The following is a 142,936-nucleotide window of genomic DNA, read 5'->3' as shown; positions in this document are numbered from 1 at the left end:
GGCACCATGTAACGAATTGAAACCAATAGTCATTTTTTTGCGTGTCAGTACCATCTCATAGCCTAATTGTTGCAATACGATCTGACAGCCGTCTAACACGTATTGACGATGTATCTGACGTAGCGGGCCCGCATGTCATTCTCCATGGTGGCGTACACGTACCGGCTCGGTCACTGACTCGAACCTGGTCGAACCCGACCATCTCGCTCGAACCTGGTCGAACCGGACCAAGCTCTTCTCTCGCTCGAACCCTAGCCTTGCTCTCCCCTCTCCCTCTCTGTGCGTCTCTCCGACGATGGCGACGGAGACTCCCGGCGGCGGTGACGTTGCTGGCGGCTACGGAGATCTCCCCGGCCTCGGGGTAGATGACCACGTAGGTCTGGCTGTCGACGATGGCGGCTACAGTTCGAACCACTCCTCCGACGCTGGTTCGGAGGATGAGGATTTGGAGGAGGAGGCGGCGTTGTCCATGGAGGACAGGGTGAAGATGGCGGAGATCTGGGTCGCCAACCCTAGTAGTAGCCATCACTGGACCAGTGGTGCTGGTGGCGGCATGATGTAAGTCACTGTGTTAACCAGTGCTCTTTGACTCGATATGTCTGTCTGTTGCTTTATATGCTTATAGTTTGACTGATAGAAAGACAACAATTTAGGGTGACACTTATAGAAAGACAACAAGTGCTTTATATGCTTATAGTTTGACTGATAGAAAGACAACAAGTGAGGGTGACACTGATAGAAAGACAGCAAATGCTTTATATACAACAAGTGCTTTATATGCTTATAGTTTGACTGAATTTTGCTGTCTATTTGCTTATCTGAATTTATATGGTTGCTGCTTATGTGCTTATCTGAACTTTGCTGTCTATATGCTTATGTGCTTATTTGAATTTTGATGCTTATGTGCTTATCTGAATTTTTATGTCTGAACTTTAGTTTGAATGATGATGTTTGGGAACTGAGGATTCACTTTGATTCTCAACCAAATATTAATATGAAGCTATGTAGCTCAGATGTTACATTTCTGAAAATGTATGCAGTGTTGCAAACACAAGGTTTTTATTTGTCAGATGAGTTATATCACATGAGGAATTTAGGAACAGGAGAGGAGAGAGAGCAGAGTTTAGATTTGATTGACACAAACATCAAACTGCAGGAACTAAAAAAGGAATTGAACCACAGTTTAGTTCTCAACTTGCTAGTGAGGGCAACAACAACTTATTTAGCAGCAAGTGCAGGAACTGAAGAGGATAAATTAGCAGCAATAGTTTATGAACCACCTGTTCTTTATGATCTTAGTGAGCCTGCAGTTCTTGCTGTTGATCCAGAAGGTGTAGTTTTCCATAGCAGCCCTAGTCAGCCTACTGCTTTTTGCACCCAAGAGAGCATAAACTTTAGAAAGGACAATCTGAATGCTATAATGGAGGAGGAGCCAGTGTTTGAACAGTCACATAATAATAGTGATGATGCATATGACAGTGATAACAATTCAGATAACAACTCACAATTAGGAGAGAAGGAAGAAGATGTAGATAAATCTGAAGATTCAGATGAAAATTCAGATGAGGAAATATTACATTATGAGGGTGACACTTATGTTGAGGATTTGTTTGAGCAGGAAGATGAGGATGTTTTTGCAAGAGAAGATCCTCAAATGCAAAAATCTCCAAAAAGGAGGAAGAAACTTGAAGTTAGGAGGAAAGGCCCCACTAGTAGGTCACATTGTAGTGTGTTAGAGGATGTGATACCTGATTTCATTCCTTCAGAAGATGAAGAAGATGATTGCTTGTTGTTTGAGGATGGTGATGATGGACAGGAGCCACCCTCATTTGTGCTACCTAAAGGGAGGAAGAGTAGGGCCAAGAAAAGGAAACCAAGGATCTGGTACAATGACAAACTTGAGCATCCACATCAGCAGTTATGTCTGTACATGTGCTTTAAGGATCAACATTAATTCAGAGAAGCTTTGTTGAGCTTGCACATCACACAGGCCAGAGACTTTAGGTATCACAGAAACTTAGACCAAAGGATCATTGCTTGTTGTAAGCAAGATCATTGCCAGTTTTGGATTGTTGCTGCAGTTATCAAAGGGGAGAAGACCTTTGCTATTAAGAAAATGAGGTTGGAGCACACTTGCCCTACCAACACAGAGAAATCAAGGATTAGTGCAAAGTGGCTAGCTAAGACCTATGAGTCATTGTTCAGGTCTGATCCCAGCACTAGCATAAACACTTTGATGGATAACTGTAGGGAGAATTATGGTGTTGATGTGGGAAGGCACATGGCCTATAAGGCAAAAAACTTTGTTGTAGAAGTTGTGCTAGGAGAGCACAAGAAGCAGTATCCTAGACTTAGGGATTATGCTCAGACCATCATGGATACAAACCTTGGTAGTAGAGTTGTAGTCACAACAGTTACTTCTAAACCTACTACAAAAATACCACATCCAGCACCTAGGTTTCATGCTATGTTCTTCTGCATCAATGGAGCAAGGGAGGGATTTCTGAATGGATGCAGACCATTCATTGGTTAGTCATTCTTTTATTGTGCATCATTAATTTTAATTGTTTAGCAATGCTTTATAGACTTAAATTGTTTTGTGCTTTCCATGAACAGGTGTTGATGGATGCTTCATTAAGCTGACAATTGGTGCTCAAATCCTTGCTGCCACTGGAAGAGATGGCAATAACAATATTTTCCCACTTGCATTTGCTATAGTTGGATAGGAGGACACAGCTAACTGGTGTTGGTTTCTGCACCAATTGAAGATATGTCTAGGAGGTGAAATAGACAAATTTGGTCCTTATACTATGATATCTGATAGACAGAAGGTACGTGCTTTGCTGCATTTGTATTAAGTTCTGCATTTCTATTATGTTCTGCATTTCTATTAAATTCTTGTCGGTGAATACTCACAACATATGCCATGGGTAGGCTAAAGTCGGTGAGAACCGAAGGGACAAAGGTGGGCGCTGGGACGAGGTTGGTACACGCATGGGACGCACGATGTACCCAGGTTCAGGGCTCTCCGTAGAGATAATACCCATAATCCTGCCGGAGTGTTTGATGTATAGGAACAGAGTACAATGTCGCTCCTGGAGCTGTGTTGGGAGGAGGAAGAGGGGAGCAGACGACTCGTCTCTCCCTCTCTCTATGTGGTTGGTGAATGTGTTGTGTTGAATGACTGGTGAAGGATCGGCCCTCTTGCATGGGGGCGACCGGGGAGTTTTATAGACGAACCCGCCGGCCTACAATATAGATAAAAGGTACAAGCGTGGGACCCGGCTGGCTGCTTCGCCGGCTGGCCAGGGGCCCACAAGGGTCTTGTCTTGTCGATGAGGGGCCCGCCGGCTGCATGGTCTCGATTGCCCGTGGGACCCGCCGGCTGGCCAATGAGGCTCTCGCATAAGGTTGACGCTGAGCACGCGATGTACGTCAAGCGTCGCCCCGCGAGATTCTTCATGGGCAGGTAGTACGACCACCTCCACTGTTCCCCACGCCGAGTGCAGTAATGGAGTGGGAGTGTGACGGTCTGACACTATGCTAGGTGATGGATCAGAGCCGGGGTAGGTCAGCGGCGTGGCCGCCGACGCTCGTACCTGCCGGGCGTCCTGATCTTGTACCTTTGCTGACGCATAGCTACCTTTAATCGTGAGGTCTCTTCCTGACCTACGATCTGATGTGACTTGTGATCCTCGGTCGGCTAGCCGGCTTGAGTGTGGCCGCCTCCTCCCCAGTCCGGCTGGCGGGACCAGGCCAGCTCTGAAGGGGAGGCCGCCTGGATTCTAGCCGGCAGGGGTTGCCTGGCCGGCCAGAAAGGTGGCCGCCTCGTCCTCCAGCCGGCAGGTGATGACTAGCCGGCCAGAAGACTTGGGCCTTGGGAATCTTCATACGTTCATGTCCATTGGGACGGAAATGAAGGAATAGGCTTGATGAGCCTACCCAGGGGTTATCCCCCCGAAAGTAGTCCCCGAAGTTGGCGAGGTCTGCCTCCTGCGGGCGGGCGGCCTCACCGGCTTGTTGATTTGTCTTGATATTTTGGCGGTTTATTCACGGTGAAGGACGCCGGCTTCGAAACCGGGTGGCTTCGAAGCGACGCCTCGGTCTAGTCGTAACTGGCCCGGAGAACGCCACGTGCCAGGCCCCGCCTGGCGTAATGATGGCGATTACTGCTGACGGGACTGGGCCTGGGTCCCGCCACGACGCCCCCTCGGCCTCCGTGCGGGAGATCTTCTGCGGATTTACTCCGCGGCATTTGGGCTGAGGGGAGCGTTACCGCCCGTAATACACGGGATTAATGGGGCCCGGTGCGCACCGGATCTCCTCCCCACGACGCTTCGTGGGGTTTAAATGGGACGCGAGGGTTTCGAGGAGGCCATTCGCCCCCTCTTCTCGCCCTGCATCCGCGCTCTCTTCCTCCTTGCATCCTGAGAAGAAGAGCTCGCGCCCTTCGTCTTCTTCATCTTCGCCGTCGTGACCTCGCCGACCGCTTCGAGCTCTCACCACCCGCAGCCATGGCCGGTGGTTCCTCCTCGAAGAAGTCGTCGGTGCAGAAGGCGTCCTCGCAGGGGGCCTGGCTGGGCAGCGACATCGACGAGGGGCACATCGAAGCGCTTTGTCACCATCGCCTGCTGCCGCCGGCCTCCCAAGTTTTGGTGTGCCTCCCCAGCTCCGAGACCGCTCCCGCACCCGCCGCGGGAGAGGTTGTGGTCTTCGTCGAGCACTTCTACCGGGCCTTCGGGCTCCCGGGTAGCTCCTTCTTCGCCGAATGGCTCCAGTTCTTCGGCCTGCAGCCGCATCATCTGGCGCCGAACGCCATACTGCAGCTGGCCGCCTTCGTGGTCCTGTGCGAGGGCTTCGTGGGGATCGAGCCTCGCGTCGATCTGTGGCGCAGCCTATTCCTCTTCAAGCAGCAGTCCATCACCATGGAGAAATCCGAGGTGGAGAAGCTCCGGGGCCGCACCCCATGACGCCGTGCGGGGCCGCGTTGGTACACCATCGCGTGAAGTCTGGCTTCCCCCAGATGCCTCTGCAAGATTCCATCAAGCATTGGCAGAATGGTTTCTTCTACGTGAAGAGCGCCGACCCGGCCCAGGACGCCCTCAACATGCCCCCGTTCGCCATCGCTCCCCCGACGCGCCGGAACTGGGATGCGAAGACTCCCAGGCCGCATCCTGAGGTGGCGCTTATCTGTGCCCACCTCGACATCTTGGAGAAGAGCGGCCCCCTCGGCCGCGACCTTCTCGCCACCATGGTGGTCCGCCCGATTCTGCCTCTGCAGAGGCGGCCGCATCTGGTCTGCCAGATGAGCGTCGGGCTTGATCCGTGCCGACTGTCCACCAAGAGGTTTACCCCGGGCGCTGTAGCGCGAAGGGTAAACCTGATCTCCACCGCCCGCATGGATGAGGGCGGGGAATGGACATGGGGGATGTCCCCGTTCAACAGGGCTCACCCGCCTCCGATGGTAGCTTTACTCCATTCTTCTCTGTTGTTTTGTCTTGAAGCCGGTGGCGTTGCTAAGCCTTTGGTTAAATTCTTTTTTTGTAGCTGTTGGAGACCCTGCAGGGGTCCCTCCGTCAGCCTGCTCCCGATGTGGAGGTGTCCGACGCCTTCGAGATGGAGGATGAGGGCGCGATGGAGCCCCGCTCAGACTCCTCCGCCGGCTCGGAAGATCCCCTGGAGTCGGAAGGGACCGAGCCGTCTGGTGAGTACACGCGGCACGCCGTAGCAGACTGGACGAACGACGATGAGGTAGCCTCATTCTGTTCTGATGCAGCCTTCGATGAAGACTCTGATGAGGTGGAGGAGGTCACCAGCCCACTACTGACGCGTGGCCGGCGTCAAGGTGGCGGAGCGGCCGCTGCTGACGAGGCAGCCGGGAAGAAGGGCAAGGGTGCCACAGCTTCCCGGCCAGCCTCTAAGCGGCCGGCGTCGGGTCCTCTAGCCGGGTAGCGAGCAGGCGGTGCCAAGAGGTGCCATGGCGGTGGCCAGAGGCAGGTCCCTGTAGTTGCGGGGTATGGTTTCCTCCTCTTTTCCTTTGCCCATCTTGGGATGAGCTTTGTTCCTTAGGAGCCTTGCCTGACAGGGAGGCGGAGGATGCAGTGAAGACACCGCCTCCACAGCCGAACGGGCCGGCTGGGCAGCGGCTGATGCTGCCGAGAGGGAGCTGGAGATAGAGTACAAGCGCCGGTGGGACACGGCTGCGGGGAAGGCCGCCATGGGTCAGCCTCGCCCCAGCCGGGTCGAGAGGCCGACGGAGAAGCGTGCGAAGGCTAGACATGACCCCTCCGCACATGCTCGTGCGAAGGAGCCAGCTAGCGAAGCCGCCTCCAGGCCGGCCCCAAGGACCGAGGGGGCCCAGCCATCTGAACCGTCAGCCTCGGCGCAGGTGGACCTGGAGACGATCCCTGATTCTCCCAGGGCTGAGGCGGCTCCCGACGCGCCCAAGTTAGACCTGGCAGCGCCGGACGCGGCCCCTGACGCCCCAGGGGCGACCATGGAAGCGCCGGACGTGGCCCATCCGCCTCATGTGGTGGAGGTAGCGCCGGTCGGGGCGGCGCCTGAGCCGGTTGTCGAGCCGGCACCAGGAGCCGGCGCCATTGTCGTTCCCGAGCACGGCCCTGTTGCGCCAAGAGCCGGGGGCCGGGCTGGGAGTCAGCCTATGAAGACATGGCGGGCGGCGAACTTAGCCCGCCTGCGACTGTCTGCTGGCACCGTTCTTTCCGGCGTACCGGAGCTGGTGACGATGTTCTCCAGCAGCCGGTCGAAGGTGGAGCAGTCGGCTCGCGTGGTATTCGGCGACATGGAGCGCCTGGAAGCCCGCACCCAGGTAGGCATTGCCTCTTTTGGTTTTTTGTACTTCCTTTTCTCTTCTTCTTGGCGTTAGTGGGGGCGCGACAGCGCGCCCACTGGGTGTAGCCCCCGAGAATCGGGCGGGTTGATTGCCAACCGGTCCGAATCTCTTGGAGGCCTTTTTCCCTGCGTAGTTTTCTTCAGTGGGGGCGTGCTAGCGCACCCACTGGGTGTAGCCCCCGAGAATTGGGCTGGTTAAGTTTTTAACCAGGTCGAATCTTAATTCTGCTCCCTTTTTCTCCCTTTTGGCACGTGCTTTACGATGCTCAGGTACAGGCGTACAACGAGCTACGTGACCAGCACCTGGGGGCCGATAGCCGGATTGCCGAGCTTGAAGCCCGGCTGGGCGAGATCGCCGCGGAGCGCGATGCCCTGCACGACGTCGGCGGTCGGCTCCAAGAGCAGCTGGACCTTCTTCAGGCGGAGAAGAAGGAGCTTGAGGCGGCTGGCCGGGTCGAGTTGGAGTAGCTGCGGGCCATGCTGCAGGAGAAGGAGGCCTCCTACTCTGCTGACGTGGACCGCCTCGCGTCGCTTCACCTCAAGGACGTGGACCTCAAGGACGCCGCATTGAGGGAGAAGGAGGAGGCCCTTGTCCAGAAGCAGACGCAGCTGGCCAAGGCTCTGGAGTCTGCGGCGACCCTCCAGGAGGAAGTCGCCCGCCGTACTCATGCGAGTAAAGTGCGGGAGCGCGAGGTCCTCGAGGTTTCTCATGATACCGACGACGCCTTCCATCGTGGGTCTCTCTTCCTTGTCTTATGTTTGGTCTTTTTGTCGTCTCCTCCTTTTGTTGTGTTCTTACGTCCTGGTGGCCGTCACTCCAGGTCTCTTCCCCGAGACCCAGATCGCAGCCGACACCGCCGTCGAGGTGTGCCGTGAGGAGCGTCGCGCGGCCGGGCAGGAGGTAGACACTACCTCCGGTTGGAGTGTGGAGGAGATCGGGGTGGGCCTTCGGGCCCGCCTGCATGCCCTGGGCGAGTCTGTGGCTCAGCTCCAGGTTGTGGGTTTGTCGATGGTGGCAGCCTTGTGGCCGGAGGGCGTGGAGCCGGTGTCCATGAGCCGGCTCGCTCGCTGGCTTGCGGGGGGTGGAGAGCGCCTGGATGCCTGGTGTGCCTCCGCGGCGCGGTCTGGGGCTTATATGGCCCTGCGCTTGGCCAAGTCATGGTATCGGAACCTGAACTTGGGCAAGCTGGCTGCCCAGCGCGACGGCTCGGAGGCGGAGCTCCGTGTGAGAGCTAGCGCCGTCGCCGAGTATGCAGCCTGGGATGACTTCGTCTTGGAGCGGGGTGAAGATGGCGGTGTGATCGCTGAAGATCTGCACGGCCTTCAGCCCTATGACGCCGACGGCAGCTCCGACGAAGCGGTCCGGGCTGCGGAATCTGCTGCCGCCTCCAGCGGTGCGGCGTATGCCGACTCCGGGATTGGCAGAGCCGGGGGCCTCAGCGGGGGGAGACGGCGCAACCACCTCGGGAGCAGCCGGAGGCGGTGATGCTACCACATCAGGAGCAGCGGCCGAGACAACCAATGAGGCCGTTGTCCCGTAACCGGTGTCCTTTTGTGTTTTTGGTTCTACCCCCGGAGGGATGTAATGAACGTGGGTCGTGGGCCAATGCTTTTGTGAATGTATATATTCAGCATTATATTCGTTACCAAGCGTGTTGTCTTATGATCCTGTCTTTTGATTCCTGGTTGACTTCTCTTATCCAAAGCCATCAAGACATAAAGAACAAGACATAAGCCAATCAGAGGCCGGCTTGAATGAGATCGTATATGATCGAGCCAACCCGAGCCGGCGTCCCAAGTGTAGCCGGACTTTGCATGTATTCAACCTGACCTGGAGTCACTTCGCAAACCAGGCGACCGGAGCCAGCCCGCAGGTTCGTACGAAGGACCAGGGATCAGCCGGTACACTATGTGTCCATTTACAAGGGCAGGCCGTCCGAGCCGCTAGCGAGCCCCCGAGCTTGTTTAAAGCCAGCAAGGGGCCGCACTGCGTAGCCTCCGAGCTTGATTAAGCCAGCAAGAGGTGGTACGCGGTGTAGCCCGTACACTGAGTGAAAACTCTTAATAAAAAGAAACATGGAGCATGCTCTTTTTATCGCATTTGTTGTTCCCGGCAATCAGAGGCCGTCTTGAGTCTTGAATGAGATCGTATATATGATCGAGCCAGCCTGAGCCGGCGACCCAAGTGTAGCCGGACTTTGCATGTATTCGACCTGACCTGGCGTCACCTCGCGAGCCAGGCGACCGAAGCCAGCCCGCAGGCTCGAGCGAGGGACCAGGGATCAGCCGGTACACTATGTGTCCATTTACAAGGGTGGGCCGTCCACGCGGCTAGCGAGCCCCCAAGCCTGTTAAAGCCAGCAAGGGGCCGCGCTGCGTAGCCTCCGAGCTTGATTAAGCTAGCAAGAGGTCGTACGCGGTGTAGCCCGTACACTGAGTGAAAACTCTCAATAAAAAGAAACATGGAGCATGTTCTTTTTATTGCCTTCGTTGTTCCCTGAAGAGGGAGGAAGATACACGTGCATGCTCTTTCCTTTGCTTGACTTCTGCCTTTTAGCAATAGAACAGGCGAAGCAACGCCGCGTTCCATGGGCGTTCTGTTTCTTGGCCGGAGTCGTCCCTCTTGCGCTTCCTTGGCTTCTGGGCGTCAATCAGGTAGTAAGCGTTGTTATGCAGCGCCCTACTGATGATGAAGGGTCCCTCCCAGGGGGATGAGAGCTTGTGCTAGCCGGCAGTGCGCTGGATTCTTCGGAGGACCAAGTCTCCCTCCCTGAAAGAGAGAGGCCTGATCTTTTTGTTGTGGTAGTATCTCAGCTTCTATTGGTAGATAGCCGTCCAGCTTAAAGCCAAGTCCCTTGCTTCTTCGAGGAGATCCACACCGTCTTCTCTGGCCTCCTTCGCCTCCGTTTCTGTGTATAGGGTGACACGAGGCGAGTCGAACTCGCCATCCGTGGGAATAATAGCCTCAGACCCATATACCCGAAAGAATGGAGTGAAGTCGGTCTACCGGTTGGGCGTGGTGGGGAGGCTCCATAGCACAGACGGCAGTTCTTCAATCCAGCAGCCGGCTGACCTAACCAGTGGTGCCACCAGCCTTGGCTTGATGCCGGCTAGGATCAGGCCGTTGGCCCTCTCTTCTTGGCCGTTTGACTGAGGGTGTGCCACTGAGGCCAAGTCGAGCCGGATGCCTACCTTGGAACAGTAGAGCGCCAGGGCACCCTTGGCTAAGTTGGTGCCATTGTCGGTGATGATGCTGTGGGGAACACCATATCGGACAGAGATGTGTGTGATGAACCTGACAGCAGTGGGGCCGTCAAGCTTCTTGATAGGTCTGACTTCGATCCACTTGGTGAACTTGTCAACGGCTACCAAAAGATGTGTCATCCCTCCGCGAGCCGTCTTGAAGGGCCCAACCATGTCCAGTCCCCAGACGGCGAATGTCCATGATAAGGGAATGGTTTTGAGTGCCGAAGGCGGCATGTGGCTTTGTGCACTAAAGCGTTGGCAGCCTTCACATTTGTTCACCAGATCCACGGCCTCCTCGAGGGTCGTGGGCTAGTAGAATCCATGGCAGAACGCTTTGGCCACCAGGGTTCTGGAGGCGGCGTGATGCCCACACTCCCCCTGGTGGATGTCTCTGAGGATCTCCTGCCCTTTTTCTGATTCAACGCAGCGTTGGAACACGTCGGTCGTGCTGCGTCGCACCAGTTCGCGATTGATGATGGTGTAGGCGACGGACCTGTGCTGGATCTGTCTCGCCTCCGCCTCGTTCTGAGGAAGTTCGCCGCGAAGAAGGAAGGCCAGAATGGCTTGAGCCCATGATGGAGCCGACACAACGGTCGTCTCCACTTCGTCTTGACTGTTGGGGGCTTCTGCAGCCCCCGAGCTTGACGGTGTCTCTGGTGCTACTACTGCAGCCGACTCACTGTCTACCTCCATGACGTCCACCCACTAGGAGGATTCGAGCCCGGATAGGGCCAGGGTTGTTGTTGTAGCTGGCGCCGCCATTGGAGTTGGTTGGACCAATGGAGCCGGTATAGGATCCTCAATCGGCGTAGTTGGTGGAGCCGGCGGCGCTTGCACCATGGATTCAATCGGTGCCGCGTTTGGAGCCGGTGTCGCCAGCGCAGCCGGCATCGGGACCGCAGCCGGCATAACTGGCGGATCCGACGGCGCTTGTGAGTCGGCCGGTACGAAGATTGATGCCGACTCGGGCGATGGCTTGATAGACGTCTTATGGAGTTGCTCGAAGGAGACGCCGGCTGGAATGGCCTGTCTCGTGGAGCCAATTTTCGCCAGTGTATCGGCCGCCTCATTTTCCGCCCTGGGGACATGGTGGAACTCACAACCCTCGAAGGGGCTGCTGAGCTGCTGGATGAGGAACCGGTAGCTCGCCATGTTGGCGTCCCTGGCGTCCCATTTGCGAGAGACCTGCTGCACCATCAAGTCTGAATCGCCGAAGCATATGAGCCGCCGGATGCCGATCTCCTTGGCAAGCCGGAGGCCATGAGCCATTGCTTCGTACTCGGCGACGTTGTTGGAGGCTGCGAAATGGATCTGAAGAGCGTACTTGAGCTGGTCCCCTTTCGGAGACGTCAAGATGATGCCGGCTCCCAGCCCTGTCCGCATCTTCGAGTCGTCGAAGTGCATCCGCCAATGAGTGGAGTCTGGAGGCGGTGGCTCGAACTGGGTCTCGACCCAGTCGACTAAAAAGTCGGCCACCACCTATGATTTGATGGCGGTGCGAGGCTCGTACCAAATATCATGGTCCGCCATGGCAATGGACCATTTTGGAATTCTGCCCGTGGCATCACGGTTACCCATGATCTCTGAAAGCGGAGCAGTGCTCACCACAGTGATGGCATGCTCTTGGAAGTATTGCTTCAATTTCTTTGCAGCAAGGTAAACACCATAACACATTTTCTGATAGTGAGGGTAGTTCTGCTTAGAGGCGGACAAGACCTCGCTAAGGTAGTAGACATGGCGCTGTACTGGCAGGGCCTTGCCTTCCTCTTTACGCTGAACTACCAACACTACGCTGACCACGCGAGTGGTCGCCGCGATGTATATGAGTATGGGTTCCCTTTCAGATGGGGCTGTCAAGATTGGCAGGCTCGAGATTACTCGCTTGAGGTCGCGGAAGGCTTCGTCCGCCTGGTCGTTCCACTCGAACTTTGTTGTCTTCCTCATGAGCTGGTAGAGTGGAAGGGCCTTCTCGCCAAGCCGGCTGATGAACCGGCTGAGGGATGCCAAGCAGCCGGCGAACTTTTGGACGTCGAGGATCCGAGCCGGCCGCACCATCCGCTCGATGGTGCTGATCTTCTCAGGGTTCGCTTTGATGCCGCGGGCGGATACGAAGAACCCCAAGAGTTTGCCGCCTGGGACCCCGAAGACGCACTTCTCAGGGTTGAGCCGGATCTTGTATTCGCGCAGATTGGCGAACGTCTCCCGCAGGTCGTCGAGGAGGCTGAAGTGCTGCTTCGTCTTGACGACGATGTCATCCACATAGACGTGGATGTTTCTGCCAATCTGTGGCAGTAGGCACTGCTGCATGCAGCGTTGGAAGGTCGCACCTGCGTTCTTCAGACCGAACGTCATGGTGGTGTAGCAGTAGGCCCCGAAGGGCGTGATGAAGGAGGTCTTCAGGCGATCAGCTGGATCCAGCTTGATTTGATGGTAGCCTGAATAAGCATCCAGAAACGACAGCAGTTCGCAGCCTGTAGTGGAGTCGATCACTTGATCTATCCAAGGCAACGCGAAAGGGTCTTTCGGACAGGCCTTATTCAGGCTAGTGTAGTCGATACACATTCGCCATGTGTTGTTCTTCTTCAGCACCAAGACCGGGTTCGCCAGCCAGTTCGGGTGGAAAACCTCCATGATGAAGCCGGCTGCAAGGAGCCGGGTGATCTCTTCTCCGATTGTGCGTCGCTTCCCCTCGGCGAAGCGGCGCAAAGGTTGTTTCACCGGCTTTGCATCCGGTCGCACGTGAAGTTTGTGCTCGGCGTACTTCCTCGGAACACCCGGCATGTCCTTGGGGGACCATGCAAAGATGTCCCGATTCTCACCGAGGAAGTCGACGAGATCGCCTTCCTATTTGGGGCTGAGGCCAGCCCCGATGGTGACGCACTGCTTCGGGTTGGCAGGGTCGAGTGGGACCTGCTTGGTCTCTTTAGCCGGCTTGAAAGAGCCCTCGCCGGCCGATTGGGACGGAGGAGAAGGAATCGCCGGCTGCTCGGTAGCCTGGGCCACGAGCCGGTCGATCTGCCGCTTCTCCTCAGCAATCACCAAGGCGTCGGCGAGGCGGCTGCTATCTTGGGCACACTCGAGCGACTTCTTGTAGTCACCAACAACAGTGATGATGCCCTTGGGACCCGGCATCTTCATTATCAGGTAGGCGTAATGCGGAATATCCATGAACTTGGCCAGAGCCGGTCTTCCCAGCAGCGCGTGATACGGGCTACCGAGGTCCACTACCTCGAACCATATGGACTCTCGGCGGAAGTGGGCCTTGTCGCCGAAGAGGATGTCCAGCTGGATCTTGCCGATGGGCGAGCAGGACTGCCCAGGCACGATGCCATGGAAGACAGTGCTGGATGGCAGGACGTCCGTCTCCTTGAGCCCGAGCTTGAGGAGTTTGTCGAGGTAGAGGATGTTGATGCTGCTGCTGCCATCGACCAGCACCCGGGAGAATCGGCAGGTGAGCCTCTTGGAGGCGAAAGTGGGGTCGAGGACGAGTGCGTATGATCCCGGGTTGGGCATCACCGCGGGATGGTCCACCCGGCTCCATGTGATTGGTTTGTCAGACCAATGCATGTATTGGGGAACCGGGGGGGACAGTGGCATTTACCTCGCGCCGTCTTTGGCGCAGGCTGTGCTTGTCGTTGCCTTTGCTGGTGAAGACGACGAACGCTCCGTCTTGATGAGGATAGTCATCGGGGTGATGACTGTCATCACGAGGCGGCGGTGGCGGAGGCGGAGCGTGGTTGGGACCCGGTGCACGGGGCGCCGCCTGCGCACCCGGAGGAGCCGGCAGATCATCCCCTTGAGACAGCCGGCGTGCGATGCTGCACTGTCGAAGGGTATGGGTAGACGACATCGCCCCAGAATGTATCTTGCAGGGGGCGTCGAGCAGCTGCTCGAGGGACTGCCTGGGCAGCGAGTTGGGGTTGCTCCGGTTGGGACGCTTTCATGGAGGGCCGGCTTGAGAAGCCGATGCCTCGCCCTCCACATTGGCCACCAGCTTGCTGTTGGAGCGGGGATCCATCTGATCCGCCTTGCGCTTGTAGTTGTTCTGGCCGCCTCGGTTGTCCCCAGCCTGCGGAGGCACAACCTTGTCCGAGGCGGTCACCTTGATGCGCATCGCGGAGTCGGTCGTGGCGTACTTGTCTGCCTTGGCCATGAGCACCGCCAAAGAGGTGGGCTCGGCGCACATGAGCTTGTGCTTGAGGAGGGTGCCGTCTCGACATCCGTCGATGAAGTACTGGATGGCTTGTACCTCATGCGCCCCCTCGCAGGAGTTGCGGAGCTCAGTCCATCGGGTGACGTAGTTGCGAAGGGGTTCGTCGGCCTTCTGGACGCACATGGCCAGCTTGCGGGGCTGGCTAGGGCGCTTGTAGGTGCCAGTGAAGTTGTGGACGAACGCCTCCTCGAAGTCCACCCAAGAGTTGACAATGCCGGCCGGGAGGCTGTTAAGCCAGGTCTGGGCTGAGCCGGCCAACATGAGTGGCACGTAGCGAACTGCTACACGCTTGTTGCCCCGGGCGATGCCTACGGCCGTGGTGTAATCAATCAGCCAGTCTTCTGGCTTGGCCGTGCCGTTGTACTTCGGCGTATCCCGAGGCAGAGTGAAACCTCGGGGAAACGGCTCCCCTCGGATCCGGGGGCCGAAGCATGCCGGACCGACGTGTCCGTCTTCCTCTAGGAGGGCTGACTGGGCCAGGACGATGAGACGCCGGCGGGCGTCCCGCTCATCCTGGGTGGTGTGGGCGCCGGCCCCGGTGGCGAGAGGGGAGGCGCCTCGTGAGCCAGAGACGCGAGTTCTTCGCGGGGGAAGATCCCCGCACTCTGAGTCGCCTTCGTCGCCTCCGCGACGCAAGCCTGAAGTGTGCTCGCTCTGGCGCTGAGAGCGCTGGTCTTGGCTTCCCTCGCCCCTCCGACCGGAAGGGCGATGCGAGGAAGATCCTTCTGCGTGGTGCTGACCGCTAGGGTTGCGGCGTGCCCCCGAGTTCGGTCCCGGGGACTCCGATTGAGCCTGACCGGGGTCAAGCCGAGCGTGTTGCTGGTTGGCAGCGTCAAGGAGATCCTTGACACGCTTCTCCTCGAAGGCGCGCTCCTCGCCTTCCAGGCTTGCCATCTCCTCCATGGCTGCCTGCGCCGCCCGCATGTTGGCCGCAGGAGTCTCGTAGGTGGGCAGATCACCGCCTAGAACCTCGGCGATGAACCGGCCGCGGCTGCGGACCGATCCAAGCCTGCTAGGGGCCTCGGAAATCGGAGTGAGACCGTATGCGGAGTTATACTCGCGTTGCGTAGCCTCCAACCGACGTTTCGCCGACGCTACGGCGATGCCCTCCTCCAAGATACGCTTGCGAGCCTCCTCCAGCGAGGCCCGAGCGTCTGCAGGGTCGGCGGCAGCGGTGACAGGTGTCTTCAGGCCGGCGATGGTGTCTCGAAGAGTGTCAGCGGTGGCTGCAGCGGGCTCGCCGGCGCCTGCGGAGGCCTTGCCGGGAGCCGTGCTGGTGCCAGCGCCGATAACCATCACCTCCACGGTGTTGGAGACGACAGCAACGTGGTATGGGGTGAAGAACCCCACCGACGGCGGGGGGCCGTCGAAGATGAGGACGTTACTGGGGTAAACGTCATGGGGAGGCGTCTCAGCGATAGAGAGCCTGCTGAAGCTGGCGCAGAGCGCCTCAACGTCGAAGTCCTCGCCGAAGTAGCGCGGGCCGTCGTTGAGACGAAGGTCGCTGAAGAGAACGCTGAGGTTCTCCATAGCAGCGACGACGACGCTAGGGAGCGCCTCGTCATCAGAATCTTCATCCGAATCCGCATGGCGGACGGGGACGTCGATCATCATGGGTGTTGCCTCATCGAAAGCGGGCTCCACGGGCATGCAAACTGATCCGGACGCGATGCATCCGGTGGTGTAGGCGCGGGGCCCCGCCCAGCGCGTAAAGCCAGCCGATGCCGCGATCGGCCCCACGGTGGGCGCCAAATTTCGGTGAATACTCACAACATATGCCATGGGTAGGCTAAAGTCAGTGAGAACCGAAGGGACAAAGGTGGGCGCTGGGAACGAGGTTGGTACACGCATGGGACGCACGATGTACCCAGGTTCAGGGCTCTCCGTAGAGATAATACCCCTAATCCTGCCGGAGTGTTTGATGTATAGGAATAGAGTACAATGTCGCTCCTGGAGCTGTGTTGGAGGAGGAAGAGGGGAGCAGCCGGCTCGTCTCTCCCTCTCTCTATGTGGTTGGTGAATGTGTTGTGTTGAATGACTGGTGAAGGATCGGCCCTCTTGCATGGGGGGCGACCGGGGGGTTTTATAGACGAACCCGTCGGCCTACAATATGGAAAGGGTACAAGCGTGGGACCCGGCTGGCTGCTTCGCCGGCTGGCCAGGGGCCCACAATTGTCTTGTCTTGTCGATGAGGGGCCCGCCGGCTGCATGGTCTCGATTGCCAGTGGGACCCGCCGGCTGGCCAATGAGGCTCTCGCGTAAGGTTGACGCTGAGCACGCGCTGTACATCAAGCGTCGCCCCGCGAGATTCTTCATGGGCAGGTAGTACGATTGCCTCCACTATTCCCCACGCCGAGCGCAGTAATGGAGTGGGAGTGTGACGGTCCGACACTATGCTAGGTGATGGATCAAAGCCGGGGTAGGTCAGCGGCGTGGCGCCGACGCTCGTACCTGTCGGGCGCCCTGATCCTGTACCTTTGCTGACGCGCAGCTACCTTTAATCGTGAGGTCTCTTCCTGACCTACGATCTGATGTGACTTGTGATCCTCGGTCGGCTAGCCTGCTTGGCCAGCCGGCTTGAGTGTGGCCGCCTCCTCCCCAGTCCGGCTGGCGGGACCAGGCCGTCTCTGAAGGGGAGGCCGCCTGGATTCTAGCCGGCAGGGGTTGCGTGGCCGGCCAGAAAGGTGGTGGCCTCGTCCTCCAGCCGGCAGGTGATGCCTAGCCGGCCAGAAGACTTGGGCCTTGGGAATCTTCATACATTCATGTCCATTGGGCCGAAATGAAGGAATAGGCTTGATGATCCTACCCCGGGGTTATCCCCCCGACAGTTCTGCATTTGTAGTTGTATAGTAGCTAAATTTAGGATCCTATGTGATCAGGGGCTGCTAAATGCAGTAAATCAAGTATTCCCAAACTGCCATCAAAGATTTTGCCTTAGACATCTCTATGCAAATTTCCAGAATGCTGGTTTTAGGGGGAATATCTAAAGAAATGCATGGATAATGCCAGCTATGCTTACAACCAACACAAGTTTAACATAGCCATGAATGATCTCAAAAATGAGAGTGAGGAAGCTTGGAAGTGGCTGATTGGAATACCTAGCACACATGGGCTAGGCATGCTTTTGACACTAACTGCAAGACAGACTTGGTTGTTAACAACCTGTCTGAGGTGTTCAACAATTATATCCTAGATTTTAGGGAAAAACCTATTAGGACTATGATTGATGGTATTAAGGACAAGCATATGGTGAGGTGGCATAGAAATAGAGAGAAAGGAAAGGCAGCTCTGTGGGAGATTACACCACATTATGCTGAGAAGCTAGAGGTGGAAAAGGAAAAGGCTAGATACTGCAAACCTATCCAAGCTGGTGTTAATTTATGGTAGGTGAGTAGTGGGCAGCAAACACATGTTGTAAACTTGGAACTGCATACATGTGGCTGCAGAAAGTGGGACCTGTCTGGCATACCTTGCAACCATGCAATATCAACAATTAACAAGGCAAAAAGATTTCCAGAGGAATATGTGTCCAAATTCTTTTAAAAAACCTTTCTACCTTGCTTCTTATGAGCCAATGATATATCATGTTCCTGGTGAACATGATTGGACAAGGACAAGTGGACCAAACATAGAGCCACCCACATTTCATGTGAAGAGGGGAAGAAAGAAAGAGAAGAGAATAAAGGGAAAATTTGAGGTTCCAAAACCAAAGGACGGTTCAAGAATGACCACTATAACATGCATCAACTGTGGGCTCCAAGGCCACAGGTACACCAACCGTAGACAAGAGTTGAGAGCAGAGTTGGCTCTGAGGAAAAACAAGCATGTGGTAAGCACGTTTCTCATAATGTGCTTTCCAAGTATTTTCTTTTGTGTTTATTTGCTTTGCAACTATTATGTTCATGTGTTCAATCAATTATTACAGGCTAGAAGTGGACAACCTGCACCTGCAACTGCAAGATCAGAACCTGCACCTGCAAGACCAAGGAGGGAAGCAAGATCACATCCTCCCCCTACAAGATCAACCAGAAGATCAACAACTAGTGGCAGTGTTAATAGGCCTTTCACTACCCCAAGATTTGCTGCTGGAGGTTCATCATCATCTGCTCCTGCCACAAGATTTGCTGCTGGAGCTTCATCATCATCTTGTGGAGGTTCATCAGCTGCTCCTACACCAAGAAACCATTCTGGCTGGATGGCATTTTTTACTGCCAGTGGTAACCATGACTAATGATGTGTATTCAGAGTATCTTCTGGTTATATGATCAGTACTAAGTGATGTGTGATAACTGATCAGTACTAAGTTCTATGATATGTATTGGCTGGCTGTACTACCAGTAGTAACTGATGTGTCATAAGTATTAAGTGAATTTGCTGGTTGCTGGTTGTATGATAAGTACTAATTTCTTGCTGAGCTAATGATCTGATCTATTTATGTGTGATTGATGGTCATGATCTGTTTATAGCAACAGGTTAGGACACTTCATTGTCATGGACACTTAAACACATAATACAACAAATTAAGAGCTCTCTTTAGCTACCAGATTTCACATAATACAATAAATAAGATATACCAATCTATCAATGCAACATGCGCTTCATTTTCATGGACACTTAAACACATTTGCAACAAATAAGAAGTCACTTAAACAAATAAGATATACCAATCTATCAACAAATAAGATACAAAAAATAAGATAAACCAATCTATCAACATACTTGGGTTGAACAAAGATAAAGTCACTTAATCATACATAATTCAGAGATTCTTCGCATCTTGCATTACAACATTGGTACAAAAGAGCAACACACCAACAATAGCATAGTACAGTTACAAACATAGCATAGTGGAGTCACTTAATCATACATAATCTAGAGATTCTGATCATCTTGCATTACAACATTGGTACAAAAGAGCAACACAGCAACACATCAACCATAGCATAGTGGACTTCATCTTCATCTCATCAGCTCATCCATCCAAAATGTCCCTGATCATCTTCAACTTCTCTTGGTTCTTATCCAATGCCTTCAACTGATCAGCAATCTGGAGCTTCAGCTCATCCCTGCGTTTAATCAGATTCTCAATTCCTTTCTTCAGACCATCAATGTGAAGGTTGAGCACCACAATTTCATCATTAAGTTTGTCCTCAGATTTTGACAGTTTATCAACCTGAACCTTTAAATTGTAGTTCTCTTCACTAAGCTTCTCCTTCTCCTTCAAATGATTTGCCTTCTGGGTCCTAATGACCCTGCCTTGAGCTTCTGCAAGGTTCATAAGCACTGAATACTTCCCTTTAACTTCCATTATCTCTGCCTCTTTCTTCTCAATCTCAGACTTCATGACAGACACAGCAGAACTAGAGCTCTCTACACCATGGCCATTCACCTTCATGTAGCTCAAATCCAAGACCCTCTCCTCCTGGGCATTGAGTAGTTGATTCACATCTTCTACTAGTTTGCCATAGTTTGCATCAAGATTTCTTTTCTCCTCTGTGAGGTGGTGAATTTTCAGTCAATTCTCCAAATTATCATCCCTCCTAGCACTCTTGTTGTCTTCCAACATTTCCCACAGTTTTAACAATGCATTTTGCATTGTGGGAGGCCACTCTTGGTCTACCCACCCAACAAAACCACAGTATTGAGGTGGCTGCAATACAAAACACACATGAACCGGTAAGAAAATAACAGCAATTGCAGAACTACTGACCACTACTTCAGTACTTGTAAAAATTACCAGCAATTGTACAAATAATGACCACTACTTCCACTACTTTAACAAAAGTTCAGCACTTCCAACTAAGACAGAATCTTTGAGCTAAACAAGCAATGACAGTGATGTAATAAACAATGACAGTGTTGTAATAAACAATGACAGTCTGAATCTTTGAGCTAAACAAACAATGACAGTGTTGTAATAAACAATGACAGTCTGAATCTTTGAGCTAAACAAACAATGACAGTGCTATAATAAACAATGACAGTGTTGTAATAAACAATGATAGTCTGAATCTTTGAGCTAATCTAACTAAGTTGCATCTAGAACATTGCAGGGAACAACCAGATAGAAAAAACAGAAGCAACTTCATGCATGTCTCACACTAAAGAAGATAGAACTAACCGGCTGAGCACACACTAAAAATCTTCTGCCTGTCTCAAATCCTTCGAATGCTACGCGACGCTCAGGCGGCAGCCCATGCTCCAAGCAAACATCCAGGGCAGAATTCTCGATGCCCATGTAGTCTTCGTCGTCGATGCTAGCAGGGATCTAAAGAAGAACCAAAAAACAGAGATAAATCCCCAATGTGAAGAAACCGAAAACCTAAACCTAACCCCAGCTCTACAAATTACCCGGTACATCATGCCGTCCGAGGAAGAGCTGATGTCCAGGCTCGATAGGTCGTTGCTACTCTCATCCTCGTAAACCATGGCGCGGCGGAGGTGGTGGCGGCCGACGAGCTTCGGCGACGAGAGGGTCAGAGTGCGAGCAGAGAAGAAGAGCTGATGCGGGAAGGAGGCGACTGGCTCGGTCGACCAGGTTCGAGCGAGACACAAAGACCGACCGAACCGGTTCGTGCCGACACTTACATGCGGACCCGCTACGTCAGATACATCGTCAATACGTGTTAGACGGCTGTCGGATGGTATTGCAACAATTAGGCTATGAGATGGTACTGACACGTAAAAAATGACTATTGATACCAATTCGTTACATGATGCCCAAGTGTGGTAGCGCCCTGCAATTATCTCTGTTTATTCTATCCAAACCAGAGATCACTCCATTTTCGCACAAAATGTTGCATATTCATCGTTCCCTCTTATATCTGCATCTGACATTTTCTTTTCACAAATTGTTTGACTATCTCTGTCCTTATAAACTTATCAGTGTCAACGGTGATACATAACCAGTGTGTGCAGGGTTAGGCAAGAACCTTCTTTTCACTGTTGTTAAGAGTTCTTTTTCAGTAAAGGGCAAGTCTGGTGTTTGTTTTCATGCCTTATCCACTTGGACAAGCCTTGACTGCTCGTGCTCGGAAGTCGATGATTTCCAAACTCCAGGAATATAATTGATGGTATGGCAGCACATGCAAGTTCGTTACTTGTAAATGCTAAGAAATTATCGCATGAATGTTATTTGTCATGTGTAAGCAGCTCATTACAGCTTACAGTATTCTTTTTCAGAAATTGACATATGTGATGCATCGACTCTTATTACAAGAAGCTAGAAATTTTATCATGAACAAAATTCCATATATTTATGTTGTTTACTTTTTCGGTACCTGCCAATGGGCAACACGAAGCATGCATATGACTATGGTTAAAGTAGACCCTATAATAAGTTCAAGTGGAAAAGTGCAGTATGTTGTGCCGGCTTTGTGGGTTACCCGGCCTGCATTTGTTTTGTAACTGTACATATATAAATTGCATCATGTGAAGTTATTTCAAGGTGACGTTCCGAAGGTGCCACCAACCATAGATCAGTGTGGACGGTACCAAGGTAGGGGAATGGGTGTGGGGATCCAAGACATTTTGTTGGTTGTCTCTGAATGTAGTGTCTTAGCTGTGTAGACAACGTTGGGGCGAATAAGGCCCTTGGGCACCGACTTTGTGCCGGTGGCATTCTTTTAGGAGCACATGGCTCGTTCATGATTTTTTGAAGGTGGCGGAGATGGGCATGTTGAAATGTGGCCACACAGTCCGTTTCAAAAAAAAAAAAAAAAGATGTCGCCACACAAGGAATGACCGACTCCGGAATGATGATATACGAGATAGAATTGGGATAGCATCGATTGATGAGAGAAGCTTGCCCAACATCGTCTGAGATGGTTTGGACATATTCAGCACAGGCCTCAAGAAGCTACCGTGCATAGCGGATGGCTAAAGCGTGCTGCTAATGTCAAAAGAGACTGAGGTAAACCGAACTTGAAATGGAAGGAGTCCCTAACGAAAGATCTGAAGGACTGAAGTATCATCAAAGAACTAGCCAATTGTTCGATCAGGCTATACGAGTTTGTGCGTCACGACCATCTTCTTTCCTTGAGAGCTGTCACGCCCCTTGATCTATATTCTTTACTACTAAGTGCTGGAGCAACGATGTCGGCCATGGTTTTGATCGGTTTGCATGTTTTGATCGATTTGCAAACGGATAAGTTTTCGTGTGTGTCATGGTGTAGATGAGTTTCAGTCTGTGCATGATTGTAGTTGACCGTTCGTATTGTTTTCCTTGATGATTATCAGATAATATATGATTATATGTAGAGTACCTAATGAACAAGAAAACAAAACAGTTAGGCAGCATAAATGGTCGGATCAGGTGGTGGTATTTTTCTTCTTCCCGTGGGGGATTTTTCTTTGTTAAATGTCCCTTTCTTTCCATACTTTCTCATTTCAAGGGGCCCTGCCCCTGTGAATCTTTTCGTTTTTCTACTCATCTCACCTGGTCACCTTCCACTCTGCCGGTCACCCACCATCAACACGAGTCGCCGTCACAAGTTTCGTGTATTCTTGCTGGGTGAACACTCTGCTCTTCTACCTCTTTAGCACTTCTCTTCGCCCTCCTTACTCTCTCATCTCTTGTCCAGAGCATTGACTTGCCCAGATTGGTCCGCATCGCAGAAGCTGGGACACCAGCCGACTCGCCTCGGTCTCGTCATCTCCTCTGTTGGCGCAACGCCGAAGCAAGGCCTCGCCCACGTAGCGGCGCCACGAAGCACGTCGCCAGCGGACCAGTTCTGCTCTGGTGGCACAGCCAGTCGTCCTTTGGCTCCTTCGTCCGCAGGCCTTGCACGGTGAGTTGTTTTTTAGTAGTATTGTTATCGCAAGAGAAGTGCTAAATTGTACTGATCCACAATCATTCCCACGCAGAAACGTTAAATTTACCGCACAAGAGAAGCTTCAACTGTGACCACTCTCAGGCCTTCACCATGGAAAAGGCCTGCACAAACCTCACCGATGTCGTGCGCTCAGTGCGTCTGCTCAAGTTCAAGGGCTATAGCTTGACCACAGACATCAGCAGCGACCATTGCTTTAAATCCAGATGGAAAGTCGATGGGTATGAGTGGGAAATCCGTATATATCCAAGGGCCGGGAATCCCAATCGTATGAATGTTAGATGTGTGACGCTACACCTTATCTTCCTCAGTGAAGCCCGCGCGGGTGCTGTTAGGACGATACTGCGCTGCTGCTTGGTAGATCCAAGAGGAGTATTTAAACCATCTAGAGAAGATCGTCGGTCTCTAACGTTCAGAAAGCCCCAAGACACCTCGTATACAGTTGTTCTGATGAATGAAGATGAGTTTGAAGCATCGGGTTATGTCAAGGATGATTCTTTTACCGTGCAATGCACCCTTGACGTTCTCAAGGAACTACCAGATGTAACAGCCCCACTTGAAGAACTGCATCTGCCATCATCTAACTTGCACCTGCAATTTGCTGACCTTCTTGAGAGCGAGACCGGAGCAGACGTCATGTTTCTCGTGTCCGGCCAATCCTTCGCTGCGCACAAGCTCATCCTCGCTGCAAGGTCCCCTGTCTTCATGGCTGAGTTCTTTGGAAACATGAAGGAGAAGTCCTCGCAGAGTGTGGAGATCGAGGACATGGAGGGTGAGGTGTTCAAGGCCCTTCTTCAGTTCATCTACACCGACGCTGTGCCGGAATTCAGACAGCAGGCGGAGGTGGACGCGGATGCCGTCTACACCGACTCTGTTCCAGAGTTCGAACAGCAGGAGGACGTGGTTGCGGAGGCGGCGACGGTGATGGCTCAGCATCTGCTTGCTGCTGCTGACAGGTATGGACTGGACAGGCTCAAGCTCATCTGCGCCCGCGAGCTCTCTGGTGGCATCAACGTCGACACGGCAGCGACAGCTTTGGCTTTAGCCGAGCAGCACAACTGCCCGGAGCTAAAGGCGAGGTGTGTTGATTTCATTATCAGAACCTCTGCCGCTCTTGATGATGTGTTGGCGACGGAGGGTTTTAAACACCTCGAGGCAAGCTGCCCACTGGTGGTGATTGACCTTCTCAAGACCGCGCGTGGGAGAAAAACTTGAGGCGTCGCAGGGCCAAGGTTTGATGGTCCATGGTATTGTATCTGTTTGAAGTCTACTAGTACTACCATATGTCGTCTTTCAATAAAATTTAAAACCTGCCTATGTACCTCTGTATATGCTTTGGGCATCTATTTACTTACATTTCCACCTCCTTCGATGTAATTTTGTGCTAAATGGTCTACAGTGGATTTGTGCTCGTTGATGGAGAGAATTGACAAGGTGATACTGACATGAATGTGAGCAAACATGATTGTCCCATCTAGCTGCTGCCACACAAGTGTTGTGTGTGAATCACTCTGAGTATACTGGGAGTTCTTGTGAACACCTTGTCGTTGAAATTGGGAATAAAATTCAGAAAATCCCATCGATCTGGCAGACCATTGATATCGATCTGCCTTCTGTGTATTATATAGGTTAATTAATTGCCAACACCTGAATGACGTTGGTGTGTGCTACCCTGATTCATGCGTTTCGATATTATTTCTGGACATGCAATGGGTTAACAGATTCTGTGTAGATTGAATGGAGCTAGCAACTGCAGATGGCCAAATTACCTCTATGTTTGAGCAAGCATAGTTTATGTTCCTTTTGATGCCTTTGCAGGTTGGTGTTTTGGTGATGATGAGGTCCATGTGGGCGAGCCAAAGATCTTCAGGACAGTAACTTATTCTATGAAAGCTCGTATATTTGGGTGATGGTGATGGACTGGACATAATGTATTTAGAGTAATTTACAACCTGCATATCTCCATGCAACTTAGCAAAAATATGATCTGCAATCCTATTTTTTGAGGAAACAGATTTACCGTAGTTTAATCTAGATACAGATATAGCTCTTACTAATGAATTCTAGAGAGCAAAATGTTAATGCATGTCACAAAAATCATATGAAAAAATCTTGGAAACAGCCGGCTGATCCAACACGGGACGTCCGTGCATTAAGATAGGCAGAGTACTTAAAAAAAGGGTTAATTATCATTTTGCCTTCAGTGGTGTCCATGTGCTCAGTTTTGCCCTTAGTTTTACCCCTAGATTGTGCGCAACTACTATGACGAGGTCAAACGGACAGTTTTGAGTCCATTCCGTCTATTGGTGTTAGTGTTTTGGGTCTAAAGTTTACACATGGGACAGCGTGGATGTGGGTCCGGAGCTTAGATGTGGGACCGCGCAACAACGTTCCCAAATGAATCCTAGTGTTCTAACTGGGCCATTCGACGTCACTCTGTCCTGTCGTCGCCGCCGCCAGCTGCGCCGCCACCAGCTGCGCTGTCGCAGAGGCAGCCGCGGCCGTCCTGCTCCGCCCGCCACCTTCCTGCGACGTCACGGGTGAGGCGCCCGCCACCTGCTAAACCCGCGGCGTGGCCTCCTTCCGTGCGGCGAGGGGAAAGAAAGATTGCGTGGAGGAAGATGTGAGTGCGCAACGGGAAGTGAAATAAATTATGGAGAGCAAATTACTTGTTGGCCCACACCTCGGTGCACAGATGCTGAGACCCGGCCTTGCAGCTTCAAGGGAAAGGACACGGCGTTGAACCAACAAACAATCATGGACAACAGCGTCGTATACACCCCCCACATCGTTGAGAGCGCATGATTTCCTGGGGGCTTAGGCCTCGTTCGGAGGTACTCCGCTCCACAGCTCCACTCTGGGAGTAGGTGGAGTTTTAGTTAATACTTGCGGAGCGTTACTTTACCGGCTCCGCAGCTCTCCGGAGCTGGTGGGATTCCAAACGAACCCTTACTATCTGTACTGATGGAAAAATCTAGTAATAGGACACAACAGATGGCATATATGATAAAAATCCGAAACTATATTAGATCAATAGTAAAGGAAAGAGTCCCCGCATAAAAATACTCCAAACACGCTTGTGAGACTTCGACGTGTCAGGTTTTAAAGACCACAATAACTACCCAACCCTTGAGACGAGACTTAGTAGAAGTTATTAAAGAACCATCGTCGGAGCTTACCCTAGAGAAGACATGCTTGCAATCTATCATCCCCGGTCTAGATGATTTGAGAAACTGGACCTGGCCATCCAATTGCTTTCCTTGAAGTACACACCCATATATGATATCAAACGAGCTAAAAGATCTAGATACACAAACCCTTCGTCTTCGTCGTATCAGACGTCGTCAAGATAGGATGAGACCTAAGAAACCTTATTCCAATACACCATCTTGGCTACCGCCTCCTTAGTGTAAACAAAATCTAATAATAATAAGAAGAAAATGAATGAACAACATGTACAACCGCACAACAAAATGTACAGAAACGTTGGAGCTTATTATTTTTGGGAAAAAATAACACTCACTCTGATCTATATCAATTGTTGCTGATTTAGTATCAGACTTTTCTTTTCTTTTGCGGGTGCATTTAGTATCAAGCTGATGCAAAAAAGATAAACCCGGCCTCTGCAACAAGTCAATGACAAAGCATCAAGAATGCAAACAGCCATACCAACACAATGCTTCAAAAAGAAAGAAAAAGGCAAGCTGAGCAACACCCAGCTCCAGATCAGCACATCTTCAAGTCGATCGTTACTACCCAAAAAAGACATGTCAAATCCTGGTACATGAAAAAAGCAGCAAGCAAATTAAGCTCCAGCCAATACTCCTGACACATGACCAACGTGCATAGAGGTTCTTTCTTCCATCATAGCTTGCAGCACTAGACACACGCAGCTATATATGCAAGCATGTCCCCGATGAAAACACGTTGACACAAGCATGTCCTCGATGAAAACACGTTGACACAAGCAGCAGGATCAACCGAGTGCTATAGCCTATAAGCAACAAGTAGTACCTAAGAGTTTACATTGTGAACAACAAAGATCAAACTACCAGCCTTGCAAGGAGAGATCCAGGCTAACAATATAATTTCCACAATTAAAAATGCAGTAACTAACATCTAAGGAAATGCTAGGGCGCATCCCTGTCAGCCAAAAGCATTCACGCAAACAACACGAGGAAGACCGAAGATCTCATCATTTTGTTTTTTGACAATCACCGAAGATCTCATCATGACATTGCCATTGTTGCTTCTTAGCAATAATAACTGAAAAGAGAAAACAAGGTCTGAGCCCAATGGCAAAGCAAACCAGCAAGGAGTCTTGAACATTCAGAGACACCCCGTGGAGAACAAGGTTCCTCATCTTCTGGCAACTCATGGGACGGATGGAATTGGAATAATGCTCTCTTGGAAGCGGTGGGGAGTAAGCGACATACAGTATTGTCTCTTTCCAATTTTCACCAAACCTAAGACCTTGCCATCAGTATCGCAGCGCAACACATGTTTATCATTAAACATGATCAGCAGCTCACGCTCGTTAAGCACAGCCATATCATTGAACCATTGCACTGTTGAATGAAGCGTTGTTTTCTTTTTCCCTTTGCAAGAAGTCAAATAAAGTTGCCGTGATGCCTCAACCTTTGACAGGTCAATCCGGTATTTGAAGGCCCAGATTCCGGCCTTGTAATCCTGCATCACCCAAATATCCAAAGCGGTGAAGCTCAAACAACCTCCTGCATCACCCTTGATTGAGCTGCCCCAGAAACCAAGCGTCCCATTCATGTCGAATAACTTCCTATTAGGGTACGCCTGGTCAGGACTGCGCATCCATCGGAATGACTCTGCTTCTGTGTCGAACACAACAATGTCTCCGCTGCCTCCAGTAATGTCGGAGACACTACAAACAGAAAAAGGACACCAGTGCAGGCTGCCACCAAGGTGGACTGGTGGTGGACAATAGTTCGAATAGCGCAGTGCCTCCAGTAACTTATGTTCTGCGGAAGGTGACAAGACTGTTGGCATTCTGACTCTGACGTGCCTCGCATATGATCCCACTGTGAGAATGTATAAGCTGTATTTAACCACCGACAGAGGACGGAATGTGGTCCAGAGCAACCTGTATTCTCCAGTTAGCTGGTGCCGGTAGAAACCAATTATGTTGCTGCACTCGTTTTTCCCAGCTTGAGGGTACGGTAGGAGAGCACGCTTGCGCATGACCGGGTTGTAGATGTAGAATTTGTTTTGCTGTAGCAGGATGAGGAAGCCATCACAGGTGACTACGAGCGAAGGCTTTAAATTGTAGTGTTTGAGACCTGGGATGAAGGGCCAGAGCTGTTGATTGGAGGCGTCGGTGTCAGCTCCTCGGAAGAGGACGAAACTGGCAGGCTGCCCACGCCCGTCGATGATGGGAAGCGATGGCTGGTGCCGGTGGTTTTCAAGCATAAATTCAGGCGTGGAGGTGATACTGCGCCACGACGTACTGACAGCACGGCAGCGGCCGGCATCCTTGGGCGGCAATCGCTTGAGTATCTCATCAATGATTACCTCAGGCAGGTCCTCCAGCAGAGTCACTCCTCTCCTGTCCGGCATGGTGCTCCGTTGTCAAGTCAGGTCAACTGAACAAAGCAGCAAGCTGTCCATATTGAATTGCTTCGGCGACCAGCTTAAATGAAGGAAAACAAGTAAGAAAAGCACATACATGTTATCGCTGGAAGGCGAACGCACAGAGCAGCAGGTTCCAGCGACAGCGGTGAGAAATGCGGCTGTAGACACGAATACAAGCAAGACTTGAGCGCCAAGGTTAGATTTATGAAGAGACAAACCACGGCCAGTTTGGGTGGTGAGCTAATCACCTGCGTTTGGGAAGAGGGCACTCCAGTCCCGTGGAATTAAGGAGAGCGGCGGAGATGCGTGTCGCCGTTAAGCGGAACAGCAACTTGGTTGAGTGTCAAGGGGGAGCAAGGTTGATCCTGAACCCAGCACACTCCAAACTGCAACTATTCACAAGAACAGAATCATTACAGAGCAGATTATACAGGAACAGAATATGGAAGCAGAAACTGAATCATTACAGAGCAGGTTATACAAGAAGGGATTAGAGAAGCAGATTATATGGAAGCAAGAACTGAATCATTACGTAGAAGATCATACAAACCACAAACCACAAATTCTGAATGTAAGCAAGAACTTAATCCTTTACATAGAAGATTATACGGAAGCAAGAACTGAGGGTAGAAGCAACGACAGCAGACTATGCAAGAACAAACCACAAACAAACATCTAACACATCATTAGGAGGGTTCATTTGACAACACGCACGCAAACGGCACCGTGGCTCAATTCCGTAGCAACATCTATCCGTGAGGCCATTTCGCGACAGCGCTCTCGCCCACAAAAAGATAAAACATCCGTTGGGTCAATGAATCGAACAGCTTGCGTGCGCCTGAGCTCGAGGAGACGATGGGGATGCCGGGCGGCGTCTACCTGCGAAAGCTCGGGGAGAGGTGGACGAGCGCCGCGGCTAAGGGAGGACTGCGGGAGCAGCCGAGGGCGCCGCAAGTCAGGCGGCGTCGGGGATGAGGGCGCGCGCAGGCGCAGTCGGGACAGAGCTGCTGTCGTCGAGTACGTAGGCCGTGCGGAGAAGACGGCGGAGGCAGCCAGGCACGCCCTATACGGCGGCCCGCGCCAGATCGCGCACGGGGCGGAGGCGAAGCGTCCAGGCGAGGTCCGTGGACCGGCGGTTAGGCGCCGGGGGTCGCCGCACGCCGGAGTCGAGCGTGGCGGAGGTGAGGACTGCCTGCCACGGGAACGGCAAAGCCCAGCGGAGCTCGTGTTCGCGCTGGGCAACCAGAAATATCGCAACCTGAGCTGGGCTAGGCCAGCCCATCTGTTCTTGGGCGCGGTTTTTTAGCCGACTTTGTTTCTTAGAAAAAACGACTTTGTGTGTTAAAAAAAAAAAGGAAAACTGTTGTAATCCACCGGATGATTCCTAACAATCCATCAGCCGTCTTGTTTGTCCGACATGTGCCTTTGGGGGGGGTCCCCATACCGCCTTCTGTTTCTCTTATCTATAGCCGAGAGAGACACAACCCAAAGGCGAATCCCCAAGGTTTCAACCCGAAACAGAGGAAGGAGAGGGGAAGAGAGAGCCGACAGAGAGAGCAGGGCAGGCGGTGCGCCCTCACTCGCCTCCCAATCTCGGGGCTGGTTGCCAGCGCCGGCGTAATGAGAGAATCCGAGAGCTCTCGTAGCGGCCACCGTGGAGCCCAAGCCCGCGCCTGCGGCCCACGGCAACGGGGCGCCGCCAAGGCCCCCAACGCTGCGGCAACTGATACATCCTTTTTGCATCATGCTTTCATGTTGATATTTATCGCTTTTTGGGCTGTTATTACATTTCACGGTACAATACTTATGTCTTTTTTCTTTTATTTTGCAAGGTTTACATAAAGAGGGAGAATGTCGGTAGCTGGAATTCTGGCCTGAAAAAGGAGCAAGTTTGAGATACCTATTCTGCGCAACTCCAAAAGCCGTGAAAATCAACGAGGATTTTTTTTGGGATTTATAAAAAATACTGGGTCGAAGAAGTACCAGAGAGGCGCCAGCATGAGGCCACAAGCCTGCTAGGCGCGGCCTCCCCCCTGGCCGCGCCTGGGGGGCTTGTGGGCTCCCAGCTGGCCCTCTGGCTCCCCTCTTTTGCTACAAGAAGGGTTTTGTTCCAGAAAAAATCAAGAGGAGGCTTTTCGGAGGATTCGCTGCCGCCACGAGGCGGAACTTGAGCATAACCAATCTAGAGCTCCGAGAGGAAGATCCTGCCGGGGAAACTTCCCTCCCGGAGGGGGAAATCATCGTCATCGTCATCACCAACACTCCTCTCATCGGAGGGGACTCGTCACCATCAACATCTTCATCAGCACCATCTCATCTCCAAACCCTAGTTTATCTCTTGTAACCAATATCGGTCTCGCGAATCCGGTTGGTACTTGTAAGGTTGCTAGTAGTGTTAATTACTCTTTGTAGTTGATGCTAGTTGGATTACTTGGTGTAAGATTATATGTTCAGACCTTTGATGCTACTCATTACCTCTCTGGTCATGAATATGATTATGCTTTGTGAGTAGTTACTTTTGTTTCTGAGGACATGAGATAAGTCTTGCTAGAAGTAGTCATGTGAATTTGGTATTCGTTCGATAATTCGATGTGGTGTATGTTGTTTTTCCTCTAGTGGTGTTATATGAACGTCGAGTACATAACACTTCACCATTATTTGGGCCTAGAGGAAGGCATTGGGAAGTAGTAAGTAGATGATGGGTTGCTATAGTGACAAAAGCTTAAACCCTAGTTTATGCGTTGCTTCATAAGGGGCTGATTTGGATCCACTAGTTTAATGCTATGGTTAGACTTTGTCTTAATTCTTCTTTCGTAGTTGTGGATGCTTGCGAGAGGGGTTAATCATAAGTGGAATGCTTGTCCAAGTAAGGGCAGTACCCAAGCGTCGGTCCACCCACATATCAAACTATCAAAGTAGCGAACGCGAATCATATGAACATGATGAAAACTAGCATGACAGAAATTCCCATGTGTCCTCGGGAGTGCTTTACCTCCTATAAGGCTTTGTCCAGGCTTGTCCCTTGCTACAAAAGGGATTGGGTCACTTTGTTGCACCGTTGTTACTTTTGTTACTTGCTACTTGCTACGAATCATCTTGCCACACAACTACTTGTTACCGATAATTTCAGTGCTTGCAGATATTACCTTGCTGAAAACCACTTGTCAGATCCTTCTGCTCCTCGTTGGGTTCGACACTCTTATTTATCAAAAGGACTACGATATATCCCCTATACTTGTGGGTCATCAAGACTTTTTTCTGGCGCTGTTGCCGGGGAGTGAAGCGCCTTTGGTAAGTGGAATTTGGTAAGGAAACGTTTATATAGTGTGCTGAAATTTATTGTCACTTGTCACTATGGAAACTAATCCTTTGAGGGGCTTGTTCGGGGTATCTTCACCTCGAACGGAAGCACAAAGAGTTGCTCCTCAACCTGCTGCACCTACTGAAAATATTTGCTATGAATTTCCTTCGGGTATGCTTGAGAAACTGTTGGCTAATCCTTTTACAGGAGATGGAACATCACATCCAGACTTGCATCCAATCTATATAGATGAAGTTTGTGGTTTATTTAAGCTTGCAGGTTTTCCCGAGGATGAGGTCAAGAAGAAGGTCTTTCCCTTATCTTTGAGGGATAAGGCGTTGACATGGTATAGGCTATGTTATGATACTGGATCATGGAACTACAATCGGTTGAAATTGGAATTTCATCAAAAGTTTTATCCTATGCATCTAGTACATCGTGATCGGAATTATATTTATAATTTTTGGCCTCGTGACAGAGAAAGCATCGCTCAAGCTTGGGGGAGGCTTAAATCAATGTTATATTCATGCCCCAACCATGAGCTCTCGAGAGAAATTATCATTCAGAACTTCTATGCTCGGCTTTCTCATGATGATCGCACCATGCTTGACACTTCTTGTATCGGTTCTTTTATGAAGAGAGATATTGAATTCAGATGGAATTTATTGGAGAGAATTAAACGCAACACTGAAGATTGGGAGCTTGATGAAGGTAAGGAGTCAGGTATGAATTTCAAGTTTGATTGCGTTAAATCCTTTTTTGAAACAAATATTTTTTGTGATTTTAGCGCTAAGTATGGACTTGACTCTGAGATAGTAGCTTCATTGTGTGAATCATTTGCTGCTCATATTGATCTCCTCAAAGATAAGTGGTTTAAATATCATCCTCCCTTAGAAGTCAATGTAGTTAAACCCACTCCAGTTAAAGAGAAAGTCATTGCCTATAATGATCCTATTGTTCCCAGTGCTTACATTGAGAAACCACCTTTCCCTGTTAGGATAAAGGATCATTCTAAAGCTTCAACTGTGATACGTAGGGGCTACATTAGAACACCTACACCCCCTGAGCAAATTAGAGTTGAACCTAGCATTGCTATTATCAAAGATCTCCTGTCCGACAATGTTGATGACCATGATATTCACTTCTATGAAGATGCTGCTAGAATTGCTAAACCACATGCTAGAGACAAACATAGGCCTCTTGTTAGCACGCCTGTTGTTTCTGTTAAGATAGGAGATCATTGTTATCATGGTTTATGTGATGTGGGTGCTAGTGTTAGTGCAATACCTCAATCCTTATATGATGAAACCAAAGACGAGATTGCACCTGTCGAGATAGAACCCATTGATGTCACTATTCAACTTGCCAATAGAGATATTATCTGCCCTGTGGGAATTGTAAGGGATGTTGAATTCTTGTGTGGTAAAACGAAGTATCCTGCTGATTTCCTCGTTCTTGCTACCACACAAGATAACTTTTGTCCCATCATATTTGATAGACCTTTTCTCAATACTGTCAATGCTCATATTGACTGTGAGAAGCAAACTGTCACTGTTGGCTTTGAAGGTGTGTCACACGAGTTCAATTTCTCCAAGTTTGGTAGACAACCTCATGGAAAAGAGTTGCCTAGTAAGGATGAAACTATTGCCTTAGCTTCTATTGCCGTGCCTCCTACTGATCCTTTAGAGCAATACTTGCTTGAGCATGAAAATGATATGCATATGGATGAAAGGGATGAGATAGATAGAGTTCTCTTAGAACAATATCCAATCCTTAAGGATAATTTGCATGTTGAACTACTTGGGGATCCACCCCCACCAAAGGGTGATCCTGTGTTCGAGCTTAAACAGTTGCCTGATACTCTTAAGTATGCTTATCTTGATGAAAAAGGGATATATCATGTTATTATTAGTGCTAGCATATCAGAGCATGAAGAGAAGAAGTTACTAAAAACTCTGAGAAAGCACCGTGGTGCTATTGGATATACTCTTGATGATCTTAAGGGCATTAGTCCTACTCTATGCCAGCACAAGACTAAAACTGATCCTGATTCCAAGCCAGTTGCTGATCATCAACGGAGATTAAATCCTAAGATGAAAGAGGTAGTAAGAAAAGAAATACTAAAGCTTCTGGAAGAAGGTATTATCTATCCTTTTGCTCATAGTGATTGGGTAAGTCCGGTGCATTGCGTCCCTAAGAAGGGAGGTATTGCCGTTGTCCCTAATGATAAGGATGAATTGATCCCGCAGAGGATTATTACTGGCTATGGGATGGTGATCGATTTTAGGAAATTGAATAAAGCCACTAGGAAAGATCATTACCCTTTGCCTTTTATCGACCAAATGCTAGAAAGTCTGTCTAAACACACACACTTCTGCTTTCTAGATGGTTATTATGGTTTTTTCCTAAATACAAGTTGCACAAGCTGATCAGGAGAAAACCACTTTCACATGCCCTTTCGGTACCTTTGCTTACATACGTATGCCTTTTGGCTTATGTAATGCACCTGCTACCTTTCAAAGATGTATGATGGCTATATTCTCTGACTTTTGTGAAAAGATTGTTGAGGTTTTCATGGATGACTTCTCCGTCTACGGGTCTTCTTTTGATGATTGCCTCAGCAACCTTGATCAAGTCTTGCAGAGATGTAAGGACACCAACCTTGTCTTGAATTGGGAGAAGTGTCACTTTATGGTTAATGAAGGCATCGTCTTAGGACATAAAATTTCTGAAAGAGGTATTGAAGTCGATAAGGCTAAAGTTGATGCGATCAAGAAAATGCCATGCCCCACAGATATCAAAGGTATAAGAAGTTTCCTTGGTCATGCTGGTTTCTATAGAAGGTTCATTAAAGACTTCTCTAAGATTTCTAGGCCTCTTACCAATCCCTTGCAAAAGTATATTCCTTTTGTTTTTGACGATGATTGTGAGGAAGCCTTCGAAATACTTAAGAAAGCCTTGATAACTGCACCTATTGTTCAACCACCTAATTGGAACTTACCTTTTGAAATCATGTGTGATGCTAGTGATTATGCTGTTGGTGCTGTTCTAGGATAAAGAGTTGACAAGAAGTTGAATGTTATTCACTATGCTAGTAAAACTCTAGACAGTGCCCAGAGAAACTATGCTACTACGGAAAAGGAATTTTTAGCAGTCGTGTTTGCATGTGAAAAGTTCAGATCTTATATAGTTGATTCCAAAGTCACTATTCACACTGATCACACTGCTATTAAGTACCTCATGGAGAAGAAAGACACTAAACCTAGACTTATCAGATGGGTTCTCTTGCTACAAGAATTTGATTTGCATGTTGTCGATAGGAAGGGTGCTGATAACCCAGTAGCAGATAACTTGTCTAGGTTGGAGAATGTTCTTGATGACCCACAACCTGTTGATGATAGCTTTCCTGATGAGCAATTGAATGTCATCAATGCTTCACGTAGTACACCGTGGTATGCTGATTATGCAAACTATATCGTTGCCAAATATATACCAACTAGTTTCACATACCAGCAAAAGAAGAAATTCTTCTTTGACTTGAGACATTACTTTTGGAATGATCCTCACCTTTATAAGGAAGGAGTAGATGGTGTTATTAGACGTTGTGTACCTGAACATGAACAGGTACAAATCCTACAGAAGTGTCACTCCGAGGCCTACGGAGGACACCATGTGGGAGATAGAACTGCACACAAGGTATTGCAATCAGGTTTTTATTGGCCCACTCTCTTCAAGGATGTCCGTAAGTTTGTCTTGTCTTGTGACGAATGTCAAAGAATAGGTAATACCAGTAAACGTCAGGAAATGCCTATGAATTATTCACTTGTCATTGAATCATTTGATGTTTGGGGCTTTGATTATATGGGACCTTTTCCAAAATCCAACGGGTATACTCATATCCTAGTTGTTGTTGATTACGTTACTAAGTGGGTAGAAGCTACCCCAACCAGTAGTGCTGATCACAACACTTCTATCAGGATGCTTAAAGAAGTTATTTTCCAAAGATTTGGAGTCCCTAGGTATTTGATGATCGACGGTGGTTCACATTTCATTCATGGTGTTTTCCGTAAGACGCTTGCTAAGTACGATGTCAACCATAGAATTGCGTCTCCGTATCACCCTCAGTCCAGTGGTCAAGTAGAGCTAAGCAATAGAGAGATTAAACTAATTCTGCAAAAGACTGTCAATAGGTCTAGAAAGAATTGGTCTAAGAAGCTCGATGATGCACTGTGGGCTTATAGAACTGCCTATAAGAATCCCACGGGCATGTCTTCGTACAAAATGCTGTACGGTAAAGCATGTCATTTACCTCTTGAGCTAGAGCATAAAGCTTATTGGGCAATCAAAGAGCTCAACTTTGATTTCAAACTTGCTGGTGAGAAGAGGTTATTTGATATTAGCTCGCTTGATGAATGGAGAACTCAGGCATATGAGAATGCCAAGTTGTTCAAATAAAAGGTTAAGAGGTGGCATGATAAAAGGATACAAAAGTGTGAGTTCAATGTAGGTGATTATATCTTGCTATATAATTCTCGTTTAAGATTTTTTGCAGGCAAGCTTCTCTCTAAATGGGAAGGTCCCTATATTGTTGAGGAAGTATATCGTTCCGGTGCTATCAAGATCAACAACACGGAAGGTAATTGTCCGAGAGTGGTAAATGAGCAGAGAATCAAGCATTATATCTGAGGTACTCCCATAAATGTTCAAAGCAATATTATCAATACCATAACTCCGGAGGAGTACCTAAGGGATATTTATCAGCCTGTTTCAGACTTCGAAAACGAAGAGGTATGTGATTCGGTAAGTAAACAGACTCCAAAACTTTTCCAGTAGGAATTTTTCTCCGTTTTGGAATTTTTGAAAAAATAGAAAAATTTAAAGCAGTCCGGAAAGCGCACCAGGAGGCCACAAGCCTGCCAGGCACGAGCCACCCCCTGGCCGCGCCTGGGGGCTTGTGACCACCTCGTGTGCCTCCCGGACTCCGTTTTCTTGCGGAGTACTCCTTCTGGTCGGAAAAAAATCATTATATATTCTCCTGAAAGGTTTGACCCTCGTATCACGCAGATTTAGGGCAAGATGTCTTCTCAAGATTCAGAGGGGGAGAGCTATGTGGCCGATTACCTTGCTAACCCCAAGGTCTATGGGGACTTGGATCATTATGGTTGGACCACTGATGACGAAGAATATTATGATCCCAAGGGGAAGGAAGGAACAAGTTTCGATGAAGAGGAGGCTCCTCTACCCCCACCTGGAGACACACATGTGGAGTTCAAGAAGTCGAGCCTCCCTGACTCAAGGAAGAAACCTAAGATTTTGTTTATCCCTTCTCGTCTTTTGTAGGAGAATAAGCAAGAATTATGCCAAAGGGTGTTGAGGCTTGAAGAGGAAACTAATGATCGGAAGGAGCAGAATTGTATGCTCAAGGGGAAATTAAACAAGTTCAAGACCTCTGCAACAACTCCACCACCATCACCTCCAAAGGAAGACAACTAAGCATGGGTATGGGCATTCCCCTTGGCTTGTGCCAAGCTTGGGGGAGTTGCCCCGGTATCGTATCACCATCACATCTTTTGCCTTTACCTTTGTTTTAGTTTGTTCCTTTTTGGTTTTCTCTTTCTCTAGTAGAAATAAAGTTCTTAGTGTTTAAGGCTTGAGTTTTGCTTTGTGTCACCCCCGATGTATTTGAGCTCGTGAGCCATATAATAAAGAGTGTTTTAGTTAAGGGCCTTGCTTCATGCCATGATCAAAAGAATGAGAAAAGAACAAAAGCATGAAAGATCATGTAATGATCTTATGGGAAGTGATGGCTTCACATATAAAAAGAATGTTGATTGAAACTTGTTGAGGGTAGACAAATGTAGACCTTGGTCATTGCTGCAATTAATAGGAAGTGATAAAGAAGGAGAGGTTGACATATAAATATATCATCTTTGACACCATCTATGATTGTGAACACTCACTAAACTATTGCATGCTTAGAAGTAGATGTTGGACAAGGAAGACAACATAATGAATCGTGTTTGCTTGGTTCCGAACAATGTTATATGACTAGAGACCCCTTAGCATGTGACGATTGCTTCCACCTCATATTAGCCAAAACTCCCGCACCAAGTAGAGATGCTACTTGTGCATCCATAAACCTTCAACCCAGTTTTGCCATGAGAGTCCACCATATCTACCTATGGATTGAATAAGACCCCTCAAGTAAGTTGTCATCGGTGCAAGCAATAAAAAATGCTCCCTAATATGTATGATCTATTAGTGTGTGGAAAATAAGCTTTGTACGAACCTATGATGAGGAAGACATAAAAGCGACAAACTGCATAATAAAGTTCTTTATCACAGGAGGCAATATAAAGTGACGTTCCTCCACACTAAGAGGACACACATCCAAACCTCAAAAGCGCATGACAACCTCTGCTTCACTCTGCGAAGGGCATATCTTGTATCTTTACTTTTTGCCCTTGAAAGAGTCATGGTGATCTACACCAATTCCTTATTTCGCCTTTATCTTGGCTAACGTCATATGCTAGGGAAAGATCTATATTCATATGTCAGTTTGGAAGTAAGTATTCATGAATTATTATTGTTGACATTACCCTTGAGGTAAATAGTTGGGAGACGAAACTATAAGCCCCTATCTTTCTCTCTGTTCGACTGAAACTTTGATCTCATGAGTACCACGTGAGTTGTAGCAATTGTAGAAGACAAAAGGATGATTGAGTATGTGGATTTTCTTTACAAGCTCTTATTTGACTCTTTCCGATGTTGTGATAAATTGCAATTGCTTCAATGACTAAAGGCTATCGGTTGTTAATTCTCGGTAAGGCTCTTGATCCATACTTTACCTTGCGAAGGAATTATCACTTTAGCATAAGAGATGATATGATGGTGTTGTTGTTCTGCTCATGATCATGATGCTTGCATGTCCGTATCTTGTTTTGTCGACACCTCTCTCCCTAAACATGTGGGCATATTTATTGATCTTGGCTTTCCCTTGAGGACAAGCGAGGTCTAAGCTTGGGGGAGTTGATACGTCCTTTTTGCATCATGCTTTCATGTTGATATTTATCGCTTTCTGGGCTGTTATTACACTTCACGGTACAATACTTATGCCTTTTCTCTCTTATTTTGCAAGGTTTACATAAAGAGGGAGAATGCCGGCAGCTGGAATTCTGACCTGAAAAAGGAGCAAGTTTGAGATACCTATTCTGCGCAACTCCAAAATCTGTGAAAATCAACGAGGATTTTTTTTGCGATTTATAAAAAATACTAGGCCGAAGAAGTACCAGAGGGGCGCCAGCAGGAGGCCACAAGCCTGCTAGGCGCGGCCTCCCCCCTGCCCGCGCCTGGGGGGCTTGTGGACTCCCAGCTGGCCCTCTGGCTCCCCTCTTTTGCTACAAGAAGGGTTTCATTCTAGAAAAAATCAAGAGGAGGCTTTTCGGAGGATTCGCCACCGCCGCGAGACGGAACTTGAGCAGAACCAATCTAGAGCTCCGGCAGGAAGATCCTGGCGGGGAAACTTCCCTTCCGGAGGGGGAAATCGTCGCCATCGTCATCACCAACACTCCTCTCATCGGAGGGGACTCGTCACCATCAACATCTTCATCAGCACCATCTCATCTCCAAACCCTAGTTCATCTCGTGTAACCAATCTCCGTCTCGCGAATCCGGTTGGTACTTGTAAGGTTGCTAGTAGTGTTAATTACTCTTTGTAGTTGATGCTAGTTGGATTACTTGGTGGAAGATTATATGTTCAGATCTTTGATGCTACTCATTACCTCTCTGGTCATGAATATGATTATGCTTTATGAGTAGTTACTTTTGTTCCTGAGGACATGGGATAAGTCTTGCTAGAAGTAGTCATGTGAATTTGGTATTCGTTCGATAATTCGATGTGTTGTATGTTGTTTTTCCTCTAGTGGTGTTATGTGAACGTCGACTACATAACACTTCACCATTATTTGGGCCTAGAGGAAGGCATTGGGAAGTAGTAAGTAGATGATGGGTTGCTATAGTGACAAAAGCTTAAACCCTAGTTTATGTGTTGCTTCGTAAGGGGCTGATTTGGATCCACTAGTTTAATGCTACGGTTAGACTTTGTCTTAATTCTTCTTTCGTAGTTGCGGATGCTTGCGAGAGGGGTTAATCATAAGTGGGATGCTTGTCCAAGTAAGGGCAGTACCCAAACGCCGGTCCATCCACATATCAAACTATCAAAGTAGCGAACGTGAATCATATGAACATGATGAAAACTAGCATGACAGAAATTCCCATGTTTCCTCGGAAGCGCTTTACCTCCTATAAGGCTTTGTCCAGGCTTGTCCCTTGCTACAAAAGGGATTGTACCACTTTGCTGCATCGTTGTTACTTTTGGTACTTGCTACTTGCTACGAATCATCTTGTCACACAACTACTTGTTACCGATAATTTCAGTGCTTACAGATATTACCTTGCTGAAAACCATTTGTCAGATCCTTCTGCTTCTCGTTGGGTTCGACACTCTTATTTATCGAAAGGACTACGATAGATCCCCTATACTTGTGGGTCATCAGCAACCGCAAGGCGTCGTCGTCGTCGCTCGGAGCGCGACGCCACCTTCCACGCGTCGTCGCACATGCTGCACAGCGGGCCTCTTACGCACGTCTCACGCCAGTTGTCGCACAAGGTCTTGACCGCGACATCTTTTCTACTGTTGCAAGAATGATTCTGCAACATCATCAATGTTGCAAAACTTTTCATTCGTCGATACCTTTTGTTTGAAAAAAATCTACAACAATACATTTGTTGCAAAAATTATTGCAATACAACCTCTATTGCACAAAAATTCCGCAACACAACCTATGTTGCATAAAAACTCTGCAAAACATAATCTTTGTTATAAATGTTTTTGTAACAAAGCCGTTGTTGTGAAAATTGCAACACAATCTCTGTTATAAATGTTTCTGCAACAAAACCGTTGTTGTGGAAATTAATGAACGTTGCAGAAGATCAATCGGACGCTGCCCACGCGTAGACTCAACGGCCATTGAGGTAGTGGACGTATAGCACACGTCCACCGGTAGACGCGTAGTGGTCCCCAAAAAAAGGACTTTGTCATACGAAAATTTCAGGAAATTTTAAAAGTATTAGGAGAAATTAAAATGTTAAAATTTAAATCAAACATAAGATTTCAAATATTTAATTTGTTGAAAATGTTCAAGAATTTTAGATTTTTTTTGGGTACTTAAAATGTTCACAAATTTAAAAGTTCCTGAATTTTAAAAATGTTCAAGAATATAAAAAATGAACAGGAAACAAAAAAGACACAACAGAATCGGTGAAACATGCACTGAAATGCTTAGAAAAAATAAAGAAATAACAAAATCATGGAGTAAAAAGCTTTTAGAACCTTTCCAAAACCGCAAAACAATTTGTGGTTGGATAGCCCACCAGGATTCAAGTCCTGGTTCTTGCATTATTTTTGGATTTATTTCAGGATTCGATGATACGCTCTGAGTGGGAGGAGCCCGTCGACGACGAGGCGTCTACGGTAACTTCGTAAATCTCAAGATGATATGTCAGCTCAGTCTCTCAAGCTCAGTCTCTCAAAGATGCTCATAGAGATGAGTGTGTGTGCGTGTATATGAACGCTTGCGACTCTATTGTGTTAAAAAACCTTCTAAAACCCGGTGGAAAAAAAGGACGGAACAAAAAGCGCCCTACTGCAACCTCCAACAAAATTATTCTTCTATCAGAACCATGGTCCTTCAACATAATTAGTTTTCGGGTAATTCGAATAATTTGAATATATTGCAGGAGTCATAATTCCAACATAGTCTACCACATGTTTTTTAACCTCATAAAGTGCCTCTTTATAAATTAAATACTCCCTCCGTTCCTAAATATAAGTCTTTTTAGAGGTTCTATGAAGGGACTACATACGGATGTATATAGACATACTTTAGAGAGTAGATTCACTCTTTTTATTCCGTATGTAGTCTCCTAGTGAAATCTCTAAAAAGACTTATATTTAAGAACGGAGGGAGTACAGTAGAAAGCAGTGTTATATCACTAATTAAAAGGGGTATAATAGAGGGGTTGCTCATCAAGCCAGAATGAAGAGTTTTGAAGTTTCACCAGTCTGGCTAGTTCATGAGCAACTGAGTTTGCTTCTCTATGGGAGTGGGAGTGATCATAGTGCGCCTTCGCAGACTCATTTTCCGGGGAATAAATGCCATGGAAAATTGTTGAAGCGATTCCAGGGGCCGAGATAGAACTTCCAAGTTATCTGAACTGACTTCAATTATGATACCAAGGATTGAGTTAGGAGGAAGCCATGTTTCACAGCCATAGCCTCTGCTGATAGTACATCTTGAACCATATCCAGAACTTCATTGCATGCAGTTCCCTCCTTTATCACGAATTACATCCCACTTCATTTTCCTCGCTCTAGCAGTCGGAGCAGCAGCCGACCTGTAGTTTGAGGTCATTACACGAATGGACAAAGCAGATTTCCCAGGTGTTTGCACCTTTTCACCGTTGCATAGTCTACCGCACTTGATTCTTGTCGGAACCTGCATATAGACATAAGAATCCAAGATTAGATCAATATGTGACGCTCTTATTAATCAGTTGATCGAGCAAATTAGAGAGTTGCCGATTATGCTCGACTTTGGCAGAAACCTATTCCCTGATTTCTTCTCCTTCATGTGCCATATTTTCCGTGGTTTTTCACTTCTAGCTAAATGTCTGATGGATTATCCCACCCAACTTATTCTCTTTTTTGATTCTGGGGCTCCTTCATGTGCCATATGTGGGTTTTCACTTCTAACTTGATATCTGCTGGAACCTCCCACCAAACTTACTCTCTTATGTACCTTCTCATGATATATGGCTGGCGGAAAAAGTTTCAACGGAGGCACAGTTCAAATATGAAGACTTCTGAGCTTTCTGGAGACTTTTCAGTATTTCAAACTGCAAAAGGAAATATCATGGCAAAAACTTTTAACAAGTACGTACTATAGAAATACAGAGTATAGGCCATATCCATCTTATCATCATTGAGAAACTAGAAATTAATCGAGATTTATTGTTAATTAAATTTGAAGTATTGGAATGCATGGACACTAAAGTTCAATATCACCCAAAGGGCAATATAATACGTGCACATATGTAGGCAAATAAGCAACAATGATCCTATACAAGAGATTAATGGTATAACCATACCCAGCTGATATAATATCTACTCCCTCCGTCCGATAATATGAAGTGTTATTACAACCAATATATTAGTACATTTGTTGCAATAACATTTTAGAGGACTAAAACAGGGATATAATATCATCTATTCATTACAAGAGAGATAGCACAATTTATAATTGGATGAGGGCTTTCGAATATCACATTAGTCAAGTTTTTGGCAAGCATCTAGTCCCAACGGAGAAATTTATTATACTAGGAGAAAAAATATCTCAAAATATTCCTACCCGTGGCATCTGCTGAAGCCCACGAGATCTCTCAACATGATCTGTCTCGTGATTATGATGGACGCCGTATGGTACTTCATTTTCAACCACGGGGTACCTAGGTAACCCATTCTCAGATATTATAGGTGATCTGTTCCAGGATTGCGTGTCACTCGTCGAGAGACAAACTGGACATCCGTCTTGAAAATCCTTAATGGATGATTTGCTTTGTTCAGACTCACAGTGAAGATGGGTTGCATGTCCACAACTGAACACTCGAACTGCTGAAATAGCACCTTCTTTGGAAAGTGAGAAGTTGCATACACAACAGACAAAAGTATGTGGAGCAAATCCATGACAAACCCCTCTCTTTAATGAACTCAAGGTATAGAATGAATCATCCTCGATAAGTGACTTGGCTGTTTCCTGCAAGCAAGTGAGGTATCAGAGGACCTTGGTTTTTTACTACTCCCTCTGTCCCATAATATAAGAGCGTTTTTTACACTAGTGCAGTGTAAAAAACGCTGTTATATTATGGGACGGAGGGAGTATTAAATAAAATACAGAAGAAAATAATCAAAAAGGTGGCGTTCTCATGAAATTTCGTGTGTGATATACTTATGAAGTAAATGGCAAAGGAAGGGGATTCAATCTGTACCAGTATTCTTTTTTGATGAAGATACATAGACAGCATTCTATGTATGACAAGTTTAAAATCACCAAATTCTTGACTCCCATTGTCAGATAAAAGCTTTGACATAATTTCTGGGAGGGGTATATACCCAGCCATTGCCTCGATTATCTCCCCAACGAATTGCGAGAATACTCTCCGCAGAGTATTCAAACACCTTTGATAAGCTGAAATCAACATCTGTTGTGAGAATCCTTTGCCTGTTGGATATCCATTCGTTGTTTCCTCCCGCTCAGACCAACAACCTTTTCCATTTACATCCTTGCTTCCATACAACTTTTTCAGTGGTTCTGAGAAACTGCATCAACAACATATAACAGCATTACTTGACACTATAGCCTATATGTTGATCTCTGATAGATCTCAACAAGCTAAAAGTACGAAAAATACTTTACACTACTTGAGAGCTATAGCCTATATGTTGATCATAGATTTCTAGATAGCATGTCATAAATCTAATGGATTAATTTATCATGACATAATATTTCAAGAATTGCCTTTGCCTGCTGGATTCTTTTGTCTAAAATCTCAACCATGGAAAAAGGCATCGATTGCAATATTGCTAGAGTTTCACTCACAGATAGATTACTCACTTTTTTCAAGAACAAGCAGTAACTGTTGCCTGTCATTTTCACTAAGATAGATAAGTCTTACAGAGAGTCTGGTCAAACACAGATTTGCATCATCGTCAACCCTCCCACCTAAGTGGCTTTAAATTTAACCTCCATACTTGGATCTGACAATACAGGTAATCATCTTTTAGTGGTATTTGACAATAAGCGTCCCTTGAGACAACTGAACACCATTAGTTTCCAAAATGGCATAAGATCAGCAGCCAGCACATTTTAGGATTGTATCCCTAGCAACAATCCATAGAACTATATAAGGTACAAGTTGGGTGGGATCCAAATGTTCTTAACCATCAATGCGACCAGACTCACAAATATCAAATTGGACCCCTGCAAACTACCTCATAACTGCATTAGTTAGAAGAGTTCCAGGAGAGTTAATCATCAGTTGAGTAAGGTTAACTGATCCTATGTTATATTCTCATTTGTCCACACCCAGCTCCTGTGGCCTCCTACAAATGCCCCACCCAATGAGAAATAGAGATGGTGCCATTAGGTGTTGAACGGTACATATTTGCAAAGCATGCCCATGCTGTATTACTAGTGATGAGAACAATATTACATCTGCTAAATAACAAATCACTACTAACAGAAACCAGAAATGACTATCAAAACTCTAGTCATAGATCCAAATAATAGGACGAAGTGATAATACAGTGCAGTGAGAAATGTTCCCCCTCGTAAGAAATATATGTATATCTTAGCACAACTTACGAGTCAAGCAGTTGAAACCAAAGTAATTGAGACTTCTCTGGGCCTGAGCACTCTGAATTCCTTTGGCACAATCCAATGGAGGAACGTAACGCATCAAGCACCGGATGAGCCTTAATGAGAATATCAAATATGTTACCAACTATGCAATAGACGATACAAATCTTGGTTAGTATTTCAATAGGTACGAGAAAAAGAACCTCACTCATTTTTAAAACAATGGCTGGTTGCTCAATTTCAGAGATACTCTTCGAGGATATCTGAGAAAACGAATCTTCCACTGAAGTGATAAACTGGCTAATTTTCTCATCTAGTCCAGCTAGAACAAGTGCCAGCGCACTCAAAGCATCACCAGCCCCCTCTTGCAGAAATGCAGCAGCATCTGTAACTCCATAATCTAGACAAAACTGCAAACACTCGCCCAATTTGTAGCTACCAAAAGTCTCTAGAAACTTCAGGACTGACCTTGGTTCATACTGACACAGAAGCTGTGCAACAGAAGTGTATTTGGTTAACAAAAGAGGATGATGATCTCACAGAACATGTGCTACCACTATAATACTTTAACCTAACAAATTACATAATGTTACTTCCGAGTTTTAGGTCATTCATTGTTATTAGTGAAGTCAATAATGCACCTCTTCGCAAAAGTGGCAACATCTGTGGAACAAATAAACTGCAGAGTATTGATTTCATGAACAACAGTTTTAAATATAATAAAATTGGACACCAGAGCTCCAAAAAGTAAAAAGCAGCTGATGCCGGTGTCATATTTGCAAAGCACATACTGCTTCTTGATTCTATATAACACTTATGTCAAATCACTGTGCTGCCATTAATATTTGCCGATAGACTGTTCTCTCGGTGCAGCTTTTTGTGCTAATATAGTGGTATAGCGGTCAAAGGCTCTACTACAGTCTACACTGATGGCTAAAGGCTCCACCCAAAGGTATATCATCATGTTTAGAAGGCTCCACCCAAAGGTATATCATCATGTTTAGAAGGCTCCACCCAAAGGTATATCATCATGTTTAGAAGGCTCCATATGAAATATACTAATGTTAAAAATCTGTCGATAAGCGTACCTTCGGATAAGGCTCAAATAACTCATCAATCATAGAAACAAGATTGTGTTCAAACAACTTTGGGGAATTTGATAATCTCTGCAGATAATCTTCGAGTTCACCAGAGAAGTACCGACGTTCAACAATTTCACAGTTCCTGGCAGTTAGTGTGCTGAAGTCAAGTTTGCCTGACAAGTGTACTTCCATTGCAGTTTTCAAGAAAAGAAAGTGGCTGCGCTTGGCAGAACGAAGCTTTGACAATATTTGCTGGATCTCATTTTGAAAATGATCAAGGAACAAGATAAATGCGCACTCCCTAAAAAATGAAGTGACAGGAGAGAAATTGAGCAAATTCAGTAGGAAAACAAACCAGCAAGTAAAAAACTGGAAGGGGGAGAATATACCAGTTAAAACATTAATCAGCAACCTCACCTGCTTAGATTGACTAGCTCGGCAAAACGAGATATTACTGTGGAACGAAATGACAAAGCTTCATCACCTGCCAACTGAAATAACTTTTTGCTGATGAAGATAAAAGCTTGGTATGGTTCCACTATATCCTTCATGTAACTATCTAAGGCGGACAAATTTTGATTTCTGGCTGTATATATCCTGCCACATGCCTGTATAGTAACAACAACATTTACAATCATAGGCTGAAAGGCCTTTTTGAGCAGCAGTGCTATATTCTACACGTCAACTTTTAAAGGGTAGTAGTGACAAACCTGATGAAAATGGGCATCTAAACAAAGATGCAACACATAATCAGAATTCCAGTCAGTTTGAGGAACCACATTGAAGAGCTGAAGAACTACTTTCTGAGTTAGCATCTTTTTATCATCATGTGATGGAGTATTGCATGACATGAAGTATTTAAGAATGTGCTTAAGAACTCTTTGAGATGACTTTGCCCTTCTACTGGAAATAAAAAAGGACAGAAATTCAATTATATAGCCAAAATCATTCACTGAAGGCCAAAGTTTTGATTCTTCTGACTCAGCGATACCCACGAAAATAGAATGGATTGCCTCATTTTCTAAACCAACAATATGAATGATGGTGTCAACTAAACTTTGTAACAAGATATTTTGACTATCTGGGCTTTCAATATTAGTATCATCTTCATCCTTGGACACAGGTGTATCAGCAGTACTAGAAGTAGGTTCAAAATTCTCTTGTGCAAAAGCACACTTGACAACTTCCAGAGTAGCTTCCGTATCCATCCATAGTAGATAGCATATGTTTGGGCATTTTCCAGAAGAATAGCTGAAACCCTTAAATACTTCAGAAGTGTGCATTTTAGACTCTTCAAGCATGAATTGCAGAAGTTCTTTTCTCACTGAATGAAGCTGGGCTCGGGGAATTATTCCATGCCCTGCAAAAGTAGATAATGTGATAACATATCATGGAACTGAATCGTCTTATAAGAGTATACTATACAGCAAGTTCATTATTCCTGGTTCTGAACATAATCCTGTTGAAGGTATGCAGATGGTCTCGTGAAGCTGACACAACGCGAAGCATCTTACGATAAATCTGAAGTCTTCAATTTTAAAAAATCACAATTTAAGCACATAGTTTAACTAACACGCTTTATAATTTATAAGGTTCTAGGCCCACCGAAAGCCCAACAGCACAGGGGAAACATAGTCTACGGTCAACACTAAACTGGCATAGAATTAACGAAATAGTGAAAAAGATACCGTGAATGGTAAATCTACTAACCTGGAGGAAATGCTAGGCCCTGGAAGCAATACTTCAGATAAACAAGCATTCTGTAGCTGTTAAAGTAAAAATATGGTAAGAAACTGGTCTCCTGTATTATTAATATTCTAAAAGAAACACCAATTGCATATACACAACTAGCCCACTAGCAATATCAAACAAAATCAACCAACTCTAACCAAGTATTATTGTGGTTCTTGCCTACTTCCTTTGAAAGCATGTGAACTTCCTTGGTTAGTATCAACATTTTTGTTCATTCTCATGCATGTCATAGAGAAATCCCAGGGAAAACATAAAGATGCATTTCGAATGAAGATTCATGTAAACTGCAATGATAGCCGAGTAACTAATGCTAAGAAAATTATCAAATTCTGATTAATCAATTTAAAAGAACAGATATTCAATCAGGAACTTCAGAATAACATCAGTATGCTAAAATCACATATCAATACCTTGAGAACATACTGTCTACTATTAGTATTATCTCATCTACGAGCAAGGTGATTATGGGCAAGAGTATGACATACCAAGTAGCATCTTTTCTAGTAGTGTTCTGGATAACAGATAGAAGTTCCTCTAGAGGTGTACGGAAATCATTCAAGCCTTGGTTAAATAAATAAACTAGAGCACCATATAACCCATGCTCACGACACAGTCTGACTACCTGCATACAGAACAAGTAGAATAATATCATGTGGATGCATAATTGTGCAACACACTAATCCAAACTGAAACTATAAGAATGGACAATAAATGTAGACAACGAAACATCAAACATGTCTGAGAAAGCTCTATAGATGTACTTCTTACACTAGTTGGATGCAAGTTTTGTGTATACCTGATTAAAATCCAGTGATGAAATATCCATATGAAGAATGCATTGTTCGACTCGCTGCAACCATCCTTTGCCACTATAATGCTCTACTAGAGCTTGCACGATCTACAAATAAAATTGGCATAAATGCATAACCATTTGCAAATTTATGTGCTAACACTAGAAAATCCTCGGTCGTACTCACCTCAGGGGGTAAAGAACCAAGCATATCTTTCAATATATATGGCTCCAGTACCTCCAGAAACATACCTGTTATTCATGTCAATGTCAGCCTTTTTATGTTATAGCAGCAATTTCATAACAGAAACATGTGCATGGACAATCTTATCAGCAAACAGATAACTTGACATATGCAATATGTTTCTTATACTATTCACATGAAAATTAATCCAAATATCCTCAGGGATCTTCTAGTTCTTATGAGTTAATTAGAGCAAGCCTACCTCCACTTTGAGCAGCAACAAACTTAGAAAAGACTGTATCGAACAGGATGTCATTTCGTCCAATGTGAACACAAAACTCGACTGCAACCCCTCCTACACGGGCATATTGTTCTTCTCTCTCTGTCAGGAGGGATCTATCTGAGTCTATCAGGCCATCTGCTGCTCCCCCTTTTTTAGTACGGTTTGATAATGCAATTGAAATATATTCAAAGACATAACCTATATATGACAGCAGCAACTCTACTAGATACGGCATTATGGCTTCCCTTATAGAATCAACTGTTCCCGGAAAATCAATAACACCCTGTGTGTGACCGCCATAAAGTTTCATTGCCATGTCCATTGCACCTATCCAATCACCAGCCCCCTTTAGTGCTTCAATCCGCTCTTTCCATGGAAGAAGTCGCGAAACTGTAAGAAAGCTTGGGCCAAGAATATATACTGTAGCACCTCTTACTGCTACTGAGTTGTTAAAATCCCTCTCAGGGTTACCAAACCTGTTAGAAAAATGGGTATGGTACAATATGCTGTCATCGAAGACCAAACCATCAAGAATAAAGATAGTCCTGCGAAGCTCAGTGCCATCTTTTGAGAACAAACAGAGCTGCCCTCTCAAGTTAAGGACAGCTAACATCTGAATGAAAGAAAAAGAGTAACTTGATTTTACAACTAGGAAAAGAACATAAACTAAATGAATATCCAAAAAGGGGAGATTTTTTGCATGCCTGATCATTTAACCAGGCAACACCAACGGCGGCACTATCAAGCTTCAAGTCCTTATGTTTGATCATCTTCGATTTAACAAATTTTGCCACTTGTACTTGACGGTCCCATGCAAGCGCAAGCCAAGATACTCGGTCTTCATCTATATAGTGTTGTCATCTTTAGCCCAAGAAACTATAATTTACCAATATAAGGGACTACCGATCATTGTCAATGTCTAAGGAGGTCTAATCTTACCAATTGGCGATGAATCACTCGAGGATGATGTGTATTTCCATGCAGCATAAGCAATTGACCCTTCTCGTGCTCCTTCTGGTCTAGAAAAGGTCTCAATATGGTCAACATGGTCACTGTTGGTTCGGAGTCTAACCTAGCGGGAGAAACACGGAACATCATCAATCAGTACAAGAGTTGCGACAATTATGAGTTCACGGCATAACAGACAGTAAAAAATATATATAATGTCCATTATTAAATATATCACCCGTACCACAAGAGCATGTTGATGCATAATGAACATGACTGTAACACCATCTTCCATTGGAGAAGAACCTTCATTGAAAAACTTCCATCCAGAATCTACTCCAACTACACCTCCCATCATGCTCCCAAGACCACCACTGGAGGAAGTTGTTAGGTTGCCTTGCATAGATGAGTTGCCAGAGCCACAGGATTCATCCGCTAGAAGAGGGCAGGCTGAGAGCACAATTCCACTATGTCCATCAAAAAGGCACTGGCAAAGTGTAGTTAAGTTTTGTCAGAACAGACGTATATTTAACAGGGGATCTAGTGGGTTAGTATGTGCACAATGGAAAAAATGATGTTTCTGCATACCTGGGTTCCCTTGACAGTCAAACGATTAATGACAGGGATAATCAAGAATGTGTGCAGAAGAACAAGCCCTTTTGAATCACCAGTGATGGCTTTAGATTGGCTGATAAAACAAGCATGCACTACAGCTCCTGTATGCTCACAATATATGACTTTTGCTGCAGTAGCCTTCTGTACATCCCAAATTGTCATATGACCATCACCATATCCTACTAGCAGAAGATCCCCTTGCGGGTTAAAGCACGTGGCAGTCACTGGTGATTGAGTTTTTACACCTTGGTTCCAAAAGAACAGCATCTGAAATTATAAAGGCAGTCTTTATAGACCGAAAAATCAAAGTGACATAGAATTCTCAGGACTTCTGAACCACTAATCTAGGACAACTGTCCTCATTTCAAACCATAACCAGTATTACAGTTTTACTATTTTCCAGGGTTCATCCAACAAGATTTTTTAATAGCAACTGGTTACTGGCTTATAAGATTAATAGCTATATGTGCAGCCACTGAGTTATTATATGACTGATAAACACATGAAATGTGCACTAAGCACCAATCCAGAAGATACTTTTCAAGTTCATGCACTATCTTGAAAATCAATAATTTTCGACGAGCAAGCAAGAGAAGAGAAAACAAGGGTCAATTGTGCAGAGATTGAGCAACTGTAAAACAAAGAGTTTAAAATGCCTTGATTGGGCGAGCTAAACATAAAAAAAATCAGTTTCTTCCGGTTCCTTGTCCTTAAAAGAACATAGAGACGTATCATAATCATCTTCAAGGCATCTGGTTGTGCATAACTAAATGTAATACAATCTATCCGCTTTTTCAATAGAAATTGTGTTAAATCAATCGAAGTTGGTGTAAATAAATTCTGGCACAAAAGGATGGTTGCTTTAAATATACAAATATCTGAGTACTGAGCCATTTAATAAAAATAACAAGGTAGCCCTTATCTTCTTTTGTTGCCATTAACGGCTAAAGACTATACGTGGCCTCACTATGGAAGATGTGGTACTCTTGCCCTACACTCCACAGCCTTACCTTAGTGAACTTTAGATGTAATTATGAGAACAAAGAATAGACCCGACATTTTTTTAGTGTGTACATAAACACGACAGGATCAACTTCTGGCAACACCATAAAACGCGCATATCTGACAGGGTTATGCATAAGTCCTGCTGGCAATACCAATGTACTACATTTGCATGCAGTGTTCTCTTCTTTATTCCCTATTATACAACCAGATGAATTGACGAAAATAACAAGCTATTGTGCAGATTTATTCCAAGTGTTACTGTCACTGATGCATAGCACTGCAGCAATTGTAATTTCTGTCATGTTAATATGGCTCAGATGCAAATGAGTAACTTTAGCAGATTCCTGGTGGGCACCTTTTTGTACTTCTAGTTTCTGCCCAAAACAGTTTAAAATGTCATTTTCCAAACTTCCGGTTTCTTCCGGTTATTAGAACCCCAAAGCTAAAATGTCATTTTCCAAACCTTCGATTCATTAGAGTATGCAAAACAGTTTAAAATGTCATTAGAGTACCAATGCTAAATGCCATGTCTGTATCCAAGTTTGGTACTCTAATTAATTATTTTCCAAGTCCATACCACACAATTATACTGAAACATCTTGAAGCCCAACATCTGAAGCACACCAATAAACCATGCAGTATTTGACAAAACAAACAATATGCACACCAGCACCAAGGAGGCAATGACTAACCTTTGCATCTGAATAATCAGCTTGATGGATGGAATATTTGCTTGGGACGACGATAACAGATCCACTGGACATGCCCATGGCAATATAGCTCCTATGTACTGCAACGACCTGAGGAGAGCCATGTTCCTGTCTAAAAGATGGAGAGGCCATGGCACGAGTTATCGGGTTGTCCACCTCGATCTGCATGTAACCAATAGCTGGTTGGCCCTTCCCAATCCCCTCCAGGCGCATGGGTTGCGCTGCTGCTCCCTCCTCCCAGTGCTGCCCAAACGAGGCCTGCCTCTTCTCGAGCTCCTCAGCCCGCTCCAATGGTTTCATCGGCGCATTTTGCCTTTCCTCCGCGTATTTTTCAGCCATCCTGCTCATCTCCATCCTCTCTTCGACCACCTTATCGATGATCCCCTCAGATTCCACTTGCTCTTCCAAATCAGTGTCAGAAAGTTCAACTTCCAGCCCATCATCAGTCTTCTCATCGGACACTGACCCATCCTGATCCACAATCTCACCAGGTTCCACTAAATTTCCGTCCCTAATTTGCTCATCACTGTTTTCCTCATCAACAAGCCAAATTTGACTCCCAAGTTGCTCCTGCACATTGAGATTCTCCGCGGCAACAGAATCGGCATTGCCTACGTCCACCGATTCAGAGGGCTCGGAATTCTCTTCAGTCCCCACTTCGCCGTGTCTGTCCTCTTCCAATTCTTCAACCCCATTACCGCCGACAGTTTCCTCGGTCGCCCTAGCAACCACTTCCTCACTGACCTCGTCAGCTACTTCTGCCTGGGAGGCTTGGTCGAGGAGCTTCTTCTCTATGGGCGCAGAGGCGGTGCGCCGCGACCTAATTGCAGCGGCGTGCGGGCTGAGAACAGCGCGGGACGCGGCGGCCGCCGCCGCAGCAAAGGCGGCGCCGGGTTTGGGGCGGGGGCGGACACCCCGGAAGAGCGAGGGGAGCGGCTTCAGCGAGGAGGTGGACGATGAGGCAGCACTATTGGAAAAGGTTCTCGAGACGAGGGAGGAGAGCGCCGCCGACGGCGATGCGGATCTCCCGGGGGACGCGGAAGGCGATGGCGGAGGAGATGGGGAAGGTTTAGCGGGCGGCGGCGGGGCTTTGATACGGGTCAGGATTTCGTGGTTGGTGCTGGGTGTAGGGGTTGGCTCGTCGTCGGAATCGGACGAGGAGAGGATGAGGAGCAGGTCGTCGACGGCGCGGCGGTGATCGGCGTCGGCTTCGGAGGCGGGAGACGACGGGACAAAGGCCTCTAGGTCGAACTCATGCGGTGGAGGCGGTTGCTGGGACGCCATCGCCGGCGACGACGACGGCACGAGGGTGACGGTCGCCGTCTCGCCGAGGTGCGGTGGTGCCAGCTTGGGAGTTGCGAGATTTTTATTAAAAAATAATGATTTTCTACGAAATCCCCAAACTACGAGGAAAATTGACTATTTGGGAATTGGGAGTATTAAGGTTGTTTGATATCTTTTACTACAAAATTAATATATAATTAAAATCAGCCGGCTGATTACACGTAGATTTTTGTCGTCCCTGCAGCCGTCAGATCTAAGTACGATCAGACTACACACATTTTTTACTCACCTGGCCATACCTTCACCTCGCGTGTCACATGCCTATGTCACCTCGTAATTTTCTGCAATATCATTTGTGTTGTTGAAGTCCATCCGCAACCATGCATGTTGCAAAAAAGTTAACACGTACAAATTTTATAACATCACATGTGTTGTATAAGTCATTCTGTAACAACGCTCATGTTTCAAAAAGGGTTTTCTGCAGTGTGTTGGGCTCTCCTTCTTGATAGCTTCCCATCTTTCACGGACATCAGTGTTCTCACCATATCAGGGGTGAGACTAGTTCTTTTATCCTCAACTATTCTTCTAGCAAGGCTGAAAGTAGATTCGGATGACACCGTAGAGATGGGTACCGATAACACATCACGTGCTAATACGGAAAGCATCGGGAAGTTAAGCCTGTGTTCTTGTCACCATCACAGTATGTTGAAGTCTTCTTCACTATCTAAATCGAACATGACTCTGTCACCGTTGAGGTACTTCGCTAACTCCTCGCCACCTTGAAGCACATATGTTGATGTGGAAGAGCTTCCGGCGGTAGAGGAGGATGAAGAACCAAAAATCTTGCTCCATGGTCCTCTCTTTTTACCTCCAGTAGGTGTTGGTGGAGGTCGTTGCATTCGAACTCCAACATATTTTGCTCATGCTTTGCAGAAACTTCAAAAAGCTTTTCACGAGCCATGTTGGAGTCATTAGTATAATCTAAACTTAGGGATGCAGATAGTACGTTGAGTGCACTACGATACACCTGCCACCATGTATATTTCTTCATCAAAATATTCCCACACCAAGGAGGTTCTATGACAAGCTCTTTGCTTCGCACCCATGTCGATGGAGGAACCCGTCCCACTACTAGTATTGGTGTGATCGTCGGGTTCAGAGGTGGTATGGGGTTCTAGAGTGGGATGATTGGTATAGGCATTTTGCATGGGTGGGGGCATGAACATGGTGGTTGGATCGGAGCTCGAAGGGTAGATGTTATACTCCATACCCCCAAGACAGAATTCGCAGAGTGGGAAGAGAGTATTGTCCTGCTCATCCATGTTTGAGTGTGAGAAATATGTGGTCTCGGCGGCCCTATTTATAGCAAAAAAAATGATATTTTTGGATAATTTTGACCCTTCAACGGTCAAAATTTTGAATATATGCATTTTCTTAGAAAACCCCACCATAATCCATCCTAAACCCAGCCTCAAACCTCCCTAAACCCCTCCCAACGGCTTCCCACGGCCCCACTGTCGGTGTCAAAACCGGCAAATGTCGGGTAGGGGTCCCGAGATGTGGACCTTAGGTCGATGGGTTGCAGGAGAGAGGGGAAGACAATGTTTACCCAAGTTCAGGCCCTCTTGAGGAGGTAAAACCCTACGTATTGCTTTGATTATATTGATGTGGATGATAATTACAGAGTCTACCTCGAGATTGAGTATACTAGACCCTAGGTGGAATAATCCACGTACATGGATGAGGACCTCCGGTTTATATAGCCACTAGGGGCTAGGGTTACATACAACCGACCTAGTCTACTTTACTTGGTTGCCATGTTAGTCTTTGGTGTTCTCTTTCTTGAGCACGAGATAACATCACAGCCCGACCCATCACAGGTACAACCCATCAGGCCGACCTCTTCGTAGTAGGTCGACTACATGAGGACCCCTTAATCCCGGACTTCGTACTAGAGTAATTCCTATCATTCTTACAGACATCACATAGACAACACATAAAACCATCCCGCTTGTTTACCTCAGCGGCACACATAAAACTATGCACTCCATTAATGAACTGGGGAGAGCATCAGTCATTATACATCCATAGCTGGATCATCTTCATTACACAACACAGAAAAGACCAAATTAATACAAGTTCGTACATAAAGTTCATACACACTTATTCTCATAAAACAACATACAACTATATCTAGCTAAAGCATTTAAATGCAACAACAAATGCGATCGAAATTGCAACTAAGTTAATAATTGATCCAACAACATAATGATATCAAGCCTCTTTATTGATGGTATATTTTTTAATATTTCTAATCTTCAAGCACATTGCCTCCATGTGGATCTTGTGTAGATCGACGACCTCGACAACATACAAACTTCAATTTCATTTTCTCTTCTTCAATGATTTTCAATTTTTCTTTTAAATACTTGTTTTCTTTTTCAATTAAATTTATCTTCTCGACAAGAGGGTTGGCTGCAATAGCCGGTTCATATATCTCCTAGATAAAGACATCTATGTCAAGTTGGTCGGCATAATTGTCATGAACACTAAATGAAACAAATAGTTATAAAAGATAATATACCACATCCGAATCATAGATCGGACGAGACCCGACGGGGACGGATACCAAAATCATGGCATTGTATAATAAAAAACAATAATACAAGTAAAAAAACTATACAAGTAGCTATCTAAATCATACAAATAAGAATTTGTTTCTTTAAAAAAGACAAGAACAAGAGGCTCACCACGGTGGTGCCGGCAACGAGATCGGTGCGGGCGATCGTCAGCGGTGAGGACGGGGACGGGGACGGGATGACACCCTACACATGTGCAAACTAAGAAGTTAATTTGAGCTCAAATTGTGCATGTAAATCAAATAAACTCCCATAGACACTCCTCCACTAAAACCGATAAACTACTCTACTTCTACAACATATGAAATGAGCTAAACTAGCAGTGAGAGATGAAAGGATGAAGTTGCTAAACTTTTAGAACACTTGGATAGTCGGTGCACCGCCAAAGACAAATCTTGAAGAAAATAGAGCTTGGAGGTCGAGCTTGGAGGAAGAATGTCACGCCCAAGATGCGACCCTATCCTCAATTTGGCATGAAGGCCTCGTCAGGGATAGAAGCGCATCTCGTCGTGTCGCAAGAATGGATATCGTTACAAGTACATGTACTGAAAAGAAGAGATATATATACAGAGTTGGCTTACACTCGCCACAAGCTACATCAGAGTCACGTCAGTACATTACATAATCATGAAGAGTAAGAGCAGGATCCGACTACGGACGAAAACAAACGAGAAAAATAAGAACGACGTCCATCCTTGCTATCCCAGGCTGCCGCCCTGGAACCCATCCTAGATCGATGAAGAAGAAGAAGAAGAAGCAACTCCAAATGAACAATCAACGCGCTCGCGTCGAGTAACCTTTACCTGTACCTGCAACTGGTGTTGTAGTAATCTGTGAGCCACAGGGGACTCAGCAATCTCATTTCCAAAGGTATCAAGACTAGCAAAGCTTAATGGGTGAGACATGGTTAAGTGGTGAGGTTGCAGCAGCGGCTAAGCATATATTTGGTGGCTAACTTACGAGTACAAGAAATAAGAGGGGGAAGATCTACGCATAATGGACGTGACTACTGATGATCAAATGAATGATCCTGAACACCTACCTACGCCAGACATAACCCCACCGTGTCCTCGATCGGAGAAGGAACTCACGAAAGAGACAGTCATGGTTACGCTCACAGTTGGCATGTTTTAATTAAGTTAACTTCATGTTATCTAGAACCAGTGTTAAACAAGGTTTCCACGTTGCCACATAACCGTGGGCACGGCTTTCCGAAAGATTTAACCCTGCAGGGGTGCTCCAACTAGTCAATCACAAATTACCACAAGCCGCATAGAAATCCTCAATCACGAAGCTCGCGATCTCCTCGGATTCCCTAATGGAAAACCTCAACTCTGAGATTACCCAAAGCATCATCGGAATCCCGATGCACAAGATATCTCGTCAAAGGAAAAACTAATCCAGCAAGGCCGCCCGGCGTGTCGACGATCCCGATAGGAGCCGTGTATCTCGTTCTCACGACACGATGGATGGAAAAGCCTACAGGTGCCAAACCTCGAGTTGCCCCGTGGTGGCCCCGCAGTCTGTCCTTTTGGGACCAACACCATCAGCACTGGCCCCCCTGTTTATGTAAATTACTCCTCGGGTAGCGCTAACTCCCTATGCATTTCAATTTATCAAAATTATTATGTTGGGCAATGTAGAACCAAAGTTGGGCCTTGCCAGACCAGCTTTAATCTAAAACGAATTATCAAGGGGGTCGCCATAACAACCCCGATCGTGTTAGGAGCGCTCAATTATGGAACATAACACCGGTAGCCGAAACTAAGGGGGCAAAGGTGGAACAAAACACCAGGCTAGAAAGGTCGAGCCTTCCACCTTTTACCAAGTATATAGGTGCATTAAATTAAATAGCATTAATATGGTGATATGACAAGGAACCCATGTTTTCACATGGAAACATCTGCACCTACAACTAGCAACGCTAACACCAGGTTAAGCAAGCAGTATCTTAGCCAATCAGTGGTTTGCTAGGTCGAACAGGTTGAAGGTTATCATGGCATTGTTGAGAGGCTGATATTTAACATGTGGTAGGCAACGAGACATAATCGATAGAAGCGGTAAAACTAGCATGGCAATGATAGTAATGGTATCTGGGGAAATGGTCATCTTGCCTGAGATCCCGCTTGGAAGAAGAACGGCTCCGAGAAGCAGACGAACCAACATAGCCGAACGGGTCCTCACAATCCGGCACGCTGCGGAACTCTACCGAGACGAAGCAAACCGGAAACACAAATCAACACACGGAATTCACCAGGCGATGCACAACACATATGATGCATGAGTAGCTGAATACATGCAAGTCACGGCATGACAATTCACACAAACAACACTACACATTAAGTGAAGTTCAATTTGCAACGGTTTGCATATTGACGAAACTCCACGTTTAATTATTTAGTTCTATCCCGATTAGGTACACGACAATTTTGAACTGTTGTTAGCATGGCAAAGGGTGAAGCGGTGATCCTACATGACATCCTAGTCGGGTAACACGCGAGACATAGATCGGAGCTACGTTACAAGAGACATGCAACACAAGATAATTATGCCATGAATGCGTCATGCATGCCAGTTCAAACATCACGGGCAAGAAGAGAAAGAAACAGCTGTCGCCACGGCGAGCGAGGAGGAACCATGGCGGCATGACGGAAACGATGCCACGGCAACGTTCCTATCCCGATACTCAACGAGATATCGGTGCCACGATCTGGAAGCGTGTGCGGGAACGGTAAATTAGATGGGGTGATCCCATATCTCGGGTTCCCATGTGTCGAGGTACGACGAAAGAAGACAACGTGCAACGGGCATACATACGGTGCAAACATACATACAACTCATACATCACATTCGTTTGGTTCACGACAATGTCTCATCGGTATACCTTCGAGGCGTGCGATTCGAAGCGGATCGGTTCGTAGCGGACGTCGTGGAAGTCGTGGTCGTCGTGGAAGTAGTGGTACTCAGGTCACGTCGACGGTAGTCATTCTCTTGTCGTCGGTGCACGGTCTTCGGCGTCGGTTACGATCTTCACCTCGGAAGTCGATCACGTCTCCGTCGATGTTCGGGGTTCGTCGAGGATGTCGTGGTGCTCGGCGAATTTGTCGATGACTCACGGCAGGCGGGGATGGTCTAAGCGCGACGGCAAGCGGCAGCACAAGCAACAAAATGCAAGCCTCACGCAAGGCAATCGGCATGCAGCAGCCAGGGTAATAGCTATAGCAACTACGGCGCTACGCAACAGCAAACGCAACTATGCTTCTACAGCAAGCTTGCCAAGCACGGCAACCTAGCCTAGCAAGCAAAATGGCAAGCGAGCACACAACACCAGCAACTAAGCAACCTAAGCAGCAGCTAGCACTAACCTAGCAACTAACAACAACTAACCTAGCATCTAACGGCAGCACGAACAACATCCACAGCAACTAGCCAACTTCAGCCAACAACACCCATGGCGGCAGCATCAGGCAGAAGCAACAGCGCAGCAACAATACACGGCAGCGGCGCAGCAGCGGCAAGCTCGGCAGCGACAGCAGCAAAACGGCACGAGGAGGCCGGGCCAGGGCGACGAGCTGGGGACGGCCACGGCGGGCGACGCGGGCAGGGCACCGGCGGCGAGCTCGGCTCGATGGGGAACGCGGCCTGTAGGCGGAGGCGAGCAGCGCGGCGAGGCCAGGCGCGCGGCGGCAAGGTCGAGCACCGGCGGCTGCGCGGGCGCAGGGGACGGGGAGCAGAGAGGCGGCTCGCGAGCAGGGAGGCGGCCGACGGGGCTGTCGAGCACGGCGGCGGCGGGGCTCGGTGCTGGCGCGGGAGACGGCGAGGCGGCTCGGGGCACAGCAAGGAGGAGAGGGGCGAGGAGACCATGGTGGGGAGCGGCGGCGCTCGGGGCTGGTGGCGGCGACCGGCGGCGAGGCAGAGGAGGAGCATGGAGGAGGCGAGCAGCGACGGGATAACCAGAGGGGATCGATGGGAGTCTCGGGGTGGCTCACGGCGCAAGGGGGAGGACGAGGGGCGAGGGGAGACTCGCTAGGGCAGAGGAGCCGGTCCTCCCTCGTTGGTTTTTTTTTTAAAACAGAGAACAAACATAAAGAAAAAAAAGGTTTTTTTAACAAAATGAAGAAAATGCCTTTCACTCCTTTTAAAGAAATATACCCAACTTTATAATTAGGTTGGTTTTTTTTTAAAACAAATAAAAACTAAAACCTTTTAAAGAATTAAAAATTTAAACCCTTTTGAAGAATTAAAATAAAACTCTTTTAACAAGAAAATAAAAATAAACCCCCTTTTCTTGCAAAAGAATAAAACCAAACCCCTTAAATAAAATGGGTCTCTTGTTTTTAAAAATAAACAAAAGGTAAAATAACGAAACCCAGAGGGGTTGCCCCCACATTTAATAAAATGACTTTCTTTAAAAGAAGACGATTTTTTTTCAAAAGGGTTAAAACGGAAACTTTTACACAACCCCAAAACAAAATCAAAGAGAAGAGAGGAGGGGAGTGGTTCGCGATGCAACAGGGTTTAGCGGCATGGCTCTCGAGCACCCTCTCTCAACACTCCAACAAAACAACACCACTCACAAGGCACTAACACCCAACAACACGGCAACAAGCAACACCAACAAAACACAGTTGACATGATGCCCTGCATGATGCCATGATGCAAACTAATGATGATGCAACCAACAAAATAAAATAGCCACACGACGAAAACGGAATAAAGGGGGGAATCTTCTGGAGCGTCGGTCTCGGACTGTCACAAAGAACATAGGAAAAATCTTAAGTGTGGCTCGGGCATTTCATCAAACACCTCATGTACATAGGAAGGCAGAACAGAGCAGTACACACACCTCCCACCTTCTACGGCCAAAAAAATAGAGGAGAGGGGCGCATGGGCGAGGATATATATAGGGATCTTTTTAGTCCTGGTTGGTGTCTAAAACCGGGACTAAAGATAGACCTTCAGTCCCCGTCGGAGACGCCAACCGGGATTAAAGGGGTTGCGCCACGAGCGGGGCCCTCTATTCCCGGTTGATGTGTGGAACCGAGACTAAAGGTCCCAATCGAACCGGAACTAATGCGTGTCGAGGTTCGGCCGGTGTCCTAGCCACTCGAACTGGGACTGATGCTCACATAAGTTTCGATTCGTAAAAGACCACGACTAATACTCTGATCTGGCTAGAACCAAAGCCCTTTTTTCTACTAGTGAACCTTTGACCATTGATTTCTAGCCTCCCCAATTGCTTTCCACTCCAATCCGTTCTCCTACCACATAGCCAAAATTTGTGAGAGACTGATTAACTATTGAGGAGACTATCTTTTAAAGCACAAGAGCAAGGAGTTTATCATCATCAACAACAGCTATTACCTTTTGGAGAGTGGTGACTCTTAGATTGGTTAGGTGTCACTTGGTGTTGGAAATATGCCCTAGAGGCAATAATAATTAGTTATTATTATATTTCTTTATTCATGATAATCGTTTATTATCCATTCTATAATTGTATTGATTGAAAACACAATACTTGTGTGGATACATAGACAAAACACTGTCCCTAGTAAGCCTCTAGTTGACTAGCTCGTTGATCAAAGATGGCCATAGGCAAGTGTTGTTACTTGATAACGGGATCACATCATTAGGAGAATCATGTGATGGACTAGACCCAAACTAATAGACGTAGCATGTTGATCGTGTCATTTTGTTGCTACTGTTTTCTGCGTGTCAAGTATTTGTTCCTATGACCATGAGATCATATAACTCACTGACACCGGAGGAATGCTTTGTGTGTATCAAACGTCGCAACGTAACTGGGTGACTATAAAGATGCTCTACAGGTATCTCCGAAGGTGTTAGTTGAGTTAGTATGGATCGAGACTGGGATTTGTCACTCCGTGTGACGGAGAGGTATCTCGGGGCCCACTCGGTAATACAACATCACACACAAGCCTTGCAAGCAATGTGACTTAGTGTAAGTTGCGGGATCTTGTATTACGGAACGAGTAAAGAGACTTGCCGGTAAACGAGATTGAAATAGGTATGCGGATATTGACGATCGAATCTCGGGCAAGTAACATACCGAAGGACAAAGGGAATGACATACGGGATTATATGAATCCTTGGCACTGAGGTTCAAACGATAAGATCTTCGTAGAATATGTAGGATCCAATATGGGCATCTAGGTCCCGCTATTGGATATTGACCGAGGAGTATCTCGGGTCATGTCTACATAGTTCTCGAACCCGCAGGGTCTGCACACTTAAGGTTCGACGTTGTTTTATGCGTATTTGAGTTATATGGTTGGTTACCGAATTTTGTTCGGTGTCCCGGATGAGATCACGGACGTCACGAGGGTTTTTGGAATGGTCCGGAAATGAAGATTGATATATAGGATGACCTCATTTGGTTACTGGAAGGTTTTCGTGAATTACCGGAAAAGTTTCGGGCTCATCGGTAGTGTACTGGGAGTGCCGGGAGGGGTGTCACGCCCCAAGGGGTCTCATGGGCTATGGGAAGAGATAAACCAGCCCCTAGTGGGCTGGAATAAGTTCCCACTAAGGCCCATAAGGTTTGAGAAGGAAAAAACACAAGGTGGAAAGAGTTTCCAAGTGGGAAGGTGGAATCCTACTCCAAGTAGGATTGGAGTAGGACTCCTCCACCTCCAATTTCGGCCAAACCTTTAGGTTTTGAGGCTGCCTCCTCCCCTCCCTCCCTCCTATATATAGTGGGGTTTTAGGGCTGAATTGAGACAACTTTTGCCACGGCAGCCCGACCACATACCTCCACGGTTTTACCTCTAGATCGCGTTTCTGCGGAGCTCGGGCGGAGCCCTGCTGAGATTAGATCACCACCAACCTCCGGAGCGCCGTCACACTGCCGGCGAACTCATCTACCTGTCCGTCTCTCTTACTTGATCAAGAAGGCCGAGATCATTGTCGAGCTGTACGTGTGCTGAACGCGGAAGTGCCGTCCGTTCGGCACTAGATCGGAGCGGATCGTGGGACGGATCGCGGGACGGTTCGTGGGACGGTTCGCGGGGCGGATCGAGGGACGTGAGGACGTTCCACTACATCAACCACATTTCTTAACGCTTCTGCTGTGCGATCTACAAGGGTACGTAGATCGGAAATCCCCTCTCGTAGATGGACATCACCATGATAGGTCTTCGTGCGCGTAGGAAAATTTTTGTTTCCCATGCGACGTTTACCATCAGTGGCATCATGAGCTAGGTTCATGCGTAGATGTCTTCTCGAGTAGAACACAAAAGTTTTTGTGGGCGGTGATGTGCGTTTTGCTGCCCTCCTTAGTCTTTTCTTGATTCCGTGGTATTGTTCGATTGAAGCGGCTCGGACCGACATTACTCGTACGCTTACGAGAGACTGGTTTCATCGCTACGAGTAACTCCGTTGCTCAAAGATGACCGGCGAGTGTCGGTTTCTCCAACTTTAGTTGAATCGGATTTGACCGAGGAGGTCCTTGGACGAGGTTAAATAGCAATTCATATATCTCCGTTGTGGTGTTTGCGTAAGTAAGATGCGATCCTATTAGATACCCATGGTCACCACGTAAAACATGCAACAACAATTAGAGGACGTCTAACTTGTTTTTGCAGGGTATGCTTGTGATGTGATATGGCCAACGACGTGATGTGATATATTGGATGTATGAGATGATCATGTTGTAATAGTTAATATCGACTTGCACGTCGATGGTACGACAACCGGCAGGAGCCATAGGGTTGTCTTTAAACTAACGTTTGTGCTTGCAGATGCGTTTACTATATTGCTAGGACGTAGCTTTAGTAGTAATAGCATGAGTAGCACGACAACCCCGATGGCAACACGTTGATGGAGATCATGATGATGGAGATCATGGTGTGATGCCGGTGACAAGAAGATCGTGCCAGTGCTTTGGTGATGGAGATCAAGAAGCACATGATGATGGCCATATCATGTCACTTATGAATTGCATTTGATGTTAATCCTTTATGCACCTTATCTTGCTTAGAACGACGTTAGCATTATGAGGTGATCTCTCACTAAAATTTCAAGACGAAATTGTGTTCTCCCCGACTGTGCACCGTTGCGACAGTTCTTCATTTCGAGACACCACGTGATGATCGGGTGTGATAGACTCAACGTTCACATACAATGGGTGCAAAACAGTTGCACACGCGGAACACTCGGGTTAAGCTTGACGAGACTAGCATGTGCAGACATGGCCTCGGAACACATGAGACCGAAAGGTCGAGCATGAATCGTATAGTTGATATGATTAGCATAGAGATGCTTACCACTGAAACTATTCTCGACTCACGTGATGATCGGACTTGAGATAGTGGATTTGGATCATGTACCACTCAAATGACTAGAGAGATGTACTTTTTGAGTGGGAGTTCTTAAGTAATATGATTAATTGAACTAATTGTCATGAACATAGTCTAATGGTCTTTGCGAATTACGATGTAGCTTGCGCTATAGCTCTACTGTTTTTATATGTTCCTAGAGAAAATTTAGTTGAAAGTTGATAGTAGCAAACTTTGCAGATTGAGTCTGTAAAACCGAGGATTGTCCTCGTTGCTGCGCAGAAGGCTTATGTCCTTAATGCACCACTCGGTGTGCTGCACCTCGAGCGTCATCTGTAGATGTTGTGAACATCCGACATACACATTTCTGATGACTACACGATAGTTCAGTACAAAATACTTAATGGCTTAGAAGCAAGGCGCCGAAGACGTTTTGAAACGTCACGGAACATAAGAGATGTTCTAAAGAGATGAAATTGTGATTTCATGCTTGTGCCCTTGTTAAGAGGTATGAGACCTCCGACAAGATTCTTTGTCCACGAAGTAGAGGAGAAAAGCTCAATCATTGAGCGTGTGCTCAGATTATCAGAGTACGACAATCGCTTGAATCAAGTGGGAGTTGATATTCCAAATTGTTGGAATTATGCCCTAGAGGCAATAATAAATGTATAGTTATTATTATAATTCCTGTATCAAGATAATAGTTTATTATCCATGCTATAATTGTATTGAATGAAGACTCATTTACATGTGTGGATACATAGACAAAACACCGTCCCTAGCAAGTCTCTAGTTGGCTAGCCAGTTGATCAATGATAGTCAGTGTCTTCTGATTATGAACAAGGTGTTGTTGCTTGATAACTGGATCACGTCATTAGGAGAATCACGTGATGGACTAGACCCAAACTAATAGACGTAGCATGTTGATCGTGTCATTTTGTTGCTACTGTTTTCTGCGTGTCAAGTATTTATTCCTATGACCATGAGATCATATAACTCACTGACACCGGAGGAATACTTTGTGTGTATCAAACGTCGCAACGTAACTGGGTGACTATAAAGATGCTCTACAGGTATCTCCGAAGGTGTTAGTTGAGTTAGTATGGATCAAGACTGGGATTTGTCACTCCGTGTGACGGAGAGGTATCTCGGGGCCCACTCGGTAATACAACATCACACACAAGCCTTGCAAGCAATGTAACTTAGTGTAAGTTGCGGGATCTTGTATTACGGAACGAGTAAAGAGACTTGCCGGTAAACGAGATTGAAATAGGTATACGGATACTGACGATCGAATCTCGGGCAAGTAACATACCGAAGGACAAAGGGAATGACATACGGGATTATACGAATCCTTGGCACTAAGGTTCAAACGATAAGATCTTCGTAGAATATGTAGGATCCAATATGGGCATCCAGGTCCCGCTGTTGGATATTGACCGAGGAGTCTCTCGGGTCATGTCTACATAGTTCTCGAACCCGCAGGGTCTGCACACTTAAGGTTCGACGTTGTTTTATGCGTATTTGAGTTATATGGTTGGTTACCGAATGTTGTTCGGAGTCCCGGATGAGATCACGGACGTCACGAGGGTTTCCGGAATAGTCCGGAAACGAAGATTGATATATAGGATGACCTCATTTGATTACCGGAAGGTTTTCGGAGTTACCGGGAATGACGAATGGGTTCCGGAAGTTCACCGGAGGGGGGCAACCCACTCCGGGGAAGCCCATAGGTGTTTGGGGGGTCACACCAGCCCTTAGTGGGCTGGTGGGACAGCCCACCAATCCCCTATGCGCCAAGATAGAAAAATCAAAGGAAAGAAGAAGAAAAAAAGAGGAAGAAGTGGGAAGGGGGAAGGACTCCCTCCCACCAAACCAAGTAGGACTCGGTTTGGGGGGGGAGAGTCCTCCCCCCTGGCTCGGCCGACCCCTTGGGGATCCCTTGGACCCCAAGGCAAGGTCCCCCTCCCTCCTCCTATATATATGGGGCTTTTAGGGCAGATTTGAGACGACTTTCTCACGGCTGCCCGACCACATACCTCCATAGTTTTTCCTCTAGATCGCGTTTCTGCGGAGCTCGGGCGGAGCCCTGCTGAGACGAGATCATCACCAACCTCCGGAGCGCCGTCACGCTGCCGGAGAACTCTTCTAACTCTCCGTCTCTCTTGCTGGATCAAGAAGGCCGAGATCATCGTCGAGCTGTACGTGTGCTGAACGCGGAGGTGCCGTCCGTTCGGTACTAGATCGTGGGACTGATCGCGGGATTGTTCGTGGGGCGGATCGAGGGACGTGAGGACGTTCCACTACATCAACCGCGTTCTCTAACGCTTCTGCTGTACGATCTACAAGGGTACGTAGATCACTCATCCCCTCTCGTAGATGGACATCACCATGATAGGTCTTCGTGCGCGTAGGAAAATTTTTGTTTCCCATGCGACGTTCCCCAACAGTGGCATCATGAGCTAGGTTCATGCGTAGATGTCTTCTCGAGTAGAACACAAAAGGTTTTGTGGGCGGTGATGTGCGTTTTGCTGCCCTCCTTAGTCTTTTCTTGATTCCGCGGTATTGTTGGATCGAAGCGGCTTGGACCGACATTACTCGTACGCTTACGAGAGACTGGTTTCATCGTTACGAGTAACCCCCTTTGCTCAAAGATGACTGGCAAGTGACGGTTTCTCCAACTTTAGTTGAATCGGATTAGACCGAGGAGGTCCTTGGATGAGGTTAAAAAGCAACTCATATATCTCCGTTGTGGTGTTTGCGTAAGTAAGATGCGATCCTACTAGATACCCTTGGTCACCACGTAAAACATGCAACAACAAAATTAGAGGACGTCTAACTTGTTTTTGCAGGGTATGATTGTGATGTGATATGGCCAATGATGTGATGTGATATATTGGATGTATGAGATGATCATGTTGTAATAGAAATATCGACTTGCACGTCGATGGTACGGCAACCGGCAGGAGCCATAGGGTTGTCTTTATACTAACATATGTGCTTGCAGATGCGTTTACTATTTTGCTAGGATGTAGCTTTAGTGGTGATAGCATAAGTAGCACGACAACCCCGATGGCGACACGTTGATGGAGATCATGATGATGGAGATCATGGTGTGGCGCCGGTGACAAGAAGATCGTGTCGGTGCTTTGGTGATGGAGATCAAGAAGCACGTGATGATGGCCATATCATGTCACTTATGAATTGCATGTGATGTTAATCCTTTTATGCACCTTATTTTGCTTAGAACGACGGTAGCATTATGAGGTGATGTCTCACTAAAATTTCAAGACGAAATTGTGTTCTCCCCGATTGTGCACCGTTGCTACAGTTCGTCGTTTCGAGACACCACGTGATGATCGGGTGTGATAGACTCAACGTTCACATACAACGGGTGCAAAACAGTTGCGCACGCGGAACACTCGGGTTAAGCTTGACGAGCCTAGCATGTGCAGACATGGCCTCGGAACACATGAGACCGAAAGGTCGATCATGAATCATATAGTTGATATGATTAGCATAGGGATGCTTACCACTGAAACTACTCTCGACTCACGTGATGATCGGACTTGGGATAGTGTAAGTGGATCATGAACCACTCAAATGACTAGAGAGATGTACTTTTTGAGTGGGAGTTTAGCATATAATTTGATTAAGTTGAACTCTAATTATCTTGAACATAGTCTAAGTCCACTTTGAATATATTTGTGTTGTAGATCATGGCTCACGCAAGTGTCATCCTGAATTTTAATACGTTCCTAGAGAAAGCTAAGTTGAAAGATGATGGAAGCAACTTTGTAGACTGGGCTCGTAATCTTAAGCTAATCTTACAAGCTGGAAAGAAGGATTATGTCCTTAATGCTGCGCTAGGAGATGAACCACCCACTACGGCTGATCAGGATGTTAAGAACGCTTGGTTAGCACGTAAGGAGGACTACTCAATAGTTCAATGTGCAGTCTTGTATGGCCTAGAACCGGGACTTCAACGTCGCTTTGAGCGTCATGGAGCATTTGAGATGTTCCAGGAGTTGAAGTTTATCTTTCAGAAGAACGCCCGGATCGAGAGGTATGAGACCTCCGATAAATTCTATGCTTGCAAGATGGAGGAAAACTCGTCTGTCAGTGAACATGTGCTCAAAATGTCTGGGTACTCAAACCGTCTAGCTGAACTAGGGATTGAACTCCCGCAAGAAGCTATCACTGACAGAATCCTCCAATCACTGCCGCCAAGCTATAAAGGCTTTGTGTTGAACTACAACATGCAAGGGATGAACAAGTCTCCCGGCGAGTTGTTTGCGATGCTGAAAGTCGCAGAGTCTGAACTCCGTAAAGAGCATCAAGTGTTGATGGTGAGCAAGACCACTAGTTTCAAGAGAAACGGCAAAGGCAAGAAGGGCAATTCGAAGAAGAGCGGCAAGACTGTTGCCAATCCGCCGAAGAAACCCAAGGCTGGACCTAAGCCTGAAACAGAGTGCTTCTATTGCAAGGGTATGGGTCACTGGAAGCGCAATTGCCCCAAGTATCTGGCAGATAAGAAGGCGGGCAAAGAAAAATCAGGTATATTTGATATACATGTTATTGATGTGTACTTAACCGGCTCTCGTAGTAGTGCCTGGGTATTCGATACCGGTTCTGTTGCTCACATTTGCAACTCGAAACAGGAACTGCGGAATAGACGAAGGCTGGCGAAAGACGAAGTGACGATGCGCGTAGGAAACGGTTCCAAGGTTGATGCAATCGCCGTCGGCACAGTGTCACTTCAAACTACCATCGGGATTAGTGATGAACTTAAATCATTGTTATTTAGTGCCTGCGTTGAGCATGAACATTATATCTGGATCTTGTTTATTGCGAGACGGTTACTCTTTTAAGTCTGAGAATAATGGTTGTTCTATTTCTATGAGTAACATCTTTTATGGTCATGCACCGAATGTGAGAGGATTGTTCATATTGAATCTTGATAGAGATACGCATATACATAACATTGAGACCAAAAGAGTTAGAGTAAACAATGATAGCGCCATATTTTTGTGGCACTGCCGCTTGGGTCATATTGGTGTAAAGCGCATGACGAAACTCCATGCTGATGGACTTTTGGAGTCACTTGACTTTGATTCACTTGACACGTGCGAACCATGCCTCATGGGCAAGATGACTAAGACTCCGTTCTCCGGAACAATGGAGCGTGCAAGTGACTTGTTGGAAATCATACATACCGATGTGTGTGGTCCAATGAGCGTGGAGGCACGCGGCGGATATCGTTACTTTCTCACCTTCACTGACGATTTAAGTAGATTTGGTTATGTCTACTTGATGAAGCACAAGTCTGAAACATTTGAAAAGTTCAAGCAATTTCAGAGTGAAGTGGAAAATCATCGTAACAAGAAGATCAAGTTCCTACGGTCTGATCGTGGGGGTGAATATCTGAGTTTCGAGTTTGGTACTCACTTAAAACAATGTGGAATTGTTTCGCAGTTAACACCGCCTGGAACACCACAGCGTAATGGTGTGTCCGAACGTCGTAATCGTACTTTGTTAGAAATGGTGCGATCTATGATGTCTCTTACTGATTTGCCGTTATCATTTTGGGGTTATGCATTAGAAACAGCTGCATTCACTTTAAATAGGGCACCATCAAAATCCGTTGAGACGACACCATACGAACTGTGGTATGGCAAAAGGCCAAAGTTGTCGTTTCTTAAAGTTTGGGGATGTGATGCTTATGTCAAAAAGCTTCAGCCTGAAAAGCTGGAACCCAAAGCGGAAAAGTGCGTCTTCATAGGTTACCCAAAAGAGACAGTTGGGTACACCTTCTATCTCAAATCCGAAGGCAAAGTGTTTGTTGCTAAGAACGGAACTTTTTTCGAGAAGGAGTTTCTCTCGAGAGAATTGAGTGGGAGGAAGATAGAACTTGACGAGGTTGCCGAACCTCTCATCCCTCTGGATGGTGGCGCAGGGCAAGGCGAAACCTCTGTCATTGCGACGCCGGTTGAGGAGGAAGTTAATGATGATGATCATGAAACTCCAGTTCAAGTTTCTGTTGAACCACGCAGGTCGATGAGATCACGCGCCGCTCCAGAGTGGTACGGTAATCCCATCTTATCAATCATGTTGTTAGACAACAATGAACCTGCAAATTATGAAGAAGCAATGGTGGGCCCAGATTCCAACAAATGGCTAGAAGCCATGAAATCCGAGATAGGATCCATGTATGAGAACAAAGTGTGGACTTTGGAGATGCTGCCTGAGGGCCGCAAGGCTATTCAGAACAAATGGATCTTTAAGAAGAAGACGGACGCTGACGGTAATGTGACCGTTTATAAAGCTCGACTTGTGGCAAAGGGTTTCTCACAAGTTCCAGGAATTGACTACGATGAGACTTTCTCTCCCGTAGCGATGCTTAAGTCCGTCAGAATCATGTTAGCAATAGCTGCATTTTTCGATTATGAAATCTGGCAGATGGATGTCAAAACGGCGTTCCTTAACGGTTTCCTTAAGGAAGAGTTGTATATGATGCAACCCGAAGGTTTTGTCGATCCTAAAAATGCTGGCAAGGTGTGCAAGCTCCAGCGATCCATTTATGGACTGGTGCAAGCATCTCGGAGTTGGAACAAACGCTTTGATGAGGTGATCAAAGCATTTGGGTTTATACAAGTGGTTGGAGAATCTTGTATTTACAAGAAAGTGAGTGGGAGCTCTGTGGCGTTTCTAATATTATATGTGGATGACATATTACTGATTGGAAACAACATAGAGCTTTTGGAGAGCATAAAAGGTTACTTGAATAAAAGTTTCTCTATGAAGGACCTAGGAGAAGCTGCTTACATTCTAGGCATTAAGATCTATAGGGATAGATCAAAACGCCTGATAGGACTTTCACAAAGCACATACCTTGATAAAGTTTTGAAGAGGTTCAAAATGGAACAGTCCAAGAAAGGGTTCTTGCCAGTGTTACAAGGTACGAGATTGAGTAAGACTCAGTGCCCAGCAACTGATGAAGATAGAGAGCATATGCGCTCCGTCCCCTATGCTTCAGCCATAGGTTCTATCATGTATGCGATGCTGTGCACTAGACCGGATGTTAGCCTGGCCATAAGTATGGCAGGCAGGTTCCAGAGTAATCCAGGAGTGGATCACTGGACAGCGGTCAAGAATATCCTAAAGTACCTGAAAAGGACTAAGGAGATGTTTCTCGTGTATGGAGGTGACTAAGAGCTCGCCGTAAAAGGTTACGTCGATGCAAGCTTTGACACAGATCCGGACGACTCTAAGTCGCAAACCGGATACGTATTTATTCTTAATGGGGGTGCAGTAAGCTGGTGCAGTTCCAAGCAAAGCGTCGTAGCAGATTCTACATGTGAAGCAGAGTACATGGCTGCCTCGGAGGCGGCTAAGGAGGGTGTCTGGATGAAGCAGTTCATGACGGATCTTGGAGTGGTGCCAAGTGCACTGGATCCAATAACCTTGTTCTGTGACAACACTGGTGCCATTGCCTTAGCAAAGGAACCAAGGTTTCACAAGAAGACCAGACACATCAAACGACGCTTCAACCTCATCCGCGACTACGTCGAGGAGGAGGACGTAAATATATGCAAGGTGCACACGGATCTGAATGTAGCAGACCCGCTGACTAAACCTCTTCCACGGCCAAAACATGATCGACACCAGAACTGTAGGGTGTTAGATTTATTACAATGTAATTCACATGGTGATGTGAGGGCTAGATTATTGACTCTAGTGCAAGTGGGAGACTGTTGGAATTATGCCCTAGAGGCAATAATAAATGTATAGTTATTATTATAATTCCTGTATCAAGATAATAGTTTATTATCCATGCTATAATTGTATTGAATGAAGACTCATTTACATGTGTGGATACATAGACAAAACACCGTCCCTAGCAAGTCTCTAGTTGGCTAGCCAGTTGATCAATGATAGTCAGTGTCTTCTGATTATGAACAAGGTGTTGTTGCTTGATAACTGGATCACGTCATTAGGAGAATCACGTGATGGACTAGACCCAAACTAATAGACGTAGCATGTTGATCGTGTCATTTTGTTGCTACTGTTTTCTGCGTGTCAAGTATTTATTCCTATGACCATGAGATCATATAACTCACTGACACCGGAGGAATACTTTGTGTGTATCAAACGTCGCAACGTAACTGGGTGACTATAAAGATGCTCTACAGGTATCTCCGAAGGTGTTAGTTGAGTTAGTATGGATCAAGACTGGGATTTGTCACTCCGTGTGACGGAGAGGTATCTCGGGGCCCACTCGGTAATACAACATCACACACAAGCCTTGCAAGCAATGTAACTTAGTGTAAGTTGCGGGATCTTGTATTACGGAACGAGTAAAGAGACTTGCCGGTAAACGAGATTGAAATAGGTATACGGATACTGACGATCGAATCTCGGGCAAGTAACATACCGAAGGACAAAGGGAATGACATACGGGATTATACGAATCCTTGGCACTAAGGTTCAAACGATAAGATCTTTGTAGAATATGTAGGATCCAATATGGGCATCCAGGTCCCGCTGTTGGATATTGACCGAGGAGTCTCTCGGGTCATGTCTACATAGTTCTCGAACCCGCAGGGTCTGCACACTTAAGGTTCGACGTTGTTTTATGCGTATTTGAGTTATATGGTTGGTTACCGAATGTTGTTCGGAGTCCCGGATGAGATCACAGACGTCACGAGGGTTTCCGGAATAGTCCGGAAACGAAGATTGATATATAGGATGACCTCATTTGATTACCGGAAGGTTTTCGGAGTTACCGGGAATGTACCGGGAATGACGAATGGGTTCCGGAAGTTCACCGGAGGGGGGCAACCCACTCCGGGGAAGCCCATAGGTGTTTGGGGGGGTCACACCAGCCCTTAGTGGGCTGGTGGGACAGCCCACCAATCCCCTATGCGCCAAGATAGAAAAATCAAAGGAAAGAAGAAAAAAAAAAGGAAGAAGTGGGAAGGGGGAAGGACTCCCTCCCACCAAACCAAGTAGGACTCGGTTTGGGGGGGGAGAGTCCTCCCCCCTGGCTCAGCCGACCCCTTGGGGATCCCTTGGACCCCAAGGCAAGGTCCCCCTCCCTCCTCCTATATATATGGGGCTTTTAGGGCAGATTTGAGACGACTTTCTCACGGCTGCCCGACCACATACCTCCATAGTTTTTCCTCTAGATCGCGTTTCTGCGGAGCTCGGGCGGAGCCCTGCTGAGACGAGATCATCACCAACCTCCGGAGCGCCGTCACGCTGCCGGAGAACTCTTCTAACTCTCCGTCTCTCTTGCTGGATCAAGAAGGCCGAGATCATCGTCGAGCTGTACGTGTGCTGAACGCGGAGGTGCCGTCCGTTCGGTACTAGATCGTGGGACTGATCGCGGGATTGTTCGCGGGGCGGATCGAGGGACGTGAGGACGTTCCACTACATCAACCGCGTTCTCTAACGCTTCTGCTGTACGATCTACAAGGGTACGTAGATCACTCATCCCCTCTCGTAGATGGACATCACCATGATAGGTCTTCGTGCGCGTAGGAAATTTTTTGTTTCCCATGTGACGTTCCCCAACACAAATAAGATAGTGATGGTTCTCCAAAGTCACTGCCACCAAGTTGTGAGAGCTTAGTGATGAACTATAACATATCAAGGATAGATACAATGATCCTTGAGCGATTCGTGATGTTTGACACTGCGAAAGTAGAAATCAAGAAGGAGCATCAATAGTTGATGGTTAGTAAAACCACTAAGTTTCGAGAAAGGCAAGGGCTAGAAGTGATACTTCGTGAAACGGCAAAGCAGTTGCCGCACTAATGAAGACACCCCAGATTAAACCCAAGCCCGGGACTAAGTGCTTCTGTTATGAGGGGAACGGTCACTGAGGCAGAGCAACTCTAGATACTTGGTAGATAAGAAGGCTGGAAAAAGTCGAAAGAAGTATATTTGATATACATGATGTTGATGTGTACTTTACTAGTACTCCTAGTAGCACGAGGGTATTGGATACCGGTTCGGTTGCTAAGTGATTAGTAACACGAAATGAAAGCTACGGCATAAACGGAGACTAGCTAAAGGCGAGGTGACGATACGTGTTGGAAGTGTTTCCAAGGTTGATATGATCAAACATCGCACGCTCCCTCTACCATCGGGATTGGTGTTAAACCTAAATAATTGTTATTTGGTGCTTGCGTTAAGCATGAACATGATTGGACCGTGTTTATTGCAATACGATTATTCATTTAAAGAGAATAATGGTTACTCTATTTGCTTGAATAATCACCTTCAATGGTTTATTGAATCTCGATCGTAGTGTTACACATGTTCATGATATTGGTGCCAAGAGATACGAGGTAATGATGATAGTACCACTTACTTGTGGCACTGCCGCTTGAGTCATGTTGGTATAAATTGCATGAAAAGGCTCCATGCTGATGGATCTTTATACTCACTTGATTTTGAATCACTAGTGACATGCAAATCATACCACATGAGCAAGGCCTTGTTTTAATTGAGATGAAACAAGATAGTAACTTGTTGGAAGTGATAAATTTTGATGTATGCGGTCCAATGGGTGCTGAGGCACACAATGGATATCATTATGTTCTTACTTCAATGACGATTTGAGTAGATACAAGAGTATTTACTTAATGAATCACAAGTCTGAAATATTGAAAAGTTCAATTCTGTTTCGGAGTGAAGTTCATCGTAACAAGAGGATAAACGGTCTACGATATGATCATAGAAATGAGTATCTGAGTTACGAGTTTTGGTACGCAGTTAAGACAATGTGGAAATTGTTTCGCAGTTCATGCCACCTGGAACATCATAGTGTGATGATGTGTCTGAACGTCATAGCCACGCACTATTTGGTATGGTGCATGCTATGATGTCTCTTATCGAATTACCACTATCGTTTATGGGTTATGCATTAGAGACAACCGCATTCACTTTAAATAGGGCACCGTGTATTTCCGTTGAGATGACACAGTATAGACTGAGGTTTAGAGAAATCTAAACTGTCGTTTCTTGACAGTTTGGGGCTTCGACACTTATGTGAAAAAGTTTCAGTCTGATAAGTTCGAACCCAAAGCGGATAAGTGCATCTTCATAGGATATCCTAAACAGTTGGGTACATCTCCTATCTCAGATCCGAAAGCAAAGTGTTTGTTTCTAGAAACGGATCCTTTCTCGAGGAAAGGTTTCTCTCGAAAGAATTGAGTGGGAGGGTGGTAGAACTTGATGAGGTTATTGAACCATCACTTCAACCAGTGTGTAGCAGGGCGCAGGAAGTTGTTCCTGTGGCGCCTACACCAATTGAAGTGAAAGCTGATGATGGTGATCATCGAGCATCGGATCAAGTTACTACAAACCTCGTAGGTTGACAAGGTCGCGTACTACTACAGAGTGGTACGGTAACCCTGTCTTGGAGGTCATGTTGTTGAGCAACAGTGAACCTACGAGTTATGAAGAAAGCAATGGTGGGCCCGGATTTCGACAAATGGCTGGAGGCCATGAAATCCGAGAGAGGATCCATGTATGAAAACAAAGTGTAGACTTTGGAAGAACTACTTGATGGTCATAGGACTATTGAGTAAAGATGGATCTTTAAAAGGAAGACAGACGATGATGGTGATAAGTCACTATTAAGAAAAGCTCGACTTGTCGCAAAGATGTTTCCGACAAGATCAAACAGTTGACTATGGTGAGACTTTCTCACTCGTAGCGATGCTAAAAGTCTGTTAGAATTATGTTAGTAGTTGCTGCATTATTTATGAAATATTGCACATAAGATGTCAAAACATTGTTTCCTCGACGGTTTCCTTGAGAAAACATTGTATGTGATACAACCAGGAGGTTTTGTCGATCCTAAAGATACTAGCAAGTATGCAAGCTCCAGCGATCCTTCAATGGACTGGTGCAAGCATCTCGGAGTTGGAATATACACTTTGATGAGATGATCAAAGATTTTGGGTTTGTACAAGGTTTGTGAGAAACTTGTATTTCCAAAGAAGTGAGTGGGAGCACTATAGAATTTCTGATAAGTATATGTGGTTGACATATTGTGGATCAGAAGTAATGTAGAATTTCTGTAAAGCATACAAGGTTGTTTGAAAGGAGTTTTTCAAATGAATACCTGGATTGCACTACTTGAACGTTGAGCATCAAAGATCTATGGAGATAGATCGAAAGCGCTTAATAGAAGTTTCAACAAGATGCATGCCTTGACAAGTTTTTGAAGGAGTTCAAAATAGATCAGCAAAGAAGGAGTTCTTGGTTGCGTTGTAAGGTGTGAATTTGAGTAAGACTCAAAACCCGACCACGGCAGAATAAAGAGAATAGACGAAGGTCGTCTTCTATGCCTTAGCCGTAGACTCTAAAGTATGCCATGCTGAGTACCGCACCTGATGTGTGCCTTGCAGCAAGTCTGTTAAGAGGTAAACAGAGTGATCTAGGATTGAATCACTGATCAGCGGTCAAAGTTATCCTTAGTAACTAAATAGACTAAGGAATTTTTCTCGATTATGGAGGTGGTTAAAGAGTTTGTCGTAAAGGGTTACGTCGATGCAAGCTTTGACACTAATCCGAATAACTATGAGTAGTGAAACCGATTCGTATAGTAGAGTAGATATTTGGAGCATTTCCGAATAGCACGTAGTAGCAGCATCTATAAGATGACATAAAGATTTGTAAAGAACGCACGGATCTGAAAGTTTCAGAACCGTTGACTAAAACCTCTCTCACGAGCAAGACGTGATCAGACCCAGAACTATATGGGTGTTGGATTCATTGAAATCACATGGTGATGTGAACTAGATTATTGACTCTAGTGCAAGTGGGAGACTGTTGGAAATATGCCCTAGAGGCAATAATAATTAGTTATTATTATATTTCTTTGTTCATGATAATCGTTTATTATCCATGCTATAATTGTATTGATTGGAAACACAATACTTGTGTGGATACATAGACAAAACACTGTCCCTAGTAAGCCTCTAGTTGACTGGCTCGTTGATCAAAGATGGTCAAGGTTTCATGGCCATAGGCAAGTGTTGTTACTTGATAACGGGATCACATCATTAGGAGAATCATGTGCTGGACTAGACCCAAACTAATAGACGTAGCATGTTTATCGTGTCATTTTGTTGCTACTGTTTTCTGCGTGTCAAGTATTTGTTCCTATGACCATGAGATCATATAACTCACTGACACCGGAGGAATGCTTTGTGTGTATCAAATGTCGCAACGTAATTGGGTGACTATAAAGATGCTCTACAGGTATCTCCGAAGGTGTTCGTTGAGTTAGTATGGATCAAGACTGGGATTTGTCACTCCGTATGACGGAGAGGTATCTCGGGGCCCACTCGGTAATACAACATCACACACAAGCCTTGCAGGCAATGTGACTTAGTGTAAGTTGTGGGATCTTGTATTACGGAACGAGTAAAGAGACTTGCCGGTAAACGAGATTGAAATAGGTATGCGGATACTAACGATCGAATCTCGGGCAAGTAACATACCGAAGAACAAAGGGAATGACATACGGGATTATATGAATCCTTGGCACTGAGGTTCAAACGATAAGATCTTCGTAGAATATGTAGGATCCAATATGGGCATCCAGGTCCCGCTATTGGATATTGACCGAGGAGTCTCTCGGGTCATGACTACATAGTTCTCGAACCCGCAGGGTCTGCACACTTAAGGTTCGACGTTGTTTTATGCGTATTTGAGTTATATGGTTGGTTACCGAATGTTGTTCGGAGTCCCGGATGAGATCACGGACATCACGAGGGTTTCCGGAATGGTCCGAAAACGAAGATTGATATATAGGATGACCTCATTTGGTTACCGGAAGGTTTTTGTGCATTACCGGAAAAGTTTCGGGCTCATCGGTAGTGTACTGGGAGTGCCGGGAGGGGTGCCGGGGACCATCAGGAGGGGTGTCACGCCCCAAGGGGTCTTATGGGCTATGGGAAGAGATAAACCCGCCCCTAGTGGGCTGGAATAAGTTCCCACTAAGGCCCATAAGGTTTGAGAAGGAAAAAACACAAGGTGGAAAGAGTTTCCAAGTGGGAAGGTGGAATCCTACTCCAAGTAGGATTGGAGTAGGACTCCTCCACCTCCAATTTCGGCCAAACCTTTAGGTTTTGAGGCTGCCTCCTCCCCTCCCTCCCTCCTATATATAGTGGGGTTTTAGGGCTGATTTGAGACAACTTTTGCCACGGCAGCCCGACCACATACCTCCACGGTTTTACCTCTAGATCGCGTTTCTGTGGAGTTCGGGCGGAGCCCTGCTGAGATTAGATCACCACCAACCTCCGGAGCGCCGTCACGCTGCCGGAGAACTCATCTACCTCTCCGTCTCTCTTGCTGGATCAAGAAGGCCGAGATCATCGTCGAGCTGTACGTGTGCTGAACGCGGAGGTGTCGTCCGTTCGGCACTAGATCGGAGCGGATCGTGGGACGGTTCGCGGGGCGGATCGAGGGACGTAAGGACGTTCCACTACATCAACCACGTTTCTTAACGCTTCTGTTGTGCGATCTACAAGGGTACGTAGATCGGAAATCCCCTCTCGTAGATGGACATCACCATGATAGGTCTTCATGCGCGTAGGAAATTTTTTGTTTCCCATGCGACGTTCACCATCACTTGGGAGCCTCCAAATCTTGCGTATTTGAACCAATGAGTTTGGGGCAAGGAGATCTCCTACTTCGTGAAGATCTACCTCGGGTGAGGCTAGTCCTTTGTGGACGTAAGCCATGATGGTATAGACAAGGTTGCTTCTTCATGGATCCTTCATGGATGGAGCCCTCCATGGACTCACATAGCCGTTACCCTTCATGGGTTGAAGTCTCCATCAATGTGGACGTACAATAGCGCTACATATCGGAAACACGCCAAAAATCATTGTGTGTTTGTTGCCTTTGATTATCTCTGACCCCTCCTTTATGTTCATGTGCAAAGTTTTAACTTTCCAATGCCTACTATCTTAGATTTGCGTGTGTAGGGAAAAGGCTAGGTTTTTGTTGGTCAAGCAGTCTAATCACCCCCTAGACATACTTACGATCCGACGACGGGATAGGGAAGTGGTTGCGAGCGCAGGAGAAAGATGGCTATGCGCAGGGTGTTTGCGACAGCCTCGCAATTTTGCAATAGCAGCCTGACTTCTGCATATTTGCCGCATGTTGAGCCCTCTTTTGGTCTGCCCAAAAGAAATGCAAATTTTTGCTATTGGGTTGTTGTTGGAGGTTTATTTTTTACCCTTATGTGCCCTAGAAACATGTTGTGCCCTATTATAGCTAGGGCTGCTGTTGGAGATGCTCATATATAGGGCCTTCTCGATTGTCAACGACAAGGTCAAGCCATCTGTGATAGGGAGCAGCTCGTTTTGACGACAATAGTGGTCGTTCATTGGTCTCCGAAGCTGGATGTAATTTTATTATGGTTGACGTTAAACTACTTGAATAGTAAATCCCGACCATTTTCGCCAAACACAAATTAGAAGCCATGTAAATACCGCCCTGACAAAACTGCAAAGAAAGCAAAAAAATATAGACTTTGCACAAAGGACCATCATCAAAGAAGGAAATTTGCAACCAAGACAGAAAAATCCCTGAGGTTGATGTGAATGCTCTTCATCCGCCTTTGGCAGCACAACAACAATAACCGAAGAAAAATATGATGGGTCACCTCTTCATCCAAGCGCAACACAACTCCATCCTTGATATGCAACTCCATCACCTAAAATCACATTATGTACATTATGCTTGGATTGCCATGCACATTTGGATTGTCCCATGTGTTTGGACACTTCATATTACTTGGCGTTGTGAATGATTCCTACGCCTATATCTATTCACACATATTAGCCCCCCCCCCCCACACACCACCACCACCACCACACACACACACCGGGAGGTGGAGGGGAGCCGCCAGTAGAGTCGTGTCGTGTCATCAACGGTAATGGTAATACTCATGATACTATATACTTTGGAGCTAATATAGCATACACTAATATCATATTGCATAATACTAGTATACGTACATGTGATATTACCCACTTTGAGCAGCCTTATAAAACTATTTTTCCCCTAAAAAAATTGTGTTTCCTTTAAAAGTCCTCCTACTAAAACTTTACTACTCTCTCCGTCTCGGTTTATAAGTCATTTTAGGTTGTGTACCGCGATCAAGATGTAGAGAAAAATGAAAGAAATTAATACTAATTTACTAAGTAATACCATTGCATGCAATCTCTCCCTAATAATAAAGCACGTATTGCTTCTGCCGTCCGTCGTCGTGGTAGTTTTGCAAAAAAGCCCTCGAGGTTTTAGATGTTCAACCCGCAGTCCCTGTTTAAGTGACACTCTAGAAAAACGTTTAGTTTTTGCGTAAAAACCATTGCAATTGTTAGATATTATGTCTGCAACCCTTATCCCCGACCCCGAGCTCCTCCTCCCCGACCTCCCTCGCGCGTCGTCCGGCGTCCGGCGACGCCGTCGCCAATTCCCAGGTCATACCGCCGCCGCCGCCGATTCCCAGGTCACGCCGCCGCTCCCCTGCCTTCTCTCTTTCCTCTCTCTCTCTCTCTCTCTCTCATCTCCTTTTCTCTCCTTCTCTCCAAGAGCTCAGCGCGCCACGGGATCTCCACCGGCCAGATCCGGTGCCTTCCTCCCGGATCCGCGTGCCATCCACCTCCTCTATCCGATTCGGCGCCACCCAACCCGCCATGACCTCCACGATGGCGCCCGCCGAGATCCTATGCCGGCGGTTGCTCCAAAACTTGGTTTTGAAACTTCAGATAAGGCTAGATGTGCCAGAAGCGACGAGACTCTGGCCGTGCCACATGTTAGTTGTGGCTTGCATGCAGCGGTACAAATTCAGAGTAAAGTCTTTTTCTTTGCACCTTCTTTTGTTTTATGTTGCCTCCTTTACCAGGGATAAATTGCGAATTCAGGGAGCATTGTCTTCCATCACATCATCCTGATGATCACCGGCTACTGCAGAAAGCTGCAGCAGCACATCGTCAACAGGAGCAGAATCAGGACTTCACAATAGAACTGGTGATGTATGCTTGTGATTGTTTGCTCTCTTGTGCACTCGTAGAACTGATAGAAAGGTTCAGAGGGGATAGATAGCGTTAAGGAAAGACAGTTAGGCTACATGTTATGGCCTATTAAAATTGAACGCTCCTCTACCGTTTACCGAAATATGTATGGGGTTCTTTATATTAAGTGGTTATAGGAACAAGAGCTTACTTAGTGACAATTTATTTTAATTCATGCTTTTGTCAACTGAACTGAACAAATTTTATTTGCCTATTTCTGAATTATATTTCAGTAATATTATGGCTTCAGTTTGTCTTGCACATGTATGGGTCTCACTGGTTGTTATTTTCAAAAGCCTGTCTAATGAACCTTTACTACTGAGCTTTTTATTTGTGTCATGATTATAGTATACAACTGACCTTCACATTCATCTTTTCATGCTTATGTAATTTGTTACAGCGATATCCTTTTAGGTTTAATGAAAAGATTGATCAAACATCGAGCTTCAGATTTGAAAGTTCTCATCACTTCGGCGACTCTTGATGGTTTGAAAGTGTCAAATTTCTTATCAGGATGTCCTGTGTTGAACATCCCTGGAGCTATATTCCCTGTGGAGAAGTTTTACAGCACAGACCGTCCAACAAATTATATCGAATCCTCTCTCAGAACAGCTATAGGTATGGATAATTTTGTGTGTGTGTAACTGTTGCAGTTTAAAACTTCTACAATAGAGGATACATCCATTGGTGATTGGTCCAACATCTGATGAGAATATTCCCTTAAGTAGTACCACTTTGTCCCTGATGAGTAGGTCTTGTACACCCCACCAAACACTAGGATACCGACATGTCCTAGACCACTGACTAATCCCACTCCTCGCTGTTCATTCTGCCACTGTACTGGCTGCAATTTGCCTTCCTTGTCGTCGTGTGGTCCTCGCTGTCTTTGATGAAAAGGGAGGTGGTGCAAGTGTGGGTTTGTGGTGGTGTGAGCTGCTATGTCAAAAAGATCAGCCTTGGGAGGGTCATGCACTCAGGAGCTCTGGTTGGTGGGCCATTCCCTTGGCTCTTATCCATTTAGCATGATTAAAATTGTAAAGTGCATTGACAGGAAGGCATGTGCAAACTACAGGTTTGCCAGCTAACAGCCTACATGTCTTGGTGAAAATTGTTTGATGCATGCATAAATGCCACAAGAGAGTAATATTTATATTACGTGACTTATTATTGGTGGAAACTAACATAGATTATAGGGAAGTCATATAATTATGTTTTTCGACTTGTTTAAAGTTTTGCTTTTGATGATTTTTATATGCTTAAATTATTGGAGATCTTATTTTCCGTACTAATACCCATAGATTTTTCTCCAACAGATATCCATGTTAAGGAAGCTCCTGGGGATGTATTAATATTTATGACAGGAAAGGTCAGTATCTCAAAGTTGGCCACTGTGTATGCTCTTATATGCAACTTTGAAGGACATTATGTGGTCTCTGACACTATGGAAAGACCTTGACCTGTTTCTTAGCAGATTTAATTGCACAATTTATGTTAATTTGTCCTCCTTTCTTGCATTGTTAGTGTCTGGTGTCTAATACAGAGAGTCCCTGTACAAAGTTTGTCCTTAAGGGCAAAACAAATACTTGAGATGGTTCTTAATACCTGCTACCACTTAGCCCTAATCTATCACCAAATTACCAATATTCTTATATGGGAATAAAATATTTAGAAAGTAATTTCTCGTTATCATCTTGCTTGATTCCTTTTGAATTTTGAAACTGTATTTTGTTCCTCCTGTCTAGAGTGACTGATGATTTTAATTTTGGAATAGCTGTAGAACTTTCATATGTTGTCATTGATGTGGTTTTAAAATGTCTGGAAGTATTTTTCATAATTTTGTTCATAACTATTGTTTGTCATACTTATACAAACTTGTTGGTATCCTTTTCAGGATGACATCGACAAGATGGTGTCAAAATTGGAGGAAAGAATTCAAAATCTCGAGGAAGGTTCTTGTATGGATGCTCTTGTTCTCCCACTCCATGGTTCTTTGCCACCTGAACAGCAGGCAATCAGTTAATCTTCCATTGCATATTTTCTTCTTTAATTTTTTGCCCTAAAACTTTCCACATATCCATCTCATGGATGTTAAGATGCTCTCAGTTTTTATTTCGAAATCATAGGGATGCTTTTTCCCCAGCACATATGTAACTCCAAATCACCCTTAAAAAGGTCCCAATTACAATAATTCCATGGTATGTTTTTTTTTCAAAATTTAGCAATTAGCTTCGTAGAATTTAAGTTTGATTTTGTTTGAGGTCTACTTGAAGTACTTCAAAATTCACATGGCACTCACATAAGCCGAAATGAAGCAATATTGATCGCATAAATGCTCTCTTTGCTTTACAAATTAGAAAGCGCTAAGGAAAGACAGTTAGGCTACAGGTTATGGCCTATTAAAATTGAACGCTCCTCTACCGTTTACCGAAATATGTATGTGGTTCTTTATATTAAGTGGTTATAGGAACAAGAGCTTACTTAGTGACAATTTATTTTAATTCATGCTTTTGTCAACGGAACTGAACAAATTTTATTTGCCTATTTCTGAATTTATATTTCAGTAATATTATGGCTTCAGTTTGTCTTGCACATGTATGGGTCTCACTGGTTGTTATTTTCAAAAGCCTGTCTAATGAATCTTTACTACTGAGCTTTTTATTTGTGTCATGATTGTAGTATACACCTGACCTTCACATTCATCTTTTCATGCTTATGTAATGCTCGGCGGTTCCGATCTTTCCGGCAGGTTCCTGTTGGAGACATTGTTTGAGAAGCTCTACCTCTCTAAACCACTACTTTGCGCATGAACTTGAGCAAGGGGGATATATATCGGTAGTTAAGTTTTGCCCCACCAGAGAGGAGTTGGGCGCTGCATCTGGCTGGAAATTGGTGTCAAATCCCATATGCAAAGATGGAGCAACCTCGATGAATAGTGCAGCAGCCCGAGCAATCAAGTTCATGGGAAATCGGCGGCACAAGGTGCTTGTCGATTACAACTATGAGCAGCTGAAGCAAGGGCAAAGAAAAAATATAAGCCTCAGACTTGGTACCCAGAAAAAGAACGAGATTAAAGAGCAAAAGGTGGGTCATAGCAGAGATAAGTAAGAAATGATCAAACTATCTAGAAGTGGTCCGTGTTGCATCTAGCCAAATTCATCAACTCCTGAAGCCGCGGCCGACCTTCAGCAGGTGGCAGAAGGCATTGTTGCAACACAGGAGGGGATAATTCAGATAGACAGTTCAGAGTATATTATTGCTGCAAGCCTGCTACTGATGCAAGAGCTCTTCCAAACGTCTGCTTACCGTAATATCTGTCAAAAAATTACATGGCATGATTTTGATAGTTGTGTTCAACTGTAACATCTGTTTGTTTGCTCTTAAGCCGGACCTACGTAGGAATGGATGAACTCCTCGAGGATTATCGCAATGATGCTCTGCATCCCCGTGATCTGAAACCTGCTCTTGCAAAAGCAATAAACCAGATATTGCAGGTAAGAGACATCTCCCAGTTCATGTTTCATGTTCAGTTTACTTTAATGCTTTTCCGTTTTATCCAAAAAAGTTTATACTGCCTTAAAGATCTTACCAGTTTCTCATTTAAAGAGCTTGTACGTGATCACTTCAAAAAAATGCGAAGCCAAAGGTCCATGTGACGTTGTTAAGGTACATGCCCCTACCCTTAAAATTCACTTGCATGAATGCTCACAATCATTCTGGTTGTTATTAGACTACATTCTTTCTTCAGAAATGTCTTGTCAGACTGAGCAACTTCTATCCTCATGCATCATGCCCCGAAGGCCAATAAGCATTTTATCGTCAGTTAAACAAAATAAGCAGTCTATCTTATTTTCATTAACTCATTTCAGGTTTTAGTTGAATTGAGTTCTTGGATCATACACTTTAGTAGCATTTGCTTGCTCTTTTGAGTATAATAGTTACTCAAATTGAATTGCAATTTTGTGTTGTATATATCATGGCAAGGCAAATGTGCAAGGAATTAACCTGGAACAATTAATGTTTTGCAGTGAGAGGAGCAACCAAGATAACCAAGAACTTATGCATGTTTTGGCCACAATCACTTCTAGAACTATGTGTACTTCAAACTATTGCAATCAAGATAGCGAACTACATGGATACTTTGGAAGAAACCATTTTAGAAACTGTGTATGTTTTTTTTCCAAGGAATTTTGTGTACTTTGAGCTACTCCCTCTATATCAACATATAAGGTCCTGTTTGGAATGGGTGTAAGTTTTTACACCCGTATTAATTTTACACTTGTAACTTACCGACCGCCTCTTGTTTCCTATGTAAAATAAAAATGACGGGAGAAGGTTTGTATCCTAAACCGGCCACAAACGAGCTTAAACGCTGATCCAAACACGACCTAAGACGTTTTTAGTCTAAATGACTAAATCTAGACCAAAAAATGTCTTATATTATGGTACAGACAGAGTATTTTTTATTACTATGTCTGAATGTTTAAGAAAAATATTTATTTAAAAAAGATTCCTTTTCAAACAAAAGCTGGAAATTCATAAAATCAATACTTCTTAAAAAGTATTACAATTTTTATGTATACACCAAATTTTTTTTAAAAAAATTAACATTTAACCTTATCATCGACAATTAGTAAAAATCCATATAAAAAAGATGCACAATAACACATGAAGCAAGTTTTGCAAAAAACAATAAAAAATATTATTCAAAAAATATTTATGGAAAATATGTTGTACACACAAATGCCGTCTCCAATAAGAAAAAGTTATTCTCACACAATAAAAAAATCCTTTTGAAAAAAATAACAATTTATCTTTTACAAAAATTTAAAATTTTAATAATTTTTTTTTAACTATTATAAAAAATTTCATCCATTTTTATATGTAAGAGTACCTAATATTTTAAAAGCAAACATTTAACATTGTTATACACATTTATTTCAATTAATGCCGCATAATGGCACAACAAGAAGATTATATTTTTTTCTTGTCCGGTACAAAGGAGTATCTAATATTTTAAAAGAAAACATTTAACATTATTATACACATTTATTTAAATTAATGACGCATAATGGCACATTATATATTTATTCTTTTGCCCAGTGCAAAGGAGTACCTAATATTTTAAAAGAAAACATTTAACATTATTATACACATTTATTTAAATTAATGCCGCATAATGGCACAGCAAGCAGATTATATATTTATTTATTTTACCCAGTGCAAAGCACGGGCATTTGTACTAGTAAAAAAAAAATGGGGGCCGTGCGTCTTCTTCCGTTTCCTCTCAGTGCACACAGACCGACCGACGCTGACGCGCCGGGCCCCGTCACCAGGCGGCCCACGCCACAGCGACGCGAAAGGCGCCCCGTCGCGTTGCACGTGAAAGGCAAAGTGAGTGGGGTTCTTGATTCTTGGCCTGCCATAAATACGAGGTCGAGGGCGAAGGGAGCTAGTGAGCCAGCTGAGCTGAGGTTTAACTTTTCACCTAGCTTGTTTCTTAACTCTCCGGTTCATTAGGAATCGGGCTCTTTAACTTTCCGACAGTGAAGAGTACGTGAGTCACGTACTAGCCAGTGCTTGTTTGCCGGTTTCGCTCGCCTGTGCACACGAGGGGTTGCTTTCAAGCTATCTTTGGGTGCACAAATGTGTGGTGATGTTCTTTTTCTTCTTCTCCTTTTCTTGAGGGAAGTATGGTGATGTTTTTCGGATGCGACCGATCAGGAATTAATCAATTATATTTTGTACGCAAATTACTCCAAAGGAAGGGACTGTCTCTCGTTTCCTACCCCTGACCCTAGACGGCGCCGAATGCTGTGAACCAGCTGTGGTTCCATATCAATGGAACTGGAGGGGAACCAGCTATGGTTCCCTATGTTTCGCCCCGCATCTATTTATGTCTAGCTCCGCCGCTGATTTTCGGGGTTTTCCTGCGTCCGACTTCATTCATCCATCTGCACTAGTCGTTCTTCTTATTATTATTATTTTCTAGGATGCAGCGGTTCATCTTCTTGATAGTCGGCCGTGCGAAGTTGGGATTCGGGCTTTAAACTTTTCTGATGGGTGATGAGAGTCGCTAATAATGCCTTTTCCCCCTTCTTTTTGTGGAAAACGTTGTACCAACTGATGGTTTCACTGGTTCGGTTTCCAGATTATTAGTTGCCCAGTTGTTTTTTTGCTCGATCTGAATCTCCTTTCTTTGTGGGAAACATACCATGAATCATCAGAAAACATTTTCATGTGACATAAGCTGCACCCCTTTTATCATTTTGCTCCATATAAATTCGTGACAACACGGAAAAAAATGTGTGGAACTAATTAATCATGGAGCACTGCACACAAATAGTGGCTGTGCTTGAGAAAAGAACGGAACAATATCTGGTTAATTCCCTGCCCAACTAAGAGTAAATCCTTGCTGATCAAATTTCCTTGCTGTGTGTTCTCCTTGCAGATAGATGGAGTCACAGACTCAGTGCAGCAAGGGCGATGATTCCAGCAAGTCAGCAACGCCGCACGGTGGTAAGGGCGATGAATCCAGCAAGTCACCAATGCCGCATGGTAGCAAGGGAGATGATCCCAGCAAGTCACCAATGCCGCATGGTGGCAAGGGAGATGATCCCAGCAAGTCACCAATGCCGCACGGTGGCAAGGGCGATGATTCCAGCAAGTCACCAATGCCGCACGGTAGCAAGGGAGATGATCCCAGCAAGTCACCAATGCCACACGGTGGCAAGGGCTATGATCCCAGAAAGGCGCCGCCCATGCCTCAGATGCTTCCCATCACAAGGCCGACTGAGCCCGGCACAAGAGGGCGCCACATAACGCTACTCACCAACCACTTCAAAGTCTCCCGGAAGCCAACGCATGGCTTCTTTTACCACTACCACGTACAGCAATCCCTCATCCTGACCAGTCCATCACCATCCTACTTCTTGTTGATCTTGATTTCCACGGCCACCTTCTAATACTTGGTTTTGAATTTTCCATTCGCGGGTGGATCTCAAGTACAAAGACGTTAAACCCGTGGTGGGAGAAGGCGTGAGGAGGAAAGAGATGGATCTCAAGTACGAAGACGATAAACCCGGTGTGGGAGAAGGCATGAGGAGGAAAGTGATGAGGCAGCTGCACGAGACCTATGCCTCTTCGCTTGCAGGCAAGCAGTTCGCCTTTGATGGTGAGACGGGCCTCTACACCGCTGGGCCTCTTCCTTTTACCACCAATGTGTTTGAGGTTGTCTTGGTCGATGCTTCATCCGCAAGGTAAAACACTCGTCTGCTCCATCACCCATTTTATCTCATCTATTTTTGGAACTCATCATCTCCTCTTGGTTGTGGGGATCGTCTTGACATTTAATATAACCTGCAGGATTGCAGCAATGAGCAGGAGCCCTGGAGGAGATGGCAGCCCGGGGCCAAGTGACAGCAAGAGAATGAAACAGGAAACACCCTCCAAAATATTCAAGGTGGAGATAACCTTCGCGGCAAAGGTTCCGATGAACATTTCCTCGCAGGATGCTCTTCGGGTTCTTGACATCATTCTGAGGCAGCACTCTGCGAAACAGTATGTTCTTAAAGTTTATGTAGCACAACCTTTTCGATCTTTTATCAAATGTTGCAAACTCTATGATGGCTCTCTGTTAGGTTCTTATACTCACTCGGCTTTCTTGCTGGCTGCAGGAATTGCCTTTTAGTCCGACAGTCTTTTTTCCGTAAAGATTCCCGTTATGTGGAGTTGGGTGGCGGTGTTCGCGGTTGTCAGGGTTTTTATTCTAGCTTTCGACCCACTCAAAGTGGGCTCTCACTCAATGTCGGTATGTTTATAATCTCGAGGCCTAATTTGCATGAGCTTCCTGGAAAAAAGTTTCTTACAAGATTGAGGGTGGCATATATGATTGATCATTGAAATTTTTGTAGATTTAACCACCACGATGGTAGTGAGACCCGGGCCTGTGATTGACTTTCTACTCTTCAACCAGGATGTGAAGGACACTTCCAGAATTGACTGGCGCAAAGTATGTTACAACCTAGTGATTTCTTAATAGATATTTTAGTCCTTCAAGAATCCATCCCTAGACTAACATGTTTCCCTGCTCTAACCTTGGTCACCCTTGACATGATTTTAGGCCAAACGGGCACTGAACAAATTAAGGATCGAGACCATTCACACGAAGATGGAATTGCAGATTATTGGATTATCCGAAAACAATTGCAATGAGCTGACGTAAGATGCTATTACTCTTGAATTGTTATATGCAAGTTCAGGGCATACGCCTCACATCCTCTTGTTTCAATAAATTCATTCTTGTTCTAGTTTCCCACTAAAGCAACAGGATGGCACCATTGTGGATGTAACTGTCTATGATTACTTCATGAATCGTTGGTCTACGAAGATGGAAAAGTCTGCTAATTTTCCCTGTCTAATTGCGGGGAAGACAAACAGCCCAACATACCTCCCGCTGGAGGTCCGTCCCTCTCTTCCTGTTCTTGTTTCAAGTCATTCTTTTCATGCAAAGTCTCTTGTGTTTTTGGTGCTAATTTCATGTTTGCAACCAGGTTTGCCTTCTAGTGCCATTGCAAAGGTATAAAAAGTCTCTGTCGACAATGCAAAGGTCAAAGCTAGTGGAGGGATCCAGGCAGAGGCCAGATCAGAGGATGTTGAGCTTGACTGGTGTATGTTACCCTGATCCCCTGAGTTCACCTAAGCTGCAGTAGATATGTTGACAAGGTCTAAAATATATCCAAATGACAATAAAGTCACAATTTTGTTTACCCAGGAGTTGCGTGCCAATAATTATAATTCCGATCCAATGTTAAGGGAATGCGGCATTTCGATAGCTCCAGAGTTTACCCAAGTTGAGGGTAGAGTCCTTCAGGCACCACAGGTACTTGGTAGAGCCATACTGCTCTTTTCACTGGATGTATGTCTTTGAACGCCTACTATGCAGGATCTCTGCTGCTTGCATCTAATTAAACATTGTAATGTGCAGTTAATCTTTGCAGATGGTAGAGAACTTCATACGCCTAACGGGAGGTGGAACTTCAATAATGATGTGAGCAACTGGGCATACCTCTTGATTGAACTCTACACATGTGCATCATAAACTTTTTATCATTACGTATTGTTGTCGATGCCGTAACATACCCAGTTGTGTTATCCAGAAATTCATTAAGCCCATTAAAGTGGAGACCTGGGGAGTTGTTAATTTTTCTGCACGATGTAATGTTGAAGATCTTGTCGGGTGCCTTGTCCGGTCTGGTGCCAATAAGGGAATTGTAAGTCACCGTTTCGCCTAATCTTGGGCTTTTTCAAAAATTCTGTTATTGATCAACCAGTTCTATTTGCAGGAAATGGCCAAATGTGGCGCTGTGATTGAGGAGAGGCATCAAATGAGACGGGAGCCTCCAACAAAAAGGGTGGAGGCTATGTTTCAGCAGATTAAAGCAAAGTTAACACGAAAACCAGACTTTCTCTTTCTCTTGTGTGTTCTTCCTGAGAAGAACTGTGACATCTATGGTTTGCTCTGCTAACCCAGCTTTGCAAATAAGCTGTATTATGTCTTTATTAATTATCCAAATCTCAGTTGTTCTTACCAGGACCGTGGAAGCGCGAATGCCTTGTGGAACATGGTATCTTTACGCAATGCTTGGTTCCTCCTGCCAATATCAAAGATCAGTACCTCACAAATGTGCTGCTAAAGATAAATGCCAAGGTTTGTGTTGTGATCTATATTTGCATCTTCAGTGTACCACACAATTTGGATTTGTTAGCTGAAAAACCGAATGCTTTGCTTTTGTTTTGTTTTGTTTTTGCCGATTAGCTTGGCGGGTTAAATTCATTGCTAAAAAAGGAAACAGCCCGTGCTATTCCTCACGTGTCGAGGATGCCAACAATTATCTTTGGTATGGATGTTTCCCATGGTTCACCAGGACAAAACTTACCATCAGTTGCTGCAGTAAGTTCTGCTTATGTTTACAGTTTCCTGCAGTAATAAAGTCAGGTGTCAGCTGATGGTCCTGGAGAGATTTTCCAACCGACAATTTTCTGACTCACCCGGGTGTTTTGGGGCTTTTTACCTAGGTGGTTAGCTCATTGAAGTGGCCAATCATGTCAAAGTACAGAGCCTCTGTGTGCACTCAGTCACCCAAGCTGGAAATGATTGATGCCTTGTTTAAGCCAATTGGAGATGATGATCATGGCCTCATTAAGTGAGTTTCTTCAGCTCGGACTTTACATAAGTGTAATTTAAACAATTTTAATAGCAATGCTGCCTAACTATACATATGATTTTCTTTTGTTGCTCACTGGGACAATAAATTTCAGGGATTCAATAGTTGACTTCCTCAAAAACAACGATGATCAGAGGCCGGAACAAATTATCATTTTCAGGTCAGTAGTCCTCCCAGAGATAACCAATAGTGGACTTTGCATTTAAGCAGCATAATTTTTCTGTAGAAATTGGTGGACTAATTGTGCAAACTGACTCTAATACTCGATGCCATCTCTAAGTTTACTTTGGCACACTGATTTATAAGGATACTCTGTTGTCTTGATGTTAGGGATGGCGTTAGTGAGAGCCAGTTCAATCAGGCACTGAACGAGGAGCTAGCGCAGATCATGGAGGTAAACCTAAATGATGTCCCATTCCTCATGAGCCAGTTCTGGATAATAATGTCTTTTTAATTGATACAGGCATGCAAATTTTTTGGTGGCAAGCACTTTAATGGCAACTGGTTCCCCAAGTTCACATTGATAGTTGCGCAGAAGAATCATCACACGAGATTTTTCCAGCGAGATGGACAGAGACCTGATCAAGTGACTAATGTCCCCCCTGGTAACCTACTTTTTTATCTACACACCTACCACAGAACAGTTGTTTACTACAATTTTGTATGGACTAAACGAGCAATTCTTAGGCCTTTTTACACATACATTCTTATCATATTCCTATTTTCCCCTTGCGTAGGCACTGTGGTTGATAGAGGAATCTGCCATCCCAGGAACTATGATTTCTACATGTGTGCTCATGCTGGCATAATTGTATGTTATCTCTACCTTGTGAGTTGAGATTGTAACTCACTGGGTTGCCGATGTTTATTTGAATCTAAGTCAAGTCATTCTGCTTTTGTGTTCCAGGGGACTACAAGGCCAACACACTACCATGTGCTCCACGACGACATAGGCTTCTCTGCTGATGAGCTGGAGGAGCTCGTGCACTCCCTATCCTATGTGTATGTCCACTAAAGCAGTTAGTCACAAAAGATTCAGTCGTTACCTTGCCTCTGATCATTGCTGCATCCTTCTGACATTCCAATGCTTGTGAACTCGTTTCAGGTACCAGAGGAGCACCACAGCAATCTCAGTAGGTAAGCATGATTTGCCACATACTTGATTTCGCAAATTGTATTAAGAAAGGCATGGCTGACCATCTATTTTCCCTCTCAGTTGCTCCCATCTTCTACGCACACCTTGCGGTGGCCCAGGTGGCCAAGTTCACCAGGCTCGATGACATGTCTGAGACGTCATCCCAGGCTGAGGCTGCCCCGGTGCCGGAGCTGCCTCGTCTGCATCGCAATGTAGCGTCAACAATGTTCTTCTGCTGAGCCGCACGGTTTCCCCCATAGTCGGCGGTTGGAAGCAACGGAAACTTTATCAGAGGCTACACGGAATCGGTCATGGTGTTCATGCGTGAGCGCTGAAGTACGCTTTTGGTCTTAGCTGCTAGATTTAATGGGTGTTATCTCGGAGAACAATCTATGGTTGCTATCATGGTGCTTTTTGTGGAGTTCCTTGCCAACAATAATCTGAACTTTTCATAGTCAAGACCTTAAACTCTGCTCATGTGCAAGGTGCCAACGTATTTCGGATTTTAAATTCATAAATATTGTCGGCAGCATGTCCAACGGCTAAGTTTTGGATTCACAATAAGTTTATTTACAGTTTTGTGATTAGGTACTTTGCTTTCAATTTACTTCAAGGGCCTGGCTTTTGATCCAGCTTATAGGTTAGAGGAGATTGTAGTGAAATATACTAACATAGGTGAAAAGAACAAGTAAAATATTGGATTAGCCATTATTAAATTTGTTTCTTTTACATCTCAAAGGAAAAAAATCATAAATGCAAGTACGAAATAATTAGTAGTAGAGTATACTAGTTAAACCACCAGATGTCAAACTGAAATTGTGAAGTAATTTTCACTATTCAGATCAGTGCAAAAATAGCATTAGAGACAAAAAAAAAAGGTCAAACCTCATCTAGTCAATCAAGCTAACCTTTCTCATATTTTGATTCTAATTTACATCTAAAGTCCCCGCGTGGTTTGTACCGATCAATAGTGAAGCCTAGTTTACAACAAGTGTGTATAACTACATTGAACAATATAATATCAAACAATTTGTGGTCGGTTTCAGATGAATCATATCACAAGTCTCTGAGGTGTGAGTCGATGGTTTTTCTATAGAATTGGTTCTTCTATCTTCATATAGATGGGGCGATTTAGGATCTTCAAATATTTATTCACTGCTCGAACTTACCATGAAATATTCGGACTCATCAAACTCAAGACCATCTATCAGCAGATCATACTTGTATGCCATATGAGAGCGCAAGCAGTCAAGAACAGCCAAGACATTGTTTACTTGGTGGCTCTTTGATCTGTTTTCTGCTGTGAAGGTATAAACCTTATTGCCAATTTCTATCCAGCTGCACCCAGTATTCGTCTTCAGTCCTCTCTCCTTCATCATCATCCTCACTCTGGCCACATCACTCCAGCAATCAATGCTAGCATATAGATTTGCTAGCTGTACATGAGTTGCAGCACAACCTGGCTCCAGCTTAAGACGATGCTCTGCCGCATGGATGCCAATCGGAATGTTTCCATGCATCCTACAGGCAGCCAGCAGAGAACCCCATATGACTGCATTTGGAGACGTGGACATTGTATGGATCAAATCCCATGCTTCATCGAGCAATCCTGCCCGGCCAAGGAGGTCTACCATACACGAGTAGTGATCTAACTCTGGTTCCATTCCAAGTCTGATCATCGACTTGAAGCAGCGCCGGCCTTCCTCTACAAGGCATGCATGCCGACATGATGACAGGATGCCAAGGAAGGAGATTGCATCAGGCACTATGTGTTCCTCCTCCATTTCTTTTAGCAAGCTTAGGCAATGCTCAGCAAGGCCATGCTGTGAATATCCAAATATCATGGAGTTCCAAGAGATCAGGTCCTTGCACGGAATGCTCTCAAATATGGACTGGGCCTCATCTATACTCCCACACTTTGCATACATTGATATCAATGCATTCGAGACATGCACACACAAATCAAAACCCATTCTCAGTTCTAGACCGTGAACACTTTTACCAAGTGCAAGAAGCGCATGGTTAGTGCACACGCTGAAGATAGTGGCAAAAGTGATGTCATTAGGCCTGCACGCTGACTGCCTCATCAGCTGAAATACCTGGAGGCATGGCTCAACCTTATTATCCTGTGCATAGCCAGAAATGAGTGCTGTCCACGACACGGTATTTTTAACTGGCATGTTCTGAAAAACCTGACAAGCATTCTCCAGTTGACAACATCTTGCATATAAGCTGATTAGAGAGGTGCCAGAAAGGACTGACAATTCATAACCAACTTTCACCAGTACAGCATGGAGCTGGGCACCTCCCCTAATGAATTGCTTAACAGCACAGAAGCTCATGGCAGATGCAAAAATGGACATATCCGCACTTATTCCTCTCCTATGCAGCTCCACAAGTAACATAAACTTGTTTCCCTTTGCGAGTTTATTCATGGAAGGAGAAGCAGAGATATCATGAGAATCAACGGTATAGGGTAAAATTTGCTCTGTATTATTGCTTGAGCTAACAAACTGCACTTTTCCATTACGCATAACATGACTTTCTGACTGAACTCCCAAGATGTCATGCATACAGTCGTTGATAAGGCGGTGATGAGATGGACCTTCCTCCTTGTCATTATATACCTTCCCTGGCACGAGGTGCAAGACTCTCAGTGCATCATGGATGCCGCAACCCCCTTGCTTTCTTGATCTCTCGGGTGGTAAGTGAGTGCCAAAATTCGCCACGCACAGACGAATCGGTGACAATGATGGTAAGTGGCTGCTGAGACGGTACCAGAGGAGATGGCTGTGCTTGTGCATGGCTGAAGTTGTCCATGGGCAAACCCAACAACATGCACAGAAAGTCGTGCAAAGCCTCCGTTTGGAAAGGCCTAGAACCATGAACGGGTAAACCCACACCTGGTGACGGGAAACAGAGGCATTGAGTTAGTTATGCTTATCATGAGGAAGATTTACTAATCCGCTGGTCTCAGGTTTATGCATATCATAAGCAGATTGTGGCTGCATTACTCACCCTGCAGCGTCTCTTCCAGCATCCCTGAAATCGGACATCAAGTCCAGGAGATTCTGACTGGACGCCAAGCTTGGATGCCAATAATCCAACTGTCCCCACAGCAACAGAGGAGGCGTAGTTAGTTAGTTGGTAATAATAGTGCGGAAGACGGTTTTGTACAGAGGCGCTTTTATTGTACCAATCGAGCAAAAACAGATTAAAATCCAGACCTATTGGCACACACACACACACATACATGATTTTGTATTAAGCAGGGGCAGATGAAATGTGCAAATGTGCAATACATGCCTTAATTGCACAACAAACCAAGAAATTAAACCTGAAGCCTGACGATCCATCAGAACAGATATGATAGTATGATAAAACTACAAGTAACAATAGAGGTAAAAAAGAGTACCAAATCAATGGCTGGCTTCATCTTATATCTGTCAGTTCATACAACAGTTGAAAGGGAAAAAAACGTTGAAACGCAGGTATAGAAAAGAGTACCGAGTCAATCACGCACGCATGACAAAATCTCCATGCCTACCACTTAACTGCAGCACCAAAGCATGGCACATACAGGACACCGGAGACATACACACACGCATGGCACGGAATGTTGAATTGAAAACCACCGCCGGCTGCACGCAGCCTGCAGGCTGCCTGGAAACTCACCTAAACCGAGATGGACCGAAGCGTGTGGGTGTGGCGCGGCGGCCGGTGACCGCAGGGGCAGGGCCGGCGCGGGACACGATAAGGGTCGAGGCTGGAGCGGGAGCAGCACGCGGCGGTGCCGGTGCCGGCGCTGGAGCGGGAGCAGCAGGAGCAGGCGGGCGAGCGGCGGCGGCCGTGCTATCGCTTGTGGCTGCGCGTGCGCTGGGGTTGGGCCGTTGGGGAGGAGAGACCTGGAAAGTGGAAAGTATCTAGCACTATTTCTTGGGCCTCCACGGTTGCTGCATACCTGGCCAAACGGGCCGGCCCGGCCCGGCCCGCCGTAATCGTGCCAGACACGACACGGTCCGTCTGGGCCCGATTAATATACGGGTCGTGCCGTGCCGGCCCGCGAGACATTAGGCGCGTAAAAAAATCATCTCTCCCTTCCTTTTCCCGCGTGACCCCTTCTATTCCCGCGCGACACCCTCCCTTTCCCACGCGCCTCCTTCCCTTTTCCCGCGCGCGTCCCCCCTCCCGCCCAGCCGCCCCTGTGGCCCTGCCCCGCTGACCAGATATGCCGCTGACCGCGTCCCCAGATGGCCAGATCTATCGGCCCAAGACGTGCCCCCCGCCGGCCTGCCTCGCTCCCTCCTAATCAGGCCGTGCCGTGCCGGCACGCGGGCTCGGGGTGGCGGCCCGGGCACGGCCCACGACGTGCTCGTGCCTGGCCCGAGCACGATTAGCCCGTGCCGGGCCGGGCCCGTCTCGTGCCTGGCCTGCGGGCAGCCGTGCCGGCCCGTCAGGCACGACCCGTTTGGCCAGGTATGGGTTGCTGTCTGCTCCACGGGGCGAATACAAAATCTGCATAGTTCACTGAGACGCCTAGGGCTATCTCTGGCCCGCTGCGAGATGTAGTTCCGCTCCAATACTGTAGATGCAACTGAGTAGTAGTACTGTAGCTGCAACTGAGTAGTATTTCTTTTCCTATGTGGTTTTCTCTCTTTCTGTTTTTCTTTGTTTCATTAGCGTTCCTTTTCTTTTTTTGGGAACGCTACGCGTTCGTCGGATGATTTTTAAAAATTATCCGTCACCTAGCTATCCGTCGGATGCCGATCTAACGTCCCGCATCCCAGCCGCATGGTCAGTAGTTATTTCCTGAAACGACGCTCGAGTTGCGGAAACTTTCGCTTTGTTGCAAGAAATAAACTTTGGATCCGTTAATTCCTAAAACAACGGTCGAGTTTCAGAAACAATTTGCTTGTTGTAGAATTTATTTTTCTTCGTCTTTCTGTAACATAGGTATTTTTACGAAAGAACATTTTGCAACAACGGTCGAGTTTCAGGAATTTTTGCAACGAAAGTCACGTTGCAGCCGGGATCCATGCTCAACGAAGAGTCGGGAGCGCGAGCAGGGACGCATCTCCAGCGAGGCAGAGAAGCTCCCCGGCGGCGGGAGCTCGACGGCCTCCGTGCCGCACACCTCCTCGTTCGCCGCGCGAGGTGGGGATCCGGCGAGCTGGCGAGAACCGACGGCGGCGGCGGCGGTTCGCCGGAGTCCGACAGGCTCGTCCCCGATAGCAGAGGAGCCACGACGAGGAACCTGGAGTGCTCCAACTTCAGCCCCGTTCCTGAAACAACGCTCCAGTTTCTGAAACAACGAGCCAGTTTCGGAAAATGGTTCGTGATCGAGGCAAGATCTAACGGGCGAGCGGGCGCCGGATGGATCAACCGGATCAGTCGGTGGGATGTAATTATTTTCCCTTTCTTTTTCTTATTTTCTTCAGTTTCTCTATACCTTTCTTCACTTCTCACCGTTTTTCTTTGAAAAAGGAATTTCCTTTATTTTTATATTTTTGGAGCATATGTCTACATTTTGCATACACATTGCACTTCTTTTTGTATACGTAATAAATATTTTTTTACACACGTCTATATTTTTTACAATACATAATTAACGTTTTTAAATATTTTTTGATTTCTATTATTTCATGCATACATACAAAACATTTTTATACACGTTTAACCATTTTCACATACATGATTAATTTTCTCGAATATATTTTTTTTCATAAAAATGAATAAGTGTTAGAAAAATCAAATACACGTTCAAACTTTTTTAATGATACTAAACATTATTTTAAACTAGGAACATATTTTTTTCATTTTTTTAAATCGCATATTTTTTAAAATCGTAAAAAATGTGATTCATATTTTTTGATTCGTTGGTAGCCTTATTTTTAAATTATACAGATATTTTTTTACATTGTATGAACATAGTTTACAATATAACAGTACATTTTTTTAAATGCATGTACATTTTTTAAATGTCATAAAAAATTGAATGCTAACAACATTTTTAAATAATTCTTACATTGTATACATTTTTAAAGGAGTTTTCAATGACATATATCACACTCTTTTTCCTTATGAGCTTTCTCTCTAAGTTTCTCATAAAAGGTTTTTAATGAGGCGACATGTGCAATACTTTTTTTCCAAGGTTTTTTAAAGGAATGTATACAAAGCACATCTATTGTTCCCTAAACTCACCAACGATTTTTCTCCTTCTTGAAAGGTTTTTTCTTATATGGGTTATCGAGGAGACAATAATCATTATATGTTGCATCATTTCCTTCCATTTTCACTAGTTTAAAGGAGTTTCAGCAACATATCTATATTATTCTCCTCATATTTTTTTTCCACGGGGTTTTTTGGGAGACTCTTTAAATTATACAAATAATTTCTCAAGATGGAAGATGAATATACAAGAAGCCTTCAACGATAATTTATGGTATGATGCAATGATACACGTGGTGCATTGAACTATTCTGTAGTCATCAACATCCACAGAACATCCATAGACATGTAGTCACCGTCGTGCAATAAACTATCATGTAGTCATCAACACGTGGTTGGCAGACGTTCACGACATCCACAAACGACGTTCGAGGAGGTGGCAAACCAAGCGGTGCATCAAGGACATAAGCCTTTTGTGAAGCCGTGAGGCTAATCCTCAGATTACAGACCCGGCCCGCAAAATTGCTTCTATCTTCTTTTAGCTTAGCTTTCTTAGGAACGCATTAAAATGCTGCGCGAGCCATTGATCTACAACAAAATTTGCAAAGACAACTTAGACTATTGTTCAGGATAATGAGTTCAATTAATCATATTACTTAAGAACTCCCACTCAACTCAACATCCCTCAGGTTGTTCGTGTTGGGAAACGTCGTATGGGAAACAAAAAATTTCCTACGCGCGCACGAAGACCTGTCATGGTGATGTCCATCTATGAGGGGGATTTCAGATATACGTACCCTTGTAGATCGCACAGCAGAAGCGTTAATAAACGCGGTTGATGTAGTGGAACGTCCTCACGTCCCTTGATCCGCCCCACGAACCGTCCCACGAACCGTTCCGCGATCCGTCCCAAGATCCGCTCCGATCTAGTGCCGAACGGACGACACCTCCGCGTTCAGCACACGTACAGCACGACGATGATCTCGGCCTTCTTAATCCAGCAAGAGAGACGGAGAGGTAGATGAGTTCTCCGGCAGCGTGACGGCGCTCCGGAGGTTGGTGGTGAGCTAATCTCAGCAGGGCTCTGCCCGAGCTCCGTAGGAACGCGATCTAGAGGAAAAACCGTGGAGGCATGTGGTCGGGCGGCCGTGGAAAAGTTGTCTCAAATCATCCCTAATACCTCAGTATATATAGGAGGGAGGGGAGGGGCCTTGCCTTGAGGCTCAAGGAGCCCCAAGGGGTTCGCCCGAAGGGGGGAGGCGGAGGAGTCCTCCTCCAATCCTAGTCCAACTAGGATTGGAAGGTGGAGTCCTTCTCTCTTTCCCCACTTCCCCTTTTTTTCCTTTTCTCTTTGATTTTCTCTTATCCTGCGCAGGGGCCTTCTTGGGCTTGCCCACAAGCCCACTAAGGGCTGGTGTGGCACCCCTAAGGCCTATGGGCTTCCCCGGGGTGGGCTGTCCCCCCCCCCCCCCCCGTTGAACATCCGGAACCCATTCGTCACTCCCGGTACATTCCCGGTAATGCCGAAAACTTTCCGGTAATCAAATGAGGTCATCCTATATATCAATCTTCGTTTCCGGACCATTCCGGAAACCCTCATGACGTCTGTGATCTCATCCGGGACTCCGAACAACATTCGGTAACCAACCATATAACTCAAATACGCATACAACAATGCCGAACCTTAAGTGTGTAGACCCTGCGGGTTCGAGAACTATGTAGACATGACCCGAGGGACTCCTCGATCAATATCCAATAGCGGGACCTAGATACCCATATTTGATCCTACATATTCTACGAAGATCTTATCGCTTGAACCTTAGTGCCAAGGATTCATATAATCCCGTATGTCATTCCCTTTGTCCTTCGGTATGTTACTTGCCCCGAGATTCGATCGTCAGTATCCGCATACCTATTTCAATCTCGTTTACCGGCAAGTCTCTTTACTCATTCCGTAATACAAGATCCCATGGCTTACCCTAAGTCACATTGCTTGCAAGGCTTGTGTGTGATGTTGTATTACCGAGTGGGCCCCGAGATATCTCTCCATCACACGGAGTGACAAATCCCAGTCTTGATCCATACTAACTCAACGGACACCTTCGGAGATACCTGTAGAGCATCTTTATAGCCACCCAGTTACGTTGTGACGTTCGATACACACAAAGCATTCCTCTGGTGTCACTGAGTTATATGATCTCATGGTCATAGTAATAAATACTTGACACGCAGAAAACAGTAGCAACAAAATAACACGATCAACATGCTACGTCTATTAGTTTGGGTCTAGTCCATCACATGATTCTCCCAATGATGTGATCCAATCATCAAGCAACAACACCTTGTACATAGCCAGAAGACCCTGACTATCCTTGACCAACTCGCTAGCCAACTAGAGGCTTGCTAGGTGTCACGCCCAAGATGCGACCCTATCCTCGATTTGGCACGAAGGCCTCGTCAGGGATAGAAGCGCATCTCGTCGTGTCGCAAGAATGGATATCGTTACAAGTACATGTACTGAAAAGATGAGATATATATATTGAATTGGCTTACACTCGCCACAAGCTACATCAGAGTCACATCAATACATTACATAAACATCAAGAGTAAGAGCAGGGTCCGACTACGGACGAAAACAAACGACAAAAGAAGAACGACGTCCATCCTTGCTATCCCAGGCTGCCGGCCTGGAACCCATCCTAGATCGATGAAGAAGAAGAAGAAGAAGCAACTCCAAATGAACAATCAATGCGCTCGTGTCAAATAACCTTTACATGTACCTGCAACTGGTGTTGTAGTAATCTGTGAGCCACAGGGGACTCAGCAATCTCATTTCCAAAGGTATCAAGACTAGCAAAGCTTAATGGGTGAGGCATGGTTAGGTGGTGAGGTTGCAGCAGCGGCTAAGCATATATTTGGTGGCTAGCTTACGAGTACAAGAAATAAGAGTGGGAAGATCTACGCATAGCGGACGTGACTACTGATGATCAAATGAATGATCCGAAACACCTACCTACGTCAGACATAACCCCACCGTGTCCTCGATCGGAGAAATAACTCATGAAAGAGACAGTCACGGTTACACACATAGTTAGCATATTTTAATTAAGTTAACTTCAAGTTATCTAGAACCAGTGTTAAACAAATCTTCCACGTTGCCACATAACCGCGGGCACGACTTTCCGTCACTAGGGAAAGAAGGCACAAAATGGCATCTCACACACTATTTCAAACTTAGTGAAAATTACACCTCATGAAAGTGCAGTTTTCGATCTGAAGCCATATTGACAGCAGAAAATCATAAGATACAGGTCTCCAAATGGCATGAAAATTCACAGCATGCTAGAGAATCACAAGGGTTACCACTAACTCCATTGCACCAACCTCAAAAGAGCTACAGAACAAAAGATAGAAACAAGACAAGACAACAACAAAATAATAACAGATTCCAGACTTAGAAATATTTCAGCTCCTCCAAATCAGCACTATTTCTAGCAACTTGAGAGCAATCAAACCACACCTAAACATGCATTTACATTGCAACCAAAAATACCAGGGGCTAGAGTAAATACCCAAGATCAACTCTCCAGTTGACAACTTGATCAAACGAAGCACGGAATAAATCCTACGAAAATGACAAGAGGGCAACACGGAAAAATATCTCAAGAACTAACTTACTCAAAAGCTAAAACTAATTGCACAGAAAAATCCAATGGATTTTTCTACCCCGGAAACATATAAAATATGTGGGGTTGCAATACAAAATAATGCCACACATAAATGCGAGAAAAAACCTATACGCGGGAAAATAAATTAGCGGCAATTCCCTACACGCAAAAATACAATGACCGCTCTAAAATACATGGAAAAATGGTCCCTAAAACATGGACATTTAATCTACGGTATACGGGCAATCCGGACACGCACGAGAAATAACTACAGAACGGATCCTATTGAAACAGCACGCAAAACGATGCATTAGGCACATCAAACTGCCTCAAATAATTATGCAAGTTAGAAATTCGAAATCTACGTGGAATTCTACACAAAATCCATATGCTACACATTCCGATCCGACACACGAATAAAAAGATACGGGCGATCGAATATATTCTAAACCCTCAAAAAAAATAGATCGCAAACCTAAAATAAAACAAAATAATGGGCCGAATTCCTAACTGGGCCTAAGAGGCAACGAGCGCAAAGTAGTAATGTTGCAACGGGGGCGGGGAAATAGCTGCGCTCACCAAGTGCACCTGGGCCAGATCTGGGGAAATGGAGCTGGGCCTCGGGCGGAGGATGCACACCGGCCTGGGCTGGCGGTGGAGGAAGCCTGGAGGAGGCCGATGGGGGGGCTACCTAGCTGGGCCGGATCTGGCAGCCTGGCTGCTCCTGCGCGGCCCACGAGCTGGCGAGGCGGTGGCGGAGGCTCGATCTCCCGATGGACAGCACGCAGCGCCATGGCTCCTCGCAACGACCCTGACGATGGCAGCGGGTCACGAGCGAGACTGGAGCGGCCGAAAACGGACCGGGCGGCGGAGGCCGGCCGGATCTGTCATCTCCACACCGGATCCACGCGGCGGAGGCGTAGAACGGGGCGGTGGCGGCGACCTCGGAACCTGCGGGAAGAGAGAGATACGGGTGAGGGAGAGAAGAAGAGAGAGGAGCATAGGGAGCTCCGGCCTGGGTCCGGCGGGGCTCTCCGGCGAGCTGCCGGCGGCGACTGCGGGGCGACACGGGGAGCTGGGGCGGCGCGCACGCGAGGTGGGCAGGGAGCTCGGGAGGCCATGGTGCTGGAGCTGGGGGAGCTCGCGGGGGCGGCGAATCTGGGCCCAAGGCGGGCCTGGATCGGGCCTGGCGGGCCGGCGGCGCTGGTGGGAGAGAGAGGCTGCGGGAGCTAGGGTTTCGGGGTAGGTGGCGCACAAAATGAGGCAGGGGGGCTGCTGTCCAAAATACTAGTAGGAGGGGCTATATATAGAGAAGAGGGGGCTAGGTTTAGCGAAATCCCGCCCCGGTTTCAACCGCGCGGTCGGATTCGGCTAATTCTGAACGCGGGAACGGTTACGAGGCCATGTAGAGGGGATATCCAGGGACGAGAGGGAGAATGGGCGGTGCGGCAACGAATTTTTAAAACACCGACAAACGTCCGACGGTAGACCGAATACGGTGCCGCTACGGTCGACCGTTCGGGTACCATACGAACCCCGATCGCGACGAAATTCGACAGGCAGCCTAGCTATATCTAATAAAGACCGCGCGTAAAATCTCAACCCAATCAGGGAAAGTTTTACTCACACTTTTAAAACAAGGTTTGACGATGCCGCGGACGCGTGGGAGTGTGGTCGGACTCAGAATGGGCAACGACGAGAACCGGCAACTACCAACGGATGCAAGTTTTTGAAAACTGGCGGCAACGGGGTGCCGATGCAATGCAGATGATGCGAATGATGCGATGATGATGCGACAAAATAAAATAGACACACGACAAAAACGGGATAAAGGGGGGAATCTTCTGGAACGTCGGCATCGGGCTGTCACACTAGGGACAGTGTTTTGTCTATGTATCCACACATGTATCTAAGTCTTCATTCAACACAATTATAGCATGGATAATAAACGATTATCTTGATACAGGAATTATAATAATAACTTATTTATCATTGCCTCTAGGGCATAATTCCGACAGTCTCCCACTTGCACTAGAGTCAATAATCTAGCCCTCACATCACCATGCGAATTACATTATAATAAATCTAACACCCATACACTTCTGGTGTTGATCATGCTTTGCCCGTGGAAGAGGTTTAGTCAGCGGGTGCTACATTCAGATCCATGTGCACTTTGCATATATTCACGTCCTCCTCCTCGACGTAGTCGCGGATGAGGTTGAAGCGTCGTTTGATGCGTATGGTATTCTTGTGAAACTGCGGTTCCTTTGCTAAGGCAATGACACCCATGTTGTCACAAAACAGGGTTATTGGATTCAGTGCGCTCGACACCACTCCAAGATCCGTCATTAACTGCTTCATCCACACACCTTCCTTAGTTGCCTCCGAGGCAGCCAAGTACTCCGCTTCACATGTAGAATCAGCTACGACGCTTTGCTTGGAACTGCACCAGCTTACCACACCCCCATTAAGAATAAATACATATCCGGTCTGCGACTTAGAGTCGTCCGGATCTGTGTCAAAGCTTGCATCGACGTAACCCTTTACGGCGAGCTCTTTGTCACCTCCATATACGAGAAACATCTCCGTAGTCCTTTTCAGGTACTTCAGGATATTCTTGACCGCCATCCAGTGATCCACTCCTGGATTACTCTGGAACCTGCCTGCCATACTTATGGCCAGGCTAACGTCCGGTCTAATGCACAACATTGCATACATGATAGAACCTATGGCTGAAGCATAGGGGACGGTGCTCATATGCTCTATATCTTTATCAGTTGCTGGGCACTGAGTCTTACTCAATCTCGTACCTTGTAAAACTGGCAAGAGCCCCTTCTTGGACTGTTCCATTTTGAACCTCTTCAAAACTTTATCAAGGTACGTGCTTTGTGAAAGTCCTATCACGCGTTATGATCTATCCCTATAGATCTTAATGCCTAGAATGTAAGCAGCTTCTCCTAGGTCCTTCATAGAGAAACTTTTATTCAAGTAATCCTTTATGTTCTCCAAAAACTCCACGCCGTTTCCAATCAGTAATATGTCATCCACATATAGTATTAGGAACGCCACAGAGCTCCCACTCACCTTCTTGTAAATACAAGATTCTCCAACCACTTGTATAAACCCAAATGCTTTGATCACCTCACCAAAGCGTTTATTCCAACTTCGAGATGCTTGCACCAGTCCATAAATGGATCCCTGGAGCTTGCACGCTTTGTTAGCATTTTTAGGATCGACAAAACCTTCGGGTTGCATCATATACAACTCTTCCTTAAGGAGACCGTTAAGGAACGCCGCTTTGACATCCATCTGCCAGATTTCATAATCGAAAAATGCAGCTATTGCTAACATGATTCGGACGGACTTAAGCATCGCTACGGGTGAGAATGTCTCATCGTAGTCAATCCCTTGAACTTGTGAAAAACCCTTTGCCACAAGTCAAGCTTTATAAACGGTCACATTACTGTCAGCGCCCGTCTTCTTCTTAAAGATCCATTTGTTCTGAATAGCCTTGCAGCCTTCAGGTAGTACTTCCAAAGTCCACACTTTGTTTTCATACATAGATCCTATCTCGGACTTCATGGCCTCCAGCCATTTGTTGGAATCTGGGCCCATCATTGCTTCTTCATAATTCGTAGGTTCATTGTTGTCCAACAACATAATTGATAAGACGGGATTACCGTACCACTCTCGAGTAGTACGCGGTCTCGTCGACCTGCGAGATTCGACAGGAACTTGATCCGGAGTTTCATGATCATCATCATTAACTTCCTCCTATCCCGGCATCACAACGACAGGGGTTTCTCCTTGCCTTGCGCCACCATCCAGAGGGATGAGAGGTTCGACAACCGCATCAAGTTCTATCTTCCTCCCACTCAATTCTCTCGAGAGAAACTCCTTCTCGAGAAAAGCTTCGTTCTTAGCAACAAACACTTTGCCCTCGGATTTGAGATGGAAGGTATACCCAACTGTCTCTTTCGGGTAACCTATGAAGACGCACTTTTCCGCTTTGGGTTCCAGATATTCAGGCTGAAGCTTTTTGACATAAGCATCATATCCCCAAACTTTAAGAAACGACAACTTTGGTCTATTGCCATACCACAGTTCGTATGGTGTCATCTCAACAGATTTTGATGGTGCCCTATTTAAAGTGAATGCAGCTGTTTTTAATAAATAACCCCAAAACGATAACGGCAAATCGGTAAGAGACATCATAGATCGCACCATCTCTAATAAAGTACGATTACGACGTTCGGACACACCATTACACTGTGGTGTTCCAGGCGGTGTCAACTGTGAAACAATTCCACATTGTCTTAAGTGAGCACCAAACTCGAAACTCAGATATTCACCCCCACGATCAGACCGTAGGAACTTGATCTTCTTGTTATAATGATTTTCAACTTCACTCTGAAATTGCTTGAACTTTTCAAATGTTTCAGACTTGTGCTTCATCAAGTAGACATAACCATATCTACTCAAATCGTCAGTGAAGGTGAGAAAATAATGATATCCGCTGCGTGCCTCCACACTCATCGGATCACACACATCGGTATGTATGATTTCCAACAAGTCACTTGCACGCTCCATTGTTCCGGAGAACGGAGTTTTAGTCATCTTGCCCATGAGGCATGGTTCGCACGTGTCAAGTGACTCCAAAAGTCCATCGGTATGGAGTTTCTTCATGCGCTTTACACCAATATGACCTAAGCGGCAGTGCCATAAAAACATGGCGCTATCATTGTTAACTCTAACTCTTTTGGTCTCAATGTTATGTATATGTGTATTATCACTATCAAGATTCAATATGAAAAATCCTCTCACAATGGGTGCATGACCATAAAAGATATTACTCATAGAAACAGAGCAACCATTATTCTCTGACTTAAACGAGTAACCGTCTCGCAATAAACAGTATCCATATAATGTTCATGCTTAACGCAGACACTAAATAACAATTATTTAAGTTCATAACTAATCCTGATGGTAACTGAAGTGAAATTGTGCCGACGGCGATTGCATCAACCTTGGAACCATTTCCCACGCGCATCGTCACTTCATCCTTCGCCAGCCTTCGCTTATTCCGCAGTTCCTGTTTTGAGTTGCAAATATGAGCAACAGAACCGGTATCGAATACCCAGGCACTACTACGAGAACTGGTTAAGTACACATCAATAACATGTATATCAAATATACCTGATTTTTCTTTGGCCGCCTTCTTATCAGCCAGATACTTGGGGCAGTTGCGCTTCCAGTGACCCATACCCTTGCAATAATAGCACTCCGTTTCAGGCTTAGGACCAGCTTTGGGTTTCTTCGTCGGATTGGCAACAGGCTTGCCGCTCTTCTTCGAACTACCCTTCTTTCCTTTGTCGTTTCTCTTGAAACTAGTGGTCTTATTCACCATCAACACTTGATGCTCTTTACGGAGTTCTCACTCTACGACTTTCAGCATCGCAAACAACTCGCCGGGTGACTTGTTCATCCCTTGCATGTTGTAGTTCAACAAAAAGCCCTTATAGCTTGGCGGCAGTGATTGAAGAATTCTGTCAGTGATAGCCTCTTGCGGGAGTTCAATCCCCAGCTCAGCTAGACGGCTTGAGTACCCAGCCATTTTGAGCACATGTTCACTGACAGACGAATTCTCCTCCATCTTGCAAGCATAGAATTTATCAAAGGTCTCATACCTCTCGATCCGGGTGTTCTTCTGAAAGATAAACTTCAACTCCTGGAACATCTCATATGCTCCATGACGCTCAAAGCGACGTTGAAGTCCCGGCTCTAAGCCATACAAGACTGCACGTTGAACTACTGAGTAGTCCTCCTTACGTGTTAACCAAGCGTTCTTAACATCTTGGTCAGCCGTAGCGGGTGGTTCATCTCCTAGCGCAGCATTAAGGACATAATCCTTCTTCCCAGCTTGCAGGAGCAACTTAATTAGATTATGAGCCCAGTCTACAAAGTTGCTTCCATCATCTTTCAACTTAGCTTTCTCTAGGAACGTATTAAAATTCAGGGTGACTCTCGCGTGAGCCATTGATCTACAACACAAATATATTCAAAGTGGACTTAGACTATGTTCAAGATAATTAGAGTTTAACTTAATCAAATTACTTGCTAAACTCCCACTCAAAAAGTACATATCTCTAGTCATTTGAGTGGTTCATGATCCAATTCCACTAGCTCAAGTCCGGTCATCACGTGAGTTGAGGATAGTTTCAGTGGTAAGCATCCCTATGCTAATCATATCAACTATATGATTCATGATCGACCTTTCGGTCTCATGTGTTCTGAGACCATGTCTCCACATGCTAGGCTCGTCAAGCTTAACCCGAGTGTTCCACGTGTGCAACTGTTTTGCACCCGTTGTATGTGAACGTTCAGTCTATCACACCCGATCATCACGTGGTGTCTCGAAACGACAAACTGTAGCAACGGTGCACAGTCGGCGAGAACACAATTTCGTCTTGAAATTTTAGTGAGAGATCACCTCATAATGCTACCGTCGTTCTAAGCAAAATAAGGTGCATAAAAGGATTAACATCACATGCAATTCATAAGTGGCATGATATGGCCATCATCACGTGCTTCTTGATCTCCATCACCAAAGCACCGGCATGATCTTCTTGTCACCGGCGCCACACCATGATCTCCATCAACGTGTCGCCATCGGGGTTGTCGTGCTACTCATGCTATTACTACTAAAGCTACATCCTAGCAATATAGTAAACGCATCTGCAAGCACAAACATTAGTTTAAAGACAACCCTATGGCTCCTGCCGGTTGCCGTACCATCGACGTGCAAGTCGATATTAACTATTACAACATGATCATCTCATACATCCAATATATCACATCACATCGTCGTCCATATCACATCACAAGCATACCCTGCAAAAACAAGTTAGACGTCCTCTAATTGTTGTTGCATGTTTTACGTGGTGACCATGGGTATCTAGTAGGATTGCATCTTACTTACGCAAACACCACAACGGAGATATATGAATTGCTATTTAACCTCATCCAAGGACCTCCTCGGTCAAATCCGATTCAACTAAAGTTGGAGAAACCGACACTCGTCAGTCATCTTTGAGCAACGGGGTTGCTCATAGCGATGAAACCAGCCTCTCGTAAGCGTATGAGTAATGTCGGTCCGAGCCGCTTCGATCCAACAATATCGCGGAATCAAGAAAAGACTAAGGAGGGCAGCAAATCACACATCACCGCCCACAAAAAAATTTGTGTTCTACTCGAGATGACATCTACGCATGAACCTAGCTCACGATGCCAATGTTGGGGAACGTCGCATGGGAAACAAAAAAATTCCTACGCGCACGAAGACCTGTCATGGTGATGTCCATCTATGAGGGGGATTTCAAATCTACGTACCCTTGTAGATCGCATAACAGAAATGTTAATAAACGCGGTTGATGTAGTGGAACGTCCTCATGTCCCTCGATCCGCCCCGTGAACCGTCCCGCGATCCGTCCCACGATCCGCTCTAATCTAGTGCCGAACGGACGACACCTCCGCGTTCAGCACACGTACAACACGATGGTGATCTCGGCCTTCGTGATCCAGCAAGAGAGACGGAAAGGTAGATGAGTTCTCCGGAAGCCTGACGACGCTCCGGAGGTTGGTGGTGATCTAATCTCAGCAGGGCTCCACCCGAGCTCCGCAGAAACGCGATCTAGAGGAAAAACCGTGGAGGTATGTGGTCGGGCTGCGGTGGAAAAGTTGTCTCAAATCAGCCCTAATACCTCAGTATATATAGGAGGGAGGGGAGGGGCCTTGCCTTGAGGCTCAAGGAGCCCCAAGGGGTTCGGTCGAAGGGGGGAGGAGGATTCCTCCTCCAATCCTAGTCCAACTAGGACTGGAAGGTGGAGTCCTCCTCTCTTTCCCCACTTCCCTTTTTTTTCCTTTTCTGTTTGATTTTCTCTTATCCTGCGCAGGAGCCTTCTTGGGCTTGCCCACCAGCCCACTAAGGGCTGGTGTGGCACCCCTAAGGCCTATGGGCTTCCCTGGAGTGGGCTGCCCCCCCTCCCCGGTGAACATCCGGAACCCATTCGTCACTCCCGGTACATTCCCGGTAATGCCGAAACCTTTCCGGTAATCAAATGAGGTCATCCTATATATCAATCTTCATTTTCGGACCATCTCGGAAACCCTCGTGACATCCGTGATCTCATCCGGGACTCCGAACAACATTCGGTAACCAACCATATAACTCAAATATGCATAAAACAACGTCGAACCTTAAGTGTGCAGACCCTGCGGGTTCGAGAACTATGTAGACATGACCGAGGGACTCCTCGGTCAATATCCAATAGCGGGACCTTGATGCCCATATTGCATCCTACATATTCTACGAAGATCTTATCGTTTGAACCTCAGTGGCAAGGATTCATATAATCCCGTATGTCATTCCCTTTGTCCTTCGGTATGGTACTTGCCCCGAGATTCGATCGTCAGTATCCGCATACCTATTTCAATCTTGTTTACCGGCAAGTCTCTTTACTTGTCCCGTAATACAAGATCCCGTGGCTTACCCTAAGTCACATTGCTTGCAAGGCTTGTGTGTGATGTTGTATTACCGAGTGGGCCCCGAGATACCTCTCCGTCACACGGAGTGAAAAATCCCAGTCTTGATCCATACTAACTCAACGGACACCTTCGGAGATACCTGTAGAGCATCTTTATAGCCACCCAGTTACGTTGTGACGTTTGATACACACAAAGCATTCCTCCGGTGTCAGTGAGTTATATGATCTCATGGTCATAGGAATAAATACTTGACATGCAGAAAACAGTAGCTACAAAATGACACGATCAACATGCTACGTCTATTAGTTTGGGTCTAGTCCATCACATGATTCTCCCGATGATGTGATCCAGTCATCAAGCAACAACACCTTGTACATAGCCAGAAGACCCTGACTATCCTTGATCAACTGGCTAGCCAACTAGAGGCTTGCTAGGGACAGTATTTTGTCTATGTATCCACACATGTATCTAAGTCTTCATTCAACACAATTATAGCATGGATAATAAACGATTATCTTGATACATGAATTATAATAATAAATTATTTATCATTGCCTCTAGGGCATAATTCCAACAGTTCGAGTGTGACATGATCCATATCCACCAATCCAAGTCTGATCATCACATGAGATGAGGTGGTTTCAATGGTGAACATCTCCGTATTGATCATATCTACTATGTGACTCATGTTCGACATTTCGGTCTATTGTGTTCCAAGTCCATATCTATACATGCTAGGCTTGTCAAGTTTAACCCAAGTGTTATGTATGTGTAAAACTGGCTTACACCCGTTGTATGCGAACGTAGAGTCTATCGCACCCGATCATCACGTGATGTCTTGAAACGATGAACCTTCGCAACGATGCACATATGGGAGAACACAATTTTATCTCAAAAAATTTAGTGAAGGATCATCTTATAATGCTACCTCGTCCTAAGATAAATAAGATGCATTAAAGGATTAACATCACATGCAAATCATAATAGTGACATGATATGGCCATCATCATCTTGTGCTTTTGATCTCCATCTTCAAAGCACCGAGATGATCTCCATCATAACCGGATGACATCATGATCTCCATCATCGTGTCGGCATTGAGGTTGTCGTGCCAATTATGCTTCTACCACTATTGCTAACTCATAGCGATCAAGTAAAGCAAAAGAAAGGCATAAATAATTAAAGACAACCCTATGCCTCCTGTCGGTTACCGTACTCATCGACATGCAAGTCGTGATAATCTATACAAAACATGATCATTTCATGCATCACATATATCTCATCATGTCTTTGGCCATATCATATCACAACATACCCTGCAAAAACAAGTTAGACGTCTTCTACTTTGTTGTTGCATGTTTTACGTGGCTGCTAAGGGTGACTAGCAAGAACCATTCTTACCTACGAAAAGTCACAACAGTCATATTCAAGTTGATATTTAACCTTCTACAAGGACCACCTCTGTCGAATCCGATTCAACTAAAGTGGGAGAGACAGACACCCGCCAGCCATCTTTATGCCACAAGTTGCATGTTAGCTGATGGAACCGGTGTCTCGTTGTCACGCACAAGATGCGACCCTATCCTCAATTTGGCACGAGGGCCTCGTCAGGGATAGAAGCGCATCTCGCCGTGTCGCAAGAAAGGATATCGTTACAAGTACATGTACTGAAAATAAGAGATATATATAGAATTGGCTTACACTCGCCACAAGCTACATCAGAATCACAGCAGTACAATACATAAACATCATGAAGAAGAGCAGGGTCCGACTACGGACAAAAACAAACGAGAAAAGAAGAAGGACGTCCATCCTTGCTATCCCAGGCTGCCGGCCTGGAACCCATCCTAGATCGATGAAGAAGAAGAAGAAGCAACTCCAAATGAACAATCAACGCGCTCGCGACAAGTAACCTTTACCCGTACCTGCAACTGGTGTTGTAGTAATCTGTGAGCCACAGGGGACTTAGCAATCTCATTTCCAAAGGTATCAAGACTAGCAAAGCTTAATGGGTGAGGTATGGTTAAGTGGTGAGGTTGCAGCAGCGGCTAAGCATATATTTGGTGGCTAAACTTGCGAGTACAAGAAAATAAGAGGGGGATAATCTACGCCTAACGGACGTGAACTACCGATGATCAAATGAATGATCCTGAACACCTACCTACGTCAGACATAACCCCACCGTGTCCTCGATCGGAGAAAGAACTCACGAAAGAGACAGTCATGGTTACGCACATGGTTGGCAAGTTTTAGTTAAGTTAACTTCAAGTTATCTAGAACCAGTGTTAAACAAAGTTTCCACGTTGCCACATAACCGCGGGCACGGCTTTCCGAAGATTTAACCCTGCAGGGATGCTCCAACTAGTCCATCACAAATTACCACAAGCCGCATAGAAATCCTCAATCACGACACTCACGATCTCGTCGGATTCCTTAGTGGAAAACCTCAACTCTGAGATTACCCAAAGCATCACCGGAATCCCGATGCATAAGATATCTCGTCAAAGGTAAAACTAATCTAGCAAGGCCGCCCGACGTGTCGACGTACCCGATAGGAGCCACGTATCTCGTTCTCAGGACACGACGGATGGAACTAGCTACGAGTGCCATGTTGGAATTATGCCCTAGAGGCAATAATAAATATAGTTATTATTATAGTTCCTGTATCAAGATAATCGTTTATTATCCATGCTATAATTGTATTGAATGAAGGACTCATTTACATGTGTGGATACATAGACAAAACATTGTCCCTAGCAAGCCTCTAGTTGGCTAGCCAGTTGATCAAAGATAGTCATTGTCTTCTGATTATGAACAAGGTGTTGTTGCTTGATAACTGGATCACGTCATTAGGAGAATCACGTGATGGACTAGACCCAAACTAATAGACGTAGCATGTTGATCGTGTCATTTTGTTGCTACTGTTTTCTGCGTGTCAAGTATTTGTTCCTATGACCATGAGATCATATAACTCACTAACACCGGAGGAATACTTTGTGTGTATCAAACGTCGCAACGTAACTGGGTGACTATAAAGATGCTCTACAGGTATCTCCGAAGGTGTTAGTTGAGTTAGTATGGATCAAGACTGGGATTTGTCACTCCGTGTGACGGAGAGGTATCTCGGGGCCCACTCGGTAATACAACATCACACACAAGCCTTGCAAGCAATGTGACTTAGTGTAAGTTATGGGATCTTGTATTACGGAACGAGTAAAGAGACTTGCCGGTAAACGAGATTGAAATAGGTATGCGGATACTAACGATCGAGTCTCGGGCAAGTAACATACCGAAGGACAAAGGGAATGACATACGGGATTATATGAATCCTTGGCACTGAGGTTCAAACGATAAGATCTTCGTAGAATATGTAGGATCCAATATGGGCATCCAGGTCCCGCTATTGTATATTGACCAAGGAGTCTCTCGGGTCATGTCTACATAGTTCTCGAACCCGCAGGGTCTGCACACTTAAGGTTCGACGTTGTTTTATGCGTATTTGAGTTATATGGTTGGTTACCGAATGTTGTTCGGAGTCCCGGTTGAGATCACGGACGTCACGAGGGTTTCCGGAATGGTCCGGAACTGAAGATTGATATATAGGATGACCTCATTTGATTACCGGAAGGTTTTCGGAGTTACCGGGAATGTACCGGGAATGACGAATGGGTTCCGGGAGTTCACCGGGGGGGGGGGGGGGGGCAACCCACCCCGGGGAAGCCCATAGGCCTTGAGGGTGGCGCACCAGCCCTTAGTGGGCTGGTGGGATAGCCCAAAAGGGCCCTATGCGCATTGGAAGAAAAATCAAAGAGAAAAGAAAAAAAAAGGAGGAGGTGGGAAGGGAAGGAAGGACTCCCACCCACCAAACCAAGTCCAACTCGGTTTGGGGGGGGGGAGACCTTCCCCCCTTGGCTCGGCCGACCCCCTTGGGGCTCCTTGAGCCCCAAGGCAAGGTCCCCCCTCTCCCACCTATATATACGGAGGTTTTAGGGCTGATTTGAGACGACTTTTCCACGGCAGCCCCACCACATACCTCCACGGTTTTTCCTCTAGATCGCGTTTCTGCGGAGTTCGGGCGGAGCCCTGCTGAGACAAGGTCATCACCAACCTCCGGAGCGCCGTCACGCTGCCGGAGAACTCTTCTACCTCTCCGTCTCTCTTGCTGGATCAAGAAGGCCGAGATCATCGTCGAGCTGTACGTGTGCTGAACGCGGAGGTGTCGTCCGTTCGGTACTAGATCGTGGGACTGATCGCGGGATTGTTCGCGGGGCGGATCGAGGGACGTGAGGACGTTCCACTACATCAACCGCGTTCACTAACGCTTCTGCTGTACGGTCTACAAGGGTACGTAGATCACTCATCCCCTCTCGTAGATGGACATCACCATGATAGGTCTTCGTGCGCATAGGAAATTTTTTGTTTCCCATGCGACGTTCCCCAACATGCCAAACCTCGAGTTTCCTCGCGGTGGCCCCGCGGGCAGACCGTTTGGGACCAACACCAGCAGCACTGCCCCCCGTGTATTATGTAGAATTACTCCTCGGGTAGCGCTAACTCCCTATGCATTTCAGTTTAACAGAATTATTATGTTGGGCCTTGCCAGACCAGCTTTAATATAAAACGAATTATCAAGGGGATCCCCATAACAACCCCGATCGTGATAGGAGCGCTCAATTATGGAACATAACACCGGTAGCCAAAACTAAGGGGGCAAAGGTGGAACAAAACACCAGGCTAGAAAGGCCGAGCCTTCCACCTTTTACCAAGTATATAGGTGCATTAAATTAATAGCAGTTGATATGGTGATATAACAAGGAACCCATGTTTTCACATGGAAGCGACAGCACCTGCAACTAGCAACACTAACAACATGGTTAAGCAAGCAGTAACATAGCCAATCAGTGGTTTGCTAGGTCGAACAGGTTGAAGGTTATCATGACATTGTTGAGAGGCTGATATTTAACATGTTGGAAATATGCCCTAGAGGCAATAATAAATTAGTTATTATTATATTTCTTAGTTCATGATAATCGTTTATTATCCATGCTATAATTGTATTGATTGGAAACACAATACTTGTGTGGATACATAGACAAAACACTGTCCCTAGTAAGCCTCTAGTTGACTAGCTCGTTGATCAAAGATGGTCAAGGTTTCCTGGCCATAGGCAAGTGTTGTCACTTGATAACGGGATCACATCATTAGGAGAATCATGTGATGGACTAGACCCAAACTAATAGACGTAGCATGTTGATCGTGTCATTTTGTTGCTACTGTTTTCTGCGTGTCAAGTATTTGTTCCTATGACCATGAGATCATATAACTCACGGACACCGGAGGAATGCTTTGTGTGTATCAAACGTCGCAACGTAACTGGGTGACTATAAAGATGCTCTACAGGTATCTCCGAAGGTGTTCGTTGAGTTAGTATGGATCAAGACTGGGATTTGTCACTCCGTATGACGGGGAGGTATCTCGGGGCCCACTCGGTAATACAACATCACACACAAGCCTTGCAAGCAAATGTAACTTAGTGTAAATTGCGGGATCTTGTATTACGGAACGAGTAAAGAGACTTGCCAGTAAACGAGATTGAAATAGGTATGCGGATACTAACGATCGAATCTCGGGCAAGTAACATACCGAAGGACAAAGGGAATGACATACGGGATTATATGAATCCTTGGCACTGAGGTTCAAACGATAAGATCTTCGTAGAATATGTAGGATCCAATATGGGCATCCAGGTCCCGCTATTGGATATTGACCGAGGAGTCTCTCGGGTCATGTCTACATAGTTCTCGAACCCGCAGGGTCTGCACACTTAAGGTTCGACGTTGTTTTATGCGTATTTGAGTTATATGGTTGGTTACCGAATGTTGTTCGGAGTCCCGGATGAGATCACGGACGTCACGAGGGTTTCCGGAATGGTCCGGAAACGAAGATTGATATATAGGATGACCTCATTTGGTTACCGGAAGGTTTTCGTGCATTACCGGAAAAGTTTCGGGCTCATCGTTAGTGTACCGGGAGTGCCGGGAGGGGTGCCGGGGACCATCGGGAGGGGTGTCACGCCCCAAGGGGTCTCATGGGCTGTGGGAAGAGATAAACCAGCCCCTAGTGGGCTGGAATAAGTTCCCACTAAGGCCCATAAGGTTTGAGAAGGAAAAAACACAAGGTGGAAAGAGTTTCCAAGTGGGAAGGTGGAATCCTACTCCAAGTAGGATTGGAGTAGGACTCCTCCACCTCCAATTTCGGCCAAACCTTTAGGTTTTGAGGCTGCCTCCTCCCCTCCCTCCCACCTATATATACGGAGGTTTTAGGGCTGATTTGAGACGACTTTCTCACGGCTGCCCGACCACATACCTCCATAGTTTTTCCTCTAGATCGCGTTTCTGCGGAGCTCGGGCGGAGCCCTGCTGAGACAAGATCATCACCAACCTCCGGAGCGCCGTCACGCTGCCGGAGAACTCTTCTACCTCTCCGTCTCTCTTGCTGGATCAAGAAGGCCGAGATCATCGTCGAGTTGTACGTGTGCTGAACGCGGAGGTGCCGTCCGTTCGGTACTAGATCGTGGGACTGATCGCGGGATTGTTCGCGGGGCGGATCGAGGGACGTGAGGACGTTCCACTACATCAACCGCGTTCACTAACGCTTCTGCTGTACGATCTACAAGGGTACGTAGATCACTCATCCCCTCTCGTAGATGGACATCACCATGATAGGTCTTCGTGCGCGTAGGAAAATTTTTGTTTCCCTTGCGACGTTCCCCAACAGTGGCATCATGAGCTAGGTTCATGCGTAGATGTCTTCTCGAGTAGAACACAAAAGTTTTTGTGGGCGGTGATGTGCGTTTTGCTGCCCTCCTTAGTCTTTTCTTGATTCCGCGGTATTGTTGGATCGAAGCGGCTTGGACCGACATTACTCGTACGCTTACGAGAGACTGGTTTCATCGTTACGAGTAACCCCCTTTGCTCAAAGATGACTGGCAAGTGACGGTTTCTCCAACTTTAGTTGAATCGGATTTGACCGAGGAGGTCCTTGGATGAGGTTAAATAGCAATTCATATATCTCCGTTGTGGTGTTTGCGTAAGTAAGATGCGATCCTACTAGATGCCCTTGGTCACCACGTAAAACATGCAACAACAAAATTAGAGGACGTCTAACTTGTTTTTGCAGGGTATGATTGTGATGTGATATGGCCAATGATGTGATGTGATATATTGGATGTATGAGATGATCATGTTGTAATAGAAATATCGACTTGCACGTCGATGGTACGGCAACCGGCAGGAGCCATAGGGTTGTCTTTATACTAACATATGTGCTTGCAGATGCGTTTACTATTTTGCTAGGATGTAGCTTTAGTAGTAATAGCATAAGTAGCACGACAACCCCGATGGCAACACGTTGATGGATGATCATGGTGTGGCGCCGGTGACAAGAAGATCGTGCCGGTGCTTTGGTGATGGAGATCAAGAAGCACGTGATGATGGCCATATCATGTCACTTATGAATTGCATGTGATGTTAATCCTTTTATGCACCTTATTTTGCTTAGAACGACGGTAGCATTATGAGGTGATCTCTCACTAAAATTTCAAGACGAAATTGTGTTCTCCCCGACTGTGCACCGTTGCGACAGTTCTTCGTTTCGAGACACCACGTGATGATCGGGTGTGATAGACTCAACGTTCACATACAATGGGTGCAAAACAGTTGCACACGCGGAACACTCGGGTTAAGCTTGACGAGCCTAGCATGTGCAGACATGGCCTCGGAACACATGAGACCGAAAGGTCGAGCATGAATCGTATAGTTGATATGATTAGCATAGGGATGCTTACCACTGAAACTATTCTCGACTCACGTGATGATCGGACTTGAGATAGCGGATTTGGATCATGTACCACTCAAATGACTAGAGAGATGTACTTTTTGAGTGGGAGTTCTTAAGTAATATGATTAATTGAACTAATTGTCATGAACATAGTCTAATGGTCTTTGCGAATTACGATGTAGCTTGCGCTATAGCTCTACTGTTTTTATATGTTCCTAGAGAAAATTTAGTTGAAAATTGATGGTAGCAACCTTTGCAGACTGAGTCTGTAAAACCGAGGATTGTCCTCGTTGCTACGCAGAAGGCTTATGTCCTTAATGCACCACTCGGTGTGCTGCACCTCGAGCGTCGTCTGTGGATGCTATGAACATCCGACATACACATTACTGATGACTACACGATAGTTCAGTGCAAGATACTTGATGGCTTAGAAGCAAGGCGCCGAAAACGTTGTAGAACGTCACGGAACATAAGTGATGTTCCGAAGAGATGAAATTGTGATTTCATGATTGTGCCCTTGTTAAGAGGTTCGAGACCTCCAAACAAGATTCTTTGTCCACAAAGTAAAGGAGAAAAGCTCAATCGTTGAGCGTGTGCTCAGATTGTCTGAGTACGACAATCACTTGAATCAAGTGGGAGCTAATCTTCCAGATGAGATAGTGATGGTTCTCCAAAAGTCACTGCCACCAAGCTTTGAGAGCTTTGTGATGAACTATAACATATCAAGGATAGATACAATGATCTTTGAGAGATTCGCGACGTTTGACACTGCGAAAGTAGAAATCAAGAAGGAGCATCAATAGTTGATGGTTTGAAAAACCACTAAGTTTCAAGAAAGGCGAGGGCTAGAAGGGATACTTCGTGAAACGGCAAAACAGTTGCTGCGCTAATGAAGAGACCCAAGATTAAACCCAAACCCGAGACTAAGTGCTTCTGTAATAAGGGGAACAGTCACTGAGGCGGAGCAACTCTAGATACTTGGTAGATAAGAAGGCTGGCAAAAGTCGAAAGAAGTATATTTGATATACATAATGTTGATGTGTACTTTACTAGTACTCCTAGTAGCATGAGGGTATTGGATACCGGTTCGGTTGCTAAGTGATTAGTAACGCGAAATGAAAGCTACGACATAAACGGAGACTAGCTAAAGGCGAGGTGACGATACGTGTTGGAAGTGTTTCCAAGGTTGATATGATCAAACGTCACACGCCCCCTTTACCATCGGGATTGGTGTTGAACCTAAATAATTGTTATTTGGTGCTTGCGTTAAGCATGAACATGATTGGATCGTGTTTATTGCAATACGATTATTCATTCAAAAGGAATAATGGTTACTCTATTTGCTTGAATGATCACCTTCAATGGTTTATTGAATCTCGATTGTAGTGTTACACATTGGTGCCAAAAGATACGAGTTAAATGATGATAGTACCACTTACTTGTGGCACTGCCGCTTGAGTCATGTTAGTATAAATTGCATGAAGAGGCTCCATGCTGATGGATCTTTACTCACCTGATTTCGAATCACTAGTGACATGCAAATCATACCACATGAGCAAGGCCTTGTTTTCATTGAGATGAAACAAGATAGTAACTTGTTGGAAGTGATACATTTTGATGTATGCAGTCCAGTGAGTGTTGAGGCACGCAGTGGATATCATTATGTTCTTACTTCACTGACGACTTCAGTAGATACAGGAGTATTTACTTAATGAATCACAAGTCTGAAATATTGAAAAGTTCAATTCTGTTTCAGAGTGAAGTTCGTCGTAACAAGAGGATGAACTGTCTACGATATGATCATAGAAATGAATATCTGAGTTACGAATTTTTGGTACACAGTTAAGACAATGTGGAAATTGTTTCACAGTTCATGCCACCTGGAACATCATGGTGTGATGATGTGTCTGAACGTCATGGTGTGCTGAACGCGGAGGTGCCGTCCGTTCGGTACTAGATCGTGGGACTGATCGCGGGATTGTTCGCGGGGCGGATCGAGGGACGTGAGGACGTTCCACTACATCAACCGCGTTCACTAACGCTTCTGCTGTACGATCTACAAGGGTACGTAGATCACTCATCCCCTCTCGTAGATGGACATCACCATGATAGGTCTTCGTGCGCGTAGGAAATTTTTTGTTTCCCTTGCGACGTTCCCCAACATAACATGTGGTAGGCAACGAGACATAATCGATAGAAACGGTAATACTAGCATGGCAATGATAGTAATGGTATCTGGGGAAATGGTCATCTTGCCTGAGATCCCGCTTGAAAGAAGAATGCCTCCGTGAAGCAGACGAACCGACGTAGTCGAACGGGTCCTCACAATCCGACACGCTTGCGGAACTCTATCGAGACGAAGCAAACCGGAAACACAAATCAACACACGGAATTCATCACACGATGCACAACACAAATGATGCATGAGCAGCTGAATACATGCAAGTCACGGCATGACAATTCACACAAACACACACTACACATTAAGTGAAGTTCAATATGCAACGAGTTGCATATTGACGAAACTCCACGTTTAATTATTTAGTTCTATCCCGATTAGATACACGGTAATATTAAATGTTGTTAAACATGGCAAGAGGTGAAGCGTAATTAAACTACCTATCTAGGCATTTTAAATGAGGTCGGAAATGACATATAGCACCTCCGAGACGACCTCACATGTTAATTTATAATTCTGTCCAGATCTGAACTAACACATTTAATTAGTTGTTAAATAGCAAAACAAATAGGTTCACATGATTCTACGCGTCGATACAAGCAATTTACACATAGAGAACATCTCCAACGGAGCTACGGAACAAAAGATACAAGCACCGCAAGATATGATAGCATGAATGCAATGTGCAACGACGGTCACGAGCACTTTAAAACATACAACCAGCAAAAGAAAATGAAACTACACGAGATTCTAAGCAAGTTTCATATAGGACACGATCAAATCGGAGCTACGGTTCAACAACTACGAGCAAAACAAAAAATCACTACAATCTGCCAAAATCAGCCACATAGCACTTTCTACACCCCACAACTACGAGCTACACAACTCAAATATAATCAACCAAGGCATGACACGAAAGAGGGCAAGAAACACTACTACAAATAACTAACAACAACTAGCATGGCAGCAAGGAACACTAGGAAAAGAAGACACAAAATGGCATCTCATACACTATCTCAGACTTAGTGGAAATTACACTTCATGAAACTGCAGTTTTCGATCTGGAGCCATATTGACAGCAGCAAAACCATAAGCTATAGGACTCCAAATGACATGAAAATTTACAGCATGCTAGAGAAACACAAGGGCTACAACTAACTCCATTGCACCAACCTCTAAAGAGCTACAAATCACAAGATATAAGCAAGACAAGACAGCAACAAAATATAACAGATCTCAGACTTAGAAATATTTCAGCTCCTCCAAATCAGCACTATTTCTAGCAACTTGAGAGCAAACAAACCACACCTAAACATGCATTTCTATTGCAACCAAAAATACCAGGGGCTAGAGTAAACCTCAAAGAATAACTCCCTAGTTGAAAACTTAATCAAACGAAGCATGGAACAAATCCTACGAAAAAGACAAGAGGGCAACATGGAAAAATATCACGCGAACTAACTTGCTCAAAAGCTAAAACTAATTGCACAGAAAGATCCTATGGGTTTTTCTACCCCGAAAACATATAAAACATGTGGGGTTGCAACACAAAAATATTGCCAGACGTAAATGCGAGATAATCACCTATACACGGAAAAATAAACTAGCGGCAAATACCTACACGCAAAAATACCAACGTCTACTCTAAAATACATGGCAATGGGGTTCCTAAAATGTGAACATTTCTAATACGGCATTCGGGCTATACGGTCTTGCGCGAAAAAATAAAACGGGACGAAACCTATTGGAACAACACGCGTTTATATGCATACGACACGCTAAAACACGTCAAACAAATATGCAAGTTGTAAAATCGGATTCTATGCGAAATTCTACACCAAAACCATATACAACTCATCGCGATCCGACTTACGGTTATTAAACTACGGGCGATCTAAAAGACGTCTATAATATGGAATATCACTAATTCGAATAAAAACCCTAAATGAGAAAAACTACCGGGCCGGATCTGCTTCTAGGCCTGACACAATTAGCACAACAAACAAAAAATGCTCAGGCGCGGGGGTGCTCACCTTGGCCACTTGGGCCGGTCTAGTCCAGCACAGGTGGAGCTGGGCCTCGGCGAGGATCTGGGCCTTGCCTGGCGCAGCGGCTCACGGCCCAGGCGGAAGGCTCGGTCGTCATTCCCGGGGGCTCCCTCGTTCTCCCTGAGGAGCGATGGCGGCTGCCGGGAAGAGACACCGGCGAGGGCGCTCAGGCGAGGGGGGATCCAGGCAGAGAAGCTGCTGCGCGGACGGATCCGGCCACCGGGGCTCCATTCCCGGTGGTGGCGGCTCAAGGCGGCAGCCGGACGGCAAGGTTGCGGCGGCGCGACAAGGCGGCTTGCAGGCAACTCGGGAAGGTGGTTGACGGATGCAGGCAGGATGCGGCGGCCGGCGAGGATCCCGGCGGCGCGGAGGCGGGGCACCGGCGAGGGAGGTGCGGCGGCTCGGGACGCAGCTGGCCGAGGCATGCGGCGAGCGGGGGCTCTCCCTCGAGCGCGGGCGCGGGTGCGCTGGGGCGCTTCGGGCGGCGGCGGCCGGATGGGCCCGGAGGGCCTCGCGCGGGCTGGAGCGGGCCGGCGGCGGCGGCGGGAGGAGAGAGAGGGTGCGGTGGCTGGGTAGGTGGGTGCGGTTTCGAGGCCGAGGGCTAGGTTTAGCCATTTTAGGCAGGGTAGGGCATCTATTTATAGGAAGGGCTAGGTTAGAGGGTTCTGGGGGGTTTTTCGACCCTTTGATCGCGATCGTGCGGTCCGATCGGAGAGGCGGGTTAGGGTTAGCTGTGTAGAGTGGCGTTGGCTAAGATGAGAGGGAAGACGGGCGACCCGGCAACGTATTTTAAAACACCGACAGACGTCCGACGGTAGACCGGATACGGTGCCGCTACGGTCGACCGTTCGGGTACCAGACGGACTCTGATCGCGACGAAGTTCGACAGGCGGCCTAGCTATAACTAATTACGACCGCGTGCCAAGTTTTACCCCGATCAGAGAAAGTTTTATGCACACTTTTAAAAACAGGGATTTGACGATGCCGCGGACGCGTGCGTGTGTGGTCGGGCTCAGAACGGACAACGACGCAAACCGGCAACTAACAACGGATGCAAGTTTTGAAAACTCGCGGCAACGAAGATGCCGATGCAATGCAGATGATGCGATGATGATGCGACAAAATAAAATAGACACACGATGAAAACGGAATAAAGGGGAGGAATCTTCTGGAACGTCGGCATCGGGTTGTCACACTCGTACATGGACAAGTAAGCTTGGTTCGGGTCGCTTCATCTCACAATACCGCCAAATCAAAACAAGACTAAGTAAGCAATCTAAACATCAACACCCATAAACTTTTTTTTGTTCTACTCGTGCATGTTATCTACGCATAGACCTAGCTGTGATACCACTGTTGGGGAACGTCGCATGGGAAAAAAATTCCTATGCTCACCAAGATCAATCTATGGAGACTAATATCTACGAGAGGAGGAGTGCATCTACATACCCTTGTATATCACTAAGCTGAAGCATTGATAAATAAGGTTGATGTATCCGAACGTCTTCGCGATCCAATCATGATTCGTCTCGCGATCCGATCATGAACGTCCCGATCAAGTGCCAAACGGACGACACCTCCGCATTCAGCACACGTATAGCTCGATGACGCCTTCACCTCCTCGATCCAGTGAGCGATGGTGAAGTATAGGTTGAGTTCTCCGGCAACACGATGACGTGGTGGCATTGGTCGTGGTGCGATCTCAGCAGGGCTTCGCCAAGCGATGTCGCAATGCGGCGGAGGACAAAACGATCTAACGAGAGTGAGGGAGGGCGCCGCCCAAGGCTTGGTGTGTTAGCTGCCTCCCCTCCCTCTCTATTTATAGGAGGAAGGGGTAGGTAGGACGCAACCTTAGCCCCTCCTCCAAGGAAAGGTTGGTCGGCCAAGAGGGAAGGAGTCCACCTCCCACAAGGGAGGTGAGCGCCCAAAGGGAGGACTCCTCCCTCCCCAAGGCACCTCCTCCACCCACCCTTGGGCACATGGTCCCTTTAGGGGTCGGCTTCCCAGCCCACCAGGGGCTGGTGTGCCACCTCTTAGGCCCATGGGCCCCTCCCGATGGACCTTCGAAACTCTTTCGGCACTCTCGATACAATACTGGAAAAACCTGAAACCTTTCCGGAACCCAAATACCACTTTCGTATATATAAATCTTTACCTCCGGACCATTTCGGAGCTCATCTTGACATTCGGGATCTCATCCGGGGCTCCTAACAACCTTCGGTCACCAACACAATAACCCAAATATATCTATATCGTCACCGAACATTAAGTGTGCAGACCCTGCGGGTTCGAGAACTATGCAGACATGACTGGGACACCTCTACGATCAATAACCAATAGCGGGACCTGGATGCCCATATTGATTCCTACATATTCTACGAAGATCTTTATCGGTTGAACCACGATGTCAAGAATTCAGTTAATCTCGTATGGAGTTCCCTTTGTCCATCGCCCATCGGTATGTTACTTGCCAGGGATTCGATCATCGGTATCTCCATACATAGTTCAATCTTGTTACTCGCAAGTCTCTTTACTCGTTCCGTAATACAAGATCTCGTGACTAACTACTTAGTCACATTGCTTGCAAGCTTACTGTGATGATGTATTACCAAATAGGCCCCGAGATACCTCTCTGTCACACGGAGTGACAAATACCAGTCTTGATCCATGCCAACTCAACAAACACCTTTGGAGATACCTGTAGAGCATCTTTATAATCACCCAGTTACGTTGTGACGTCTGATACACACAAGGCATTTCTTCGGTGTCAGTGAGTTGCATGATCTCATGGCCATAGGAACGGATACATTGGCATGCAAAAAGCAATAGCACTAAGCTAGATATGATCAGACGGTATGCTTAAGGTTCGGGTCTTGTCGATCACATCATTCTCCTAATGATGTGATCCCGTTATCAAATGATAACGTGTGTCTATGGCTAGGAGACCTTAGTCATCTTTGATCAATGAGCTAGTCCAGTAGACGCATACATGAACATGTATAATAAAGGAGCTAGTCCACTTTGTTATCTATGCACCCACACATGTATTTGAGTTTCCAATTAATATAATTATAGCATGGATAATAAACGATTATCATGAACAAGGAAATATAATAACAACGATTTTTTTTATTGCCTCTAGGGCATATTTCCAACAAATACAACTGAGAGTCCAATTATAACCTACATTATACACAATATTCGACACAACTCTAATAGGCCACGCCTCCGGCTGTAGCAAGTCATCGTCGATTTCAACCACATCGCTGGCGTCGGCAAGTTAGTCACCAGGTGAGAGCAACCTCTCTTCGTCCCGTTTCAAAGTAGCGGTGTCGGCCTCATTCTATTTTCTCCCCAAGTTCCTATTTGTGTCGCCATAAATTAAGAGTGTACATGCCCTGAGCCTAGCTCTAGATGCTTCTCTGTTTAATTATAGGAGTGTTCCCTTTCGTTGCAAAGTAGGAGTGTACATGGACTGAATCTGGCTCTCGTATGCTTCTATATTAAGTTAGTTGTGTTCACTTTCCTTGTAAATTATAGAAGTCTTAAATTATGTGATACATTTGACGTTTTTATGCAAAACACTATTTTTAGGGTGCAGAACACTATTTTCAAATATAGCGACGCTATAACTTGTATAGCATCTGCAGAAGGAACCACTAAATCTTGTAGCGCGTTATTGTTTTTCATTGTAACAAATATCATCCACATTTGCATTTGTAACAAAAATGGCACAATATATTACATTTTGATAGCTAGTGAAATGAGTGGGGAGGGAGGGGGAGTTGTGCGCCTAAAGTGCAAGTGCTAGCCCGGAATGAAGTTGTGCGCATAAGGGTGTGTTTGGTAGAGTGCATGGAGGGTGCATGAGCACAACAGTTCCCTTCTCGACCCACTTTTGAGTGTTTGATAGTGTGTAGGGGGTTTTTTTTAGCGTGCATGAGCTCAACCCAGATACCCTCTTAGCATGCACGAAGAGTGAACACCTCAACAGCCGTTCACTGGTCAACATGCATGAGCAAAGTGAGCGACAATATGTTTTAAAAAATGTTCAAATTTTCTAAAAAATAATTTAATTTTCAGAAAATGTTTAGAAAACCAAAAATTATCCATATTTTCAAAATTTCTTCAAAGTTTCAAGATGTCCCGTTTTAAAAAAATGTTAACTTGTTTAAAAAATATTCAGATTTTCAAGAATGTATGAAGTTTTGTTTTTTCAAATTTTCAAAAAATGTTGGATTAATTTAGATTTTCAAAAATTATTCAGATTTGCAGATTTTTTTAAAAAAATTAAAAAGTTCAAACTTTCAAAAAAAACTTCGGAATTTCAAAAAATGTTTCCCATGTTTCAATTTTTGAAATGTTTTATTGACTTATTTAAAAATACCGGTTTCTATAGTACCCGTCGACATATCGAAACATATGCAAGCTACCAAACAGATTCTTAACTCAACATGTCTCAGCACATACACCACTATCAAACAACAGCAAATGTATGTAGTTAGCGTGTCTACAGTAAACATGTATCCGAGAAGAACAACCATGCTAGATTGGAAATGCTACCAAACACACCCTAAGTGGCTTTGCTAGCCCCTCATGATTGTCTTTTTGTCATAGGAAATGTGTTCTTGCAAGCACGTACGTTACGCTAATTTTATCAAAGTATTCCTAATTTCGAGAACAATTTTTGGCAGGGAAAGCAAAAAAAAAGTTCACAACTTTGTCAAGTACTCCATCCGTTCATAAATATTTATCTTTTTAAAGATTTCACTATGAACTACATACAGATGTATATAAACATAATTTAGAATATAGATTCATTCATTTTGTTTTGTATGCAGTTCATAGTTGAATCTCTAGAAAGACGAATATTTAGGAACGGAGGGAGTATTTGCGAACAGATTTGGTGATAAAAAATGGCAAACATTCATCAACGAAGGTACTTTGGTAATAGTATTAATGAAGACTTGCACAGGAAAGAAAATGAAACAAACATCAACGCTGCAAGTCAACAACCTCCCGGCGATAAATTAGTGTTGGGAGTACAATACAAAAGTTAAATCCCATTAGCTGCAGGAACCGAGGTCTGCTTTCACCACAAAAGCAGTAACTTGAATCTCATCAGCCCAAGGAACACAAGTCTGCTTTTGTAAGACAAGCCAAAGTTGTCAGTAATCGCCTGAAGCTTCACCTGTTCATCTTCCTAATGCTCTCGCCTGAAGCTTCATCTGTTCATCTTCCTAATCCTCTCGCCTGAAGCTTCACCTATTCATCTTCATTGGATGAGAAAGTGTTGCAGTAGTGGCAGGTAGAGTACCTTCTGTGTGCAGGGTGCAACATCTTCTTGCACTTGAACCATCCGATTCAGCTGAATACCTCTCAGTCTCTCGGCAACCAGCGGCATCTGGCTGAGAGAAGGGCAGATGGCATCATACCTTAGAACAAGCCTGCGCTAAATACAACGCTTGAATTGATCATATTGTTATCGTCGTGTTCATACCTACAAGCAAGTGTTAAAAACTGGAGTACAGGACTACTATTAAGATGTACGTACACCAGAACGTATGCACCGCCCCAGCACTAAATTATCACCTCCATCCCGAATTATAAGACGTTTTGGATATCTCAATATGGGCTACTACATACCGACTGAAACAGTGAACAAACACACTTAAACGCGTCTGTATACATCCGATTCATAAAGAAGTTGGAACATCTTACAATTCGGAACGGTGGTAGTACATCACAATGAAGGGGTTAAGTTGTGCCTTGCAGAAGTCAGGGAAACACAGTTACTGCTACTTGCATAACAAGAACAGAGGCCAACCCATCTGAGCTTCAGTGTGTTGGAAAGACAGGACACAAGCTAAGTAGACATGTATATACATGACAAGCACAAACAGGGACTACACATGTATCACCTGGTAGCAGTGATAAACATACAGGGAGATAGATACCAAATCATGGACCATTTAGACTAAATTACATCGCACTGAAAGCAGCAAGTTGCACACAAGCAATCCAGGGGAACACAAGCACAACCAGACACTAACCTCCCTGCGATTCGGTTCGTTGTTAAGACATACCACAAGTTAACTAGACACACCTGACAAGCAGGAACAGAGACTACGGCATCACTGAATTCTTTCAGACCTCTGGTAGCACCCATCTATGCATCATCTCTTTATCCCACGCGCAGGCTCGATTTGAGCAGGTCAGCCAGCACCGAAGGGCAGCTTGCCGCCAGGTACTTGTACCCCTCCGTCGCCAACACAGCATCAAGAACCTCACGATTTCTAATGATGAACCGGACGCACTTGGCCTTGAGCCGTGGACAGTCGTGCTGCTCGGCAAGAGCCAGAGACGTCGCTGCAGTGTCGACATTGATGCCATCAGAGAGCTTGCCTTCGCAGATGACCTTGAGCCTGTCCAGCCCGTATCTGTCAGCGGCTGCAAGCAAGTGCTGAGCTAACATTGTCACCTCCTCGCCCTTCTCGTCGAATTCCACCACGGTATCGGTGTAGATGAAGTGAAGCAATGCCTTGAACACCACAGCCTCCATGTCCTCGATCTCCACACGGTGCGAGCATTTCTCCTTCATGTCTCCAAAGAACTGGGCCATGAAAACCGGAGACCTCGCGGCCAGTATGCTCTTATGCGCGGCAAAGGACTCGCCGGACACGAGGAACGTGACGTCCGCCCCGGCCTCGCTCTGCAAGAGCTCGGCGAGGTGCAGGCCGAGGTTTGAGGATGGCACCGGCACCTCTTCGACAGGGTCCGTCGGCGTATCAGGCAGCTCCTTGAGGACCTCGATGGTGCATTCCATGGTGAAGGAATCGCCCCGGAGGAACGCCGACGCGGCCAGCGCGCGCCGGCCGACGACCGCGGCCTTGGACGAGCTCTCCTGCGGGCGGCTGAACACCTTGGAGATGCTGATCTCGTTGGACGGCTTGAGTATCCCCCTCGGGTCGACCAGCCGGCAGCCTATGGCCGCCCGCACGCTGCCCCGGCGGGGCTTGCTGAGGAAGGCGACCTCCAGCACCACGTACGGACCGGTGCCGCCGCCGGCGGCGGAGCAGGCCAGCGCGGGGTAGACGCGGACCTCCCAGTCGTACCCGTCGAAGGCCCACCTGGATCTGACGCAGCTGTCGTGGTCCATGCTCTCCGTCAGGCTGAAGCCGTCGATCTTGAGCATCCGCACCGAGCGCGCGACGGAGGTGAAGGTTATGCAGGCGTTCTCCATGGCGACGGCCCGCGCCTCAGATCGGGCGTTCTCTGGGCGGAGGTTGGACGGGTGTGAGCACGATTCAGCAGGCGACGGGAAAGGCGTGGGGACGGAGGAGGCGAAGAGCGGCTCACCGGCGTCGCTGGAGGCTGCTACGCGAGCGCCGACGGACGAGGGCTAGGGCTGGTGCCCCGGCGTCGGCGAGGCGGACCGGCTGGCCTGCCGGCGTTCGCTGAGGCGGATCTGGCCGGATTTTGGCTGGTGGAGGTCGGCGGCCGCCGTGGGAGTGAGGAGAAGGTGGAGGCGGCGAGTGAGGAGGATGGATTCCGACTGCACTAGCGAAATAGATGGTGGGAGGCTGATTGGGGCATACCTGGCCAAACGGGCCGACCCGGCAAGGCACAACACGGCAAGGGCCACGCATGACTATAAATGGGACAGTACAAAATCACTAGTTAGGGAGTACACCTCGCAACGGTTAGGCGGGGTGTATCCTTCGCGCGACAAGTGTCGTGTTCTGAGCGCGTTTGAGACCTTTCAACAGCGCTTCACGCGTGACACTTGTCGTGCAGGGAAGAGTCCCATTATTTCCGGTTTCTGTTTTCGCTTTTCCTTTTTAGCAATTAAGCCCCTGAACAATTTAGGTTTTCTAATAATCCTCCGATCTATTTGTTCAGATTTTCTTCGTCCCGTCTCGCGGCCGCCGTTCGCCACCGCCATTCGTTCCGTTGTGGTCGTCCTGCCGGCGTTCGTCCCGCTGTGGCCGTGTTGCGGCCGTGCGTCTCGCTGTGGTTGTCCTGCCGGCGTCTGTCCCGGTGTCGTCGACCTTCCGTCGTGGCCGCGTCATCATCGCATCGGTGTGGTTGTCCCTGGTAAATCGCCCTGTTGTTTCCTGTTTTTCTATTTTTGTTTTTCCCATTATATTTCCGGGAAATTGAGATTTCAGGGGAATTACGGGTGGGGGCTTCCAAGACGATCAAATGTCAACTTTCAATTCTGATGTGGAATGAGTTCTTATTGATCACCGTTCTTTTGTTCTCCCTGTGCAAACAAATATAAGAGCATTTAGATAACTAAAGTAGTGATCTAAACGCTCTTATATTTCTTTACGGAGGGAGTAGGTAATGACTTGCCCTTTTTGCCGAGCTGCAGGTGGCCCTTGTTCTTCCTTTGGTTCTTGTGTGTCTGTGTTCACTGTGGTGCTGGATCGTAGCTGTTCAAGGCGTGTTGTAAGAATCTATTTCTTGTTTATCTGATTGTGGCATATTGTTGATGTTGTTTTGATTGAAATGTATTCCAATGCCTTTGTTTATATGATTATGATGTTTGCTTCCATTCTTGTTGTAGTATGTTCCATGCAGTGCTAGATCACATCTTGCTCGGTACATTGAGGAGTGCAGAGCTTTAGCTATTCGGAGGGGTGACACAGATGTTGATCTTGCTCTTCACAACAGTGAGGGTAACTTATACCATGTCTGTTTAGACATGGTCGGATGAGCAGTAAATTCCATGGTTCTTCGTGGAAAGAACTTGTGAATGATTATGGTCTCCGTCATCATGACATTATGACTGTTAGGCTTGAGCATTATGGAACTATGATTGGTGTCGATTTTCATCGGAATGGTGTTATGTTGTTCCCTTTACCCAGTGTTGGTAAGTTATTTGTTGGACTGTTTTTTAGTTTTGTTTCAGTTTATACGTTTTGCTGTTTTGCTCAGTTTGTGAAATTATTTTTTTGTAGCTCTTGAGGATCTGAGTGAAACTCGGAGGGAACTTGTTGACAGTTGTTTTTATAGTCGTGGTGTCACTCTGAATTATCATCAAATGTATGTCATGCCGCGACAGCTCTTTGATGACAACTACATGTTATATTCTCCCTTTGTTCACAGGATTACCTCCATGAATGTTAATGATCAACATATGGTGAGCTTGTTTTTGGTTACTGTTTATTTATTTGTTATTTATGTATGTTGAGCTTTGCAGTTTATTTTTTAAAATTTGCAAGCTGAACATTATATAACTTGATGTTTTTTGTCAGGTTATTCTGAGCTTGGTTGTGAGTAGTTTAAAGGTTTTTTTTGTCAATTCATATGACTGGTTACTTAACTCTTGAAATTGGTTTGGATTCTGAAGATGATGATATATATGTGAGCATTCCTTGTTGCTACTTTATTGGCTTGGGTGGTAGATGTTGGAATTATGCCCTAGAGGCAATAATAAATATAGTTATTATTATAATTCCTGTATCAAGATAATCGTTTATTATCCATGCTATAATTGTATTGAATGAAGACTCATTTACATGTGTGGATACATAGACAAAACACCGTCCCTAGCAAGCCTCTAGTTGGCTAGCCAGTTGATCAAAGATAGTCAGTGTCTTCTGATTATGAACAAGGTGTTGTTGCTTGATAACAGGATCACGTCATTAGGAGAATCACGTGATGGACTAGACCCAAACTAATAGACGTAGCATGTTGATCGTGTCATTTTGTTGCTACTGTTTTCTGCGTGTCAAGTATTTATTCCTATGACCATGAGATCATATAACTCACTGACACCGGAGGAATGCTTTGTGTGTATCAAACGTCGCAACGTAACTGGGTGACTATAAAGATACTCTACAGGTATCTCCGAAGGTGTTAGTTGAGTTAGTATGGATCAAGACTGGGATTTGTCACTCCGTGTGAACGGAGAGGTATCTCGGGGCCCACTCGGTAATACAACATCACACACAAGCCTTGCAAGCAATTAACTTAGTGTAAGTTGCGGGATCTTGTATTACGGAACGAGTAAAGAGACTTGCCGGTAAACGAGATTGAAATAGGTATACGGATACTGACGATCGAATCTCGGGCAAGTAACATACCGAAGGACAAAGGGAATGACATACGGGATTATATGAATCCTTGGCACTGAGGTTCAAACGATAAGATCTTCGTAGAATATGTAGGATCCAATATGGGCATCCAGGTCCCGCTATTGGATATTGACCGAGGAGTCTCTCGGGTCATGTCTACATAGTTCTCGAACCCGCAGGGTCTGCACACTTAAGGTTCGACGTTGTTTTATGCGTATTTGAGTTATATGGTTGGTTACCGAATGTTGTTCGGAGTCCCGGATGAGATCACGGACGTCACGAGGGTTTCCGAAATAGTCCGGAAACGAAGATTGATATATAGGATGACCTCATTTGATTACCGGAAGGTTTTCGGAGTTACCGGGAATGTACCGGGAATGACGAATGGGTTCCGGGAGTTCACCGGGGGGGGGGGGGGGGACCCACCCCGGGGAAGCCCATAGGCCTTGACGGTGGCACACCAGCCCTTAGTGGGCTGGTGGGACAGCCCAAAAGGGCTCTATGCGCCAAGAAGAGAAAATCAAGAGAAAAAAAAGGAGGAGGTGGGAAGGAAGGGGGACTCCCTCCCACCAAACCAAGTCCAACTCGGTTTGGGGGGGAGTCCTCCCCCCTTGGACTCGGCCGACCCCCTTGGGGCTCCTTGAGCCCCAAGGCAAGGTCCCCTCCCTCCCACCTATATATACGGAGGTTTTAGGGCTGATTTGAGACGACTTTTCCACGGCAGCCCGACCACATACCTCCACGGTTTTTCCTCTAGATCGCGTTTCTGCGGAGCTCGGGCGGAGCCCTGCTGAGACAAGGTCATCACCAACCTCCGGAGCGCCGTCACGCTGCCGGAGAACTCTTCTACCTCTCCGTCTCTCTTGCTGGATCAAGAAGGCCGAGATCATCGTCGAGTTGTACGTGTGCTGAACGCGGAGGTGCCGTCCGTTCGGTACTAGATCGTGGGACTGATCGCGGAATTGTTCGCGGGGCGGATCGAGGGACGTGAGGACGTTCCACTACATCAACCGCGTTCACTAACGCTTCTGTTGTACGATCTACAAGGGTACGTAGATCACTCATCCCCTCTCGTAGATGGACATCACCATGATAGGTCTTCGTGCGCGTAGGAAAATTTTTGTTTCCCATGCGACGTTCCCCAACAGTAGAATGGTGTTCAAGAAGGAAGGTTTCGGTAATTTTCTTAGGGCATCGTCTATTGAAGTAAACAATTTGGTGCTCATAACCTTCAAAGAGCGTGATCAGGAGCTTGTTGTTATTTTCAACCTTCTGCCGCAGTGATCCTACTTATACCGTGGCTCTTGTCTTTTAGAATTATAGATATTCAGATATGTTGTATAGATGGATTGTGCTTCTTGTCTTTTAGAGATTGAGGGCCTCTCGCATTGCACATGCGTGCAACATTATAATGTAAAATCGTGCTTTACATCACATACCTTGTTTTCTTGTCTCACTATCTGGTGTGCCTGTGATATATAAATCGGATTGGATGTTCCTAATAGAAACCAGTGCCTGTGGTGGCTTCACTCCCGTGCTTGTAGGGTCTTCAATACCGTGGCTTTATAGGGCTGCATAGGGCTGCACACCCGTGTTCGTAGAGGCTTCAATACCGTGGCTATATTGGGGCTGCACACCCGTGCTTGTATATGCACCACTCCCGTGCCTGTGGTGGCTTCAATTCCGTGATTATATGGGGTGGAGACCCGTGCCTGTAGAGTCTTCAATACCGTGGCTATAGGGGTTGCATAACCGTGCCCATAGAGGCTTCAATCCCGTGGTTATAGAGGCTGCACAGCCGAGTTCGTAGAGGGTTTAATACGGTGTCTGTGATGGCTTGTGCTTCATTGCCGTGTCTCTGGAGACTTCACTCACATGAATGTGGTGGCTTTCCTCCCATATCCGTGCCTATGGTGGCTTCAGTTCCGTGATTATATGGGGTGCAGACCCGTGCCCATAGAGGTTTCAATACCGTGGCTATAGGGGTTGCATAACCGTGCCCGTACATGATTCAATCCCGTGGCTATAGGGGTTGCATAACCGTGCCCGTAGAGGCTTCAATCTTGTGGCTATAGAGGCTGCACACCCGTGCCCGTAGAGGGTTTAATATGGTGTCTGTGATGGCTTGTGCTTCACTGCCGTCTCTCTGGAGACTTCACTCACATGGATGTGGTGTCTTTCCTCCCGTAGTCGTGCCTGTGGTGGCTTCAGTTCCGTGATTATATCAGGTGCAGACCCGTGCCCATAGAGGTTTCAATACCGTGGCTATAGGGGTTGCATAACCGTGCCCGTAGAGGCTTCAATACCGTGGCTATAGGGGCTGCACACCTGTGGCCATAGAGGGTTTAATACCGTGTCTGTGAGGGCTTGTGCTTCATTGTCGTGTCTTTGGAGACTTCACTCACATGTATGTGGTGGCTTTCCTCCCGTAGCCGTGCCTGCGGTGGCTTCAGTTCCATGATTATATGGGGTGCTGACCCATGCCCGTATAGGCTTCAGTTCCATGATTATATGGGGCGCAGACCCATGCCCGTAGATGTTTCAATACCGTGGCTATAGGGGTTGCATAACTGTGCCCGTAGAGGCTTCAATAGCGTGGCTATAGGGGTTGCATAACCGTGCCCGTAGAGGCTTCAATACCGTGGCTATAGGGGCTGCACACCCGTGGCCGTAGAGGGTTTAATACCGTGTCTGTGAGGGCTTGTGCTTCCTTGTCGTGTCTCTAGAGACTTCACTCACATGGATGTGGTGGCTTTCCTCCCGTAGCCGTGCATGTGGTGGCTTCAATTCCGTGATTATATGGGGTGCTGACCCGTGCCCGTATAGGCTTCAATACTGTGGCTATAGTGGTGCACAGTCGTGCCCGTAGAGGCTTCAATGCCGTGGCTATATAGGGGGCTGCACACTTGCCTGCATACGCATCACACCTATGCTATATAGGGGGCTGCATACCCGTGCCCGTAGAGGCTTCAATACCATGGCTATAGGGGCTGCACACCGAGATCGTAGAAGTATAAATCCCGTGGCTATAGGGACTGCACAATCGTGGATATAGGGGTATTATTTTCTTAGTCATACATGCGTTTTCCTTAGATGAATTAGTGCTTTTTTGGCACCCCGTGCGTTCCTACTTATTACTGTGTTTTGTCTGTCCGTGACAGTTGTTCGTCTCTTATATGCACCACTGTGTAAGTGTCGTGTATATATATACCTTCCTGATATGAATGTGTGCTTTTGATTTTACATGACGTAAATCGTGTGTAGAATTGTTGTTTGTGATTTTACGTCCTCCGTACCTGTTGCTCACGCACCACCCTGACACAGGATTTGAAGTGTTTTTGTTTTTTGTTTTTTTATCGGTCAGGATATAAAGTGTTCATAACGGAAAGTGTCCATGTAACATAGGAACTAGTGGAACATAGGAAATAGTCAGTGTCATAACATAGGAAATTTCACCACCTTATTCTAAAATTACAGTAGGATAGTAAGTACGACAAACATAGTTTTGACACGACATATGTCTGGTATAGATATAAATGTATATTGAATCACTGTTCTCGCGAGAGCACCATGCAAAATAGGATCATTCTTGTTCTCACATCTAGTTGTTAGAATAGTGGACTTCAAAGGTTCGGTCTTCTGCGTTGTATGTTATGCTGTCTGAATACATTTTGCAGTTGTTCGAATATTTTGCCCTTGTTGAAGCCAGCTGTCATCATTCTGTAAGTTAGTTGTTCTCGCAACTGCTTCACATAGATCTGCAAAGCAGAGAAGTAATTGATTTAAAAAAATTATTCTAGGACTCAATGGTACATGTTGTTTGGTTTAACATTATATATTGAAACATCTTGTGATTTGATAGAAATAAAACTTGCTTTGTTGATAAAAAAGGTTGAGCTCGTGTCGATGAGTGGCATCAAGTGCATTATGTATATACCACTGTCATCCCTATAAAATGATAGTAATGTACCGTTTATTACATGAGGAATAAAGACATGTGTATTATGAATTATAGGTACAGTAAGAATAGACTCACGGTCTTTCTGAGTTAGTTACGCTTGTCACTTGTTGTACACTGAAATCGTATATTTTGTGAGGATGAGCATTGTAAGCTGAATGGTATGCTCTCTTGAAGTTTTCAATTACAATGTCTGAATGTTCCTTTATACCATCGCAATCGATGTAAGGACACAATATTTCGAAACGTTTCTTCTCGAAATTAACCACAATCAAATAGATAAAGCGGTGTTGTCTCACAGGAATTAACACCTAAAACAGTGAGCAGTAATATTTGTGAGGGGAAATATTGTTAGGAAACTGGATAAACAAAGACCAGGACAGTAAAGCGAAGTTAGCAAGATCAACTCACAAAGTCGCAGAGGCTTGGCATCCTGTATCCAATTGTTGATTCTGCAATGTATTGCTTTAGAAGTTCAATGCTTACATCTTTGACGTGGAAATTGTCCTGTAGAAATGTAGATGCTTGCTTAGTCTTACTTGGTACAATTTTTTATTTAATATTTTTTTAAAGGTAGATGAATTAAATTAGAACTTAGTGAAGCTTCTATGTACATTATGTGCTTGTGCAAGGTGTGTCTACTGTGAAATTGTTCTGTCAGCAGCAGCTCTGAGTAAGTATCTATCACTTATTCGTTCATATAACCGTACACCTTCATTGATAGAACGAAAGTTCGATGGTAAGCCCAGCGTCGATCGATGGCAAATATCCTCTTGTTGCCAAAAAAGGACCCATTAAATTTTATGAATTATGTATTTTAACATTTAACTTGATGAGAGGCGGCCAGTGTTCAGTATGCAAAATGATAGGAGGCGAATGTATTTTAACAACAGCATGATCAAACTACAAGGACTGTTACGTTGAAATATGGCAAAACAGAAACATTGTTTTGAAGTTTACACATAATGTGAATCTCTTGAATGCCTTAGCTCCAATTTTCGCAGTCATTATAATAATAATTATTATAATAACAACAACAATATTTCAGATTAGGAAAACTTTTCTACATACGGAACAATTTTCTCGTTACCTGTCATCTCTGCCTATCGTTGGCGTGCTCTCCACGACTGTTTCATAGACGAGTTTCTCTATGAGCGTAGAATCTCTTATATCCAACAATCTAAAGCAATCATGGTTGTCACTTGTTTGATGAGTTAGCTGATGTTGTTGTTGCAGATGGTAATGAATGTTCTATGAGTTAGGTGCACTGCAACCGATTTGATCATTACCGGTATGTTGATGGTCATGATAATGATTTTGGTGCTGGCCCTCATTGCAATGGTTGTTTCTCTGGAGCACATGTTCTCCTGTTTGTTGATGATGCATCTGTCTCCTTGTAAGCTGATTTGGTTATGAGCAATGTCCGTTGGTGTATTCCGTAGATGCATGCATGAATAGTGCGTATTATTCGTCGTTGAATGTAAGCTATTGTAGCTTTGCCCATGGTTTTGCTGCTGGTTGTAATCATTGGGGTGGCTCTGGTGGTTGTGCAAACCACCATTATTTTGGTCATTTCTATGATGGCAGGATTGGAAATTATAATCAGAAGGTTGTGTGCATGGAGTATTTGGCCTTGGAGCTTGTGACCAGGCAGGTTGGGTTAAACTCACAGAGTTTGACGTAGGAATGTGAGTTCGTGACCAAGCAGATTGTGTTAAACCCAGAGAATGTGGCATAGCAGCGGGCATTGAGAGGTAACTAACTTGTAACACTGAATTAGGACCTGGTGTTGTAGGTATAGTTGACCCTTCAGTATAAGTAAGGTTGGATTTTGCTGATGTGTTTGTAGCCCGAGATATGTACATTGTACTATTAGGAGCTAGACATCCTTTCAAGCCTACATTATCAGAGTTAGCTGAGCTCCTCCTCTGTTGTGTTGCCTTGTCAATTTCTTCGTATATTGTTGGGTCACATTGATACGTCTCCGTCGTAACTACTTTTCCGAACTCTTTTGCCCTTGTTTTGGACTCTAATTTGCATGATTTGAATGGAACTAACCCGGACTAACGCTGTTTTCAGCAGAATTGCCATTATGTTGTTTTTGTGCAGAAATAAAAGTTCTTGGAATGACCTGAAAATTTACAGAGAATTTTTCTGGAATTTATGAAAAATACTGGCGCAAGAATCAGCGGAGGATGTGGAGCGTGGAGCCCACAAGCCCACCAGACGCGGGGCCCCGTGGCCGCGCCTGGCAGGCTTGTGGAGCCCACAACGCTCCACCGCCTCCAATCTCAGCTCTATTTAGTCCGTCTCGCCCGGAAAAAAATCAAGGAGAAGAGTTCATCGCGTTTTACGATACGAAGGCGCCGCCACCTCCTGTTCTTCATCTGGAGGGTAGATCTGGAGTCCGTTTTGGGCTCCGGAGAGGGGAGATCGTCGCCATCGTCATCATCAACCTTCCTTCATCGCCAATTCCATGATGCTCTTCACCGTTCGTGAGTAATCTCATCGTAGGCTTGCTGGACGGTGATGGGTTGGATGAGATCTATCATGTAATCGAGTTAGTTTTGACAGGTATTGATCCCTAGTATCCACTATGTTCTGAGATTGATGTTGCTACTACTTTGCCATGCTTAATGCTTGTCACTAGGGCCCGAGTGCCATGATTTCATATCTGAACCTATTATGTTGTCGCCAATATATGTGTGTTTTAGATCCTATCTTGCAAGTTGTAGTCACCTACTATGTGTTATGACCCAGCAACCCCGAAGTGACAATAGCCGGAACCACTCCCGGAGATGACCATAGTATGAGGAGTTCATGTATTCACCAAGTGTTAATGCGTTGGTCCGGTTCTTTATTAAAAGGAGAACCTTAATATCACGTAGTTTTCATTAGGACCCCGCTGCCATGGGAGGGATGGACAATAGATGTCATGCAAGTTGTTTTCCCTAAGCACGTATGACTACATACGGAATACATGCCTACATTAGATTGACGAACTGGAGCTAGTTACATATCTCTCCGTGTTATAATTGTTACATGATTAATAGCATATGGCATTATCATCCATCACCGATCCAATGCCTATGAGTCTTTTACTACTGGTCCTTGCTACGCTACTTTGCCGCTACTACTGTCACTGCTGCTTCTGTTACTCTGTTGCTACTTCTGTTACTTTGCTGCTACTGGTTACTGTTGCTACTGCTGCTATCACCCTACTTTGCTAATGATACTTTGCTGCACATACTAAATCTTTCACGTGTGGTTGAATTGGCAACTCAATTGCTAATACTTGAGCATATTCTTTGGCTTCCCCTTGAGTCGAATCAATAAATTTGGTTGAATACTCTACCCTCGAAAACTGTTGCGATCCCCTATACTTGTGGGTTATCAAGACTATTTTCTGGCGCCGTTGCCGGGGAGGCACAACTATATTCTCTGAGTCACTTGGGATTTACGTCTGTTGGTCACTATGAGGAATCCGATAGATCCAAGAACTAAAGTCTTGCCCTCAACTACGAGGACGGGTAAGGAACTGACATCTAGCTCTGCACTTGATTCAGCTTTAGTTATGAGTAAGTTTGCGACATCACCTCGTGCTAGAAATCTTGATATGTCGCCTTTGCGTGATGATGCTTGATACGCCCATTTTGCATCATGTTTTCATGTTGATATTTATCGCTTCTTTGGCTGTTATTTCACTTCACGGTACTATTCTTATGCCTTTTCTCTCTTATTTTGCAAGGTTTACATGAAGAGGGAGAATGCCGGCAACTGGAATTCTAGCCTGAAAGTGGAGCAAAGTTGAGATACCTATTCTGCGCTACTCCAAACACCGTAAAAATCAACGAGGATTGTTTTCCTGATTTATCAAAAATACTGGGCCGAAGAAGCGCCAGAGGGGCGCTAGTGGGTGGCCACAAGCCTGCACGGCGCGGCCACCCCCTAGGCCGCGCCATGGGGGCTTGTGGGTACCCTGCTGGCCCACTTGCCCCCTCTTTTTCTATATGAAGGGTTTCGTCCAGGAAAAAAATCAAGGAGGAGTTTTTTCGTGGATTCGTCGCCGCCACGAGGCGGAACTTGAGGAGAACCAATCTAGAGCTCCGGCAGGACGATCCTGCCGGGGAAACTTCCCTCGCGGAGGGGGGTATCGTCGCCATCGTCATCACCAACACTCCTCTCATCGGAGGGGACTCATCACCATCAACATCTTCATCAGCACCATCTCATCTCCAAACCCTAGTTCATCACTTGTAACCAATCTCCGTCTCGTGACTCCGATTGGTACTTGTAAGGTTGCTAGTAGTGTTGATTACTCTTTGTAGTTGATGCTAGTTGGATTACTTGGTGGAAGAGTTTATGTTCAGATCCTTGATGCTACTCATTACCTCTCTGGTCATGCACATGATTATGCTTTGTGAGTAGTTACTTTTGTTACCGAGAACATGGGATAAGTCATGCTAATAGTAGTCATGTGAATTTGGTATTCGTTCGGTAATTTGATATGTTGTATGTTGTTTTTCCTCTAGTGGTGTTATGTGAACGTCGACTACATAACACTTCACCATTATTTGGGCCTAGAGGAAGGCATTGGGAAGTAGTAAGTAGATGATGGGTTGCTAGACTGATAGAAGCTTAAACCCTAGTGTATGCGTTGCTTCGTAAGGGGCTGATTTGGATCCACTAGTTTAATGCTATGGTTAGACTTTGTCTTAATTCTTCTTTCGTAGTTGCGGATGCTTGCGAGAGGGGTTAATCATAAGTGGGATGCTTGTCCAAGTAAGGGCAATACCCAAGCGCCGGTCCACCCACATATCAAACTATCAAAGTAACGAACGCGAATCATATGAACATGATGAAAACT

The 142,936-nt window shown here is 45.9% G+C and overlaps 8 protein-coding genes across 16 annotated transcripts; 4 read left to right on the top strand and 4 right to left on the bottom strand.

The window, feature by feature from the left end:
* Positions 1 to 22,760: 22,760 nt before the first annotated feature.
* On the top strand, positions 22,761 to 24,619 carry LOC123408853 (BTB/POZ and MATH domain-containing protein 1-like). Of its 2 annotated transcripts, XM_045101894.1 has the most exons (3): positions 22,761 to 22,823; positions 22,894 to 23,100; positions 23,177 to 24,619. In XM_045101894.1, exon 3 carries the CDS (start codon positions 23,236 to 23,238, stop codon positions 24,355 to 24,357), a length of 1,122 nt encoding a protein of 373 aa, XP_044957829.1. In that variant the 5' UTR covers positions 22,761 to 22,823; positions 22,894 to 23,100; positions 23,177 to 23,235; the 3' UTR covers positions 24,358 to 24,619. The 2 variants fall into 2 exon arrangements, with proteins under 2 accessions (XP_044957829.1, XP_044957828.1); XM_045101893.1 differs by lacking the exon at positions 22,761 to 22,823 and having other exon boundaries at positions 22,830 to 23,100.
* A 2,464-nt stretch (positions 24,620 to 27,083) lies between these two features.
* Positions 27,084 to 29,715, bottom strand: LOC123412083 (F-box/LRR-repeat/kelch-repeat protein At1g09650-like). Of its 2 annotated transcripts, none has more exons than XM_045105029.1 (5): positions 29,626 to 29,715; positions 28,995 to 29,138; positions 28,841 to 28,904; positions 27,510 to 28,757; positions 27,084 to 27,330 (listed from the first exon to the last, which is right to left on the bottom strand). In XM_045105029.1, the coding sequence occupies exon 4, from the start codon at positions 28,729 to 28,731 to the stop codon at positions 27,517 to 27,519; it is 1,215 nt and encodes a 404-aa protein (XP_044960964.1). In that variant the 5' UTR covers positions 28,732 to 28,757; positions 28,841 to 28,904; positions 28,995 to 29,138; positions 29,626 to 29,715; the 3' UTR covers positions 27,084 to 27,330; positions 27,510 to 27,516. The 2 variants fall into 2 exon arrangements, with proteins under 2 accessions (XP_044960964.1, XP_044960965.1); XM_045105030.1 differs by having other exon boundaries at positions 27,510 to 28,720.
* Positions 29,716 to 42,040: 12,325 nt separating this feature from the next.
* On the bottom strand, positions 42,041 to 54,311 carry LOC123409765 (vacuolar protein sorting-associated protein 8 homolog). Of its 5 annotated transcripts, none has more exons than XM_045102632.1 (19): positions 52,874 to 54,306; positions 51,150 to 51,443; positions 50,806 to 51,048; positions 50,553 to 50,685; positions 50,318 to 50,457; positions 49,593 to 50,226; positions 49,334 to 49,398; positions 49,153 to 49,254; positions 48,842 to 48,978; positions 48,315 to 48,370; positions 47,315 to 47,964; positions 47,022 to 47,212; positions 46,611 to 46,905; positions 45,726 to 46,013; positions 45,529 to 45,638; positions 44,153 to 44,483; positions 43,516 to 43,920; positions 42,895 to 43,003; positions 42,041 to 42,603 (listed from the first exon to the last, which is right to left on the bottom strand). In XM_045102632.1, the coding sequence occupies exons 1-18, from the start codon at positions 54,173 to 54,175 to the stop codon at positions 42,911 to 42,913; spliced, it is 5,469 nt and encodes a 1,822-aa protein (XP_044958567.1). In that variant the 5' UTR covers positions 54,176 to 54,306; the 3' UTR covers positions 42,041 to 42,603; positions 42,895 to 42,910. The 5 variants fall into 5 exon arrangements, 4 of the variants coding, with proteins under 4 accessions (XP_044958567.1, XP_044958566.1, XP_044958565.1 ...); XM_045102631.1 differs by having other exon boundaries at positions 42,907 to 43,003; XM_045102630.1 differs by having other exon boundaries at positions 42,041 to 43,003; positions 52,874 to 54,305.
* A 28,313-nt stretch (positions 54,312 to 82,624) lies between these two features.
* LOC123410980 (probable pre-mRNA-splicing factor ATP-dependent RNA helicase DEAH4) lies at positions 82,625 to 84,395 on the top strand. The gene is made up of 3 exons (XM_045103900.1): positions 82,625 to 82,840; positions 83,536 to 83,588; positions 84,114 to 84,395. Exons 1-3 carry the CDS (start codon positions 82,642 to 82,644, stop codon positions 84,240 to 84,242), a joined length of 381 nt encoding a protein of 126 aa, XP_044959835.1. The 5' UTR covers positions 82,625 to 82,641; the 3' UTR covers positions 84,243 to 84,395.
* Positions 84,396 to 88,331: 3,936 nt separating this feature from the next.
* Positions 88,332 to 89,275, top strand: LOC123411943 (proline-rich protein 2-like). The gene has a single exon (XM_045104906.1). It carries the CDS (start codon positions 88,675 to 88,677, stop codon positions 89,182 to 89,184), a length of 510 nt encoding a protein of 169 aa, XP_044960841.1. The 5' UTR covers positions 88,332 to 88,674; the 3' UTR covers positions 89,185 to 89,275.
* LOC123411940 (protein argonaute 4B-like) lies at positions 89,193 to 94,210 on the top strand. Its single transcript, XM_045104902.1, has 21 exons — positions 89,193 to 89,478; positions 89,585 to 89,779; positions 89,896 to 90,029; positions 90,133 to 90,230; positions 90,342 to 90,439; positions 90,530 to 90,680; positions 90,772 to 90,888; positions 90,993 to 91,100; positions 91,206 to 91,268; positions 91,378 to 91,491; positions 91,564 to 91,732; positions 91,813 to 91,928; positions 92,037 to 92,171; positions 92,297 to 92,424; positions 92,540 to 92,605; positions 92,776 to 92,839; positions 92,909 to 93,050; positions 93,183 to 93,256; positions 93,353 to 93,447; positions 93,551 to 93,582; positions 93,662 to 94,210. The coding sequence occupies exons 1-21, from the start codon at positions 89,273 to 89,275 to the stop codon at positions 93,817 to 93,819; spliced, it is 2,463 nt and encodes an 820-aa protein (XP_044960837.1). The 5' UTR covers positions 89,193 to 89,272; the 3' UTR covers positions 93,820 to 94,210.
* Positions 91,090 to 97,387, bottom strand: LOC123411941 (pentatricopeptide repeat-containing protein At2g37320-like). Of its 3 annotated transcripts, XR_006613362.1 has the most exons (6): positions 97,256 to 97,387; positions 96,599 to 96,687; positions 94,750 to 96,483; positions 91,810 to 91,872; positions 91,287 to 91,471; positions 91,090 to 91,181 (listed from the first exon to the last, which is right to left on the bottom strand). XR_006613362.1 is itself a non-coding variant. In XM_045104904.1 (5 exons), exons 3-4 carry the CDS (start codon positions 96,463 to 96,465, stop codon positions 91,852 to 91,854), a joined length of 1,737 nt encoding a protein of 578 aa, XP_044960839.1. In that variant the 5' UTR covers positions 96,466 to 96,483; positions 96,599 to 96,687; positions 97,256 to 97,387; the 3' UTR covers positions 91,210 to 91,471; positions 91,810 to 91,851. The 3 variants fall into 3 exon arrangements, 2 of the variants coding, with proteins under 2 accessions (XP_044960839.1, XP_044960838.1); XM_045104904.1 differs by lacking the exon at positions 91,090 to 91,181 and having other exon boundaries at positions 91,210 to 91,471; XM_045104903.1 differs by lacking the exons at positions 91,090 to 91,181; positions 91,287 to 91,471 and having other exon boundaries at positions 91,602 to 91,872.
* Positions 97,388 to 129,888: 32,501 nt separating this feature from the next.
* Positions 129,889 to 131,646, bottom strand: LOC123409294 (BTB/POZ and MATH domain-containing protein 1-like). Its single transcript, XM_045102233.1, has 2 exons — positions 131,386 to 131,646; positions 129,889 to 131,301 (listed from the first exon to the last, which is right to left on the bottom strand). Exon 2 carries the CDS (start codon positions 131,267 to 131,269, stop codon positions 130,211 to 130,213), a length of 1,059 nt encoding a protein of 352 aa, XP_044958168.1. The 5' UTR covers positions 131,270 to 131,301; positions 131,386 to 131,646; the 3' UTR covers positions 129,889 to 130,210.
* Between the last annotated feature and the right edge of the window lie 11,290 nt (positions 131,647 to 142,936).

Source organism: Hordeum vulgare, chromosome 7H (genome assembly GCF_904849725.1).
Source record: "Hordeum vulgare subsp. vulgare chromosome 7H, MorexV3_pseudomolecules_assembly, whole genome shotgun sequence".
In the NCBI taxonomy this organism is placed as follows: Eukaryota; Viridiplantae; Streptophyta; class Magnoliopsida; order Poales; family Poaceae; genus Hordeum; species Hordeum vulgare.
This window is presented reverse-complemented; position numbering and strand designations above follow the sequence as displayed.

Bases quoted from the DNA above. Each gene is read 5' to 3' on its own strand.
- LOC123411940 (XM_045104902.1), top strand. From the start codon at position 89,273: ATGGATCTCAAGTACGAAGACGATAAACCCGGTGTGGGAGAAGGCATG. The intron at 91,492-91,563 runs GTAAGTCACCGT...TTCTATTTGCAG, and splicing joins CTGGTGCCAATAAGGGAATT to GAAATGGCCAAATGTGGCGC. The intron at 91,929-92,036 runs GTTTGTGTTGTG...TTTGCCGATTAG, and splicing joins TGCTAAAGATAAATGCCAAG to CTTGGCGGGTTAAATTCATT.
- LOC123410980 (XM_045103900.1), top strand. From the start codon at position 82,642: ATGAAAAGATTGATCAAACATCGAGCTTCAGATTTGAAAGTTCTCATC. The intron at 82,841-83,535 runs GTATGGATAATT...TTTCTCCAACAG, and splicing joins CTCTCTCAGAACAGCTATAG to ATATCCATGTTAAGGAAGCT. The intron at 83,589-84,113 runs GTCAGTATCTCA...TATCCTTTTCAG, and splicing joins TAATATTTATGACAGGAAAG to GATGACATCGACAAGATGGT.
- LOC123412083 (XM_045105029.1), bottom strand. From the start codon at position 28,731: ATGCCGGACAGGAGAGGAGTGACTCTGCTGGAGGACCTGCCTGAGGTA.
- LOC123408853 (XM_045101894.1), top strand. From the start codon at position 23,236: ATGGAAAAGGCCTGCACAAACCTCACCGATGTCGTGCGCTCAGTGCGT.
- LOC123409294 (XM_045102233.1), bottom strand. From the start codon at position 131,269: ATGGAGAACGCCTGCATAACCTTCACCTCCGTCGCGCGCTCGGTGCGG.
- LOC123411941 (XM_045104904.1), bottom strand. From the start codon at position 96,465: ATGGTTCTAGGCCTTTCCAAACGGAGGCTTTGCACGACTTTCTGTGCA. The intron at 91,873-94,749 runs GTAAGTTCGAGC...TGATATTGGCAG, and splicing joins ATGAGTCCGAATATTTCATG to GAGGAACCAAGCATTGCGTA.
- LOC123411943 (XM_045104906.1), top strand. From the start codon at position 88,675: ATGGAGTCACAGACTCAGTGCAGCAAGGGCGATGATTCCAGCAAGTCA.
- LOC123409765 (XM_045102632.1), bottom strand. From the start codon at position 54,175: ATGGCGTCCCAGCAACCGCCTCCACCGCATGAGTTCGACCTAGAGGCC. The intron at 46,906-47,021 runs GTGAGGTTGCTG...TTCATTTTTTAG, and splicing joins GAGCTAGTCAATCTAAGCAG to GGAGTGCGCATTTATCTTGT. The intron at 46,014-46,610 runs GTACGCTTATCG...TCTGTTGCACAG, and splicing joins TATTTGAGCCTTATCCGAAG to CTTCTGTGTCAGTATGAACC.